Genomic DNA, 144179 nt, shown 5'->3' with positions numbered 1-144179 from the left:
ATTGCAGAGGCTCAGTATATTCTGCCAGTTCATTATAAAGAGAAGAAAGGAGGATAGGAAAGAGAATTAGCAGTAAAGGAAGGAGAAGAGAAAGACTGAAAATGCATGAATGGGCAAAACTACATTTGCAGCTCAAGTTCATTACAGTGGTGAAATAGGCGTCCAGTCGACAGACTGTGGTCAGATGACACCTACATCCACAGCATTGTTAGCAGGCAGAGAGAAAGCATCATCACACCTCTTCCATTGTTGTTTCCTTGAACTCTCACAAATGGTCCTATGAGAACAGCCTGCTTCTTTCACTTGCGCTGCTGCTGACACCATGTGTCATTTTTTAATAACATGGCCTTTAACAGGACTTAGATTTGGGTGTGTTTTGTTCCATTTTTAGGCATCATATCATTTCTTACTGAAATGTGTTTAACAGGGACTCAATGCTGCAGTGTGAAGAATGGGAGAAAGTGATCAATGTTCTCAAGCTAGTCACTGGACTGGAGTGACAGTAGAGACCAGAATACAGAATTTTGTTTCTACTGGTGTTCTTTGTGTAATACACTGCAGTGCCCCATCACACCCAGGCTTTGACACATGCCACTGTGTGTTCATGTGAGCCATGGGGTTCTCAGACAGACTGTCTTATTGTACGTGGCTGGTCCTGGTATTATTTTAAGTGTGAAGTTTAATCTAACTTTCTTAAGCAAAAGAAAACATATTTTCCTGGAGCTGTTGAAATAACAGCTTTGAGTTTTGCCAGAAGCTGCTGGCACAGTTCCAGGAAGAACAATGCAATTCTAATTTGGTGAGGTTTTAAGTTTTCTCATATAGATCACTGGGTGGGGGCAGAGGGAGATGCTCTATTCTTTCTTTTCAAGCATGAAGTGCATATTTGCCTCTCAAGATGAGAGGTCTACCAATTTGAGATCAGTTCATCTCCAAATAAACCTAATTTTCAGTATCATCCAACTGTCACAATCCATTCTTTCTGATCATTAAAGCAAAAGCCAAAGACCATAAGCTTCACAGCTCCAGAATGTACAAATTTGTTGGTACAGGCAAAAGGGGGCGCTGGAATGCAGCATGTTTGCCTGTCTTTTCCATTCTCCTTGCCATAGCCAAGCAGAGGCATGGGAACGGAGCCAGATGATGTAATAGGAACAGGCAGAGGATGCCCAGATAAATTGAGCAATAGACAAACTTGCTCTTGAGTACAGCTTTGCTTCTTTCCTGATTCAATTCACGTCATTTTAACTCAATTCATTACTTTCAACTAAAGTTCCTACCTTGTTCTGTAATAAACATAGTGGGAAATCACAAAGAAAAGCAAGCGGAAATACTTCCTTTGCCAGACCTGGATTCATGTTAAGCTCATCCATGCATAAGCTTTATTTTTAAAATATGAAGATTTTCCTTTATTTTCAGGAAACTTGAATTTGTCTATCTGTGCCATGCTCTGGGAAGTTCTGATATAGAGTTTGAGAGCGGTGAAGAACAGAAGCTTGACAGAGGCAGAGTGAACATATTACATTCTCCCTCACTCCCTCTTTTCTCAGAGAAGTAGAATATAGATATCTCAGTGACTTTAAGAATGTCCCACTCCACATGTACACCACAAAAACAAAACTCTCAAAACAAACAGAGGGCACACCTAACTGATTAATCAGAAAATGGTTTTGTGAGCAGTGGAGAAGAAGATCTGAACATTTCCTTGAACAATAGGGCATATTTCAAAGAGAAAATAAGGGCAGGCAATGTGGTAAAGCCAGACTCTGTTCAACCCAAATCAATAAGGAAACTTAGGAATACTCTGAGCTAATGGGGTATCCTGGGAAACATGCCACTATGTAGCTGGAGAAGATGACTATGGAATGTGGCCACAGAGGCAGGAAGAGGCAAAATTCTCGGGTCACTCAATGCCAGTGATAGGAAGATCCTTTTGTGCTGGGAAGTGAAAGTATGCTTGGTTTAGAAAAGCAAAGACAACAATATCAACCAACCAGATCCCCCCCAGAGCTCCCAGGAACCAAACCCCCAACCAAAGAGGACACATGGAGGGACCCATGGTCATGGGAGACATCAGTGGGAGGAGAGGCCCTTGGTCCTGGGAAGGCTTGATGTCCTAGTGTAGGGGAATGCAAGGGTGGGGAGCAGGAGCAGGTGGGTGAGTGAGCACCCTCATAGAAGCAAGGGGAGGGAGGATGGGATAGGGGGGTTCTGGAGGGGAAATCAGGAAAGGTGACAACTTTTTAAATGTAAATAAATAAAATATCCAATAAAAAAAATAAAGGAAAGCCAAGGCTGATGAGGGTCATCTTAAAGAGCCTGGAAGGGTGTCACTCTTCAAAATAGCCTCACTATGCATTTGTTGTTTACCTATAAACCTTTTTAGTGTGTTAGTGATGAATAAGAAAGATGGAGTTCTTTTTTCCTAGAGTTATAATCTTGTCATAACAAAAGACAATAGATACATGATGAAATAGGCCATCTCAGGGAGGGGGACAAGTGGCTCATTCATTAGGTAAGGCAGAAAAGTCCTAGTGAGTATGAGCCTATCAGGTTGAAACACAGCTAGTCTGAAGGAAGGAATCTGTGGAAAGCAGACATGACAGACTTCCAGGCTTAGTACAAGGATACCAGGACTCAGAGAGTTTGCTAGTGAGAGAGGGAAGAGCAAGAACAGATTCAGTGAGAGTCACATGGAGGCTGAGATGGAGAGAGAGGTGGGACCTATTTTACAGTAAGGTAAAGCCAAGTCAAGGGTTTTTCATTTTCAGTATGATGGAGACCACTGGCTGCTTTTAGGTGAAAGAATCATATAATTTAATGGGAGATTAGGGTATTAATGCTGGTTTTAAAGAGGTTGGAATCACAGGGATGATGGTGTCAGAGCAGATAGAATATGGAGAGGAAAGGAGGCAGCAAGGTGATGTGCTAGTTACAGATGATGGTGCCAGGTCTTGGGTGTTAGTGGTGGTCACGGATGAGATTACACTACAGGTATAGCTTACATGTCTAACTGAAGATTCTCCTGTAATGGTTCTACAGAGGAGTTGTGAAGGTGCTAAAGAAGAAGGGTGGAGTCAGAAAGTCTAGGTGCTTATTTCATCATTTTTCTGATAGTGTGGCTATTCACCTTAAATTTACCTGCACTTTGTGAGATTCTGCCTCTCTCAGAATCTGTATTAATAGCAAGCTGGACCATACTGACACCAATGTTAAGACTTCTGACAAAGGGCTACTGCTCATCTTATTACTACAGGGCAGGAATTCATTACTTAGAAACTCAGAAAAACTGCAAATAATTACATCAAATGGGTCAATTCCTAAAAAAGATAATGAGCAAAAACACGGTTTTAGAATTAATCAACCCTGAGTCCTAGCAATGATCTGCCTAAAACTAGCTTTGGAAACTGCCCTCTTTAGCAAACATGTTAAAAAAAAAACAAAACAAAATCAACTTAGCTCAATTTCATCTGTAAGCTGGGGTTTGTAGTATCCAAGACAACCAATGCTTTCCTTGGAGAACTAAATTAACAAATTTTTATCAGCTACCTAGTTCAGTGTTCACTTATTATTTTTCTTCATGGCCTTTTTAGAGACGAATATAATAAAGAATAAAATAAAGAAAAAATAAAACATGTAGCTCAGTAGTATTGTGCCTTTTATATGGCTGATGTCAGCAAAGTTAAACTCCTTAGTTCAATCATTATGACTAATGAGTTATATAATGGCACCAATAATAATGTTAATGATAATGGTGATAAAATTGTAATAAAATAGTTTAATCAAAGGAAGCATATTTCCCTGAAGAATTGCAAATATCTCTATTTATAAGGCCCAATGTTTTCTTGAACATAAATCTAACAAAATGCTATAATAATAATCTTAGCTTACAAATCAAAGTTTGTTTATTAACCAAGTATGGTACTAAACTCTCATACTCCTTTCCTTCTCAACTCTGTTTGAGCTGTTGTTGAAACTCATGTTAATGTTTTCTCCCATTTTATAAGATGAAGATGAGGGAGAGAGTCTTCACAACTGTCATGGGTTACTCTAGTGTTCAGACTTTGGTCTTCAGTATGATAATATGTCCCAGGGTCAGTATGCCTTACATAGAGTGCACTCAAATTTGCTAAGCATATCCAACTGTCTCTCAATACACTACAAGAGCATCACTTTCTTTCATGAAGTATGAACTAAAAGCGTATCTACAGAAATTCTGATCTAATATGTTTGGAGACAACTTGAGACTTAGAAATTTCAAAGCACAACAGGTAATACACACCCTAAATGCATTTGTTACATCAGCGTTTGGTCCTTAGTCTGTATTAAAATTCCTATTTTTTGCCTCTCAAATGAGAAACATCTGCTGAGTAAAAATAGGAGAGACAGTGAAATGCTTGGCTCTGTTATGAGAAAATTCCATGTGAGAATAGAGTTGATTTCCTTTGTTCCAACAGAAGCGATGTTTAATTCATTCAACAGGCATGTGATGAACAATTAACAGACTCCAGGAGTAGGGTTAAAATCTAGTGTTCAGAGTACCATTTTGCTTAAGAGAATTGGATTTGAATGATTGGCAGGCTAGGTTTTTTTGATCAGTAGACCATGGGAAGAGGCATATTCAACAAACACTTAGATTTTCTACCAAGAATTTTGTTTTGTTTTGTTTTCCAGAGAATCTAACCAATATAGCAACATTACACAGGGTAGTTGGGGTATTGTTCTTATCCCAAATTTTATTGCTGTATGAGTTCTAATAATGTTTTATTTATGATACCTTATTCCCTCATGGGTTTTTTTTAACATAGATTTTGTTTTGTTACTATCATTTTTCAAAGTAGGTATATTTACTTTTTATAAACTGGCTAGTTCTTGCATGCTTCTATTCAGTGATGATAAAACACTGTTTTTCATCTGAGCAAACATTATGCATCAGCCAGGATCTTAGGTGAATATTAGCTTTTAAAGGCTACAGTTACACTTCATGTTACACTTCCAGTTTGCGTACACATTCTTAGTTATGGCAGCAATTCACAATATCACAATTATAAAATTAAGTTAGGTGTCTATCAGGAGATGAATATATTTAAAAGTGTGTGGTTGTATTCAGCCCTAAAGAAGAATAAAATTGTATCATATTCTTGTCATACTAAGTGAATTATGTCAGACTCAGAAAAACAAATCTCTTATATTCTCAATTATGTATAGATACTATAGTTTATATAAGTACACAGAAACACAAAATGGTAAATAAGGAGATAATTAGATGATAGGCAAATGAGGATAGATAGATAGATAGATAGATAGATAGATAGATAGATAGATAAACACACAGACAGAAGGGATGACATGAAAATATAACTGAGTCTATCTGAGGGAAGGAATAATACCAGGAATGGAAGGGGGCAAGGAAGGGTACTGGATGAGCACAGTACAATACTTGACACAAATTTATAAATTAATGAACTACTTCATATGCAGTGAATATATATCAATGAAATGATCAAGAACTTATTGATCATAGACTTTTTTTGATAATGAACAGAGACAAAATTCACTCTTAATCTTTTTTCAATGATACAGTACTTTATGATTTGCTATAATAATGTTCAGTAGAACTACAGACATTATTCTTCATATGTAACTTGAATTCATTGCATTGTTCTTTTTAAAAATCTTATACCTTTTATTATTTTTTTCACAAATATATATATATGTGTGTGTGTGTGTGTGTGTGTGTATGTACACACACACACACACACACACACACACACACACACACACACGGTATGTTCTGATTACTGTTACCTCAATTCTTTTTTATTTAAAATATAATCTATAAGGGACCATCAACAGGCCTCTCATAGATTGACCATGCTTTAGTGGTTGGACTCATATCCAGGAGTATAGGGACACCTCTAAGTAGATTATAATAACAATTTAAAAAATAACAAGACTGAATGTTTCAAGCTGTGTGTGTGGGAGAAGCAGTAAATTATTGCAAGGACAGGGAATAGTAATGGAATTAAAATATGTTGTATGCACATATAGAATTATTAAAGAATAAATACATTCACAATATTAAATGTAATTTAGCATAGTAGAGCATGGTCATCCATGCCTGCTATCCCAGCATCCATACTGAGACAGAAGTTCTTAGAGTTAAAAAGCTTTCCTAGAACACATAGTGAAACACTTTTCCAAATAAGTAACTAGCTAACTAAATAAATACACAAAAATTTAAACAAACCCATTTGTCTTGTAGATTATGTTCCATGATTTCACATTATCAGCAATGTTATTCACTTGCTTAAATAAACAGTGGACTTCAACAAGACTTTCAGTTGATCAGGGAGGTCATTTACATCAGTAGTCACAGCCTCAGACTAAAAGTCTTCCTTTGTATCCTGTAGAGTGCTTGGTAGCAGAAGGAATTGATTTGGGGACATGTTTGGGTTGTAACTTTGTCAGTACTGGGATATTTATCCCCGATTCTCCCAACTTCTACTTTAGACTATATACTCATTGTAAGACTTTAATATCCTTTTGCTTCTATGTCATAAACCATTGCTCCCATTTGCATTCTAGAGAAACCTCTGAAGACTATTGACTCAAGACAGGAATCTGGAGAACAAAGAATATGGCTCTCTTAGAGTCTTGTCTTGTCAGTCGTTGACTCCTGGCTGTACCTCCTGTAGTTTCTAATTGTTAATCAAACAAGTGAATTATTCTATCCTCAAGTACTTTTCCATGTTTTCTCTATTAAAAAAAGTCAAGGGAATCTATTCCAGAAGCACAGGGCTTGGGTGCAGCCTTTGATTTTTCATGCTTAAACGTCTCTGAATGCCCTGCTGTAGCTTCTCTTTTCTCTTCTTATCTTCTCATTTAAGCTCAACTTGAGAGTCAGTAGTGTTTGACAGGAGGCCATTCAGCATGCCCCTAATATATTTCACTAGTAAGATGCAAATATTTCTTGCTATCGTGACATTTAGTTCAATAGAAATGGAAGCATTCTCAAGGTAAGAAAATTATTCTATAAGAAAAATTAGGGCCAGATTTTAGTCCCATGTGAGGATGCTGATTTATTTACTCATTGCTTTTTGGCATATGATAACATTGATAGGATAACCATGACATTACCTTGCACTTTCCAAAGCTGTAATTTTTAATCATAAGCAAGGTGTGGCCATGAAACTGGGAATGTAAGGGAGGTTAGGCTGAATTGAATAGACATTCAGAATTTGAACTTCTGAAATGATCCTTCATGGGGTTCAATATACACAAGAATACCTGCCTGAAAATGGTCAAATCTTTTCTCTTTCATCCTTCTTGACATGTGTCTAGGTATAGGGTGAAAAAATATAGAGTTAGAATGAGAAAAAATAGAAAAGTGGAGAACAAAGAAAAAGTTGAGATACTAGAGGAGGAAAGAGAATACAAAATTAACTGTGGAGAAAGTTTTCTAATTGTTTAATAAAGGAGAATATCACTTCTAGGCTAAAGTCTTCCACCTTGTTATATTTCTTATTTAGGTGCCCATGTCTCATGTTGATCTCTGGTCCCCATTTAAGTTTTTTGGTAAGATTAAATAATGTGTGCAGATTCTGTTTGTCCTACTGGGTGAGTCCAGATACCAAGTCATTAAATTTATGTATATGATTATTTTAAAAACGCATTCTGTGTACTGTGCAAACACAAAATTGTCATCGAATAGATAATGCTCCCATCAAGTGTCACTTCCCACAAGGAAAGCATTAGCCTCTGACTGAAGCTGTTTGCCCTCAAAACATTCACTTCAGTAGGGAAGCTAAGCATCCAGGTTCTGCTTCTCTCTCTTTGCCTGTGATGTGACCATCATAACCTGTGATAGCCAGACTGAACTGTCAACTTGACACAACCAGGAATTCCCTGGAAAGATTCTTAATGAAAGATTATCTACATTATTTGCTCTGTGCACATATCCCTAGAGGGCTACCTTAATAAAATTAATTGATTTGAGAAGACCCAGACCACTAAGTGAAAGGACCATTTCATAGGCAGAAGCTGAGCACAAGCAAGCAAGCAAGCAAGCAAGCAAGCAAGCAAGCAAGCATGATGTTTCTCTTGTATGCCGCAGCAATTGTGTTTTACATGCAGAAGAGAATCTGGTCAGCCCCTGCTCACATTCCTTCCTTACTAAGTGAGGCAAACCTTCAATCATCAATCCTGACATATATATATATATATATATATATATATATATATATATATATATATATATATATATATTTTCCTATGCTGTTTGCCAAATTGATTTGTTTACAAGGGAGCAAATCCTACTTGCTTCCAAAATAGCCCTCCATATAAATCCTACTGATACCTTCAAGGGAAAAAATTCTTTACTATATATAGAAAACTTTTATTTCACACTTAACCTGAGGTATATAATGCATTTCTCCCTGTGATGAGAGAAACCTTATTGGCATAAATGCATCCAGAGGAATGAATAATTGATTATTATATCTGTTTCTGGGCCTTGTGTATTGTAGGGGAAATAGTAGAAACCTTAACATTTTAGAAAATAAATAAATAAATAAATAAATAACTTTTGAAAAGAGAGGTCATAGAAATGAGGAGAAATCTAACTGTTTCTAGAGGTCCCATGAAGTAGGCTGGTCTAGCTTTTGGCAATGACAACATTCATGTATAAAATGCTTAAGTGTTTACAGGCAACATCAGCATATTATCTTTAATTAACAAAAGCTGTTTATGACCTGCTTTAATGTTTAGATGATGGTGGGTATAAAATAAAATATAAAGAAGTCAACCTCTATCCTCACAGAATTATATGTTGACCCAAGAGCTAGCTTGTCACACAGGTCACCCAGGTCTTTATCCTGGTATCATGTGCAGTCCCAATGTCATTGTGTATCACAGTCTCTGATGCTCTTTTATTTTATGGGCTCAAAGCAATTATCCCATCTTTTTATTTATATCTTTTAGATATTCACAGCTCACTTACTTTGGTCAGCTTTATATCCATTTCTTCCTGAGATACAAACTCCAGGAGAATAAATAATGACCAGATTTTTCTCTATGCAAGGAAAGATGTATTATTTATAAAAAAAAATAGGTATGAAAAGAAATTATTTAGTAAATGCTCAGCTTTCAAACTAAAAGCCTTAGAGTACATTCAACATGTGTCATTTGGTTATTTAACATTTTTTAATGCGGACAGCTTACAAGGCACTGAGAAAACATTATAACAGAACTTGGTTGGCCATCTCAATTATCTTTGAGTTTAGGGAGACATCCATATAAATGAGTCAGAGCAATTTATTATACTCATTGTAACAGAGGGAGAAGAGGTGGGTGGAAGCATAGAAGAAATCAGCAAATCTTTCAAAGTCTGGGAAGTTTCCAGGAAAAAAATTACATCAAAGCAGATACTGTCAGATGTGGATGATATTTGGGTGGAGTCTTTGTGCTAACTGAAGGGTTAAGACCACTCCAGTAGACAGAATGTAGAAAGCCCTAGATTGGGAAAGTTGTTGCGCATATAGATAACTGAAAATAAGTAGTGGGGTTCAAACCATTTTCAACAAAGAGTCTTCGGGAAATTCAAATGTCAGTCACAATCAGCTAAATCTAAAATCAATGGTAAAACAAAGGAACCAAGATGAGTAAATGCAGCACCATAGCCATTGCTTGGCAACAGGATTCAGTTTTCCCAAAACATCGTGGCACAAAGTTGAAACTGTCTCATGAAGTTTTTTTTATTATTTATATATTTTTATACATCTATTTGTGTATGAGTGAGTGTGTGTTTATGTACCACAACACACACACAGAGGTCATATGATGATTTGCATAAATCAGTTATCTTCTTCTATAATGTGGGGTTTCAGGTATCAAGCTCATGTCATCAAACTTACCAGCCACTACCCTTACAGGTTGAGCCATCTCACTGGCTCATCAAGTTTTTTCATTACAGAGAAGAAAATAATGTCATAAATCAAAGCCTTTTTTCCCAAAGGCTTTGATGGAAACATAAGGCGGGCCCAGTTACAGCAAAGCAGAGAAAGCCTTGCCTTAAGTTTCACTTGCTATCTGAAATACTCTTAGTTTTGGGTTGGTGGAACTTTGTGATCTGTTAAATCAATACATTTTAAAAAGTTTTAGCTGATAATAAAAATTTTGAGTCGGACACAGAGACAGTAAGCAATGAATGGCTATTAAAGGCAAATTAACCTCAAATTTAAAACATTCAACTCTCCACAATCGTCAAGATATAATCAGTCACTCAGGCTTATAGAATATTTAATACAATCGCACTGTTTTCTCTGATACCCTGTCATGTCTCTACCCTCTGAAGAAAATTCATGGAATGTATTTCTATGCTATAATCTCATAGGAAAATAAGAAATTCCACTATTCTTCTTATTGTGCCCTCTTCACTTCAGCTGGAATGGTAAAGGTGATGATAATCAGAAGCAAGGACATAAAACTAAGGAGAAGAAGACTATCCACAAGAGAGATATTCTTAGTCCTAGTGTCCTGAATTTGCAGAGAGGTCCTAGAACACACATTTCTCTGATCTTGTCCTTACTCTGATATTTTATGAAAGGAGAAAATCCTAGATGCTCCTGAAAAATGTAAACATATAGATTGTTTCCTGACCTGCTAGGTTAGCAGTAATTTCCTTAGGTACCAGGCCGGATGAGCATGCTACTCAGGACTGCGTAGATGTCTCAGGTGTTCATTAGGCAAACTACTAATATAACAATACTAATATAACAATATCTTTAAAACTTTCCAAATATTGTGCTGTATTCCACCCTTGAATCCTGTGCCTTTTGGTTTTCTGTTAGGTTAAGATAAAAACTGAGGGCATGTGAAGAAAATTACCATAAACACTTGTTAGGGAAATATGACTGAATGAGTTGTTTTGTTCAGAAACAACTGGATCCAGTCAAGGTGAATTCAGACTGAGAAATTTTAAGTATTACTTGCTAGGTGTACAGGTCCCAGACAGATGCTGGGATGAGAAACATTCATAAAACATGGAGACTATCCTTCAGGATCTTGTGGTCTGTTGACTAAGGCCTGCATCTAAGTGTGAAGGGGAAGGTAAGACTGCTGTGGTGACTTCCAATAGCTCTTAAGCCTTGCTTCCTGAGCATCTCCCAGGACTCAGGCTTTACTGTGGATTAGATGAGGCATGTGTACAGAAATATTTAATACCTGTGCTACCATGAAAAAGTTTTCACCAATGGCTATGATGTCAACTTTGCAAACTTTCTAAAGCATAGAAGCTACTTGAACAAATTACCAAGTTCCTTCCAAGGTTTTGAAATATCTACTAACAGATGAGATGGCCTCAAAATAAGTTTTATTATCTTTTCAGTAATTTTCAAGAATTCATGTAAAGTAGCTACATGTTTCAGGACTAGTACAAAATAAATGTGCAGTGTTCCTTATTCTAAAATGCAAAACTATCAGTGAACATACCCAGATCACACACGTTAAGAGTGATCCCTAGAGACAAAAAGCCTGTATCCATGTGCAATGGCCAACACGATACTGTAGTTTTAGAGTAGAGAGGTCTTTGTTATTTTATTTTTCTAACTGTTAATTAAGGTATTCCAAGGTAGATTTCAAGGAAGTAGCTAGCTAGCTCTGTGATAAGTGTGAGTGTTTATTATGGAATTTGTTTTGTATACCGGGTCTCCCTTACTATACATCTATGAGCTGATCTATCTACTCACCCAGACACTTTACTTCAATGTCACCAGTATAACAGTCCTGTATTACATAAATGACTAATCCAAATTAAGAGGTTACACCTAGAATAACTATTGCCAGCTAAGACATTAAACATGTTCATTCCTCAATGACAAGGGGTAGTAATCATCCTACCAAGAGTTAGACACTGGCACTCCCTTAAGTGGGAAGAAACCAAGACAAGTTTCAAGTTGACTAAATAAACAATGGAATTTGTAGCAGCCAAGTGGGAGAAAGTTACCTGGGTCACATTCCTTACACAGCACTGATCAATTAAAATTAGAGCTTTTGAAATACCTCCAGTCACTGCTGCAGAGATGAAAACCTAATCAGGCAAATGCAGATGTCAGTCCTTGCAGTGACTGTACCAGTGAATGCAAATGGTACAGGAGCCACAAGGGCTGAATCAAAGGTCAGCATATCCATAAGGATGGATGATGTGCGTCTGCATGGATGGCTATTCCTTCTATGAGAATAGTGGGAAGAAAGACAAAAATCACCCTTGAGTTCAATCCTAATAGGTGTCTTAAATTTCTGAATTAGATTATGACTTAAAATATGTTAAATAATATTTTATAAGCTGTAAATATTTTTGTAAGTATCCTGTGGCTCCAATTTGGTAAACCAAGCAAAGTAACATTCATTCATCAATTGTCTTACTAACTTGCACAGGCAGATATAGTTTATATTCTTACAACATACAGATATTGAAGTCTTAATCCCACCCACCCAACATCTTGGTCGCTAAGTCCCGAGAGACTGAAAAATTCTTGTAGGATTCACCTTCAGGATCAGGAGCTTATATGAAAGGGATTAAAGAACACTGCTTGTCCTTTTGCCATGTGAGGTACACAGAGAAGCCAACTATGAATCATTTGGTTATCAAAGGCAGGTTCTGCTAACTCCTTGTTTTGAGTGTCACAGTCTTCATATCTGAGAATTATCAATGTCTGTGATTGATTTCATGCTCTAAGACATTTATTACAGCAACAAGAACTGACTGACAAGATATCGTAGACTGTTTTTGGATCACCTCAGATTTGTTGCTTATGATTCTGGAGGGTAAGAAGTTAAAATACAAGTTGCTGTCCAGTTTTACTTCTGGTAAGAACACTTTCTGACTTTTCATAAAGTCACCCCCTCTGTATTAAGGAGTCTCATATCAGGCAATCTCGTTTTCTTTTTTTATTGGGGGGAGGGAGACTTGAGTTCACATGTTTCATCATGTCAACCCATTCTTGATGCTTCATCTAACTACTTCCGTAGACCCCCCTCAGCCCAACACCAGCCTACTGGGGATCAGAATTTTAACATGAGAATATAGAAGGATACAGTCACTTTGTAACTCCACCCATTTATGTTACTCAAAGTTGGACTCTCTAGGCTATTATCTGCCTTATACTTCTTACTTACAGGTAGATAAGCTCCAGTAAGCCTATGCTATGCCCAGCAAGTAGTGTCAAAAGAAAAGGCTTAGGATATAAATGAGACTGGTAGAGATTAGAGTTAGGGATCTGTCAGAATGTCTACACAGGTTGCTGTAGGCAGGAAGGGAATCAAAGCAGGTAAGACATTGAGGGTTGAGGCTATATAAGATGTACTCATGACAAATACTTACACATAGGCTTATGAAACTTATTAATGTTTCAAAATGGAAGAAGTGGTAAATCAAGAAGTGCTAAATGTTACCTCCCTTTTCTCTTGTTCTTTCTATTAGCCCAAGATGCTTTCTTTCTTTCTTTCTTTCTTTCTTTCTTTCTTTCTTTCTTTCTTTCTTTCTTTCTTTCTTCTTTCTTTCTTTTGTAATTGCAACCAAGTGTTATACGAACATCCCTTAGAAATAGCCCCCAAATATTTATGGATAATAAAGTCAAAGACTTCAATGTAATTACAAGAACTTTGTAGTTTATCCTTCTTAAAAGGACACTTCAAAAAATCAGTACATTTGCTGAACTTTAATAATTTTTCAATAGCTGTCACCCCAGGAGCCAGTATTAAAGCTGCATCATGAAGCGCTCTTCTTTATGAATGCTCGATGCTTCAGTGAGAATGCCTTCAATTCAATTAGTCTGTGCCATTTAATTTGCTCAATGCAAATTGCTGGCATTTAATTGAATTCAATTAGACACAAATCAATAGAAATCAATTCCAGGTGATTAGCTTTAGCATTTATCAATAGAATTGAATTTCAAAGGGCCAGGAGAAGACTGATTCAACCTGAGTGGTTTTCATGTCTTTAAAATTTACCTTAGGTTATTAAAGATGTCATATTATTGGGAGATATCTTCAAGGGTATGTGTGAATCCTAAGAGGGCCCTCATGCTGTTGGAACTGAAGAGTGATCATGAAAAGGTGTTTACAATTTTTTTTTTAGAGAACTTAATGTTCAACATATTGAAAAAGTAGGTTGAAGTATTATATTCTAATATGAACCTAACACTGTGTCATTGCTGGGTGACTCTACTATTGCACTCAAATTTGTTAGGGTGCAGATGTCCATTTGAAAGCATATTGGCATATGTACTTTCCACTATAACTCCGCTGATTTACTTTATGAGAACTGTTTGTCACTATCTTCCTTCTTGGCTCTGCTTTGATGTTTAGATATTTATTCTTAATAATAGCAAAGGTAGGTGACTCTTTCTACAACACAAACATGATATTTCATTTTATAAGTAATATACAGCAAAGCAAGCTGCTATTTGCATAGCATTATCTACTATATTTATTATGATGTAGGTGATTTTACCTCTTCTACTCCAAGCTAGAAAAAGTAAAACAAAAGGTGTCATAATAGCCAAGGCTCTCTAGAGAAACAGGCCAACAGGATATATAGAATTAAGAATGATGAGCCATTGGTTATGGGAGATAGTAAGTGCCATTTTTTCTGCCTTCTGTAGAGTCTTTGATGGTTTGTATGAGAATAAGCTTCATAGGCTCATATGTTTACATGCTTCATCCAAAGTTGATGAGTTGTTTGGGAAGAATTAGACTGTATGACCTTGGTGGAGGTGATGTGCTACGAAAAGGAGGCTTTGAAGTTTCAAACCACCCCCCACCCCCGTATGATGTCTGTCTTCTACCTACCATGATGATAATGGGCTAGGCCTCTAAAAGCATAAACAAGCACTCAATTAAATGCTTTTTTTTTAATCTAATAAGAACTGTCTTGGTCATGGTGGCTCTACACAACAAAAATAAAACAACAATACTGAGACCAAGGGCAAAAAGTAGGAGGAAGCCGTTCATGTCAATGGTCCTGAAGAGCTAAGGAGTTGATGGTATAAAGTCTAGCTCAGGGGCATGAGTGCTATATGTCAGCTCCAGTGAGCAAGCAAGAAGGGAATTTATCTATTACTTTGTCCTATATTAATATATTCCATGGTTTTCATGATGCCTTACCCACTGTAAGGAGGGCTATCTGCTTCATCCATTGAGTACATCACTTCATATTTCAAACTCATAGAGATCCAGATACACCATAAGAGACACAATTAAAAATAATGCTTATTGTAAACACACTATGGTCCAGTTAGCATGATATATAAAGATATCTGCCATAAGATTAAGCATGTTAACTAAGGTTGCAAAGCAAATGGATGTTAGAACTAGGGTTTGAATGTAGAGTGTCTAGTCCTGGAGTCTTTGTACTTGTCCTATGTATCATCATTCTAAGGCTTAGTGCTGAAGTCTGGATTCACATTGTCATTGAGGCTTGGACCCTGACACCTCTGTAAAGGCACTACAATCATCTACTGCATTGTCTTATAAACTTCTTCATTCTTTATCTCTCTTCTTATTATCAGCCATAAAGGCACCCAAAATCTGCTCAGATGATCTAGACCATCTCTAGATCTTGAAGTGTCATTTGCTCTAAATTCAAGTATGGATTGTTTATGAAATCAACATGTAGATAATTCATAAAAGACAATTGAAAAGGGATAGATAGAGACTATTTAAAAACTGGTAGTTAAATTATCGAAAACCAGAAAATCTGATGGGTAATTCTAGATAAAGCAAATTGAATATCTTATTATCCTTCAATCTCACCTGGAGTAGGAAATCCCAAACTACCTCGTGAATCTATAGATAAAATAGGAATAGGGTCACTTGCCCTTCTTAGGTAGAAATTATGTTCTTCATCATAATAGAGGAATTGTAGAAGATAGATATATTATTATTCCCCTACTCTCCCAGATTTTTGGACTACAGTTATCAAGATGAAGTTATGTCAGAAAAAATAGAGATTTAAAACCAACTAATAATACAAAGATTAACTTATGAAAGAAGCCAGTTGGAATAATGAAGACTTGAAAGCTTTCTTAACCTGGGTATTTATACCATAACATACCATTATTTATTTATTTTTTTTAACAATTCAAAGCATTATGCCTCCAAGAATAAGTTTCAAAGGTTGACTCTTCAGGTACAAACATTATATTCACAGTGGTCATCTTTTCTGGGATAATCACTTGGTATAATAGTGTTACTTTCACTATTTCAAATCATATGTATTTTAGATAGATGATATTTTCAAGATGAATTATCTGTGATGGATAGATTATAACCACCTTACACTTCGCAGTCAATTTTGTTGTTTCTGTGGTTCTTTGTAAGCATGCTACCAAATGTAATGGAAACCAATTGGATATCCTTATTTGGCTAAAGCATATTCAAACACATTTTACTTCACTGTTATTGTCACTCTTTTCTCCCTGTGAACACATCAGGGATGTGAATGATTCTATTTTCCTAGGGAATGGGCATGATTGCAGGTACTCAGACAGCGGTTGTAATCTCATGAGTGAATATGGAGAGAAATGAAGAAAGAATAAGCAAAGTGTCTGTAGATGTTTCTGATAAGATAATACTGATAGATGCTTCAGCACTGCTTAGGAATCCTGAAGATAACCAGAGTTCACTACAGATTTTCAGAAGTCCTCCCTCCACACTGAGAAAGCTTCTGGGAGCAACTTGGTAGAGTCAGTCTTGTACATTCATAGCACCCATTTGTTCTTATTTGTTTTGCTGTTGCTGTAACAGAACACTGACCAAAATAAATCTGGGGGAAGAAAGAGTTTATTTTATTTTTCACCCTACACTCACACATTCTGGGGAGCCAAGGCAGAAATTGAGATACAGACCATGGAGGAACACTTCTTATTGACTCATACTCATCTGGCTGAAGATGATAATGCCCACATTGAAGGGACTCCCCTATACCAGTTGGCAATTAGGAAAAAACGCCCCAAAATTCAGGTCTACAACGTCATCCAATGGAGGCAATTTCTCAATTGAGATTTCTTCTTCCCTAGTGAATCTAGATTTTGTCAAGTTGATAAACACTAACCAGGATGATTAGTGTTAGTTGATTAACACTAATCATCCTTCAACTTACAAACCAGCATGGTGTAGGATTATAGCACTCATTGGATGGGATCAGTAAAACTGCTTTACAAGTGTTTTTGTTGTAACAGAATATTCAAGACTGAGTCATTTGTTGATAACAAGGAGTTATTTTGCCTCACAGTCCTAGAGACTGAAGTTCAAGATCATGGTGCTGACATCTTCTCAGCTTCTGGGGAGGACTTGCCACTTTAGATAATGGCAGAACTTGGCAGAAGAACAACAAAGAACATTGAGAAGAATCAAATCAGGACAGATAGCCTCACTTTATGACAGTCTCCTTCCTTCCTGGTTAAGCAGCAATTCACTTTCACTAGAGTGAGGATTCACACTGGAGAGATGGTGTTAATCCATTGATGAATGCAGGTTCTCTGTAACCCAATCATATTTCCCTAGGCTTCTTCTAAGCACTGCTACATTGGGGCAAGCATAGATTCTGAAAGATGTACTCAACTGCAGCAGTAATTCTGTGAGCAGATTGTTCTCAAACTTTTGAACTTGAATGTTGCAGCAAATATAGATTCCTCAGTCCCATCTATTATTATTTCTGTAGACTCACAAAGGGTTGCAAAGGCCATAATTTGTGAACTCTCCTAAATAAGCCAATGTTGTTGTATGGGTATCAGGCAGTTCAAAAGATGAGGGAATAAACCACTAACAAACTCACTATGAAAATCTGTGTACGAAAATCTGTGTACCACTTTGATTTATAAGTCGGCAACTCAGTGGTTCGGGGACTGAAAGTTCACTAGTTGTAGCTATGAGCTTTATAGTTTTCGGTATGGACTTACATAGACTCCAAAATTCTACAATGTGAACTGTTAGGTAAATGTTGAAGGAGGAGCTAATCGAATGCTTTCCCTGAGGCCCTGATATAGGGGAAGGAATGTAGTGCTTTGCCTAAAACTAAGAATATTCATGGAAGATACAGTAATGCCCAGGGGCCAGGACCCTGTGGGGAGCTTCAGATACTGAGAACCCAATTCTTCTGACCATACATGGCCAAGAGTATTAGTCAGAAGGCCACTGTGTGCTTGATCTAAAATCTTGAGATACCTATGTACCCTTGTGCAACATTGTTAGATCATCTTATCATCTTTCTATTGAATTTTTTCCACTGATGAGAGTTTCTCCTGACCTCATCTCATTTTTCCCATGGAAGTAGTATGTATAATACTATAATTCTTTTAATCAATCAATCAATCATTCAATTAACATATTTATTTACATCCAAGATGCTGCCCTTCTCCAGGTTCCCCCTCACAGAGTCCCTTCCCTGATCCCTGTCTGAGTTTCCTCTGAGAGGGTGAGGCCCCCTTGGTATCTCCCAAACCTGGCATATCAAGTCTTTGCAGTGTTAAGTGAATCCTCTTACACTGAGGCCAGTGTAGGTAGCCCTGTTTAGGAATGAATTACACAGTTAGGCAACAGCTTTAGGGACAGCCCCCATTCCTGTTCTTGGAGGACCCAAATGGAGACTGAGCTGCACATCTGCTGCATATGTGCCAGGGTATCTTAGAGCAGCTTGTGTATGGTCTTTGGTTGGTGCTTCAATTTCTGAGAGCTCCCAGGGGTCTAGGTTAGTTGACTCTGTTGGTCTTCCTGTGGAGTTCCTATCTCCTTAAAGACCTTCAATCCTTCCCCCAACTGTTCCATAAGAGTTCCCAACCTCCATCCAATGTTTGACAGTGAATATCTGCATCTGTTTCAGACAGCTGGTAGGTAGAGCCTCACAGAGAACAGTTATGTGAGGTTCCTGTCTGTAATCATAATAGTATCATTAATAGTGTCAGAGATTGGTGCTTGCCCATGGGATGGATCTTAAATTGGGCCAGTTATTGGTTGATTATTCCTTCAGTCTCTGCAGCAACATTATAGAAGCTGGAAAATAGTGTTGAATTACAGGCAACTTAGGGATACTGAGAATGAGACAAAGAGTCTTCACTAGTGAGGAGCACACCAATTCATTATTCAATGCCAAAAAGTCAGTCCTGAAAGCATACATACATTTCAAATTATATAGACTGAGCATGTTATATTTATGTATTTAGAAATAAATATGGATATACATATACACACATGCATACATATACATATATATGTGCAACAAGAATTAATGAGTATGCATTAAAAATAGCAAAGAATGATATATGAGAGGGCTCAGAGAGAAGCAAGGGAAGGGAGAAATGGAGTAACCATATTAACTGAAACAATAGTTTAAAGAAAGAAAGTTGAGCATCAACATTTATTATGCTTCTTGATTGCAGATGAGGTTTGGCCATCTGCCTCTGGCTTCCTGCAGTCAAGCCTTTTCTGCCATGATGGCTGTATTCCTAATTGTGAGAAAAAACAAAGTCTTCCTTTCTTCATCAGGTACTTTGTTATAATGACAAAAATGATTAAAATAGTTAATTAGCTGAGACAAGTCATACTACACTGTATACATGCTATAAAGAATCATGTTTTGTTAAAGAAACTTGCACAGTCTTTGGCATTTGAAAAAAACTAAGACTATGGGTGTTTCTCAGAAACAGAACATGTCCATAGCATATGAGACTCCATGGGTAATTCCTCAGAACTACACATAAAAGGTAGAGTAAAAAAGTTAATCTAAATGAGAATTGGACATCAGAGCTAAAGAACAGTGGAAGAATACGTAAATACACCTTGAAAAATCATTACTGTAAGGATTTGAGAAGAAGGCATTTATGGGCATTACTACAAAGTATCTTGCTTTTCTGCTAGAGATGTTGTGGCTTTGAAAAATCTTCTTTGTTAATCCCCTCTTTCATGTCAGCGATTTAGAACACAAAGGAACATTAATTTCTGCCCACATAAGGCAGAGTAGACTGGAATTGGTTGTTCTGTAACACTCATTTATTGTTTGAATTTACTTTTCTAGAGCTATACATGACGTACAGAATTCTCAGATTTTGTTCAAGTGCTGTCACTTCTAAGTAATTAATGGACTGTTTACAGAGTCTTCACAATCCCCTATAGTCTATTGCCATATTCCTTCTCACAAACACCGTTATCCTCAGATTTATACTTATCAAGACTCCCAAACCCAAAGTCAAATATGAACAAAGGAAGTTAATAATTCCTTGCTTGGGATCCAACTCAAATTGATAAAATTGCTTCTACACATCTGCCATGCAATTGTTATTGTAATAAAGAAGGCAATGAAATGTTAATTCCTTGCTAATATTTGTAGAAAGAATATCTTGTGTACTAAATGGATACATCGCTTGTCAATTATAAATCCTATAGCCTATGGCTTAGGCAGGAAATCGGAGGTAGAACATCCAGGAGTTGAAAGTATTGTAGAAAAGAGCAAGACATAGAGAAATTCCCCTGGGAAGAAGGACAAAGGTGGATGTGTGGTGCCTGAGCACAGGTAACCAGCCCTGTTTCAGAATATAGGTTAAAATAAGTAGTTATCTTTAGTTATGATCTAATCAGAGAAGAGCCTAGCTTATGGCCAAGGTATTTGTAAATATATTTGGAGTCCAAGTCTTATTTCTGGGAACATGAGGCTGGGAGAAAGAAGCAGGAACTAACTTCTACAAACATTGGCAGAGTTTCCATAGGGAAGAGGAAAATCTTTAACTGGAAGTTATATAACATGAATCCAAGTAAGACTTTGATCTTTATGCTAAAATATGAAAGTGCGGAGCCACATAGTGTGTGTTAACTTTACTGTACTATACACACTCATCTCAGGGTATGAATTAAAATGTGTACTTTGTGCTATTGGCAAAGCAAAATATGATGCATGTCTCTGTGTCATGGCACGTGCTTGTTATCACAACAGTCAGGAGGCTAGAGTAAGAGAATTGTTTCTGTGAGGGCAAGGCCAGTTTAGGGCTACATAATGAAAACCTGTCTCAAAATGTATTTTATGCATACTAAGCGATTATTTCTATACAACTACAGATGGAAGATATAAGAGAATATTTTTAGAGAATAATTGTTAGCTCAAAGTATCATTGAACTTTCTAAATCCTGTACATACCTGCTAATTACCTATACTAGTGCAACAAAATGGGGTGTTTTAATATTTATTTTTGTTTCTTTTAATCAGTTTAACAATTGGGAAGATGGGATGGTCAGTTGAAGAACTGACCAATAGGTCAGTCTGGGCAGAATAATCTTGATTGGTGACTGAGATGGAATAGCTCATTGTGGGTAATGCTTCTATTGAGCAGGTAGTCTAGGGTAGCATGAAATGGTAGTCTGAGAAAGCCCTGAAGTCTAACCTAGTCAGCAGCATTCCTTCATGGCCTCTGATCCAGGGTATGCTTCCAGGTTACTTCTGTGAGTTCCTGAAGTGGAAGTTTCTGGATATGTTATATGATGCAGATTCTTGTAGTGTTTTCCTGATGCAGACTCCCATGATATTTTGCTGAAGCAAGACCCATGGGAGGATATGTGATGTTTGGAGAGAGTAAAAATAAGACTCAATGGACAGTGATGGGGTGCTTCCATAGCTAGCCTTGCAGTGCTTCGTTGTTTTTTTAACTGATCTTCACTTCATCAAGACAGGGATTGCAGAAAATTTCAGGTATCCTAGATGGTCCTGGTCACTCCCATTGACTTTTGCTGATTTAATGGAGGCTTTCTGGTGCCAACTCTGTTAATTCTTGTTTGCTATTCTGACACTATTGAAATGGACTGCTGGTATCCTGACAAACAGAGATTGGAATTGCCCTAAAGAACTATTTCTAAACAGCCCAATATCCCCTTGCCCTATTTACCATCTTTTCTCTCCTACCATTGGACTGTGGGCTAGAACGGGGACCAAAGGTTTTGAGAACCCTTATTAAAAGTAGGTTTTGAAAAACTTAAGCCCCGAGTTCCCTCAGTGATGGACTGCAATTGAAAACTAAAATAAAACTTTTGTTCCTCAAGTTGAATTAGATCATGGTCTCTATCATAGCAATAGATAGCAAAGTAGGACAAAGATGAAGCATACATCATGCAGCAAACATCATAAGAGAGTGGATATTTTTCCAGATATATATATAGTTATCATTTTATATCCCTAGACATTTCCACATATATTATAAAGTTGGTTTCACACTGATTTTTCCTTCCATTGTATGATACACTTAAAACACACAATAACAACGTAGTTTATCAATGAGCTTGTTTTCTGAACCTGTTACATAATTATGTATTTTAAGCAGTAATAAATATATTTCAATATGTTAGAATCAAAATCTTGAAGTGCCATGGGTTTTCTGGTTGATACTGCTGGCCTAATAGACCTAATATTTTTTATTAGGAAAAGAAATGAGGAAGCTGAGCAAGCGAGGGAAGCAGGACCTTATCTTAAAAATGATCTGAACTGACATAAATAAATACAAAAGAAAAATGAGGACAGAAGTTGGAAATTATCTGCAGGGCTCAGATCTGCATATCTCAGCTCCCGTATGCTGTTCCGTAAAACAGAATGGAGGACAATGTATGAGAATAGGCAACATGTCCCTGAATAAGATATTATACAGTGTGCTTGTTAATGTGGCTATGGCATATGTATGTAGGTAGGTAGGTAGATAGATAGATAGATAGATAGATAGATAGATAGATGCCCATATCTCAGAGCTGTAGTGAGGAAAATATAATTTATAAGATATATACAACTTTTATGGGAACTGAGTGTTTTAATTTTGGATACTATACGCTTTGAACAAAAGCCTATGGTCATGCTTGATAAAGGTAACTACTATAGAAAACCTAGGACACTGAAAGAGTTGAAGGAGGCCTAAGTAATTCAAATGTATTACCTGTTGTTTCTTCTTAATCTTGTGCTGTATATTGGGATTCTTATCTTAAATGTTCCGCACAGGCTCGGATATTAATTGCTTTGTTCCAGCCTGTTTTGCTGTCAAGAGAGGCTGAAAACTTTAGCAGTTGAGGACTAACTGAAGAAAGTAGATCACTAACATACTATTGAAAACTACTTGTCTCAATGTGTTCTCTCTCTCTTGCTCGCTCTCTCTTGTTTTCTCTGACTCTCTTTTGTTTCTCTTTGTCACTGTCTCTGTTTCTTCCCCCCTCTGTCTCTTTCTCTGTCTCTTTCCCTCTCTCTGTCTCTCCTCCATCCCTCACTGTCTTGCCCTCTTCTTCATCTTTCCTTTGCTTCTTCTATCCTCACTCTTGCTCTTCCCTTCCTCTTTTTCTCCTTTATTTTTCTTTCCTCAACCAAAATGAGATGAATATCGCTTCTCTTCTAGATCTTTTCTTCCATGTTCCTTTGCCTCACCAGAGGCCCATATTGATGGGTTCAACCAACCATGGATTGATATCTCAGACTCTATGGGGCAAATCAAGACTTCCAACTTGTCCACTGTTTCTCTCAAGCATCTGTCACAGTAATGGAAATTCTGATGTATACCATGTTGTGCAAAGACAAAAATTTGCACTCTACCAGTACTAGACACTCTACATGCTGGGAAAATTTCCTTCTCATTCTGGACTTCATTTCTGAATTTGACACATGTTATTATCTTCTTGATATTTGGGGTAACTCTAAAACACAACAAATTGTAGACAGAATAGACATGAGGCTTTCCAAGTGGGAAGAAGAGTTTATATCTTGTTCTAGTAAAGAAAATCACCAGAAAGTTTTGCTCATTCTACCTAATATCATCTATCTATCTATCTATCTATCTATCTATCTATCTATCTATCCATCTATCTCCTTTTCAATCAATCATCTATCCATCTATTTATGTACCCATTTATCTCAGTATTTGTATTTGTTCTTTTTTGTGTGCTGGTGTGTGCATGTATGTATATATGTCTGTCTGAGTATAGAGACATGTGGTCCACATGGAATATCATCCTAAATCACATTCCAACTTATTTTCTCTTGCTGAACTTATGACTCAGAAATTTGACTAGGGAGACCACCTAAAAAACCAAAGTGATGCCCTTGTCTCAGGCTCTTCAGCACTACAGAGACAGTCCTTACCTTCTGTGTCTATCATTTTTACATGTACATGACTGGAGATCTGAACTCAGTTGAGGCCTATGTACTTTGGTGGCAAACAGTTTATTGACCACTCTAGAGTTATACCATCAGGAATTTCTGAGCAAATAAGAGGCAAGTTATAAACTTTGTTCACTAAAGGAAATTGTCCTTTGAATGATAATAAATTTCAGGTGTTGGTACTGGAAGAGGAAAAAACATTTAGGAGAACAATGTTGCTAACCACATGGAAATGATGATAATTTTGACTTGAGCAAAACTAGTGGAACAGATGCCAACATAAGAGAATGGAGAAACTGAGCATCATTCTTACTTTCTACTCACAAGAGTGACAGAAAGATGGAATAATTTAGTATAATTGATAAAGTCATTTGGCCTCGGGTAAGTAGCAGGAATGACAGACAGTTTAAAGAAAATGTTTTTACTGTAATAGAGATGGGAAATTAAAGCCAGATTTGAGTGTGTTGAATAAAACCTGGTAAAGTCGGAGTCGTATCAGGTAAAATCTCAGCACTTCTTTATTTGTTGCAGTTCAGCACTAGGCAATACTGAGCTCATGTGTGCAGATGCCAGATATAATGTTTGCAGATAAAGCAAAGTAAAATGAGTGGACGGCTCTCAGTGACTGTTATATTTGAGGCATGAGTTGAGGTAAGTACCTGGCAGGCTGAAATGATAGTAAATGTACCATGTACAACATCTCCTGAGAAGCTGAGATGATGAGCATGGGAAAGAGGACATTAAAGAGATACTGAAATTTCCTGTGTAATTTAAAGTATGATTACGTAGCACTGTTCATTGTCTTTGTCAAATGATGCTTTCTTACCTGAGTACAAGCACAAGAATGTCCATTGTTGTGTTAGCATTGGGACCTGAGACAAGCATATGTAGACCAAGGATTATAGAAAGCGTTTAAAAAAAAAAACAAAATTAGATTTGTACAAAAACAGATAGGAGGCTATTAAAACAGGATGAAATGATAGATAGTGGAAAATATTGTCTCACAAGAGCTCATACCTGCCTTTGGATTTCAAGACAGAATCCATGGGGTCAGTAGGGATAAAATGGGATGTTAAAAAAAAATTGTGCAATTGATGCTGACTCTGAAAATAAGATCTATTAATGAGTAAAATAAAATTAAAATATTTGTATCCATATAGAGACATGAAGTTATACATATAATATATATCCATGCACATATTTTCATACAGCATTTTTGGATAAGATTATAGCTTTTCTGCTCTATCTTTTAATTTTCTTTCTTCCTTCCCTTTCTTTCTTTCTCTCTCTCTCTCTTTCTTTCTTTCTTTCTTTCTTTCTTTCTTTCTTTCTTTCTTTCTTCCTTTCATTCTTTCTTTCCTGATTATCCAAGCCAATGAGTGTTTTTTTTAACTTCAAACATTGTACTTAACATTATGATTCTGAAAGTTTACTTTTTTTTTCTCTTTTTTATTTTTACAAGTTTTCTTTAATTTTTTTTCTTGTTTCTTGACCTATCATGACCATGGACTCTTAACAATGTTTTTTTAAATCATAGTTTTGCATCTTTTTTAAGCACTGTGATATCTGAAGCAAATATATGTTCAATAATCCCAGGATGTGTGTTTTCTATTTTAAGGAGGAAATAATTAATAAAACAGTCAATGTAATGGTAGTAGGTTATCCACAGAATATAAATGCCAGATATTTAACATGATGAAAATGCACTAAAAGTCAAGGTTATAAAAATTAGAGCCACTGTCAGATACATTTTCCAGTTCACAGGTAAAAGGAAGAAAATTAAAACACTAACATTTACTTGAGAGATGGCTCACTGATACATCAAGTCCCATATGTATCTTTTTGGAAAGAACTTAAAAACAACATTTAAATTCAAAACATGCTTCCCTTTTAATCTACAGCCTTCCTCATAATAGCTGCACTTGACAAACATCCAGGCATCTCTCCTCCACTTTCTGTTTCCACTACCCCTGTTCTCATTGAGAGAGGAGGAGAGCTAAGAAAAGATTGAAAATTATTTCTAGTTGTCTTTGAGGGAGAAAAAAACCTCATCCCCAAGAAAATTATCATTATGATGCGCAAACTGTAATTTGCACTCAAAGGGCTATGAATCAAACTCTCTGGGTCTTTGGTGTTTATTTCCATTTGTCTTAGGTGTGCTGAGCCTCTGCTAATAGACGCTGTCAGTTGCTCCTCTAAAGAATTTTCTATGGCACACTGCCTTCCTCCGATCTGTTGCTGGCATACATAATGTTGCCTATTAAACTAATTAGTTGTGTTCCTTTGGTATAATTAATAAGCAATAACCATACTGCTGTTTGAGGATGCTAAAACTTTAATGTGCTCTCTTAATTTGTCTCACTCCAATCCTGAAGACCATAACGATTCCATAGAGTCATAAAGTAGCCAGGACCCTTTTTAACTTTATTGTTATTGCTAACTCCAGCCCCTTTCTGACTGAAGTATTAAGCCATTTCAGATAATTGAGATAGTTACAGGCTGTGGGTAGGAAATAATTATGACAGGAATGTGAATACAAGGTGATTACATTTATTGTTTATACCTTCACAAATAGAATGAAAGATTAAGGGTAAGGAATTGTCTTGAGCTCAAACTTTTCTGGCCAATCAAGTTAATTCAAAGTCAAGAAGAATCCTGGAGTCTTATTTGGACTTTCAGTTGTCATTATGTGGACTAGAATTCTAGTTCCCAATAGTCTAGGAAAATACTGCATCCATAGTCATACAATCAGCATGAGAACCCTGATTACACAGCACTGTGCCTTGAGATAGGATTTCTACTTTCATATGGCCTTCAGAGAAAGCATAGTTTCTGAAGTAATATGGAAATTTTCTAGTTCACCTCTTTTTCAATGCGTGTTTCACAAAAATAGCAGCTCCATCTATTCACATTTCATCTAAGAGATATGCACCTTAAATGTTGGCAAATACTACCTCTCTCTTAGCCATATTCACTTTTTTCCTCAGTTTAAGTTATTAAAAATATTTTAGAAGGTATCATTGTCTTAGCCATAATCTCTTAGCTGAGTTATCAGTTGGGTGTACTGCAAGAAGCTGCCCCCCCCTCTTCTTTCTTCTCCATTTCGTCCTTTTTCCCTTGCCCCCTCTCTTTCTCCTTCCCTCTCTCCCTTCCTTCACTCCCCTTCTTTCTTCTCCTCCTCTTCCTCCTCTTCCTCCTATTCTTTTCAAAATGAAAAATAAAATGTTGGTTCTACTTGCTATTATTCCATGTTGAAACTCCAGTTAGAGATGCACATTCTTGTGCCTATCCAGACAGGAAATCATCTGAGAGGGACACCGAACTGTACTAGCTAATCATCATTTGAACTGTCCACAATCTCAATACCCATTTAATATTTACCACAATATTTAATATTGTGTTTATTATCTCAGTCTTTCAGGAGATATTGCATGGAATGGGTTCTCTGCTTCAGTTTGCAGTTTCCCTTTCTTCCTAATTTCCACCTGACAGGCACTTTTTTTTTTTCAAGTCAGCTCTCAGAAAATGGCTCCTTTGTTGTATCCTTGCATGTCTGACAGTCTAGATACATGTGCTCAGTTTTCTCCACTGTAAAATTGAAAAGGAAAATAAGTTCTGAATTTTATTTGTGGCCAGACAGTCTGTTTGCATTCAGATCACACACACATAACCCCTACAAGCATGATCCATGTGGTTGTCCTCAGATAGCCTCTCCATTTCTGTAAAAGGATCAATGTCTAATTACTGGGATCATCTCAGTAACATGGGCACATTTCTCAGAATGTGTCTCAGAATACTTCTTTTCTGCATTTTATTTACCCATGTATTATTCAACAAGTGCAAATCTGGCTTTAATTTGAATTCTACACTGTAATGAGAACATCATTTGTCTTAAAAGTGCCTTAAAAGGTAAAACCTTGTTAAGAGGAAGAGTGTTAAGGTCAGATAACCTTGTATTTAATTCAATATGACTTAAAAAGAACATAATTGGGTGTTCTTTGAGAATCTCATACAATATGTTTAGATCATATTTTCTCCCTCTGCCAATTCTTCCCAGATCTCATTTTATCCCTTCCCTCCCAATTTGTGTTCTTTGTTTTCCCATCAAGGCCAGTTTTTGTTGCCAAATATTCTTACACATGTGGCCTTAAACTAGAGTGTGGTTGGCTTACAGGGAACTATATGTGAAGAGAAAACTGACTCTTCATTTTGCAAACTGCTAACAACTGCCAAAGGCTCCTTGGAACTTTGTAATCAACTTCCTCCTTGATGTTCAGATTTGATCTGTTTGAGCTTTTATGGGTCTTGAACATGTTTTCACATTGCTGCCAGTTCATATGTGCAGCTGCCCTGCTGTGCTCAGACACTATTTCTTTGCCATTCCTCTGGCTCTTCTACATTCTGTGTCCCCTCTTCTGTGATGATTCTTGAGCCTTGGAAGGCAGGGAATGAGGATTACATGGTACCATTAGAACAGAACATTTTGCTGCTTTTTATTCTCTGCATGTTGACCAGTTGTGGGTCTCTGTAGTAAGCATCATCTGCTGCAAACAGAAGCTTCTCTGATAACAGATGAGAAGTGACTTGATCTATGTATGTTAGTCAGGGTTCTCTATGGGAAAAGAACTTATAAAATAAATAAATACACACACACACACACACACACACACATACACACACACACACACACACACACACACACAGAGAGAGAGAGAGAGAGAGAGAGAGAGAGAGAGAGAGAGAGAGTCTAAGAATCTAGTAGTTGTTTAGTCCATAAGGTTGGATGTCTTGTCTCAGTTGGTCTTCAATATATGTAGCAATTCCAAAGAAATAGGCTCTAATATTAATGAAGAAATGGACTTGCCAGTGAGAGCAAGATCAAGCAGGCAAAGAGTAAAGGCTTCCTTCTTCCATGTCCCTTATATAGGCTGACATCAGAAGGTGTGGCCCAGATCAAAAGTGAATATTTTCACCTTGAAATATATGGATCTTCCCACTTCAAATTATTTAAGAAAAAACTCCTCACAGGTGCACTCAACCATGTGGATTTTACTTAATTGCAACAGTAGTCAAGTTGACAACCAAGAATAGCCATCATGATAATGACAAGTCATTAAGAGTCAGTTTAATACTATATTCGTTTAGAAGAAAAATAACTGTAAGTCTTTCTGAGGGTCTATAGTCTGTGTAAACCAATTATCAAGGAAATTCAGAGAAACAAAACCGAAGGATTTAAAGAAGTGACATGAAAGTTGGCCTTGTAAGAAACTCCCCCTCATCTGTATCATAAGGAGAATCAGAAGAAAGTCCTGGAAAGTGCTGATGGGCAGTTTGCTTCTGTAGATTCCTGGAAGTGTTCATTTTACCAGGACCTTACCAATAATAATATGCTACAAAGGACCTTTATTATCATTAAAGATGCAAAAATGTTCAACCTCAAATACAAAGGCAGAAAGAGGTTTTTGGGTTTTTTTTTTTTCTTAGAAAAAAATAAAATCATAGTTAATTATATCCCCATGGATGCTAAACTTTTGTGCCTCCAGGAAGCCAATGCTCCTCCTGAGGCAGGCTAGTGGATATCTAGCTAAAAATAAAAATAAAATGAAATAAAATAAAATAAAATAACAGGAGAAGGCCAGTAACAATCACTGCTACCATGGCTCCACTAAGCTAAGGGTGTGGAATTCTCTTGTAAGAAATTGGGAATGGCTTCTCAGGAAATAGAATACACAGAAGAGCTAAAATGTGTTCTGTGTTTGCCAGCATTGTGCTAAGAGGATTCATGTTTCCTGTTCCCTGAACTGACCCTAATAGTGATAGTAATTATGTTACCTCCATCACTACTTTACAGGTAAGACTGGTGATGTTGTTAAAAGTGAAACATGCCAGTCTTAATGTGAGCCTGTGTCCTTGCAAGGTAAGACCCAGGGAGCTTGAGTAGAGAGGATGAAGTCACTACAATAGGATGCTAATGCTGTGTTATGCATGGGCAATCAATAACCACTGGTTTATATGATTGCTGTTAACTTTCAATTTAGCTGAAATTAGTTTTGACACTGAATTATGGCTTTCAGCTGATGGGGGGGATTCCTGCCAGCAGAAATGGAATCCCTCCAGAGTTTGATGAAGTGTGCTCATGTTGGCTCACTTGACTTATGTGCTATAGAACATCGAGACTCAGTGTTGCGAGAATCACAAGCATCAGCATTTCCTGGAAGCTTATTAGAATTGCAGAATTGCACAGCCACCCCTGGTATACTGAATTAGACTTTTTTTGCTCTAGTAAGATCAGCAGGTGTTTTTATGTGCTTTTAATTTGAGAAGCACTGTTGTGTAGCAAATGTGAGATGGGTGAGACTCTGCTTACTGATGGTGTGTGTGTGTGTGTGTGTGTGTGTGTGTGTGTGTTAATGTCAAGGTAGCTTCAGCTCAGCAGGTGGCTCATATCCAGTGTTAGCAAGTCAGGCTACCAACAGGCAGAGAAATATAAATACTAAGGTTTAGCTTAATTTTGCAAAAAGAAAAGTGACAAATTGAGGATAATGTCAATTAAGCTACCTGGTAGCAATAAAAGAACCATAATTAATTAGACTATACAATTAGCATGCTTCCCTCTACCACAAACACTGTGGTGGGGATGAAGAAATATACTTGGAAACCCCTCTGCTCCTTTGGAATTTGTGATAGTGTGACATTACCTCATATTATAAGTCTTGCCCTGTTCATTCTTTTGAGAAATTCAGGATGGGTATGATGGTAGCAAAGGGAAAGTAAGAATGGAATGGGGTGTGTCATGGGCATCAGGGAGGTTTTACAGAAATGCCATATTTTACTTTGATATTGAAGGATAATAGAAGTTAACAAAGATGGCACCTGCAGGCCAATAAGATTGTAAGAACTGACATGAACTTAGTTTATTTTCTTCTGTCCTCCACCCTCCCCTCTTCACCTCTCCATCCCCGTTTTTTTCCATCTTCTCCTCCATGATATTCTTCTTCTTCCCTCCATTCTTCTTTCATCATTTTTTCCACTTTTGACAGATTTATATAAATACTACTAATTTCTATTAATACAAAGCTCTAGTCTGCACAATTCTATCAAGAAAAAGATATAAGCATATTTTTAAATTTTTTAAGTATTCAGCCTAGTAAAAGGGACTAAATATGAACAATGCAATTTATCTAAAACAATAATTTGTTGTATGTGATAAGAATCAAACAGATGGTGAATTTTAATGCAGGAATGCACAAGGTGAGTGTAAAGCTAGGAAATTTAGGGTGGATCGCATATAAATGATAAAATAAGATGAAATGGGGTTAGCCAAATGAAAAGGAATGCAGCCATCAGGTAAAAAGAATAGCAAATCCCAGTGCCTAACTTGGAACTGCTTGAATCACTAGCTATATATCCTCTCTGGAACCGTCAATGTTCACACTTCCCTAATCTGAATCACTGGAGAGAGGAAATAAAATTGTAGTGATTGTGGCAGTAACTCTTAAATCTTGGAGCAGCTCTCTACGTATTAGTCTGACTCCCAAAGCTAAACTAAGAAGCTGGGTTGGTGAAAAGCACTTTCTTTATTGTCAAAGGTCATTGTACTCGAATCTTATATAAACTCTTATCTTAGTTAGCTTAAATGGAGCTAGAGATCAGCTAAAACTAGACTCTGTGTCTCTCAGAAAAGTTTAAGCTCCTGTTATAAAAACAGAATCAGATCCTTTTCAGTAACTCAAGATGTTAGGCTCTGTTAAAATACATGTATGAGCAGGATGGAGAGTAAAAGGCTCAAAGCGTTACATTGTTTTCTGTTTCCAGTATGAACCAAGAATACACACAAACAGACACACACACACACACACACTTATACTTACATGTATATGTACACTCATACACACACATGTATAGACAGGCACACAGACACAGACAAAAACATACACTCATGTACATACATGCGTGCACGCACACACACACACACACACACACACACTCATACATGAGCACAAAGCCAGAAATTAAAAGAGACACTTTTATTCCAGATAAGAAAATATCATAGGCATGTCAAAGCCACCTTGGATTATTTGTGGGGACTGTTATGCTTACAATAGATAGATTTTTCTAACTAATAGATAAATGTCTTCTGTGTAACTAGTAAAGAAACTTAAATGCAATCTTCCTGAGTGTTACAATCTAATAGTATGGAATAAAGAATTTGGGACATGTTTGGAGATTACTCAAATATCAGCATTATCAGAATATTACTTCTATTTATAAAGAAGATCTCTTGGGCACCAAGTCATCAACCAGGCAGTATATGCTAGCTTATATGAGGCCCCTGACACATATACAACAGATGACTGCCTAGTCTGATCTTAGTGAGAGAAGATGCACCTAACCCTTGATTGGTGGGGTGGGGATTTCCTCTTGGAGATGAGAGAGGGAAAGTTGGATAGGGAGCCAGCCATCTGTGGGCAGACCTAGAGGGGGATAGTGACTGGACTGTAAAAAAAGATTAAAGAATAATAATAATAACAATTAAAATAAGAATAAAAATAAGAGAAATCTTGGGGCAATGTTGGTTTTTTCTCACTACCCTTTGTACAACTTTCCTTTCTTACCCATTCAGGTCCCAGCAAAGCCTGTTGAACCTCTTGGAACTGAAATTACAGACAGTTCTGAGCCACCATGTGGATTGGGAATTTGATCTGAGTCCTCTGGAAGAGCAAGTGTTCTTAAGTGCTGAGCCATCTCTTTGGTCTCACCTGTAGTCTTTTGAGGGCAGGTAGATGATGTGATTTTTATTTGGCAAATATGGACTCAAGCTGCCTAGAGGCTCTTCTTTCGTAAGGATGGAGTTTAGCCATGCACAGAGAGGCTCTACTGAATAGGCATTTTCTAAAACTTCCATCCAGAAGATGTTGGGGAATTGCATTATTGCTGTGGCAGATACAGAAATGACACCCTCTTGTATGTATTGAGCATTTCGACATTTGCAGTTATAGATTAGACTTTGAGAATGGAAATAAGAAGTCATTCCAAAAGAAACTGTTGGGATTTTTCTGAAACCATTGAAACAATCAGGCCAGGAACAGATTGGCTTAATCTGTTAGACCCACCTTTGACTTGGACCATCATAGGTTGAGAGACTAAATAGACCTCTATTAGGAGAATGCAAAAGGAAAATGAATCTAGAATCCATGGAATGGTTCTAGTAGATTTAGCATCCTGGCATTTAAAATTGTGTTGATAATAAGTTCATAGAAATGAGTGTAGAGAGAAGTAGACCTTGGTGTTCAGCTTTTTGTTACTGTGACAAAGTATGAAAGGGATGGAATTTTAAAAAGAGAGTTTGTTTTGATTTTTCGTTTCAGAGATTGAAATGTTTTGTTACTAATCTCCATTACTATTAGTCCTGCAGTGAGGCAAAATATTAGCAGGATATAATAGAAAACAGATGTGCCTCTAGTGATAGACCATAAGTTGGAGGGAGAGCATAGGGCTTCAGGCAAGTCATATGCTACCTCAGTGACCTCATTCTAGCACCACCTTCTAATTTTGGTCACCTGTCAGCACTGGCATCAAATTACAATTGTAGAAATGTATGATCTCACTGCTTTAGATCAAAGGCCTTATGATCCAGTTCCAATAGCATCTACATTCATTTCATACATTTCATACATTTCATGAATGGCCTTATTTGGAGATCATCTCCTAGACTAATCACTGACTCTCAGAGTGCTATCATATTGACAGACTAGACAAAGAAAAATTAATCAAAACGTGAGCAGAGTTAGTCAAAGAGGACAGAGAATCACTGAAGAATGTATCCTAGAAGCCAAAGGACATGGCGTTTGAAAAACCTGGGGGTGTGAATCTGTAGTCTATGCAGCTGGTAGGAAAGGTAGAAAGGGTAGGAGTCAGGGCAGTGAACAATTCCCAAGAATGTGCTGAGTGTGCTAATGATTTTGTGGAAGTGGGTTGATGAAACAATAAGATTTCCTTACCAAGGTGTAGTGGTTTAATAAAGACTAAAATGTGTGGAAGTGGGACAAATACCATTCTTTGGAGAAATTTGGTTCCAACAGGAAAATTCTGATTTGTAAGGCACTGGTAAAAAAAAATTAGTTTTTTTTTTTTTTTAATTTTTATTAATCATTTCATTCGTTTACATCTCAAATGATATTCAACTTCCTGGTTACCTCCTCTACCAACCCCCATCCCATGATATCCCTTTTTATTTTTTATTTTTGTTTTTGAAAATTATATATAGGAAAAAAATCTGATGAAGAGGAAAGCTAGCTGCTGAAGTACAAATGACAACCTAGAGAGAATGGACCCAGGGACCCTGGAGGAGGGTTGTTGGCTTCTTCTGGAGACAGGGTAGTCTATCCATTGTTCACAGGGAAGACAGGATGGCTGGTTCAAGATTCTCTGCTAATGGTAATGACGACTTCTTCAGAGTATTTATAAAGAGCTCTGGTAGGCAGAACAACGTTCCCCTCTGCTCACCAAAAGTAATCAAACTCTACTTCTTTGTGTTCTCGGTTTCCAAGTTTTAAGAACTGAAAATATGAATACTATCATTTTTCAGGATTTGTTTAGGGGGCCAAATTGTTTCAATTATATAGGTGCAGATTCCCTGTTATTAATGAAAGCGGTAGACATCCTGGTTCTCTGGCTCGTTGTATCTTTCCATCTACTCCTCCCTGATGTTACCTGAGCCTTAGGTGTAATAATTGTATTAAATGTGTGTCAATGGAGGTTAGGAAAACCACAGGCAGTTGTTTTCTGTGTTTTTACTAACTCTGGATTTCTGTAATGGTTTCTTTTGAATGACACACTCTTGAGTAGGGATGAGAGCTAATGTATAGATATAAAAATACATATTCAGCAATAATGCTAATTGTTAAATTAGTGATGTTTTCATTCTCGCATAGTTGCTATGTCCTTACCAGCCAGAGGTTAGGTTTATTGTATCAGGCAATTCCTTCCTATTTTGTCTGCCTTAAGTCCAATTAGAAGGCTGCTGGTTATGCTCAGGGTAGGAGCACCCTGACTTACTCCACCTGGCAGAATATCTTTCTAGTCATCACTTTGGTTCATAGATGTCACAGCTTGGTGATACTAAAGATTGGTTGTCTTCTTTGGCATCATGAGCAGGTCCTTCTAGCACTAGAAAAGATAGTCCTCAGGGAAGAAGCTTGCAGATAAAAATCCAAATTGATTCCTCCAGATTCTGTGGTGTTTTTGTTTTGTTTTTGTTTGTTTGTTTTAGTGTGTGTTTTCTTTGTTTGGTTGGTTTTTGTTTTTGTTGATGTTTTGTTTTGATTTTCAATGAGGCCTTACCTCAACGTTCTGGGAGAAAGCTAAGAGCAATGGCAATCACCTACATTTTTGGGGGATCTGTTGGACAACCCAGACCAACAAATGTTGAAGAGGTTTCCATCCTTTAGCACTGGTGTCTTTGTTCGATATCTATTGCTTTTGGGGAAAAATGTTATTATTTATCCTTCCCCAACACGTGTTACCATCCTTCCAAGCTTCTCAGTAAAAGTCCCACACCCAACCAATTTTTCCATTCTTCTCTTTTTGTTGACTTCACAGCAAAATGAAATTTGTTTATAGAGTCTCCTGTTTTGTTCCTTCTATGTGCTCACTAATTTCATTTTGGCTATAGGAAAGTGTTTTTCTTACTCAGCATGATCTAATTTCTATGTATTGTCAATGGAGATACCAAGAGATGCGATCACAATGCAACCAAGCAGATGGTACTTGGTATGTTAGGCTTATACAGCACCCAGGACATTTTTATGGACTTCATGTTTCTTGTCTAACTTATGGAGCTTATATGGAACTAGAGAGCTCACAAGACCAGCTTTTATTGACCTGGGAATTAGATCCAAAGATATGTATTGTTATATATACGATGACTAAAACATTTACTAAGAAAATCTGGAGAGTGACTCAGCTGGCTAATATTTGCAGTATATTTGTCCTCAATTATATTCTGTAGTGAAGACATACATTGCACCTCACAATTCATCAAGCATACAGCTATTATGCTATCAAGGCTTGGAGCTGTTTGTAAGGTCTATCTCAGGTATATTGGTATCACTCTTTTCCATAAAGCACTCATAAAATGCAGCAGCTCCACAGTCTCAGTTCTAATTTACAAATGTAAATTTTAATTCTCTTATGACTCCATGCGTTAGGTGTTCTGATTATTGCAGCTCTATGGATGATAAAATCAAAACATCAAGAAGTTTAATTGTATAAAGCAAAAGATGTGACTGCAAAGTTGAGGTACTCTGATTTTATAGCGAGTTTTCTTTATAAGTAAAATGAACAAATTAGCCATGGGTATCCTAGACCTGCAGGATCTTACCTTGTAAGCATTGGCATGGGTCACATACAGCAAACTCTGAGCACACTCAGCATCAATGCCCTTACTTAATTTCCAAGAATGGTGGTTGTGATTTATCATTTCTTCCCTGAAGTTTTATGAGTCAAAGTCATTTATAAACAGCTCTATGATTCCACAATAATTAAGCCACACAAGGATGATTATTCATGTCTCCTTGGTTTCAATTTCTTCATCTCCTCTGAGTTTCCACAGGCATTGATTGACCCAGCTGAGCCTGCCATCATCCTAAGATGCATATATGGTAGATATGACTATACCCATTAGACTGATGAGTTTACTGATGCCAAGGAACATTATGGGATGTGAGAAGTCAGTATAATGGCTTTATGCATGGATGACAAATAAGCATACTTTGGGACCAACCATGTGCTTCTTTATCATGACTCTTTCCCCATCCACCAAGAAAACATCATTGATTCATCATGTTATTCCTCTGCTGGTCCCATTGTTAGCTTCCACATGGTTTTCTTGTATTGGATACTTTATTGAAGCGATGTTGTCCAGAATTACAGTTAGTGTGGTGTGTGTGTGTGTGTGTGTTTGTGTGTATGTATGTAACAAATATAATAAGTGAAAAAGAGGCTATCAAATTAAGAATGGAAAAGACAGAAAGAGTTTGAGAAAGTCTAGCTTGAAAGATATTGGAGGATGCAGTGGAGGATAGAAACTGATATAATTCTTTTTATTTCTCTTTTAAAAATTTGTTTATTCACTTTACATTCCAATTGCTAACCCCCCCCTTTGAGTACCTCTCCACAATCTTGCACCCTTCCCCTCCCCCTCCCCTTATCCTCTGAGAGTGTGAAGGGCCCCCTGGCTATCTCCTACCCTGACACATTAAGTCTTTGCTGGGCTAGGTACATCTTGTCCCTTTGTGGTCTGACAAGGTAGCCCAGCTAGAAGAACATATCCCACATTTAAACAATTGTTTTTGAGATAGTCCCTGCTCCAGTTGTTTAGGACCCACAGAAAGATTGAGCTATACATCTGCTATATATATGTGGTCTAGCCTATGTATTCTCTTTGGTTGGTCATTCATTCTCCGAGAACCCCTAAGGATTTAGGTTAGTTGCCTTTGCTGGTCGTTCTGTGGTGTTCTTATCTCCTAGGGGGCCCTCAATTGTTTCCCCAACTCTTCCATAATGGTCCCCAAACTCCAACCAACTTTTGGCTGTGTGTGTCTGCATCTGTCTGAGTCAGCTGCTGGGCGGAGCCCCTTAGAGGACAACCATGATAGACCCTTGTCTGCAAGCATATCAGAATGTCATCAATAGTATGAAAGATTGATGCTTGCCCAGGGATGGGTCTCTAGTTGAGCTGGTTATTGCTAGTCTCTCAGTCTCTGCTCCATCCTCTGTCCCTGTATTTCTTGTAGACAGGATAAATTTTGGGTCAAAATTTTGTGAGTGGGTTAATGTCTCTTGCTCCTTGGGGTTCCTGCCTGGCTACAGGAGGTGGCCTCTTGAGGTTCTTATCCCTAATGCTATGAATCTCAGCTAATTTCACCCCCACTGATTTTTTGGGAGCTTCTACTATCCTAGGTCTCTGGCACATCCTTGAGCTGCTTCTCACCCCCTCATTCTCATCTTGAAAATTTACATTCATTCTCATGGACATCTGGCCATTAGGTGTGGAGAAAGGCAGGAACTGATATAATACACAGTTAAACACATTAAGCAAAGTCCACCCTTTCACCAGAGTACCACAATGATACTTTGTCAGCATAGTGACTATAGACATACATATTATACATATGGTTTATTATAGTCCTTTGTTGCATTTTTAGGATAAATTGTATAAATTAATGTTTAAATTTGTGATAACTACTTGGTGATTTGGGCCTTTCTATATTCTTATAAAACTACACACATACATACACACACACACACACACACACACAGCATACAACACACACTTCCCTGTGAGGGTTTTATAGTAATTGAATAAAATATAAATATAAATTTGGTAAATGGGAAATAAGACTTGGTTTCTTTGAGACTTTTTGTTATCTATCTAAAACAGTCTAAAGCTTTCTTTAAGGGAGTTTTGTCCCTCCTAGTGACAGGTTTTATCTGTCCACTAGGTTATTGGTTATCAACATCTGGTCAAATAGTATTATTATCAAGGGAATCTTAAATATGATTAATATTTAGAAATAAAGTTTAAGTGCACCAGATTTAAAATATTTCCAATTAATATAATAATAAAGAAGACACAAAGCATGATTATTGCCTATTCAAAGAGTGATTATAGCATGAAATTTTAAAAGTCATAGAAATTTTGGAAAAAAGAAAACAAACAAAGCTCATGAGAAATGTCTTATCTTTATAACATGCTCACACTTGTGGTGTCCTGTGTGCGGATCTTGCGGGTAAGTATTTGTTGAGCATATTCCAGTCCGTAGATTTAATTCAATTCTCAGTTCCATGATTCTTGGTAAACACATAGAACACTATGCACTAGACTGACATATTTCTACCATCCTGAAACACAGTAGTGATGTCATAATTGAAACCTACTTCAGTTTGCTTTAGCCTATTTGTATCCTGATTGCGGCTTTCTCTGTTCTTGCTCCAGTATCTATGACTGAGAAGGTCAGAGACAATGTTAACTAATGTATCGAGTACCTACCGTGTATCAGTGTGTTGCCACTATTTTATTATAAAAAGACTTGTACTTAAAGCATAGAAGAGATGTAGAACATTCTTTCTCAAGTGAGTATTTTTAGTGTACAACATGTCCACATTGCACCTGGCATATGCCAATGGTGAGGCCATGATCTGTAGTCATGACAAGGACTGTGTAAGAAGGGTATGGAATGAATGATTTCAGTGGATCAGCAACAACTCATCAAACTTCAGGTTAGCAAGACATCCGGGGAGGCTATGCAGAGAGCATGTCAGCAAAAGAATCAAGGATAACAAAGAACTTTTGTCATATTTTTAGGTCAAAGCCCCAGGAAACTAAGGCAAAGGTTGCTTTAGTCTTAGTTACATCCTGGTGGTGGCTCTCTCAGTCCCTGCTTCAGTATCTACACTTGGAGTTATATAGTGCGATACATTTTACCTAGATACTTACTGTCTCTTCTATAAGACCACAGAAGTGCAGGAGATGAGTTTTAAAGATGATTCAATGAAACAGGTTTGTGAAGCATTTTTTTTGTGCTTTAGAGTCAACTAAAATCATCCAGCCCTGCTTTGATGATGGAGCTACTTAAGACACAGGGGAGAATGATTATACTGGGAGCCAAGCTGACCAGAGTGATGATTAAGAGTCTATGTAAACAGTGTATAAAGGATAGATTTTACTTGTAGAGGGGGGTCCTGATGTTAAAATCTTGTTCTGCCATTGGTTCTTGATTTGTCAATAAAGAAGGCTAGGAGTCAATTGCTGGACAGAAGGTAAAGATGAGATTTCCAGGTCTCAGGAGGAAAAGGCAGACTCAAGGAAGTAGAGGTGCTTTTTCTGTCAGAGTTTGCAGGAAGAAGGATGTAGCAATCATGTAAGGCCTCGAGGGAGCTAGGGCCTGCAGCCTCTGATATGGGCAGGTGGCCAAGAATGTTTGGCAGGGGCTAGGTGGAACAAGCCACTAAGTTTAGGGCAGGAGGAGAGACAGAGATAATACATTGGTAACAGCATGCCTTTCCAGGCAGGAGTTATCTGCACCCAATAATTGTGCCGAGTAGGTAAGTTATAAAGTAACAAAGCTGTCTGTGTGTCTTTCATCCCTGGATTCAAGGGTCTTGGGTGGGAACAGGTAGTGCAACCCCTCCAGACAAGGCAGGTAAGAACAAGAAGCAGGGTTAGGGCTGGTGGTGGTAGTCTATCCTGGAACTAAACTGGGTAGAACAAAAGAAAGCCTGGAGGCACAGCAGCTCCCCAGCAAAATTCCAATGGTAGCATGGTAACTTTTTAAAACTACATGCAACATTTACTTTTTCTTCTATTTTAATTTTTATAATTTTGCCAAACTGCTTAATTTTTATGTGGTTCAGTTGAATCGGTAATGGAAAAGTTTAATGTCAGTATTGATAATGGTGTGTGTGTGTGTGTGTGTGTGTGTGTGTGTGTGTGTGTGTGTGTGTGTCAAACTTTTAAGACCAGGTAGGCTTTCACATTGTCTGAACTTCATAAGCATTAGCACATACTAAATAAGCTGGGTCATGTGTCTAAATTCCCTTGTTTATAAACTGGAAATATGTACAACTATTCATGTAGTTCTGATATTTACTTCAGTTAGAAGCAAACCCATGTAAAGGCCTTGATCAAAGACAGCACAAGAAGTAAAGATAAATCTGGTAGATATCATCAGGTTTTGGTTGGTCACATTAGTTGCATCATAAAGACACAGCTTTCTGTCCTCCTTATCATGAATTTCAAACAATAAAACTTTCTTCTAGAACACCATGTGTGTACTCAGATTCAATTCAAAGTCCACATAAATTTTCAAATATACAAAATGGTCCATGGTAGAATCACCCAGCACACATGAAACATGGTAGTTGCTAACATATCTGCAGTATTCATATCCATGATCCTTTGATGAGTCCCAGAATTTATAATAGCAGTCATGCTGGGGATGCTGTTTCTGTTTCTACATCATTCCACACATTATTTCTATTTCTGTTTTAGGTAGTTACCAATTAGATAAAACACAGATAAAATACTTTATATTTCCATTCATAAATGTAAACTAGCATTTAGAGTTTACAGAGCTATACTAACATTTGTGAATACTCCTAAATTTCTACTATCAGCTCTCAGTGCTCTTTTGGAAATGAACATAATTATTTCTCACTGGCACTAAACCATCTAAGAACGTCCTTGAAAGCAGCAATTCAACCCTGTCATGTTTCAGAACTTGCTTCCTCAATTCCCCTAAGGCTTTCTTTTCATTTATTCATCTCACTGTCGTCTAAGCAGGTATACTCACTAGCCACTTACTGCCTGAGAATATACAGAGGCAGAGGATGCCGCTTTAAGCTAGGCATAGTAGCAACCAGACCATTCCTGCACTAATGTTAAGAGCCTGGGGGGTCTTTTGCATGGTTGTAGAAAGAGTTGGAGTCAACCTGTGGACAGGGCAGTACACAAACTCTGTCCTGTAACATGCTCAAGTTATGGTAACTGATCTTAAAATCATTATGCATCTATGCATATTATCTTTCTTCTTCCATGTTATTGGTGGTTTAAGAGTTTCCTACAATATATTTTGGTCATTCTCATCGCCTTTTCCCAACTCTTCCAAGATCAAGTCCAACCTCGGTTCTCACCAACTTTGTTTCCTTAAAGAAAACCATAAAGTCAAATTTATGCTTCCAGTCTTTTCCTGTGGTCATCCATTGGAACATGGTTGACATAGCATGAGACACAACCTTAAAGACAACTGACTCTCCTTCTATAAGCAGGTGTCAATTAACAATAGCTCCTCTTCTAGCGGTTGAATTTCTGGCCCCTCATGCTAATATTTGGTCTGCCTTGAGTTTGTGCATGCCATGTCTCTTAAACCCACAAGTATATCCTTCTCAGCTCTTCCTTTGACTGAACCTATAATTTACCTTTTTTATATTTCTCATTCTTCCAATATCCCTTACTTACCCGCTGTTAGCAACCAGTGTTAATTCCTAATGCTACGATTAAATTTTTAAATCTTCATTATCCAAGTTTTCCTCATACACACCTATGTTCTAGAGCCTTCTCCCATATGCCATATACCTTTTATTGCTATTTGTATGAGGATAATATCTGTATGTGTGTATGTATGTTTTTCTCTCTGTAAATGTCTACACAAGATAACAGCACAAAATAAGCAAATATGTGATTTTATCAGAAATCTCACTTTTTCAATGTTTATATGGATTATTAGTTGATTTATTCAATATATACTAAATATCAGTTGTGTGGTATATTGGAGAACACAGTAATTAAACAAATATTGATTCTATCCCCCCTAAAACATTAAAATTAATAGAAGGCACCTGTTAGAAGTAAATTGTCTGAGTGGTGGCCTTTCTCTCATGGCATGTGTCTCAAGCTATTGCTTAGCCTTTCTCTCAATGTCTACTCCATCTTTACCCCTGCATCTCTTGTAAGTAGGACATATTATGTGTCATAAGTTTTATGGCTGGGTTGGTGTCCTAATCCTTCCATTGAAAGTCTTTTCTCACATGCTCTCCCAACTACAGCCATCCTGCTCTCCTCCCAATTTCCTCTATCTACTTTCTTCCCTCCATCCGCTCTCAATGTCTATTCTATTTCCCTTATACAGTAAGATTCAAGGGTCCCATAACTGTCATCTGAGAGGCTTCTCCCAGAAACTGATGGAAACAGAAGTAAAAACCCACAGCCAAATGTTAGGCAGAACTTGAGGAATCCTGTGGAAGAGGAGGAGAAGGAGGAGGAATTCAAGGAGCCAGAGAGGTCAAGAAACACACATACACACACACACACATACACACACACACACACACACACACACACACACACACACACACCCCAAAAAACTCTACAGAATCAAACAACCTGGGTCCATAGGGGCTCACAGAGACTGAACTGCCAAGCAGAGAGCATACCTGGAACAAACCTGTCTTTGCACACATGGAAAGTTGTGCATCTTGGTTTTCATGTGGAACTCCTAAGAACAGGAACAGGGGCTGACTTTGACTCTGTTGCTCTCTGAATCCTTTTCCCCTAACTGGCTGCACTGTCTTTCCACAATAGGAGAAGAGGTGCCTAGTTCTACTGAAACTTGATATGCCAAGGTGCATTAATATACATAGGAATCTCCCCCTTTCTGAAGAGAAGGGAATGCTGGAAAAGTGGGGTTCAGGAGAGCAGAGGGAGGGGCTGAGATGAGAGGATGGAGGGGAAGCTGTGATCAGGATGTAAAGTAAATAAATAATTAATTTAAAATAAAAAACATAATAGAATGAACACATTATGGAAAGACTGTTCAAATGACTATATAAAAATGTGATAAGCCTTAGAAATTAAAGGTATAGTATTCTTGAATGATATTAAATACCACAAATAGCAGATTACTGGTGTGTATTTCCTTGTAGACCTAATAGACACCCTGTGACATGGATAGGAAGTGCTCAAGTCCAAAAATGGAAGATGAAAGACCTGAGAAAAGGGATGCCTCTCCAGATATGTCTTTTATGTGTATTTGTATGTGTGTGTGTGTGTGTGTGTGTGTGTGTGTGTGTGTGTGTGTGAGAGAGAGAGAGAGAGAGAGAGAGAGAGAGAGAGAGAGAGAGAGAGAGAAGCAGTGAGAGAGATGGGAGAAGTGCCTTTTTATTAGGCTATGCAATCCCAGAGGATCCCATTCTACAAATGGGAAATGGAGAAGCAGGATGAGGTGAGTCTAGGAGCACAACCTAAAAATGTTTTTTACAGGTGATGAATTTACAGGTGTTATCCTGTAAATTCATCTCAGTAAGTTAGAACCAGTGAGAGAATGAGTATTTTGACAATGCATCAGGAAACTTACTTACTGAAAAGACCAGAGGAAAGGGCACCATTCCTTCACCTGCATTCTATAAACAAAATGGCACCTAAGACTGTGATAGTGGTGGTCTCCCAAAAACCTGTCATCTGACCACATTCTATGTGTACTTACAGGCAGACCACTGACTGTCAATAGGACAGAAACTCAATATCACACCAATAGTTGGTGTGACCTGCTTTCTAGAACTGCCATTCATTGGTCTGTGCATTTGTTAATGTGAACCTGCCATTTATCTGTCCACCCATTTTTCTCTCTCAAATTGGTCTTGCTCTTGGCCTCTGCAGCATCCATGGCCCAGCACCTTGCCTCTGCACCTGGACTCAAACCTAAGGCTGGCTTAAACATGTGACCCCAGGGTTTGATTACAATGGTTGCTCCAGAAGACCTTCAGCTGGCTTCCTTGTCTGTTTTTCTCCTTCAGAATCTCTTGTTGCATCTCTAACAGCTCTGTCCTTGATTTCAGGTAGGTCTCAGTGCAAAACATTAATCTCTACTTTAGCTTTTTTAAACTCTGTGCAATCCTGGAATTGTGACATACATATGTACATACATACACACTATATGTCATATTTGGCCTTCTCTTTTCTTTTAAGACTTATTTTATGTGTATAAGTGTTTTGCCAACATGCATGTCTGCATACCATGTGCATGCCTGGTACTTGAGGAGGCCACAAGAAGGCATTGGATCCCCTAGAACTGGAGTTACAGATAGTTGTGAGTTACCATATGGGTGTTCAGAATTGAGCCATGATCCTCTGCGAGAGTAGAACCATTCCATCTCCCTAGCCTCTCAGCCATGTCTGGCCCCGTAAGCCTTCTGTCACACCATTTTCTTTCTCTGCTTTGGATATTTAGACATTTGATATCTATATATAAGCAAATATATGCATTGCTATACTAAAGATATGTATATGTTGGAGATTGGTTCTAATATTTTGATTTAATCAGGAATCTGTGTGTCCAAACACTAAAGGTTTTTGTCCCAAATTGTTTTTTGATTAATCAATAAAGGTGCCAATGGCCAATGGTTGGGCACAGGGTGGGACCCTTAGTGTTGATTGGGCTAGGATGCAGAGAGGAACTAAAAATTGCCATGACTTGGGGAAGAAGGATGGGGTGTAGGAGCTGCAGGAGAGAAAACCAACCAGCCATGTGAGAATTCAGGTGGGTGGCCATTGGCCACTTCCTTGATTGGACTAAGGGAAAGGTTTAGAATTACCCAGTCATTGAGTTAGGCAAGGCATTTTAAAAATTAGCTAATGTGTGTGGTGTGTGCCTTTCATTTGTGAATCTCAAGTTTCTATACACCACCGGGAGCATAAAGTGGTATAGCAAAAACTCACTGATTATATATATATATATACATATATACACACATACACACACATATATATGTATATATACATATACATATATATATACATATATATGTATATACATATATGTGTGTGTATATATATACATATATATACATATACACACATATATATGTGTGTCTTTTACTTTGTGATGAATAATTTATGACATAAGAGTTCATATTAGTTGTTATGATGAGAGTAAAGGAAGCTCAACCTGTTACCAAGGAGAATCAGGATGGCTTGGTATATTGTAGTCAGTGAAAATAGCTTTTGAATTTACTGTTACTCAATAAATTCTGACAGGCTTGTCATTCTGTTTTTGACATAGTGAACTCACTGTAACAGGCCTGGCTAATACTGTAAGACTTCAGTGACAGTTATTGTAACCTGGGAAAATAATAAATAAGGAAAAACACTTTATAAAAGTACAAAATGGGTTATTTGACATTCAATTCTGTTTTAGTTGATTTAATTTTTTTCACTTTATGGGAAATATTTCAGAGCCACGGGCTCATATTTGCATAACACATGCAAAGAGACCTTGAAAAAAAGTTAACAGAAAGAAAAAGCTTTAATGGATATTAAATAAGGTTACAATCTCCTTGTGAAGTGTGTTAAGTAGGATGTGTAAAAACATGTTAGACTGGGGAAGAAGAAAGCCATCCAGATGTCCTTGAGTCCAGCTAAATGACACATTAACTCACAAGGTGATGCTTAAGATACTTCAGACTTAGGGAGATTAAGAATAAGAAAATCAAAATAAAGACACTACTGTTGAAATATACCATAAAGCAAAGAGTGGTTTGGCATCAGAACTAGTACTAGTGATAACGGAATCAGAAAATGACTAATGGGACTGCATTCACACTTACTATAATTTAACAAGTGCCTGATTGACTCACACACACTAACTGGTAGATTCTAAATTTCTCAGAGAAATTGAAATTGAAGAAGAGCAGTCATTTACAACCTCCTGAAACTCACTGTATAAATATAGATTTCAATGTATAAGGTAGGCTGGCTGTTTCAAGAGCACAAAATGAAAACTGGATTATAGGGAATGGATTGAGAAAGGTCCTAACAATCTGAATGGTCAGATTGAGGCTTCCCTGACCCAGCAACCAAATATTAGCAGGAAGATAAATTGAGAGTGGAGGAGCAGGGAGAAGGCTGTGAACACAAAAGGGTAGAGAACCTGAAGATGGAGGGTTTGTGGAGCTGTGTCCACCTGTAGAGAACTCTGTGGACTTTCTCCAAATGTAGTCCGAACTTAGCAGCAAGGATCTGGTGTGATGATTTTGTGTTTTAAAATACCCTTCCAGGTTCAGAGTAATGTGCTCATGGTATTGGAGGCTGATTCAAAAGAGATAAGAAGTAAGAATGAGGACAGACAAGCACACACACACACACACACACACACACACACACACACACACACTTATCCTTAAGAGGAGCAAAGCAAAAAAGTATTATATCTTTGAGATATGGTCTAGCCTTGGGACTAATATTGGCTTTATAACTATGCTTGTTAAATGAGTTTTGGATACAATAGAATTCCAAGTGATGATGTAATAGACACAATAACTTGATAGATATTTAGCATATATTGGCTTTGTATATTATGGGACTCTATAATGTAAGCTTATGAATAATCATGTGGAAAAAAAACCAGCTTTGACTAACATCTACTCAAGTGGAGTTTTATTACTATTACTAGTAATGTCATTATTCCATGTTAATTTATGCCTTCAATGTAGATGGTATCAATCAGAATTTAGCTGGATCATATGACGTGGATTTTTCCTTCCTCTACTTGTTCTACACTTGAACCTTCTCATCAATATAGTTATAATTTGTATGATCATTATATGCCTTTTATTAAAACTTCTTCCTATGGCACTATAGAAGGGGCAGGATGTAGCTGTCCTTAAAATTATTATAATAAAACTATTTCCTAATAAAAACCTTAAAGGCACTTATTATTATCATGTCTCAGAATGAAAAAAAATTACAATAGCATCCTAATTGTTACACATAATATACTAGAAAGCATAACAACTAAGGCATGCTACTTGATTCTAAATTCACATTTTAAATTAAATTAAATTAAATTAAATTTACTTATTAGAGAAATGGTCTCACTACAAAGCCTTGACTGGCCTGTAACTTGCTATGTAGATCAGACTGGCCTTGAACTCACAGAGACCTACCTGTCCCTGATTCCCAAGCACTGAATTTAAATGCATATACCACCATTCCCAGTCTTTTAAAAATATTTGGTTCATTTTATATGTGAATGTTTTACCAGAATGTAAGTGCATCTATCATGTGCATGCCTGGTACATGCAGAAATTCAGAAGGATGTGTCAAATCCCTCATAACTGGTGTTATAGACAGTTGGGAGACAGCATTTGAGTGTAGAGAACTGAACTCTGGTCCTCTGCAAGAGCAAGCAGCAAGTGTTCTTTACTGCCAAGACTTATTTCCAGTCCCTAAGCCATCAATTTAGACTCTGAGCTATCTCTCCAGACACTTTGACCATTTAAAATATAAATATTCTGGCTTTGCTTATTCACAAAAAAGCATTTAAATACAGTTAAGATCATAGGTGAAAATCACAAATACTGTTTCTACAGGTTTTAATGTATCTCAAACACAGTAATAGTAAGAAAATATGTATGTAGGATTTTTCCCTTTCTACTTTTGTCTAATCTATCCTATTATATGACTGAGTAGGCACACTATCATGGCCGTTCAGATCAAGAAACTGAGTTGGAGGGAAGTCAATGTGTTTTCAAGTCATGCCAGAGAAGAGCAAGAGGTACAACCTTGCCACAATCTGCTCTTGGCTGTTCTTGGCATTGTTACATTGTCTCATTGTCTATGAGTGTATGCTAAGAATTAGGGAGTGCTATCCTGAAAGAATGTAAAACAGGTGCCTCCAGATATATGATTCATCAATTGGGAAGAATTCTATGTAGATATAAATCTACCTGAGGCTTACATTTATCTTATCATATAATGCAGTGGCCATAAAGATGTGGAAAGCTTTCTCAGAATGAGAATCAAATACAGAGAAATACTTTCAGGTTATCTATACCCTCCATTCAATTCCATAAAACCTATCAATAGCATTCTAAGAGGCTTTTGATGTTGTTCATTTTCACACTCGTTTTAGTGTCAGCTGCTACTAAGATCTTGGCCACAACATTTCTTGGCCATATAATCTTGAGCAAATCACTTTTGTTTGTTAGCTTCTATAGGAGAAAGGAGGTCCAATTTTATAATCTTGATGAGTTGGGACAAAAAGCTTGTTGGTGTTCAACGAACATTCAGAAGAGTTCCTGAACTCAAGAGATGCTCTTTGTGTATTTTATGCTCTAACATGAGACAGCTCTTATAAGATCACTTTCTCTGTATCTCCTCTCCTCAGATCACATTTCTTTTTCTTTATATCACTTGTGAATAACTTGTTGCAGGGAAAGTTTTCATGACTTACTGAGGTCAAAGGCTGAGTGGCCATGGCAAATTCTTACGGAAATATTTGGTAATCCTTACAATGGGATGCCGTACTATCTCCTTTAATACACTGTTGCAAAACTAGTTAAAAATCTTAAATTTATGGCAGACAACATGGCTAGTGTTGTCTACTAAATATTTTTTTCTTTTATTACATGGTCAGTAAGTAAGTTACATAAACCAACAACTTCTCATATTGAAGTCAATCAGTATTAAGCATAACTTGCAAAACTATTATAAGAAAAAGGAGTAGTTTCTATATCTTATGCTTGACCCTCTCAGCAGTTAGCTCTCAGTTGTAGTCTTCACAAGACCAAATAAAAGTGGGTGTTATCTTGAGTGTAGAATCTTAATTATTGAGCCAGGGAACATCTCTGTCATGTGTCCACTGTATAGCATAGGGCAAGTCAGATTGTCTTCTTAGGCTTAGTTTTCTGTACTATACAGGAGAGATAGCTACTCTTTTCCTACTGTAGTGGATTTTAGGGGCATGAAGCTTTGTGAAACTCATTTAAAACATAAGTAGAAATTTTATGGAAAGTCCTACACTCACACCTTGAACAGATACATTTCTGTGTACTGTAACTTTCAAAGTTGAGGACTGGTTGTAGTACTAGACATAAAATGAAGACTTTTTTCCTGCCTTAAGGAGTTGGTCACATGCAATTGTACTCTTAATATAAACCTTATCTACATTTCTCTTCAAAAGTTCTTCTGAAATACCATTACTTGCATTGTGAATCCCGTAAGTATATATCTTGATCCATAAGCACAAGGTGGAGAGTGATAACTGAGAATGGTGTGTGCTTTTGGAACCCCAAAGCCTGTCCCCAGTGATACATCTCCTCCAACAAGGCCATATCTAATGCTTTCTGAAGAGTTCTACTAACTAAGTGACCAAATATTCTAATATATGAGCCTATGAATGATACTTTTATTTAAGTTAGTAGAGTATGCTATTTTTATTTTTAAATCAATGCTTTTTTAAAATAACAGAGCCTCTTGCTAGAGCTTGTCTTTTAATCTATCATAGAACATTTACTTGCTAGTGTTTGTTTTCATTGATGTTTCTTTTGGAGGGTTTACCCTGAAAATTGGGTGAGGAAAATGACTGCATCTCAAAGAAGAACAAGGAGGAGAAGGAGGAGGAGGAGGAGGAGGAGGAGGAGGAGGAGGAGGAGGAGGAAGAGGAGGAGGAGGAGGAGGAGGAAGAGGAAGAAAGGAAGAAGAAGGAAAAGGAGAGGAGGAGGGAGAGGAGGAAGAGGAGGAGGAGGAGAAGGAGGAGGAGGAGGAAGAGGAGGAGGAGGAGGAGGAGAAGGAGGAAGAGGAGGAGGAGGAGGAGGAGGAGAAGGAGGAGGAGGAGGAGGAGGAGGAGAAATATTATTATCTGTAGTGGATAGATCACTGTGTATCTGCGAAGATATGGTGCTTGGCCTTGGGTTAGCAAGTATAACAGAAAAGTAAGAAAAGTGAAACCAAACAGTGATAGCACATGCATCTAAGGCAAAGGCAGGCAGAGCTCTATGGAGTTCAAGGTTAGCCTGATATACAGAGTGAGTTCCAGAACATCCAGGGCTACACAGAAATAAAAACAAAACAAAACAAAGAACAAACAAAAACAAAAAACCCTGTCTGAGAAAAAAATAAGGTGAGAGTAAAGTAGTATCATAAGCTATAGTGTAGTTCTCTCTGTAGATTATATGAGGTACATATAAAAATTGGCACTTTTGGTTACTTGAAAGTGTTTCAAAGAAGCCCATGTAATCTAAAAGAAATGATTCTGAGAATGACAAAGAAGAAAATGGATAACCCCTTAAGACTGCAGAGTTGGCCGTTGAAAGGAATAAGAGAAACCTACTTTCACCCTGATTTCATTTCACCTGGCTTCGCAGCCTTGTAAGTTATATTTCGTTCAGTAGACAGTAAAAGAAAAGTTGTAAGGTATCATATTTCAGAATGCATCTTAGAATCAGTCGTATTACTTGACATTTGAAAAACACATGGGTAGAATCAATAAGGGTCATGTTTGCTAGGGGAAATACATAGCTGGTCAATCCAATCATGACAAGAAATGAGATTTCTCATTTTTCTATGTAGAATTCTGCCAATGTAAAATGATTTCCTTAGGATTTAAAAACTGCATGTGCAGTTTGCCTCTGCTACCAAAAGCAGTATTTGATCTTCCTAACATTATTTCCTCAGAATTTTGCCAAGTCTAAGTGATTATAGAAGAAGAAAAAGGAGCCTCAGCGTGGCAAATTGGGAAGCCAGAGGCCAGAAATGCAAAGTGTGCCAAGCTGTAGCATCTTTCAGTTGCATTCAGAGGGAGTCTTGTTATGAAAAATGTCCTCCAGTACCACCTCTTTTCTGACATCTGTGTGATGTCTCAGATAAATCCTCTGCAGGGCTGGCCAGCTGTTTCCTCAGGTGGGATGTGGCATGACTCAGGTGCTAAGGCAGAGAAAAGTAAATCCGTGGAGCAGGGAATAGAAAGCAACCTGTCCATCTTTTCTGAGAGCCCTATCATCAGGGGCTGCTGTCTGTAAAATTCTCCTCAATTACAGATTTCCATGCACAGCATCTTCTCACCACCTGGCGACAGGGAAGTGTTAAATAAACTGATGGGAATATCTCATTTACATCTATCACTTGTATCATGCCTGGTTTTCTTAATATATTAGGGAAATTGCCCATACCACACCTGTCACAGGTGAAAAATCTGCATAAGCATGCATAATTCATGAATTTGTATTCCCAAGGAGAGAACTGAAAACTCTTGGTATTGCTTAGATGCCAGTTATTATAGCAACAGATCAGGTATAATTGAAGACACGGGGAAAAGTAGTCATTGGAAAGAAGTTTTGCATTTGATCCATGTCCAGCATTGACTGAAGCTTCTTAACTTCATCCTTACCCTTCCTCCACAACTCATCACAACAGTTCATGAGGGCAGATGTGTTCCTTAAGTATAGCAGATACGAGGCAACTTGAATTAATGGATGGAGTTTGATGTGATATATGAGTAGGATGAACTAATAGCATTTGGACACATTATAGGTCCAAAAAAATACCACTTTCAAACTTGTGCTTTCAAAGTCTGGAGGTGTTAACTTCTTTTTAGACTTTTACATTCGATGTGGTCTGAAACATTCTACTTTAACCATTGTGCCCATTTTATGTGTTGTTTAGTCATAATTATCTTGTTATTTTACTTTAATTTACTAAGCATCAGTAATAGGTGAAAGTACCACACATTGAGGGGATATTGGGGAAGCTGAAGGGAGAAACTGGGGAACATATATGACAATATATTATTTACATATATATATATATATATATATATATATATATGATATTCTTAAAGAATAAAATACAAGTACTTGTGTTCATAAACTTCTGTCTGACACATGCATACAATACACCAACACACATACATACACACACACACGCACACACGCACACATACAATCACAGAATCATATATATATGTGTGTGTGTGTATATATATGTATATATATACATATATGGTAATTTATCTTTTCATTGTTCTTTTTCTCTTTTTAATTTAAGTGCAGTTATTATTTAAAACAAGTTTTAGAACTATAGAAGTGTAGCAAGGATGGCTGAAGAACTCCCAGGTGCTACCCACTCCATTTCCCTTGCCATTAACTCCTTGTATGGTACATTTGTCACAATTAATGACCCAGCAACAATATATTACTATTAACTGAGGTTTATATTTTTCTCAGAGTTACACAGTTATATTTTAATGTTCTTTTTCTCTTCCACTTCCTTGCCAGTTTGTCTGGATTCTAACATTAACAACTTGAGATCACTATTTATTTGCATGTGTGGGCTTCATTTCTGTTGCTTGAGAATATTACAGTTACCTCATAGCTTGTCTATAAATTTCAGAGTAGTGTATGGTAGTATGTACTATATGGCTTATAATATTAATTAGAAGTGAACTACAGATATGATGTATACATAAATATATTATCTCCCCAGTAGTATCTGTGTGCATGAAAGGAAATTCTCTGTTGTTTTGCACACATTCAATAGAGTACGTATAATATACAGCCAGAGATTTTTTTCAAAAGAGGCTACAAAGCACAATTTGTTGACTTGAGATTGTATAAATAAAACTCTGTCAGGACTGTATAGATTTTCAGGTTTGTACAAAATTATGGAAAATTCTATATTTATTTTATCATTTGGAAAAGTATTGGGCAAAATATTAAAGATAACATTTTATGAGTTTGGTTCTTTGTTTTCAGTCAGCAAATATTTGCTTTGTGTCACCTGTGCCATAGTAACACAAGAAGGCATGCAAGGTGGCAAGCTTTGATCCCAGCACTCAGGAGGTAAAGGGAGGCAAATCTTTTTGAGTTTGAGGCCAGCCTGCTCTACAAAGGGAATTCCAGGACAACTGGGACTGTTACACAAAGAAACCCAATCTCAACCCCTATCCTCAAGAGAGAGAGAGAGAGAGAGAGAGAGAGAGAGAGAGAGAAGGCATGCAACTGTTTTTAAAGAAGCTGATCTCTCTTGTGGAAAACACTATAAAATAAAGTTAAAGGAGATGAGCCCTAAAGCTATAAAAGAAAGTCTAGCTGGGAGTGATAGCACAGGCCTTTGGTCTCAGCACTTGGAGGCAGAGGCTGGTGGATCTCTGTGAGTTGGAGCACAGCCTGATCTACAAAGGGAATTCCAGGACAGAGAAGGCTACACAAAGAACCACTGTATCAAACAAACAAACAGACAGACAAACAAGTAAAATCCAACCAACTAAACCAACAAAAAAATCTGAAAGCATGGTGCACACTCAGTGTTCTCAATGTTCTGGGGCTGCCTTAGAATCGAATCCCAGTAGTAATTGTGTGCATAAAAGGAAAATCTCTTGTTTTGCACACATACAGCAGAATACCTATAATATATAGCCACAGTGTTTTTCAAAAGCAGGAGTCTAGCTAGTGTATACATAGATTCTGGTCTCATGAGGCTGACAGACATAAGCATTGCTTGCTGTTGATTGCTGCCTGTAAATTGGGTATCAGGTGGAAGAGAGCTGATTCTAGCAAAAAGAGGATACTGTGTCCTGCCTAGTGATAACATACCCATCTCATCTACCAAATCTGGGGCTATCTTTCTCAACCTCAACTCTACTACAAGTGCAATAATCTAGGAAGACTTACTTTATAATTGAGACCAAGCTTTGTCTCTCCAGGCCAATATACGATGGATTTGTTGCCAGAATCCCAGACCCCTTTCTGTTCTAGTTTGTTGGTTGGCTTTGTTTTCAGTTGTTTTAATGGTGTAGAGAAGATGGAACATTGTCACTTCATCATCATACTAAATGCAGTGGAGTATGTTTGACATTTCAGCTGCTGACAGTCCACATCTGTCCGGCATGCTGCCATTCTTTCTTCTTAGATTAAAGTAAACAAACAAACAAAACAAGAATTTTGACACAGTCAGAAACCACCTATAATTATGTCCACATGAAGTTGAATATATGAGAAAGAGGGAAAGGGAAAGAAAGTGGGAAGACAGAGAGACAGAGGGAAGAGAGAGAACATTTACAGAAGCATACTAAGACTAAATAGATCATATGAACAGACAGGGACTGTAGTTCACTAGAAAAGAATAGATATGAAAGTTGATGTAACTTAATTTCTTTTGCTCCTCTTCAGGCGGGCTGGCAGGTTGTTTAATCAGATTATTTTTGTCAATAAAATCAAAGCACAGTAATGTACTAAACTGGATGATTATATAAAATGATTGTTTAATTTTCTGGTGCAAAGCAGAGGCACAATTAACTATTTAATAATTGCTTTCCCCTGTTCTATGAGTTTCCAATTTTTATTTTATTCTCGTCAATTTTACTTTATATCCTTTTTATCCATTTCTGTACTGAACATTCAAGTATTTGCCACAAGTATCATTTCTATAACAAAAGACTGTAGATGCAACTGTCTGGCATAGGGTAAGCAACACATTTGGAAATTATGTTAGTAATGTTGACAATGAGGTTTTGTTATTTAAATAGTTCCGTGGTAGTGACATACTTGTAAATGCTAGATTGCATCATAGGTCTGAGAGCTTTGCTGTTTACCTTGAGAAAACAGATGAAGAAACTAAGGCTCAGAAATGTTGGATCCTCTCCCAGAGCCTGCAGAGTCTGATCTAATACAAACCCACTGTGCATTATGGTGCTTGCATGCTTTCTTCTATTTCGAAACAATTGCAAAATAGATAATTGCCATGAAAAAAATAGCATCAAAAAAAAAAAAAAAAAAAAAAAAACAGAAAAGAAAAAAATATCTAAAACCAAACCAAAACATTGCACTTAACATATTCATCTCTGGCTAATTCAGAAGATTAGCAAATTTGTGAAAATGCAAATGCAAAACATTGGCATTAAGGACTGAATATGAAGAGGCCGTGGCAGTCATGCTCACTATTAACCCGATGGAACTAGGCACCTCTGGAGGACAAAGCTGGAGGATGGGCAACAAAGGAGGCTTGGTTTGATATTGTCAGGAAACTCATAAATGTTTCATAAGGACACCACAGAAGAAGATAAAGCTTCCCCAAATGGCTTTCTTTGATTTTCCCTTAATGGAGAGATTAGAAATCCAGATGAAACAGTAGGCTGGGATGAAGCCTTGCTTTTTGAAAACCTGAAAGTGCCTTGTCAAAATCCATTCCACCTATCTGATCCTGTGTGCCTTGCAGCTCTCTTCACTCAAAGAGAAAGGTTATCAGATTACCACACAAGGGCATAGAGTAGTCACAGACAGGAAAGTCCGCTTTCCTCTTTCTTCATTCTCGAGGGCTGGCTGCCAGAACTGACTGTCTTCATTAGAGAGCGGGCCCATCCCAACAGAGCCACATCACACTCCTTAGTAGGATCTGGGGCTTACTTGTCTCCCTCCCTCCCACATTCTTCCATTCCACATCCTCTTCTTCCTCCTCTTCCTTGTCCTCATCTTCCTCCTCCTTCTCCACCCCCACATTCTTCCTCAAGGTTTCCATAGCTAACCCAGGCCGGCCATGATCCAGGATCTTCATGGATTATCTTTTCAAAGGCTGGGTTTATAAGACGAATACGTTTTTTATTTTTATCGTTTTCTTTTTGGTTTTGGCACCCCCTGGATCTTCAGACATGGCAGACTTAATTCCAAGGTTGAGGTGGAAGGGGGTGCCTCTGTGGGACCATGCTGAGACATCCCTTCACCTTGAGGTACATAGGATGGATATAGTATGGAATAGAGGTTATTTAGGGAATGAGAAGGGCAGTTGAGGAGGGAGCAGAGGCAGAGAAAGGCAGAGAGAGAGAGAGAGAGAGAGAGAGAGAGAGAGAGAGAGAGAGAGAGAGAGACGGAAAAAAAGAAGAAGAAGAAGAAGAAGAAGAAGAAGGAGGAGGAAGAGGAGGAGGAGGAGGAAGAGGAGGATGAAGAGGAAGAAGAGGAGAAGGAGGAGGAAGAGGAAGAGGAGAAGGAGGAGAAAGAGGAGGAGGAGGAGGAAGAGGAGGAGGAAGAGGAGAAGGAGGAGGAGAAGGAGGAGGAAGAGAAGGAGGAAGAGGAGGAAGAAGAGGAAGAAGAGGAGGAGGAGGAAAAGGAGGAGGAGGAGGAGAGGAAACTGAATAGGAGAGAGGGTAGGGGGAAGGGGAGAAATGGGTCAGGGAGAGAAGGGGCAGAGAATAAGAAGATAAGCGAATAAGAGGATAAGAAAGTGAGGAGGGGGCAAAGAGCCCCTTTTATAGGCATACCTGGATGTTGCCAGGTTAACTGTGGGGCAGAGCTTAGAAGGAATGCTAATAAATGTAATGTAATATACATCCGGTAAAGAATATACACTGAAACAGCATTAATCTGTGTAATCATACATGTATATATTTTTAACAAAATTATTCCTTTCTATTTTCTGGTATTAATTTTCATTGCATAAAGAAAAAATTAACAAACAAAACTAAAACATCTTGCCAGTTTTCCAAGAAGATGAAATTCCTTTGGTTCTGTAAAAAGAGATCTCAACGTTTGAGTATTTTTGTAGAGTGAAAAATTATAAAGGCCATCTTATCAAATATGTGTAAATTTTTCGCCTTAGACCTTGGGCAGAAAAGCACCTGCCAGCAGGTTTGGGTCCATCTAATTAGTTACAGAGGAGGGGGGAGTTACAGTACAAAGGCCTGTTAAGAACATCCCAGAAACTGACTGGCCAAGGGAAGAACTACACCCTGCCCCATGGTACGGCCTACTAGTGTTCAAAAAAGGTAAAACAACCAATCCTGTGCACCCGCGCGAAAGTTCCATTTTTCCCTACCCCGCCCATATATAAGCGCTATGCCCCTGAGCCACGAGGTCAGTCCCTCTATCCCCTATGTGAGATATGGGGATATGGGCTGGCCCAGAGCTCTGATATAATAAACCACCTCATGTATTTTACAGCAAGACGGTCTCTCGTGTGTCCTTTGGGTGCGTGTTATCCTGAGACTTAAGTGGACCCCTTTTTGGGGAGTCCCGGACCTTTCATCTTCAGCAGGCAGCTTGTCATTTCCCCCTAAAACTTCCTTTCTCTAGCAATGTCAGTTCTGTTGGATATGTCAAGACAATAGCTTCTTACCTTTGCTTCTTATCACATCTCTATCTATATAGGCACAGGATATAAATATTGATACAAGTGGGTATTAAAGCAGTATATAGTATTTGTATATGGAATATGTATATATGTATACATCATATATCTAATATGTATGTTATTATGTGTGATGCATACATACACATATATGTAAATCATATCGCTAAGTACTTATATGTATTTATTCATAAAAACTAATTATCACTCCATAGTAGCCAGTGTCCTTACTTTCCCACTTGCTGACCAGTAATTTTCTTTAAAAATAAAAACTGTCAAATTATTAAGAGAAATCATGCTTAAGGGTCAGTTGCCATTAGTGGCCTAGTAAATTGCTTTTCTTACCAGATACCCAACTACTGGTTCTGATTTCTTCATGGAAGCATGAACTATTGCATCAGCATTTCTACCTTTGTGTACTTGTTTTGTTTCTGATGAACACAGCAACCTCCCTCTTCATCCTCATCCTTTATTTGATAAATCAGCTTCTTTTAGGCCAAGCTTTAAGCTCTTCTACAGAGCTCCTCTCAGTTTTCTGGACCACAGTGAAACAATTTGGTGGTTTCTGAGCACCAAATACAGAAGATGCAATCCAGTGTTCCCTTCTGGTCTTGCTTTTTTTTTTTTTAAATGAACATTTATCTTCCTAACTGTGATTATCTTTGAAGGCAGGGGTCTGAAAGTTGTGTTTTAACATCAGCACAGGATCAAGAACTGGATATTGTACATGAAACAGAATCAATGTTATCAAGAGACACAAAAATTAAGCTTCTGATGAATAAATCACATATAAGTGTGGGTTTTTATCATGTGAACCAAAGTCTAGCATTAATGGAATGAGCATTTAACCTTTGAGTTTCTAGTCTTACTTTTAACTTCTCAAATTCAGCAGCTGACTTAAATTCATTCCTGCATGATGGGCAATATTGTGCCCCATTAACGTTAGAAATGCCACCCACATTAGTCATTGTGACATACAAGAGTCAATAAGTATTTACTGAACAAGTCACCTACTTTCTCAAAATTTAATTGCCCTTGCTCTCAATATGATACTAATGTGTTTTATAGCCACTGATCTTAAATGCTTGGGGATTGCTATGTTTTATATACCTTTTCCTCTCAGATTTGCATTCTAAAGCCCATTCTTATACACTGCTTCTGTATTTTTCTACTTTGTCAAACCTCCATGTTCCTGGTAGAGCTTATAAGTTATAAATGAGCTCCGGTATTTAAGTGTTTCTCTGCTCAACCCTCCTTTTTCTTCAAGTTGTATGTATTGACTATTTTTCTCATTGCTGATCCAGTAACACAAGAACAGCTTAAGAGATGCAGAGTTTATTTCCGTTACAGTGCAATAAATCTGTAATGATGGGGAAGACGTGGCAAGAAGGGTGAAAGGCAACTAATCACATTCCATTCACCAAGAAGCAGGGAGAAATGAATCCCTTTACTCAGCATGCTCTGTCCTTTATATTTTTCATGGGATCTCAGCTCATGGAATGGTACCAGCCACTTTGAAGTTGAATATTCTCATGTTAATTAACTTAGTCCAGAAAATTATTCATCGACATGGCCCAAAGCTTGCATTGTTTGTGATTCTAGATCCTGCCAACTTGATGATTAATATTAGTTATCACTTGCCCAGATAACAGAGAGAAACAATCTCACTTGCTGTTTTTATGGGTACAAGTAAAGATTTTGTGAGACTCTGAGGAAAAACTGCATTTGTTTAATTCTTGCTATTCCATATTAATCCATAATTAAAGTGTAGAAATTCTGACTTCCCCACAATTATAGAGAAGTTGGTGAGATATCTGGAAGATATAAATTATGATTATATATAATTATGATTGGTTTTAACTATTTTTCTATAAGTGTTGTGGGTAGCCCTGGTCTTGTTTTTTGATGCTAATTCTGCTTTCCTAGGAGGGGCTGTACACGAGGGAGGAGTGAATCAGTATACAGGTGACTTCTTGTGAACCTTCTGCCCACCGTAATTTGTAGTATAAAGGCTAGAGCTGTGATTTGGCAATAGAAGGGGAGGTGGAGCAAAGAGGTTTGGGAGGAGAGAAGAGGATGATGACAACAGAGAGGAAGGTGGAAGGACAATGGAGGAGAAGCATGTGGCCTGGAAAAACTGCAAATTATAAGGGATCTCATAGATGGGGAATAAAGTAGTGTAGTGGTAAAGCTGCCTAATCTAGGCATGCAGTCTGTATTCATAATATTTGAGTTGTGTTTTTATTGATCGGGCCTTTTTGGGTTGGAGATCTACTGCAAAATATAAGATGTTTTATGACGTATCTGTCCAGTGAAAATCTTCATGAATGAATACACTGTGGGGTTCTTTTTCTGTAGGATGCCCAGTATTGGCAGACTTGAACTCTGTCTTTTAAGCAATGGTCTTTGATTTATTTCTCATACCACCACCTATAAGATATATAGAGCCTAGAAAATAGAGACTTAGAAAGTCCAATTCTAGAGTTTACCTTTATAGGAGAGATAGAGAGTTATGTGTCCTGCTCCTAAAAGAGGGGATACTTTTCAGTTTGTGGTCAATACCCTTATAGACATTGGGGTGTGCTGAGCTTAGCACTCAATATAAAATCTGAGACATAGACTGCAAACCTTCTGATGTTGAAAGCCAAGTTCCTTACTCGGGGGTCTTAAGTAAAAGGGCAAAGAACTTCATGTTTCCCTAATGGGAGATAAAGTGGGTGGTACAAGTTTATTAAGTCCAAGCACATCCTGAGTAAGAGTTTTTTGAATAATGTGAAATTATACTCAAAGCAGTTTATTTTGTCATTTTCAACACTCATTGAATTTAAGGTCACCAGATAAATTCAGGATATCTAAAAAGCATTTCTATTTACACATTAATATTTTAGTTCAATTGGTTTTTTTATATCAAATGATCAATACACCAGGATAAATATCTACTTATCTAAAATGCAAATTTAGTTAGAAATACTATAGTTTATTTGCTACATCTGACAGCATTCTCCCAGTGGAAGTAAACAAATTATTACATTTGTGAGTTCCAGCTCTAAAGAATGATTGATGTCAGCTATCTCTTCTATAAAATCACTGAAAGTTAGAGGGATAGAATCAGATGAACATTCATTTTAATAATATACTTCAATGCATATTAAAATATAAACTTTGAGACATGTCATAAATATGCACATAAGTGGCAGTGGGGTCTTGGGAAAGATAACCTAATTTGGATCCTAAGTCCCATGTAAAATGGCTGGTGTAGTAGGACACGTGTCTGTAATCTCATCTTGCTCTTGATAGACAGAGACAGGAAGGTAATTGGAATTCTAGGGCCAGAGTAGCAGTGGCCAACTAGAGAAATGTAGTCTCAAAAAAGGTGAAAGTGAGGACTGATATAGAGAAATTTTGACTTCATTATGTACATGTGTGCAAACATACACCTATACACACACCATATGACGCATCTTTACACAAATGCACACACAGCTACTCACACATATCCCAACACACACATACACACACACACCACATATACATATCACATGTAGTTCACAGATGTGTGTAGAAATACACACTTTTCTACAACATGTGTAATACAAACATACTCACACAATAAATGTTGTTGATAAAACTGTATATTTATATTCAGAGACATAAAATGGGTTATTATCTAACCATATATAAAATTGAACTCTAAATGAATCAAACTTCAAGTCTTTGAAAATATTAAGATATAAGCAAAACATTTAGGAAATTTTAAAATGGTGCAGATGTTTTGATTAAACTTTTCCACTAGCCTTGTTTTTTTTATTTTTTTTTTATTTTTTTATTGAATATTTTACTTATTTACAATACAGATGTCATCTCCTTTCCCCATTTCCCCTCCTTGGAACCCCCATCCCATCTCCCTCCTCCTTTATGCTTTTATACCATTTTAATTACATGCATGTATTAAGGTCAGTTCTAGGTTGAGGGTCTAACAATACAATAGATGCAAATAGTCAAGGAATAAGCAAGACAATAAGCACAAATAGTCAAAGAACAAGCAAGGCATTAAACCCAATTACATGAACACTCCCATGATCACTGTTTCTAAAGGCTTATCAGGATGACCAAACTATCTGAGCCTATTTCTCTGTCCTAGCCCAAGATCATTTTCATGTCTGAAGCCTACTTCCTTGTTCTAGCCTAAAATTTAGATTACTGCCTGAAATTACTTCTTTGTTCTGGCCTAATATTTAGATTCCTACCTGAAATTACTTCTTTGTTCTAGGCTAATATCAGACCTCTGCCTGAATCTTACCTCTTTGTGCATGGCCAATGTCATATTCCTGCTAAGCAACCAGTTTCCTTGTCCTTGGCCCAAGTCAGATTCTTGCCAAATAGCCCAAAAGGCTCTCCACCTCTGCTCCTTTTTTATTTCATTAACAAGACTGAGCCTGTCTTAGGTCATTCTGACAAGAATGCCTTCCTTACCTGTCATGAAATATGCATTATCAAAAGCAATGCACTTCTGTCTTAGGTCGGGAAGGCTCTGTGCAGAATATTACCCAACCTTGGCTTGCCAGCCTGTTAATTTAAACTTTGTCTGGGGGTCCATTTTCAGGTTCAAGCTATGTACTTTGGCTGCCAACATGTTGATGTTGTTGAAGAAAAGCTTTAACACAATGGGCAGGAATAAAAGTATTCCCAGGACAAATAGCATGATCAAGCTATATATACCATTCTTGAAGCTTGACCAAAATAGAAATACTGACCTCAGGCCATGGGTAATTTTATCTGTAGTATCTACCACATCAGTGCTCAGCAGAGCAGCATTCTTGAAATTCATAAGCTTCCTATGTATTCAGAGAGGTGTTAGAATTATGCCAAATACACTGTAAATGTCTTTAAACTTCTTCCTAATTATAATCACTTTGGTTGGCTTTTTAACAAGCAATCTTAGAGACAAAGATCTGAGGCAAATAGATTATTTAGAAATTGTTTCTGAAAACATGGAAGAGTGTTGTAGAGGTGGTGCTAGCCAGAGGAGAAAGCCAGTCTTGTAATGAACACTACAAGATCAGTTCTGCTGGCACCTGGAGAACAGTGTAAGGGATCTGCTGCCACCATCCCCTCACCACACACACACATGCACAAAGATACCTTAGTAAGATACCTAAAGTCTGTTCCAGGAGTATACTTATTCCTTGGTGTTTCAAGACCATAAGGCTTAGATTAAAAGAAACATGGCAAGTATAAAGTTACTATCATTTGGATCTAGACAGGCCACTGAGACTCACCTATGAAAGGATTAATCCCAAATTTGGTGTTATTGAAAATGGTTGAAATTTAAGATGTTGGGTGGAGTGGAATGTTTTTATTCATAGGGGTTTGTGAAGAAGGAGATCACGCCACCCCATCACTTCTTCCTCCTCATTCTCACTTTTCTATATGAGATGTTTCCTCTCTATTATGCCCCCTGCTGTGATGTTTTCCATCATCTCAGATCAGAAGCAAAGGTACAATCAATTATGGACCCAAGTCTTTGAAACCAAACCATGATCCCAAACTCTTTCTAAGTTCATAAATAAGATATTCTGCTATACAATTAGAAATCTAACTCATATTAAAGTTATGGATGACTAGGATATAAAATTACAGGAAAATATGGGACATGTGTCAAAGGACTATTAGGTGGCTATTAACATCAGCTGCCACAAAATGTCCATATATGAAAATAGTTTCTGATGTAAACTTTGTTTTACAGGTATATAATTCAGTTCATTCCCCATTCATTTCTTCTGTTTGACTCTTTTACTGTGAATTTTTCCAAACACCCAGGAATTAATAGTTTCCTTTAAAGAAATTGCCAAGTTTTATAGGGTGATTTTATGGTAAAAAGAAACCTTTACATGTTCTTCACATGAAATGTCAAAAAAGACTATCTTTATATTTTAAGATCAAGAAAAAATAGAAATAACTTTAAGTCTCTGGGACAAATTCTTAGCACAAAAGACCTTTTGAGTTAAAAATATTACTATAATCCAGTTCATAAAGAAGGCCTGTATTAGGCTACATTTACCAAAGTAACCAAGTCATAAGCTGTGGCACTGATGAAATCCCACAGTGTTTTAAAGAATTACCTTTCACAGGTGTACCCAGGGCTCTACTGGGCCACAAACACTGTAATTAGTTACCAAGGTACTTTTATAGAAGTGAGAGTTTTTATTTGGAGGAAAACTTTTACTCCCTTTAAGAATCAACAAACAGTACAACATCAAATAAAATTGGTTTGTTGTGCCAGACTTCTTGCTTTTTTTATTGCTCAGTTACTCCCATCAGGGGACTCCAGGCTGTCTTTTGTTTGGAAAAGGCTATAGCCCTGACCAGTAACTCCTGCAGTGGTCTGTATTTCTGTGTGCTGATGGAGCAAGGCTAGAAAAAAAAAAAAAGATTCATTACTGAGAGGCCTTTTGACCTGAACACCTAACTGTACTGTTGAAGTTCTCTGTAGATTTGAGTGAGGCCATAGATATATCCCAGTTGCTACTGAAAGAAACTTTATGAGGAAAAAAATAGTGTTGATATTGAGCCTTGCATTTTATAACAGTGAGATGTCTTTTAAGGTCTTGATCTTATCATTACCCTCTGAGTCTTCCTAGTTAGTATAGCTAAACTTATCACTTTGTTTAAGCATGCATACCCTTCATTTTTGTACTCAGCCAAGAATCAGGATCTGGGAGAACAGAGCCCTTAGCAGCTCTAAAAAAAAAAAAAAAAAAAAAAAAAAAAAAAAAAAAAAAAAAAAAAAAAAAAATTCCTGCCAGAGAACTGGGAAGAATTCCAAAGTCTGAGTTAATTTTTTTCAGTAGAATATATGCATATACATTCTGTTTCAACATAGAACTAATTTAATGGTCTTCTCTTATTTTTAAATATCACTTTCTATTCCACTTATATGTCTTTGTGGAAGACACCTTCTGAATTTTGTAGGTACCCTTTGCTGATGCATTTCCTTCTTTGTTATCTGTTCATGAAATTTATTGCTTTCAGATTTATTACAGGGAGCCTCTATCGTAGTCTTCAGAGATATATTTATTGCCTAGACTAATAAAAGGAAGAATAAAATACCAGAAAATACTGTTTGCTTCACCACCAGATATGATGGCTTTTTTTCCCTGGGAGAAAATACCCAAAGAGTTTTGCTATTTAGGTGTTCCAAAGACATTCAAAATATGTGAGAAAATACTTAACTGATTAATAGTTTCACAGCAGATTTGGCAAAATGGTAGGGAAATCTCAAGAAACAACAAGATTTTATAGTCTTCAGATTAAGACTCAACCATTCTTATAGTAAGATTAGGCTGTTGGCCATGGATGGTTAGTAAAGAAGCATGACATAGTATGGATGTATTTCAGGATCTGCTCTATGTGTCATATTCTAGACTCTTTTGCTTTTTCCTTTTTCATGTATGAGAGGAAGTTATTAAATGATTTTTTTGTTTTAAAAGAATCTATATAAGAGAAAATACAGAAACAATCTTCCCTTCCAAAAATAATAAAAAGATCTTCAAATATGTGATAAGTAGCTACTTTTAAGGTTGAAATGTGAAGTACATACAATAGGACATATGTATGTGGGCTCTCAATGTGCTTCATGGAGCTTAAACTTTGTCAGAAATAAGGAAAATGAAATAAATACAGTCATTGAGAAAAATACAATGAAGGAACCAAGGGAAAGAAGTGACTCTACTGCTAGATCCTTGCCCATGTTTATATGGTCATAAAAAGATTCTCAGAATAGGCGACCAGTTTTTATGGATGAGAAGCCCACAAAGAAAACCCCAGGGTTTATTAAACTGGAAAGATATTGGTGGTAAGGAAGGCATTATTAATCAATTCTAAGGGATCTGAGAAAATATCTATCTGATGAGGAAGAGGAAAGACAGACTATATAAAATGCCTTAACTAAATAAGAATTTCAAAATTAGAACTTTAGAATTTAAAAATTTCCGAATGTATGTTTAAGAACATACATGATTATTTATTCTGTTAAGAAACTTAATCCAGTGACTGGTATGAAAAGATCAATACTTTAAATCATCTTCATTTCTAGATACATTGATTCTCATGTAATAAAAATAAAGGTACAAAAGGAAACAAGTAAAAAATATTAGAAATAAGAAGTCTATTCTGGGGAAGATTTGAAGCACATTCTGGAGGTAAGTCAATAGAGAATAGGGAACCTTAGTTAAAGAATCATAATAAAGACATACCTTAAATGATTTTCACTGAGGAAGCAGAAAAGTTGTCAGAGCCATTGGTGATGGAAGACACGAAGGAAACAATACTTTCTAGACATAGCAGGACTAACGCTCTTCTCAGGTCACAGATACTGGTGAAGCATGCATAGAGATTAATATCTAAGCCAGATATGGTTTCAACATCAAGAGTGGAAGTGTATGCAAGTCCCCATATCTAATCCAGAAGATATATCTCTAACTGACAACCACTCACAAAAGAAAAATTAATTTTCTCCAATACAGTCTTACTGGGTATATCAACTACACTTAAGGGCAGGCTCCATGACTACCAGTGGATAGCTAAGAAGACTAACTCAATGGAAGGATTTTTGAAAAAAATTTGTGCCACGATTCTTTGCTTGGATATATTTTTCTTTTTCTTTGTTTCTTTCTTTGTTTCTTTCTTTGTTTCTTTCTTTCTTTCTTTCTTTTTTTTTTTTACAAACTTACAAGGTTTTTGCCATTAATTTCCAATTGTTGTGATTTTTATAGATTTTCTGTGTATACAAATATGTATGTGTTTCTTGTGTTTTTTTGTTTGCTTCATTTGTTTGTCCTGTTCTGGCTTGTTTGATTTTTGTTGTCTGAGAGTGATAGGCTCTGAGATGAGTTGGTCAAGGGGAAATGGTAATCAGAACATATCATATGAAAAAATATTTTCCATAAAATTTTTAAAATGATTTTCAATTTTACAACCCAGTCACACTGTCAGATTTTTCCCCCACTGGACATGAGATGTATGGAGGAGAAAGTATGGGGTAAAGCAGGTTTCATTAAGAATTATCTTTTCATTTTCTAAGGTTAGGTGTTATTAGGGATGTGAGACAAAGACATCAAGTGGAATGTGGTGAGAAAGTTTGAAATTCAGAGAGAATTCCCGAAAGGATCTGTGAATGGGAGATGTTTCAAAGCATAGAGAATGACAGCATCAATGAGATTTGTTTTAGTTATCAAGTGTGCACAGACTAGAGTCATCTGAGAATGGAGAATCAGTGAGAAACACACATGTGTGGGTTTTCATGATTGTGTTAGTTAATGTTGGAAGAGTCGTTTACTGTGGTTGGCATCATTCTTTAGGAAGGGGATTTAGAATGTAGTAACAGGGGGGAAAGTGAGTTAAACACCACCATGCCCACATTAATTCACTATGTTTGACCATGGATATAATGTGACTAGCTGCTTCAAGTTCCTTCTCATTGTCTTGACTTCCCTATGATGATGGACTATAACCCAGAGTCAGGAGTCATATAGCCCCTTTGTCCCCTAAGCTGCTTCTTTCAGGGTAGTTTATCAGATTGACAAATGAAACAAAGAGAGCATTGAAAAGAAGTGACTACTGGAGAATTAGGGTGTGAAATGGTGGTGTTGAGAAAAGTTGACCCAAACCATATTTATACAATGCGGAGTATTAATTGACCTGTCATCAATTCCTTTCTCTGATCATCATTAATTCAAATGTGACCATGACGTTCTTACCCTCTGTTTTTATTACTTCACGTTTCAGTGTCTTACTCTACAGATTCTCACACTGTCTGTTACATCACAGGTTCTCAACCAGTAATAGCTGAGAGCAAGGGGCCTTCTTTATCATTATCTAATTTTATGATCCATTTTCTAAATTACAGAATCAAAGAGAGAGAGAGAGAGAGAGAGAGAGAGAGAGAGAGAGAGAGAGAGAGAATCTTATACCATAGAAAGCAGATCCCAGCTGTGAACACAGCATCAGTTAAGCCTCACATTGGTTCTCTGTATCACTATGGAAACCAGAAGACAGTCAGTCATCCTTAAAACAAATGTGTCTAAAAGACAGCCAGGAAGTTCTTTGGCATTCTACAATCTTGCAAATTGCTCATTACCCTTCTCCATTTTTGGTGCTGTAAAACTTTTAGCAAGACCCCAGGAATGGACTTCCTAGGGCACAAATTGTGCTGCTAAAAAAAAAAAAAAAAAAAAAAAAAAAAAAAAAAAAAAAAAAAAAAAGTGGTTATATCTGCCTTAAGATTGAATTATTAGAATTAAAGTGTCCATTACAGTTTTTGTTTAAGCCCTGTGGGTAGAAACAGTGCTCTCTGAGAAGTTACCTCTGTTCAAATCATTCACTGGGGCTCTGAAGGTGCATTACCTAGTTTATGACTTCTGTTGTAAGCATCACCCTAGAGTGAGGGTGAGGTAAATGGTTTCCTTAGCGCTTCTCTCTCTCTCTCTCTCTCTCTCTCTCTCTCTCTCTCTCTCTCTCTCTCTGTCTCTCTCTCTCTCTCTCTGACTTTCTCTCTTTTGAGGGTATCAACTTACTGCAATTTCTTTCCTTTGTGTTAAGCCTACAACTATACTTTACTGAATGAGCAGGGGACATCAAAGGTTTATTCAAATGAAAAAGTCTGTTTGTACCTCTCTAAGCCAGGTATTTTGCTGGAATTTGGCAGTGACTTAAAGCATACTTATTATTTCAGAGAAAATAAAGGTAGAATGAAGATATGTCAGATATGAATATTTCAGCAGAAGAATAATAGGAAGAGTAAAACAAAAGAAGCTTTTGTTTATGTGACAAGGTAGGCCGTGCAATGTGAGAAGAGACTGAAAGCACACTTCAGCAGTATGAGGCTTACGTAACTTGTAACCATTAAGAAATAACATTATGGAAAATATTTTGGAAAATTATGTTATCGAGTCTTGAGTATGATAATATATTAAAGATAAAAAATTCTTTCACTACATCCACTTAATTAACAGTTAAACAGCATCTTAGTTGAGGTACAAAAATGGTGAGGCGAACATAGGCAGACTGGGATATAGCAGGTTGTGAGAACCTGACTTTATAGAGAATCTGGTGTTAGCTCTTCTGGGAGATAACAGCAAGTATACCATGCACTCAAACACACAGGGAAACCAAAGCCTACAGTATGGAGAGAATTGTGGCTCTCAGGACTCATCCTTTGAGCTATACCCTAGAACGTGTGTTTCTTCCACAGGAGCCACAATGATGTCCCTTGCAAGAAGGTGGCTATTAACTGATGTTCTGTGTAACACCTCCTTCTCTGGTGACAGAGTATCTCAGAGGTGTCATTTCTCACTGTATCATCTAGACACTTGCATGTGGAAGGAATTTGGATACCCAGTGAATAGGCTGACTGACAAAGCAAATTATGACAACACAGGAAACATAAGAAGAATTAATGTGTCCTCTCTGTATTACCCCATTTGAGCTAAGACACAAAATATTCCAAACAGCTCTGCACCCCTTTTCATCTGACCTATTTAGTGTCTCTGCTTACTTCTTTTACAAGTCCTATTCACTCATTGTGACTCTGTCATCTGTTACTCTTAATTATTGCCGTCTTGCCTTTAATACTATCTGACCCTCTCAGATCTGTCTTCATGTTATGTTTCTGGCCCAACCAATGACTCTGACACTCAACAGGGTTGTATGGTGAATGTCAATCTCTCTCTCTCTCTCTCTCTCTCTCTCTCTCTCTCTCTCTCTCTCTCTCTCTCTCTCTCTCTCTCTCTCTCAATTCTATGCTTCCAGAGGACATACTAAGGTCAGGATGGATTGATTCTTCACAAGTTGACTATTAGTTGACTATTCTTTACCCCTTAAACCCTGGCACATGAGTTAGCTTTTAGGAGTGCTCATGGATTTGAACTACCTCTCAGTAAGAAAACAAATGCAAAGTAGCAATCATAAAATATATGAAAAAAAATCAGCTTAGAAAATTTCCACACTACCCCTTGACCTCTCACCTCATATCAATGGAAAGGTTAGCAACACATAGATAAAAGTTAAAGTCCTGTTGTCTTGTCATGTTTTAACTCATGTCATTCTCATTGCTGATAACAGCCTTTAGGAAATACACAATATTGTGGCTGTTAAAGTAACAAGCAATTATCCTAAAATAGCCACTTGTTACATACCTTTTCATTTCGTGCAATATTTTTTGGGAGAGCATATACACTAGTAACTTATGGCTGAGCATTTTCACACTCACTGTACCAAAAATAAGAACTTAAAATTAGTAGATACATAAAGCTATAGTTTAATTTAGAGCCATAATTTAAACTACTACACAGTGAGTCATGTATTTTTTTTTGTAATTCCCCCCTTTCTGTCACTTAGTCCTTTTTGATTTCTACTATAGAATGTATAGAGGATGTTGTGATAAGATGAACTATTTTAAGTGTGTACTTTATTTCTTATTACTTTATATTAAATTTTATAATTGAATTTGCTTGATGTATGTGCTCGAAATTAAACATTTTTATTGATTCAACTAATATACCTCCTGTCATCTATTATGTTTGAGAGGAGAATAGAGTTTATATAGACATACCTATGTCAAGAGTGACTGTATTATTCTTAAGACATGATCATTCTGGCAACTGAATAGGTGACTATATATAATCTCTTAGTGCCATTTCCTGCTACTGTGAAAAAGAAAATACTCTCCCCAAACAATTGAAAGAGGAAAATTTTATTTGAGCTCATTCAAGTTAGAATTATAATTCATCACAGTGGTGAAAGTCACAGAAGCAAGAGCTTTTTATATCACATCCACAATCACAAACACATGCATGCTTGCAAGAAATGCATGCATGCGTATAGTCAGCTTGCTGTTTACCTTACATTCAGTCTAGGCCCAGCCTATGAAATGGGGCTGTCCACATTCAGGGTAGATATTCCCACCTACACTTACAATATTAAGAAAATATCCCACAGGCCAGTCTATTTCAGACAACTCCTCATGGACTTCCTTTTCCTGTGTGGTTGTACATTTTCAATTAAAAAATCCAACTAATAACCATAAATATAAATAATTGCACACATACATGCACACACATGTGGTTACACACATATGTGACTCTTATGACATCTTGGTACTGCATCACTGATTTATCACCATGAGTCAGAAATGAGTGCATATTAAACTTACAGAGTAAAAATTCTAAAGCCGCTAAAGTCAGGGACCTTAAAATTGGTGCAAATTGGTTTTATGCTTCTTATTAATTGTGTGGGCCCCAGAAATGATTTCATTTATTTTCTCCACTTTAGGGTACATCAAATAAGAATGAAAAGAGCAAATTTACAAATCAGTTAGAAAATCATATGTTGTAAGACAGAATTCTGCATACATGATAGACTACACTGAACTCACTTGCAATTTTTTTTTGTTTACAAAGATAAGTTAAAGTAAATGTTCATAAGAAGCTGCAATTTACAGAAATATTGAATGAGAATGGTCCACGTAGTCATATATTTGAATGTTTGGTTTCCAGTTGAATTATTTAGGAAGGATTAGGATTTGTGTCCTTGTTGGAGAAGGTGTGTCACTGAAGGTGGGTTTTGCGATTTTAAAAGTTCACGTCAGAGCCAGTTCAAGTCTGTATCTCTCTGTATCACTCTCTGCATCTCTCTCTCTCTCTCTCTCTCTCTCTCTCTCTCTCTCTCTTTCTCTCTCTCTCCTTCCATCTCTGTCTTTCCTGCATCCTGTCTGTTAATCAGCATGTAAGCTCTTTGCTTCTGTTCAAGCACCATGCCTGCCTGCCTTCTAACTACCACACGCCTCACCATGATGCTTATGAACTAACTGTCTGTAACTCAGAGGAATTCACCATGTTTTCTAGTACATGCAGCTTTGGTCCTGGAATTATGGAAAAGTAACTAGTGGGTGTACATGGTGAAATCTTTCTCCACATTTGAGCCTACTCTCTCTGGGTGTCTTCTTTATTTTCAGATTGTGCAAGAGGGGATGCTAATCCCAATCTAATCTGAGATTTTACAAATCCAAGCCAACTTTATGTTTTTTCTGATTGGACCATTTAGCACTAAATAGTCACTCCTGAGCAAGTATCTGTAATTAAGCTGAAAGAATGCACCAACTGGAAAAAAATGTCAAAAACAGAAGGATGGTTAAGCTTGTGTTGCAAGGTGGTGTGAAGCCCTGCCTTGATGACCTCTTTTTTTTTTTTTTTAAATTATATTCCTTGTCCTGAAAATCCTGCCCACTGCTCACAGTATGTCAGTTTTCAACTTCACTTTTTTTTTTTTTTTGGTTTTTTCAAGACAGGGTTTCTCTGTATAGCCCTGGCTGTTCTGGAACTCACTCTGTAGACCAGGCTGGCCTCAAACTCAGAAATCTGCCCGTCTCTGCCTCCCAAGTGCTGGGATTAAAGGCATGCACCACCACAGCCCGGCTCCAACTTCACTTCTTATCTTGATGATCCATCCTCTATCCCCATCCTGTAAGATATACTATTCAAAATTTATTCCCCTTAACTATTTGCTTTTTTTTTTTTTGCTTAAGCATCCTTGAAAAATGTAGACCTTCTCAACAACAGAAATATATGAGAGAAAAACATGGACAATAGTTTTTCTGATGAGTCAACCAGAACACTGTGTTGGTCATCTAAGGGTGAATAAATTCATGGAAATATTCAGATGGACTCAGAGATAGGAGTGGACAACCTCATATACACATCTGCTCATATACACACAGACACACACATGTACACACACATATAACCACACTATATTAAACAGTTGTTTTTAGTAGAACAAATTATCTTTTTAATAAGTGGAGTGAATACTCTCCAAATTTTACTTTTAAAAAGTTTTGAAGGTATAACGTTGAAGGTACCCTAGTACATTCCAAAATAAGCAAATTGAAGATTTCTGATAGAATTATCCAAAGTACATTAAAAGCATAGATCTCTTTTATACTGAGGCAGGGAGAGTGTGTCATTGAACCAGGAATGTGGAAGTTTGGGTATTTTATCCAGCCAACTTGCCCTGGAGACCCCCTGTTTCTGCACCTTGAACACTTGGATCACAAGTGAGCTTCCACACTCAACCAGCATATACTAAATATACATGTACGGGGACTCAAACTCCAGTTTACATGATTTACTTACTTAGTTACCTCTGAAGACCCTAGTCCAGTTTTTCCTCAGAAAGATGTGGTTTGAAGAATGAGGGCAAGGATGAACTACATGGTATGATGGCTGTTATACAGTAACATATCTAGCGAAAAGAGAGAGAGAACAGAGAAGACTGAGCCATAGAGGGAGGAAAGACAGACTCTGTGTAGGTGAAATTTGGGAGAGGGAGGGAAGAGTATGTTAGACACACTGCTCAACCAGAAATCCCTTAATGCAAAGGACCTGTTGGGTGCCTTTGTATATGGAGAAGAAAATAGGCAGCTCATCAATTGTAAGAGTCTTCATTGACATAATGTGCACTCTTGCATCTGTGAATGTGTTGGCAGATGTTTGAGGGTGTGATCTGCCTGAATTCTAAGAAGTGAATGAGAACCAACAATGCTGGAGAGGTATCAGTGTCCAGTTCTAACAGTGTTACTAACATCTTAAGACATTTAGATTTTAAATGACAATAAACAAAAGAGTATTAAGATACTTTGGCCATAATTTTATCCTCTATGGAAAGGTTATATTCAACAGTCATATGAAAATATATTTGTAAATGATTGGCTCTCATACCTATCAATTAATAGCTACAAACTTTTGTATATTTTACTTTGGAGAATTTAATAAATCCATTTTTCTCTTTACCTAATTGAGTTAAAAGGTCTTTTATATTTTTTAAAGAATTTATAACATGTAATTATTTAGAAGTAACATTTGTTAATTTTAATATTATGTATGTAGAATAACAATGTACCTCACTATGATGCTTAATTTTATGGACCAGCTTGATCTGGCTATAAAATCACAAACGTTTATTTCAATATAATTCCACTTGTCTCTTGTAGTTTATTCTTTTTTTGTTGCTATGATAAAATTCTCTGAACAAAAGCAACCAGGGGGGTGTTATTTGGTTTATATCTCCAGGTCATAATCCAACACTGAGTCAAGTGAAGTCAAGAATTTAGGCAGGAACTCAAATCAGAACTAGTGGAGACATGCTGCTTTCTTATGTAATCCAAGCCTAGATGCCTAACAATGTTATCACCAACAATTGACTGGGTCCACCTATATCAAGTAGCAACCAAGAGTGTGCCCTATAGACACCCCCACTCTCAAGTCAACTTGATCTAGGCAATTCTTCAATTAATATTCCCGTTTCCCAGATGACTCTAGGTTGTGTCAAGTTGAGAATAAAAACTAATCTGAAAAGCATGCATGTGAGACTGTTCTCTCAATGTGGTTACCCACTGGACTCAGTAGACTGAGAAAAGTAGATTTTCTTGCAATTGCTTAATAGTCTAAATAAACCAAACAGGCTGAGTAAGAAAGACTCTGCTTGGCTGTTTTAGAGCTTAGGCTTTATTCTCTTTCTAAGAACTAAGGCTTTGCAGGAAGCCTAAATCACTTGCTCCCCTGGTTCTCATACAATGACCTATGCCATCAACTGTCATGGACCTCTGCCTTATCAGCTATAGACCCAAGGACTGTTCAGATTCTAGAATAGTGTTTTCTGTGTCAACTAGACACAAGCTAGAGTCATCAGAGAGAAAGGAGCCTCCATGAGAAAATGCCTCCATGAGATCCAGGTGTAAGGCATTTTCCACAGTTAGTATTTAATGGGTGAGGGCCCAGTCAATTGTGGGTGGTGCCATCCACGGGCTGGTGATCCTGGCTTCTATAAGAAAGCAGGCTGAGCAAGCCATTAGCAAGCAAGCCAGTAAGCAGCATGCCTCCATGGCCTCTGTAAGAGTTCCTGCCTTCAGGTTCCAGCTCTACTTGATTTCCTGTCCTGACTTCCTCCAGTGATGGACCATGATCTGGAAGTGTAAGGCAAATGAACAAGTTTTTCTCCAACATGCCTTTTGGTAATGATGCTTTGGCCCAGCAATAGAAGTCCTAAGGAATACAAATAGCATGAGTGGATTCCTTATAATTAATCAATAGATAAATAGATGATGGATAAATAACTAGTAGACAAATGATAGACATATAAAAGATAGATGATAGATCATATCAGTTCTGTCTCTCTAGAGAAACTTGAATAACATTTCAACTAGATAGAGAAGGATTTCTATGTTCAAATTTGGTTCTCCATGAGAGCTTTCCCAAGTGTATTCAGGATCCCACGGTGGGGAAAATTGAATGGACTAGAAAGAATGCTCGCAGGGAAAGCAGAAGGAACAGTCATTGACTGAAGCAGGTACTGCCCATAGCAATTAATGCCTAATTTCGCAGGGACCATATAAGAAACTATTGAGACTCTGCCTCAGAAGGAGAAAGACAGGACATGGATGGGTGTTATTTGTCCATGAAATCTTCCCTCACATTCTCCTTTGCTGTTGCAGCAAATATCTTCATAGTTAGAACAAAATTAATGAGACCAGGAGCTGCTAGATTTTGCTCCTGTACAGAGTTGTTACCATGACAACTAATTCAGAAAAAGGGCCAAAGGGGTGGGAGAAAGGATAGGATATTTTCCCACCAAACTCTATTAAGAACATGTGTATTTTGCTCAAAGAGATGTGATACAATACAACATCATTTCCTTTTCAATGAAGTAGCTTCAGCTTGGACCTCAATTTAGGAAAAATTACAGGAAAACCATAGCCAACAAGAAGATGTCAAGTAAGGTGTTGTGATTTGGATTTTTGCTCGTGATGGACTCATTTTAATTTCACGTTTCCTTCATAGGATATGTATAAATCATTTCAGTGTCTACCAAGAATTTGCCACATTCTACCATTATGTATAATTTAAGCTTTTCTACTGGGTGAGTTACAAAATATAGAAAATATTTATTTATTTATTTATTTATTTATTTATTTATTTATTTTTGCAGTGCTGTTGAGTTACTGCTCTCGTTGGTAGTGTAAATCTGGGAGAGCAGGGCCTAAATAACACACTGGCAAAAGTCACATGCAAAAGCCAACCTTATTCAGGCTTCAGACAATTCTGAGGGTATTCTGAGGGTTAAGCATGGTCCTGTGGGCAGAGTTCACTAGAGTTCAAGTTGTATACTTTCTCAAAGGCAAAATCGTTTGAGTTTTGATTGTATACAGTCATGAAGAAACATCAACTAAAGAATGATCTGTAAGATGATGGGTAATCTAAACTGAAACCTACTCTTAATTTATTACACCTGGGAGGGGCTTGAAAGTGCATTCCTAGAACAAAGTCATGTTATGGAAAAACAGAGGTTCAAGACTCTTGTCTCATTTACTTGGTGTTTCAAAGTCTCTATTCCCACACCTTCATTTTTAGACTGTATTCCAACACTAGGAATCAAAGAAACATTCTGTCATGGAGCCTCATCTCCAGCTGGAGATATACAGTGCATGAGAGGTAGGCAGTACTAACATAATAACCCTTGTGTAAATGTAAGACTTCAGCTTGTCCTGGTAGCTGCTTTAGCTCCATACCCTTGTTAATTCCTTGTCCTCTCTGAGTGTGTGTGTGTATGTATTTGTTTATTTGCAGAGTAATACACACACACACACACACACACACACACACACACTCACACACACACAGTCAATAGAAAGACTTGTAGATGTTCTGTTCTGTAAGAGTAAAAATTAAATCTATAATACAGTCACGGAAGTGAGATGTAACAGCAATACTGCCTAGGCCCCTCTGCATGCTGTGTACAGTTCTATAGTCTCAGGTCCTAATCATCTCCATAAATGAGTCTGGCAGTCTGCCTTGCAGTGACTTAATGCAGATCCTTTGAAGAGGAAAAATTCACTTTCACACATTAAAAGGGGAAACATAGATGAGTCATTATCTCTCTGGTGACCAGACTGTTTATTCAGTAAACATTTCCCCCTACTAGAAGCCCTTCTCAGAGTCCCTGCTGTAAGTTATCATTCTGCATCTTATTACCTGAAGTTTGGGCAGCTACAACTCTGGACTAATGGGGTCACAGCTGATCTATTCTGAGGAAGGATTCATTAGATGCTAATTGCGCCTGGAGTGTCCAAGCAAATTCCCACCTCTTCTGTTTCTATAATCTTAGCATTTCACAATAATAACTAAACCCATCTATCTCCATAGAAACAAAGGAAGCTATAAAGGCCCAAAGATCTTGACTATACTAGAGAGTGCTTTTGTGTCTGTGGGTAGAGGGCAATTGAATCTTAAAGAACTGTCCATTTTCTGAACAGCAGCTTCATATTCAGACTGGGAGATGATCGTACAAGACTCTGAACATAAACCCCAGAATTTGGTAAGCACTAAAAGACATGTTATTAAAGAATTTGTAAGCTAACAGCCATGTAAGATAGGGAAGCAATGAGAAGGCAGTTATATCAGGGCAGCTGTGATCTGAGTATGGTGGTGAATGCCAACACTCAAGAAGCTAAAGCAGGAAATGGCAGAGTGTTCAAGACCAGCCTGGGCTACATAGTGAGATCCTTTCACAAACAAACAAACAAACAAAACAAAGAATGAGACTGACATTCAAACACCAAAAGCAGAGACAAAGATTCAGAAATCTGGATATCCACAAGTTAATAAGAACTGAAATAGCTTTCATCCTCTCAGCCAGGAAGTCCAGGTACATGCAGGGTCCTCGCAAAGCTTTCATTCTTTCTAGAAAAACCACAACTACATGCAATAGTTAAGAGTTCAATAAACTGTGATGGGTTCTCTTCAAATTGTGTGGGAAGACCCTCAGTTCAGCATCCAGAAGATACTACCACTCTGCAGATGTCCCAACAATGGAATGCTTTTCAGACTCATAAAGGATTGACTTCTGTTATATATCACAAATTTGATAAGCCTTGAAGACACTGTGTGAACTAAAACCTAAACCAAGTAAAGAGAAGATAATAACCCATCTATCTGAAGCTTCAAATATGTGTGTGTATATTCAGATATTTTAAATTTATAATTATTAATAAAATTATAATTAAATTATAATTAAATTATAAAACAATTGATTGATACATTGATATTAAATATATTATATTTAAATTGCCATCATATATGTATATATATGTGGATACAGATGTGGATATAGATATAAGTATACATGATGGCAATTTAATAATCTATGGCCTAAGAAAATATCAGTAGGAAAAAGAAAGAGAAAGATGGCCAGAAAGGAGAGAAGATGAGGATTAAATCATTTTTTCTGAGCAATAGCCGGCTCCAGGGCAGCAGGCTAAAGGCCTAAGGACTTCCTGGGAGGCACCATAAAGATTGCACTATAAGAAGAAATAGGTGTGCAGCATGAACACAGGGAAGTGAAAGAAAACTAACAAACATGTGACTATGTAGCTAATGCTTATCTTCAGAGGTTGGGAGACTTAAAGAAAAAAATGGATGGAAGCCTGAAAAAAAAAAAAAGAAAGAAAGAAAGAAAGAAAGAAAGAAAGAAAGAAAGAAAGAAAGATCCCAGTATCCTAACAGAAGAAGACCATCAACATCTTCCCTGCTTATACCTTTAATGTGATGATACACAACTGGGTCTACATTACCACATTCTCATTGATAATCATCAACTTCTCCTTTAAAGACAAAATGGGCTTAGTGCAGTCAGTGACAGACTGTCTGTATGCCGAGTGTATGTATCTCTTGTATAACTAATTGTGTAATAGCTGGAACTGACAAACTGGAGCAGATGTATCAAGAGCAGTAGAATCTCTAAGCATCCAAAATTTGATTGGCATGCACCCACAACAAAACCTATTCCATGACTGCTTGCTTCTGAAACTAACTCTGCAGAAGTGTTACATTGTGGCTACAGTTAAAAGGGATCTTAAATAAAGAATCCAGAAGTTCCCTGACTTTCCGATCATGTGCATTTCTTTTATTTTTATTTTTTTATTGGATATTTTATTTACGTTTCAGATTGTGATCCCCTTTCCCCATCACCGCCCCCCAAGAACCTCCTATCCTATTCCCCTTTCCTCCTGCTTCTATGAGGATGTGCCCCCACCTACCCTCCCACTCCCATCTCCCCACCCTCGAATTCCCCTGCACTGGGGCATCCAGCCTTCACTGGACCAAGGACTTCCTCTCCCAAGTGCATTTCTAACCATAATATAACTGCAAGAAGATGATGGATGATTAAAGAGCCCCTGGGTTCTAATTCCTACACGGCAAAATTTGTCTTCCTTCTTTTCTCCAGCTTTCTTTTTGCCAGTTATTTAAAGACAAAAGAAAACAAAAACCAAAATAAAAATAAAAGGAAGAAAACAACCCTGCCCTCCTTCAGCAAGCACGCCAAGCATTCCTCAGCAGCAGCGGGCTGCCCAGGGAGCAGGATAATCCCCAAAGGTGCTCCACTCCCCTGGGAAAATGCTCCATTGTAAATTGAAGGAACTGGCTGTGAGCTGATGAGCATGCCCATTACGATGGTGGACCTAAGGCTCACAGCTGCCTCCTGATTCTGCTAAACTTGAGAGAACAGTAAGCAACCTGTAATTCTAACACAGTTTGGAAACATCCTCTCAAAATCAGTTATTGTGACAGTGCCCATATTAGCTGAATATGCTACAATACAGTTATTTGTGAGCGTCCTCCACCCACCACCTTTCTCCCCTTGACATCATTCAGTAAGACACTATGCTGCCACAGACATCTAAGTATATTTCATATTTGGAAATCTTTTCTTATCTGAGCAATTCATTTAGTCTTGCCTACATTACAAATTCAAGCACGAAGTGTATTACCAACTACCACATTCCCAAAAGCATGCATAGACAAAAGAAGATATTGATCAATGAAGAAATTGTCCCAGGTTCCTCTCTCAGTCTCTGTGATGAAACCAGATGTTAACTATGTTCTAAGTGAGCAGAAAATCCTTTCATTAAACATTCATTGTTCTTGGCTTTGGTCTTGGTCTTGTATGGGTCCATGACTTGCCCAAGAATGATGCCCCAGACTCAAATAGTATGTAAACACAGTGTTTTATTTGGCAGAAGTTCAGCATGCTGGGGTCTCCCATTACCAAGACAGCGAAACATCCAAATGAGCTTGCAGGCTTGATTTAAAGTAAAGAATGAAAAATTCTAAAAATCATTTTATATATATATAGATTTTTCTTTAGGTTTTTCTTTAAAAGACATGGAAAATTTCTCTCTGAAACGAGCCAAGAATGTAGATTGGACGATTCCAGAACCGGCTGCCCCAAAGGAAAAGGATGTAAGTCATTTAGGTAGCAAGTGTCCAGAGCAAGTGAGAAATAGTTAATCAGAAATAGTTAAGTAAATGACAGGGTAGGGCACAGTGACATGGTAAGACTACATTTTTGAGAAGAATGAGTATACAGAGTGTTTTTCATATGACCCTGAATCATTTAGGTTGGGTTCCTCTGGAATGTTCCACTATTTTTATGTTATATATCCTTGACAACCCCTAAGCCCCCTTCTCACTACCCTGGTTTGTGGTTTTCCCCTTTAAAAGGCCCCTCAGCTTGCCAGTCTTTTGTCAAATTCTGCTCCTGTGTGAGCAAGCGATTTGACCATTGTCTGGCCAACTCTTTCTAATAAACCTCTGCTGATTGCATCCAGGTATGGTGTCTTGCGATTTTTGGGTGGCTGTGATTTCCCGAGACTTGAGTAAGGGTCTCCCTAGTTTGGGGGTCTTCAAAAGCACATTAGGGAATTCTGGGGTAGGTGACCTCTATGTTAATCTGTTGGGTCCATCCCAATGGACATTCCATTACTTGGGTTACAGGGTTAGAAACTTGCTTGGGAGGTCTGGAAACTGCTGCTGACCTATTGTTCTTGCCTCAGGCCAGCTTCTGAGGCCTGGAATTGCCTAGTTCTTGGAAACAGAGATTTAGGCCTACTTACCTTAACTGCCAATTTGAAGCCTGTCATGGAATCAGCCTAGCCTTCTCAGTCTGGAGGCTCAGTCTAACTAGTCGAATGCTAGGAGGGTGGAGTCTTTATAAGGGTTAGTCTCTTCAATTATTTCCATTGCTTCTGTGAAGAGTCTGCCTCAAGTTCACTCTGATCTTGAGATATGCCAACCAAAAATCTAAAGAGATCCATGTCCCTCTTACACCTCTATAATGACTAATTAAATATTTCTTCTGATGAGTCACTAAACTTCATGGAAGCAGTATCAATAAAACCTGAAAGTAATGTAGTGATCAGTGAATTAATTTTATAAAAGAAATCTGGCCTAAATTCATAGATAACATAATTTCAATTTATTAAGTAATTCTTGCCCTGTAGAAAAATTTAGCTTACAAACTTTCAAAAGTGTCATTTGTATCTGAGATAATATAATTCTTTGACTTGCTGTAGTAAAAAGGAAAAAAAAGAAATCTCTTCAAGCAATTTTTCTAATTATGATCAAATTTAGTGGCAGATTTTAAGAATATATGTAATTCATTCCTTTAGCAAGAAGATAATTGAGCTTTCAAACATTATGTATAAAAGGAAGACATCTGCAGGTTCAGGGATAATGTTGAGAAGGTGGGAGAAATCCTAAGAGAATCAAACAATAGCTGACAAAAAGGAATATTCTCTTAATAGTATTTGAGGAGCCTGTCTTCCTGTCCCAGATTTTCTTCTAATTAAGTTTTAGGTGTTGAAATATTCATATCATTTTTTTATTAGCTTTAATAGTCTCAATATACTGTTCTTTGGTGATTTGAAGATACCTAACTGAAAAGATGAGGTAGAGAAAGGAGGAGTGGGTTGAGGGGCCCAAGTTTGGAACTAACTCTCTCTCTCTCTCTCTCTCTCTCTCTCTCTCTCTCTCTCTCTCTCTCTCTCTCTCTCTCTCTTTCTAATTGAAAATCTATAGGTTCTTCTCTCACACAATACACCCAGAGCACAATTTCCCCTTCCTCCATTCCTACTTACTCTTTCCCACCTCCCCTCTTGCCTAGATCCACTCTCCCTTCTTTTCCCTTTAGGAAAGAGCAGGCCTTCAAGAGATACCAGTCAAACATGAGAAAACAGCATACAATATGACCAGGGAAAGGCTTAATTCAGTCACATAAAGAACCATGTTAATTTTTCTTTGTATCAAACTATGACTAATTTGTTAACAAGAACTCCATAGGCAAAACCATCTAAAACCCATTAGACTCAGCAACTTCAAACATCCTTTCTACATTAAAACCACACAAAGTACAAATAAAGATACATTGAAGGTTCTGAATTTGAAATGGAAACGTTCCCCTTTTAATGCTTTATTTTCAAACTAGTTTAAATTTTACTTAGAATAAATGGTAGGTCTTTAACTTCATAGCAATCCTTCTCTTTCATCCCATCCTTTGTCTTAGGTTTGTGATAACAGCTCTCCAGCTTATTAAGTTAATGGTATGCTCCTGAAAATGATCCACAGGTATTATCGCTTTATGAAAGTCTCTAAGTAATTGCAACCACAATTCATGCCATACCTTAAATGGTAATAACCGTGATTCATTTTAGAAATGGGTGTTATAATCCTACCATTAAAATTCCATAACATATTGCTACTCACAACCATTAGAGTAGAACAGTGCACCCTAAGAAGATTCTTTTTAATAGTGTAAATTGCTCTGTGAGCTATTTGCTTTGTTGAAAGAACATTGAGCCTTTCTCTGATAGGTTCTAACAGCTACACATTTCTCTAAGGTCACAGTTTAATCAAACATGTGTTAATGAAAGAAATATGACTTTTAAAATTAAAAGTCATTTTAATGACACGGAATATTCCAAATTACTTACTAAAATATATTTTAAAAAATTTGTCAATAATGATGCATCTTACACATTTTCCTGTGAAATTATTCAAGGAAGAGTCTTCATTATTTTTAACAGCAGAATCAGAACTTACATGCCCAGCGAATGAATGACCAACAAAGCAAGGAGAACCGATGACATTCTCCTATCAGTTTTCTTCTTAACCTTTCAAGAACAACTTATGCTTCTGAAGTTTGTGGGTGGTAAGTGTCCCATTTGTATTTTTAATAGATTGGACTGTATATCCTATGAAATATTTTTAGACAAGAAATTAACATATAAAATAATTATGCTATTAATGATATGTAATATTCATTTAGGTTTTCAAATGAAGTCAAATTCTATGATGTCCTTGTTATAGTAAAAACTAAATTAACATAACTCCTCATATAAGAATTAAATTCCTTCCTGGTTTGTGTATAGCTGGGAGGCTTAAGAAAGAAAATCTGGTGTGAATTTCTAGATGTGGTAGTGAAACGAGATGGTTATTTATTTTCATTAACCTTTGAGTACAGCATCTGAACACCAGGAGAGCTAAGCTTTGTTTGAAGATTGCAGGTTTGTATGTATGTGTGTGTGTGTGTGTGTGTGTGTGTGTGTGTGTAGAAAAATGCAAATGCGTTTGTATGTCCAATTCAACTGATCCAAAATGATATGCATGTTCTTGGTTCTCAATAATCAGTCTAATTACAAGTTTAATGGTATAGAAAACTTCAATACTGTTTCTAAAATATATTCAGTCAATATGATCATTGAAATTAATTGTTTCACAATTAACAGGATGCATTCATTGTCTTAGGTCAATGAAAAAACTCAGTATGTTGTGAGTAAAACATAATTATACTAGTCTGTGTAGTTGTGAAGAGTTAAGAATACAGTTAGAGGTCATCTTATGAAGGGACTCCTTGTCAACTGTGATAATCTCCATTTTCCTTCTTCACATCGTACATTTATTAGTTTTATCTTGTGTTTTCCTGATTTGATCACATCAGAATTTCAGATACAAGGCTTTAAATTTCATAGCTAGGTATAAATGGGTGCTCTTGACCTTCAGAACAATTTAAGCAATTCTAAAAACCAATTCACACGAACTCAACTTGGTTCATGTATCCATCATCAAAATCATCACCTTGATAGAGAGAAAGAGAAAACCATGCAGCTAGTGCCAGATGCACACACAACCTAGTGTAATCCACACAAGCTATTTTATCGGAAGGACACAGGACAACGGTCTTCACTGCTTTCAAAATTAGATTTGACATAGAACTAGAGTATGTTTATATATGCTTGCTACAATGGGTGGTAAGCTTGCTTACCCATAAAGAACCTATTTCTAGACAACTGCAACCCCATCTTGACTGGGATTTCCTAGTGTAAGCTCTTCCTTCTACATACCATGTATGCCTCACTTTCAATAAATTTAGAATATTGACTCCTTCAATCTTTCTTGATAGTACTGGTGGGTTAGGACCAAACACTTGAGGATTTGGCAATGAAGTTTAATGTTGCTGGTTAGCATCTTTCCTGCTGATGGATCTTGGTATCAAAGTGGATCAAATTATCTGTTTTCTTATGCTCCTTCTCTGCTATTTATTTGATTAGGTCTCCTTCACTCAAGTATCAATCATTTTAAGATATCTTTAGCAGGTGTTAGATCACATTTTTTTATAGACCTCCTAATTCTTCTATGTATGATTCCTTTCAAAACATTCTTGACTATGTAAAAGATTAAGTTAATGTTGATTATAATTTCATTACTTTTTAAACTTCATGAAATTAAAGACCATATCTAAACTCTTCACATTTATGTCCTTGCTGAATTAAGCATAAAGGTATTCAATAAGTAAATAATGAAAATGAGAAATCCCCATGTCACTGTGGATACTGAAATATAACAATGTTTCTTTCCTACATTGAAAGAATTGCTACTTCACTGATTTTCTTGTATCAGTCATTTCTTTGGTTGAAAGAAAAAGATGAGAGAACCTCTAAGTCCCATGGGTTGGAAAGTCCACTGGGCAGATGGTATAGAAATGTTCACTACAATTTGCTATAGATGATTTATTCATGGAAGACTAACATTACTTTTTATCCTCTCCTTGCATTGCACTTTTAGTGACATACTCAAAAAGTTATCTCTAAAACTCAAGGTCGACCATATCCTTTTGTCTGTTTGTTATCGCCTAGGATTCTTATCACTTAAGATATGGGTTGTGATCTACTTAATGCTAATTTGTATGATGAATTGCTGTGCCTTCATTTCCCCCACAGGTGGGTGTGCCATTGTTTCAGAATCATTTGTTGAAGTGACAAATTTTCATCTACTGTATTGTCTTTGTTCCTTTGCTAGGATTAGTTTTATTTATTATGGTTTTACCCCTGTGCTTTTATTTCTCTTCCATCCATCTTCTTGCTTAATGTTTACACCAACACTGAAAACTTCTTATGTTTGACCCTTTATAGAAAGTCTAGAAGTTGGAAGATGTCAGAATTTTCACTTTGTTACTCCCTTCAAAGTTGTGCTGGCTGTTTGAGCCTTTTATCCACATACGCTTTAGAATGAGTTTATTGATATATATATTTGTTTTGAAAAGATAGTTTGTTGTGATTAGAATTGAATCTCATTGAATCTTCCTATAAAGCTGGGCTCAATGTTTGAAAAAATATTGAAACTTCAAATCTATGAATATGGAATAGTTTTCTCCATTTAGTTCTTTAATTCATTCAGACTTCTCAGTCTTATACGCTAGAATCATAGCTAACATTTCCTTTCTGGACAGATAAATGCAGAGTATGTTCATAATTTTAGTTTCTATTTGCTTATTGGTAAAATATAAGAAAGTAATTTAGTTTAAATATTAACTTTCAATACTGAAACCTTACCCTACTTGTTTATAAGGTCTACAATTTTATTACATATTTCTTTTCTCTTTATAGACATGGAAACCAGAATTCAAGTCAAATCAAATACCCCCTTTCTCTAGTCCAATCACACAATACTGTAAGTGTTGAAATGAATATTTCCTTTATACTACGTGAGACCTCTCTGTCCTATTTTTGTGAACATTCAACAATTATCTGTAATGTTAAAAATGAAAACATGGACTTCATTTTTCTCCAACAACGATTATTTTACTAGAAGTTATTCACTCACTAAGTTTTTTTAATTTGATTTTATTAAACAATTTGATAGTCCTACAGAAGTTATATATTTAATGAAGATACTTTCCATCTCTAAAAAGTCACAGAAAGAAGCAAAGAACCTGGCACTTCATGATGACACACAGTTTGAAACTTTAGGATCTAATGCAGTCATTATTCACAAGGCATAATAGGATACCAAGGCATTAAACTACTGGGGTCACAATAGACTAAAGTCCATAAGTTTAAAATACTTCTTTTGATGTCTATGATCTAAATAAGTATTGGTTTATTTAGATGGAGCTAATTAGATGAATACAATTTCACTGATGAGAAAAAAATATTGAAATGCCACTAAAATAAACCTTTGTAAAAATTGAGAAGAAAGTTTTTTTTTTAATGAGGTGATCTTTATCTTATAATGCTTCAGTTCAATTTATTGAATGCATGAAACAGGAAAACCTGTTCTAGAACCCTTGGCTTCAGTGAGTATGTGAACTGTGGTTACTACTGCAGAATAAATTAAGGGTGATGGACAGAGAGAAAGTGATGCTCTGTTGAGTATGTTTATATCGTCCTAGTTTCTAGTATGTATACCCACTATCTCTCCTCTATTTGATAATTAATCTCCATTCTATTTTTTTTGGAGTTGTTGATAGTTAACAGTTAATAATATAGAAACACCTGACTTAAAATAATTCCTAGATAGCATGCCACTTATACATGATCTGCTATTTTTATCTAGCTCAAAATATATGAAGTAGCTTTTCAAAGTCACAGATGCCATAGGCCACAGATGCCATAGGCCACTTTTGTTTTGAAAATTTAAAAATTTAAAAGAACACACTAAAGCAATTTAACAAATTATAGATGTTTTAACATTTTCCTGTATCCTGAGATTATTGGTGTCTACTGCTTGTCAAGCTTGAAGTAGCTTAAATTGAAAGGCTGTATCTACTCTCATTTGTACCCCCAACATACTTCTTTCTGTGCTGGAATCACTTCCTCTCCCTCTGCATTTTTTCTCTTCTTTTCCTTCCAATAATGTGAAGAATGAACATATAATTGTTAATTTGTTATGGAATATGTAGAGCTTTATATTACATTTTACTGTCATATTCAAATATATTTTATTTACTCATTAACCAAAATATCTTTGGCAGAATTAGAAGTAGAAGAACAACTAGTTTATATCCTCTTTCATAATTTCTGTCCATTGGCTAGATTCAGTCAATTTCTGAATTGGCTAAATTCAATCTTTTTCTTCATCTTATACTAAACATTTACCTATGTTTATATATATATATATACATATATATATATATATATGTATATATATACATATATATATGTATATATATATATGTATATTATTGGCTACATTCTGCATATGGGAGCAGGCAGTTTATTTATTGTTTTTTAAATTTTGAGATTGTGTGACTTTGCTCTATGTCCATCCATTGGCCTGGCAATTTTTTTATTCACTTTATAGCCCACTCACTGCCCCTCCTCCAGGTAGTCCCTCCCACAATCCTTCCCCTCATCCTTCCTCCCCTTCTTCTCTGAGCCAGTAGGGCTCCCCATGGATATCCCCCCACCATGGCACATCAAGATTCCACAGGTATAGGTACATCCTCTCCCACTGAGGCCTGACAAGGCAGCCCAGCTAGAAGAACATATTCCACATATAGGCACAGATTTGGTGCTATGTTTGGCTATGGAGGCTCTGCTCCAGTTGTTCAGGACCCACATGAAGACCAACCTGCCCATCAACTACATATGTGCGGGGAGGCCTAGGTCTAGCCCAAGTATGCTCTTTGGTTGGTGGATCAGTCTCTGAGAGCCCCAAGAATGCTTAGTGACTCTATTGGTCTTCTTGGTGAGTTCCTATCCCTTGCAGGGCCCACAATTCTTTCTTCCCCGTATTCTTCCATAAGAGTCTTGAAGCTCCATTCAGTATTTGGGTTTGGGTGTCTGTATCTGTTTGAGTCAGCTACTGGGTTGCGTCTGTCAGGAGACAGCCATACTAGACTTCTGTCTGCAAGCATAACACTATCCTCAATAGTGTCAGGAATTTGCCCTGAAAAATTTTAAACTGCACCACTAATTTTAATACCCATTTCTCTATTAATGAACAAAAAAGTTGTTTCAAATTCTTTACTACAGTGATTAAAGCAGTATTAAACATGGATGCACAAATATCTTTAAAGTAAGGAAGATAGTTATCAGGTTATATGTCCAGGAATGTAATAGCTTGTCTGTATGATAATTCTATTTTTAATTTTTTGAGAAATTTCCAAGCTGCTTTTCAAAATGGCTGTATTAAATTCCCAGTATAGAAGAAGGGTTCTTCTTTCCCCACATCCTCTCAAACATTTGTTGTCAAGTTTCTTGACTGCCACTCTGACTCAGTTGAGATGTATCAAAGTTTTTAATTTTTAGTTCCATGATAGGGATATTGAAGACTTTAAAAATCTTTCCTGGCCACTTGTGTATCTATCCTTCCTTCCTTTTTTCCTTCCTTCCTTCCTTCCTTCCTTCCTTCCTTCCTTCCTTCCTTCCTTCCCTCCCTCCCTCCCTTCCTCCCTTCCTTCCTTTTCCTTCCCTTCCCCTTCCTTCCTTCCTTCCTTCCTTCCTTCCTTCCTTCCTTCCTTCCTTCCTTCCTTCGTTCTTTCCTTCCTTCCTTTCTCCTTCTCTCTCTCTTTCTTTCTTTCTTTCTTTCTTTCTTTCTTTCTTTCTTTCTCTTTCTTTCTTTCTTTCTCTTTCTTTCTTTCTTTCTTTCTTTCTTTCTTTCTTTCTTTCTTTCTTTCTCTCTTTCTATTCAATTCATTTGCCCATTTGCTGAATGACAGTTTAGTCCCTTGGAGTTTAATTTCTGTAATTATTTGTAAAGTCTGTATACTAACACTTTGTCTGAAGCATATCTTGGAAATATTTTCTCCCATTCTGTGGGTTGTCTGTTAATTCTGTTGATCATTTCCTTCACTGTGCAGAAAACTTTTAATATTACTATAATTCCATCTCCCTGTGCTATTGGTGTTCTATTGACTGCGAGAGGGTGAGTGGGTGGGGGAGCACCCTCATAGAGACAAAGGGAAGGGAGAAGAGGGCAGATGTTGGATGGGAGATTGTGGAGGAGGAACTGGGAAGTGGGATATTATTTGAGATGTAAATGAATGGAATGATTAATAAGTAAATACAATGCAAAAAAAAAAAAAAAAGTTCTTGCCTACACCAATACAAGGTTCTTGAATGGTATCCTCTTTGTTCTCTTCTGAAAGTTTCAGTGTTTCAGGTTTTACATTCAAGATCTTTGATCCATTTCAAATTCATTTTTTGTATAAGGTAAAGATAAAGCTCTAATTTCATTCTTTTGCAGGTAGAATTCTGATTTTGGAAGAAATATTTTTTGAATAGGTTAACTTTTTCTCTTCATAACTATGGTTTTGCCTCCTTTGTCAAAAGTCAGGTGAACATAGTTTTGAAGTCTTATTTCCAGGTCCGTGGCTCTATTTCATTGGTCTAGTTTTCTATTCTGATGCAAGCTCCAGGCCGCCTTCATCACTATACCTTATAGTGTAATATGAGATTGTTCTGTAGTATTTCAAGCATGCCCTTACTCTTTAGGATTGCTTTGAACATTCTTGGACTTTGCAGTTTCACATGAATTCTTGTATGTTTTTTAAACCGGTAAACTATGATATAGGGTTTTTGATAGTTATTGTATTAATTCTGTAAATTAATTTTCATAGTAAAGATATTTTCACAATATCAATTCTGTCTGTCTAGGAAAATGGAATATTTTTCCATTGTCTATTATCTTCTTTGATTTTCTTCTTAAATATCTTGAAATTTTCACTGTAGAGGCTTTATCACATATTTGGTTAAATATATTCCTAAATATTTAAGTTGTTGAGATTTCTTGGAATGGATTTTTTTCTAATGTCTTTCTTAGAGAGTAGAATGCTAATACAAATGAAAGCTATACTTTGTTTCTTTTTTTATTTGTTTGTTTTAATTATTTTGTATCCTTCATTTTTACTGTGGTTTTTAGGTAATTTTTTTTTTTTTTTTTGTAGACTCGATGGGGCATTTTAAATTAAGAATTGTGCCATATGCAAATAGGGATAGTTTTACTTCTTCCTGCTCTATTATTATTCCTTTTCTATCTTTCTATTTCCTAGTTGCTGTAGCTAAGACGTTGACTACTGCGTTGAGCAAGAAAAGGGGAGGGTACACTTTAACTGATCCCTTCTTCTAACACATCTTGTACAAATCAAGGCTTTAATTATACATTTCCAGGAGCGAGGGCCTCATTGTTGATTGATTGAACAAAGGTAATTTTGGAGCCACTTAAAAAATTAAACTACATCCTAATCTGATTTCATCTCAGCTTATATTCCGTGAAGTATTTATTAACTCAGATCTGCTAAAAGCAAAAATATATAAGTTGATATCTCTTTAATATTTCCAGAAGAAAACCCAAGAAGCTAGCATTTCTACATTTAAAAGTTTTTTTTTTCCTTAATACTTAAATAAATACCAGAATCCATTACTCCAATCAATTACCCAATTGGTTGTTTCTTTTGTCTGTTAAATGGTAAAAGCAAGTGAAGACTATTTCACATTTGGCTTCTCTGTGCATGTAATCTTCACAGCTCTACAAATCTTTTGAAGTGTGCTGCTGGCTGGGAAAGAATGTATAATTTAGGCTGCATAATTTGATAATAAAAATAAAAAGTCCATTTATCGATATGCAGCCTTTGTTCCTGGGGTGCATTCTTCAGCAATGATTGCAAGTTTAGATGCCGACAATCTACATGTGCTTTTCTTTCCTATAAATCCAAGAGAGAAAAATGTCTTTTCACTTTCCTAAAGTGATCACTGTCTTCTTCTTGCACCCTGCGGTCTCAATGCTGGAGCTCTTCACACAGAACTATGCAAGGAACGCACTGTACAATCCTATATAGGTTTTTAAATGTGCTTTGCAAGTGTTCCTCTTCTGCATTAAGAAAAATATGAATATATTTTATTATAGCAGTGGCCATTGCTATTGTAGGGCTCATTCAGTGGCCATTGGTATGATTCAGAAACCAGTTTCACTTCTTCCCAGCTCTGAGGGGACATAGCTGGCTGTAGCCAATAAAGGGGCTCAGAGTTATCCATAAATAGAGTTAAAGATAACACTGTGTTCTGAGCCAGGTGTTGCAGTTAAAGGTGTTAGGATGTTTTTATTATAACTGTGTGAATAATCCTAATGCTTTTAGTGACATTGTTGTTTACAGTTAGATAAAACACTAAATAGAGTGACAACTGTATATCAAACTTGGTGACAGGGCTTCTGAGTGAGCATATTGACTGCTACCATACAAGGAGCTCTGGACAGGCTGGAGGATTCCAACAGCAGTGTGTATCTTGTTTCCCAACTGCCTAGGGCACACTGCTGTACTACCAGTGGTTCAGATGATAAACTGGTGATAACTTTCCCTCTGTCTCAATAGAGCTGACTATGTTTGTCAAAGGATGCTAATGTGAGGTCTCTTTTAAAAAAAAAAAAAAAGACAAATTTTGAATTCTATATCTACCATCAACATTAGGGACATTAGGTAACAAATATACACTTTTTAGGAAAAATGAGCAGACAAACATCAAAGGAAAAGTGGACAGTGTAGGTACAGTGTTTCTTTAAAGGTACTGTGAGGTATAAAAGAGCATCAATATTTCTTTATGTAGAAACATGAAACAAAGACAGCTTCAAATGTCAGTGGCCTCGTAGCTCAAGACTATGATTTCTCAAAATCATACCCAAATGCTGTAACTAAAGATGAGTTAAAACTTTACAGCACATGTTTTGAGATCAGTGCTATTTCAGGCAGGTCTATTAGATTAAAGTCAATAACAGGCACAATTCTCCTCAAAAGATCTCTACTCTCAGGAAACAGATTAAAATATTCTTAGGAAAACGTTATCACATGGAAAAAAATAAATGATACCATAATAAACCATGACATTCACCTCGTCTCTACAACCAGCAGTAGACATGAGGAGCAAAATTAGTTTATATGAAATGACTCTAAAAACATTTGAAAGCCTGCAATATTTTTATCTTCTATAGCCTAGATAGCAAGCCTGAGTTGAATACAGCTTCCTTAACCTGAAAACTGACAATAGTCAACAAAGGAAAGTACTTTAAAATAAGCGCTCTCTCTCGCTCTCTCTCTCTCTCTCTCTCCCTCTCTCTGTTTCTCTCTCTCTCCCTCCCTCCCTCCTCTCCCTTACCCCTCCCCCTCTCCCTCACTTTCCATTGCCCTCCCTCTCCCTCTTTCTGCTCTCTCTCTCTCTCTCTCTCTCTCTCTCTCTCTCTCTCTCTCTGCGTGCATGTGTATGGCCTTGGTGCTCATCCAGAGGTTAATGTAGAACCTAAGTTTTGAGATACTGTCACAGAAATGTGAGGGCAAGATGAGAGTCCTTGGAGTCTCACAGGCCAGCTAGCCTAGCATACACAATAAAAGTGACTGTGTCTCTGTGAGAGCGCTGGGATTACAGACATGCACTATCCAGTCCACTACCAGTTCTGGCAATTTGATTTGAGGACCTCATACTTGTGTGACAAGTGCCTTATGCACGGAAAGTACCACAAGCCCCACTCTTCAAGTTTAAAAGTTTTATGTAGAAAGGAAAGTACAAAGTACCAAATTCTGTCCCAAGCTTCATGTTTAACATTTCATTGGAAATAGAAGACAGGACAATCAGGAAAGTGAAAATACAAACCAGAGAATCAAGTTGGAGAGAAAACATGAAATTACACATTATACAAAAGTCCACTTGGAAACAAATAAGTAACTAATGAATGGGCCAGGGATTAGGTACAGGCCTATAGGCCTGTTTGCAAAGGAGCTTAACCTAAAGATTTCAAGGCCTATGTGGACATCAGGATGAGCTTGAGGTCAGTACAGGCAATTTAGAGAAACCGTGTCCCAAAATGTAAAGGATAAGCAGAGTTCATTGGTACAGTGCTTTATTTATGATGTGTGAGGTCCTAGGTTCAGTACCCAGTCACAGAATAGATAAAATAATTTTATTGTCTGAAAGCCTTTAGCTGTCTGGAAAATTAAGTAGGAAGTGTAGCATGTCCCTTTCGTGCCCCTGTGCTGACCTATGGTTTCACTGAGTGAGAAAATATCATATTGACAAAAACAATTTTTACTATTGAACACATCTACACATCAGTCACACTCTTGACTTTGCCTACAACCATGGATTTACTCCAAGTCTAATGACACGTATCTACTATCATATTATAAAGATCAGTTTCTTTGCTCTAAATCCCTGCTGTATTCCAACACTTTATCCCTCTGCTCTTTCCATGCCTACTCTCTAATTGTTTTACTCTGCCTGTGGTTTGGCCTTTTCATAATGTCATGTTAGCAAAGTCATACAATATATAACCTTTTTAGACTGGCTTCATTAACTTAGTAGCATGCAATTAGGGATCTTCCACAGATTGGAGTAGGTTAGTAACTCACACTTTCTTACAGCTAAATACCACCCCTCTCTACCTGAATACATTGATGTATGCTCTCACCGTCTTCTGAAGGTGTCGGGGTTTCTTCCGAGCATTGACAACAATGAGCAAATCTGCTATAATCACCATATGCAGACATTTATAGGAATAGCAAGAAGCTCAACTGCTGAAGCAATGCTGAGAGAGAAGTGTGTTCCTCTGGTTAAGAATCTCTGATTATCTTCCTATGTGTCTGGTTCATTCTGGACTCCCAGCAACACCGAGGGAGGGTTCCTACTAATGCAGGCCAATTATGCTGTGATGCAGTCCATATGTGAAATCTGGGTCATTCTAGTAGGTCTTCAATACACCTGTCTGTGTCTTTAATTTTTATTTCAAGGATGAGTCTTAATTCTCTTCAGCTGCTCATATGATTAGCTTCTGTTTGGCATTTTTGTAAACCATCAGTTAGGATCTTTTGCCTACTACAATCCATAGTTTTAAAAAAATAAATTGTATTTTTACCCTGATAAACAGGGTAAATAATATGAAACAATTCATTTTAAAATATAATGAAAATGTAAATAATGGGAGTAAAGTGAATCAAAGTTCTTCAAGATACTGCTTACCATGAAATAAGATTTAAATTTTAAATGTTCTGAACTGTATGAAGTGAATGAAGAACTATACATAGTTTATGTCATTAAATAAGATTTCTACAGTATAATTTTTTCTCTGTGAGTCAATGGCTTCAGTATAAAGCTCTACTAAGTCATTTGGAAAATTTGAAAAACCTTTTCCAAAATAGATGTGTAAGACATGTATCAAAAATAAACAAGGAACATGTGAACAAAAGAAAAACAAAGATGTGACGCTTGTTTTGAGACGTAATTCAAAGTTAAAGCAAATATATCTTTGTGATGCTATTATAACAATAGAAAATTGAGTCAGTAAGAGCAAACATAGGATCCAAAAATTGGCTCATATGGATGGATACACACACACACACACACACACACACACACACACACACACATATATATATATATATATATATATATATATATAGAGAGAGAGAGAGAGAGAGAGAGAGGGAGAGAGAGAGAGAGAGAGAATATAACTCTTTTGAAAGAAGTATTACAAAATCTTTGAGGCCTTGGAGCATGCATTGGACTTTTAGATACAACATCAAAGCATAATCCATACAATGAAATTGACAAGCTTGACGCTCACAAATTTAAGAGCTGCTGTTTTTCTAAAGTTATTGAAAAGCAAGCTACAATGGCAATATATCAGATAAAGAGATTTTATAAAAAAAAATAACAATTTCTCTCAAAATTCAAGTAGAAAACATAGTCAATAAGAAATATGAAAAATTTGCTCAACTGGCAATACAAGAAATATGCAGAACATCATTAGTTATTAATATCTAATAGTAGTTACAAAAACAACAATAGTAATTAAAAAAAACTTCCAGGTTTTGACAAGTATGCCAATCAATGGCGAATCTATTTCAGAAAGAGAAAAAGAAATCATGGTAAAGAGCACCTTAATAGACTCTTAATATGTAAACATGTATTACTGTATTAGACAACCATTTTATACTACAGATTTATCTAGAGGGAATTATTATGTAAATCATGAAGCATTCTATGTCAACATCTATATACGTATCCTTTAATACCACTAACAAATAGAAATGACCTAAATATCTACCAATAGATCAATGAGCATATAAATTATGAAATATCGCTGTCATGACATACTACTGAGCAAAGAAGATAAACTGTATTTGCTGCAACATAGATTACAAAATAGTTGTTCCAAGCAAAGTAGGAAAGACAAATCATACAGTATCAATTCATTCATACTGTACTCTAGAATAATCAAGTCATGTATGACATAAAGCAAATAAGAACAGGGAGAGTCATTGATGTTTTGAAGATTATCATGGGTTTTTAAGGCTTTCGTGTTGTACATAATAACATATGAAATTAAATTGTGACACATTGGTAAGAAAATGAAGGAAAGTTGAAATTATGTAAACCAGATCCAGAAAGACAAATTACATGTTTTCTCTTATTTGAGAATCCTAGATTTTATTGCTTTATAAATGTGCATGACTGTGGATGAAGAAGGTCATAAATCTTTAAAACAGATGATAAGAGGGGAAAACAAGGGGGTCTGAATGGAGTGATGTCAGTGAAGAGGTCAATAGAAGTCACATGACTTAAAATCTGAGGCAGGAACCCATGCATCAGAACAGAGACCAGCAAGGAAGGACACAGGACATAGGAGGGGAGTAGGGAAGGGAGTTCCACCAATGAGGAGAAGTAAGAAAATGCCATGATGATCTCCATCACTTTGCATACCCATCTCGATGCTTTTTTGTTGGGGAAAGGGAGCCTCCACTCTGGAGCGCCCGGCGGCCGTCCGTACGTGGAGAGGAGGTTTTGGCATCAAACCTTTGTGCAATCAGGCATACTTTCGGGAAATCTATCCACACTTGTGGAACATTCCCTGTCGAGTACCCACTTGCAAACACCTCTAAATATTCAGGTACCACAGTTATTCAGGCAAGGGCTGGCTAGACTTAGACCTCTCATCGACCCAGTGCAATGGGCTGAACCCTTGGGGTGCATCGACTGAGGGTCTCAGTCATCAGATACTTTCTTAGCATAGATAGCCAAATTTCGGAGGAAGATCCTTGCTCAAGGCTATGAGTGCTTGGGCGATAGCGACCTTGTCACTTTTTTGTTGGGCTCTGAGCTTGCAGACCAACCATAACATGAACACTAATCCACAACATAGGGCTGCACCAAACAGGCCTATCCCCACCCTTTATGAAAGAAAGAAAAGGCAGAGGTAAGCCAAGAAGTAAAATCGCCAGGAGTAACAGGGTCCACTCGTGTTCCATTAAGGCTCAAAATCCAGATCTGCAATCTCTGCTGCATCTGGTCCAGCTCCCTAGTCCAATTCCCTTGTAAATAAGCAGAAAGATTATGGCTTTGAATAAATGTATCATTCATAAATCTCAGAGATGTAATACATAGATGTGGGGTTGCTGACACGCAGCTCATTTGAACCACATCTGTGAGTTGTTCTACATGGGCTTGGAGCAAATCAACTCTCTGATTGACTAACAGAATGTCTGATGCCAAGTGTGCATCCACTTTCTGTAGAGTGGTCAAAGCCTCAGAAGTCTTTTCTGAAATTTGATTAACAATAGTAGCTGCTGTAACTTGATTAGCCAAGGCTATGCCGGCTGTCACAACTGCAGCTGCAGAGATGGTAATAGCAGTGATAATGGCTGCAGTTATATCAAAATCTCTCTTCTGTTGAAATAAAGTCAAGGTCCCAGACGTCTGAACGGGGATAAGGATCCATAGTGGTATACTGGCTATTAGGGCCTGCTTATAGACAAGAGCAGACCAGCACTGGGACATAAAGCAAGTTACATTGGTACAAGTATTAAAGGAGTTGTTGGATAAGATGAAAAGAAATGGAGGATACACACAAACTGGAGTGAGGCATTATAGTTAAGGGTATAGGAGAAATTCTGTTTAGCAGAAGCGGCGCCTTTTAAGAAGGCAAGGACATAGGTTTTGGAAAAGCAGATAGTATAGCCATCTAAATTCACTATATATACTAGGAACCCAATTTAGGAGAGTCCAAATGAGAACTGAGAGCGTCTGCAGATGAATCCTTCGGGGGGTCATTTTCAGGAACCGCGAGTCGCCGAGTCAGTCGCTCTGGCAGCCAAAATGGGTTGTCTTCTTCCTGTGGAAAAACACAAACCGCTCCCCTGGATCTTATTAAAATAGGATCTGGGCCTTTCCATTGACCAGTCAAAACATCTTTCCATTTTATCATTTCTTTTGGCCTAGTTGGTTCCAGGCAATGGCGATCAGCCGCCGTGTTGCCCTGACAGTCCAAATTCAAAAAGTTCAGAGTAAAAAGTGCCAGAGAAACAGTAACTTGTGGCACTGTGGGCAGAGCTTCCTCAACTTCTCCTTTTTGTTTTATCAAATAAGTTTTAAGGGTACAATGAGCACGCTCAATGATGCCCTGTCCCTGAGAGTTGTAAGGAAGACCCGTCAGGTGTGTCACCTCCATTTGGCAACAAAATGGTTGAAATTTTTGAGAAGTGTAGGCTGGTCCATTGTCAGTTTTAAGGATTTTAGGCTTTCCCCAGGAACTCCAAGCCTCGAGACAATGTTGAATAACATGGGCCACCTTTTCTCCGGTCAGTGGAGAGGCGAACATAACTCCAGAACAGGTATCAATGGAGACATGCAAATATTGTAATTTGCCAAAGGATGGGATGTGAGTAACATCCATTTGCCAGATCTGTAATGGCCTAATTCCCCGAGGGTTAATTCCGGTATGGGGAACAGGTAGGAATTGACAGCAGTTTTGGCATTGAGTCACAATATCTCTAGCCTCTTTTCTAGTGATGTTAAATCAGCATCATAGCGTCTCAGCTGTCACATGAAACCTTTTATGAAAGGCTTTAGCCAAATCCAATTTTGGCGAAAGGGCAATTGCAATCAACTTTGTGGCTCGATCTGCCAGGTCATTTCCACGGGACATAGGTCCCAGTAAGCCTGAGTGAGCCCTAATATGAGTTATAAAGACAGGGAATCTTCGCTTAGCCAGGGTAAGCTGAATCTTTTGAAAAACTTCTACAAGTCTGCTAGATGTCTTAATTAACCCAGCAACTTCTAATGCTTTCACTGCATTAACCACATAGAAGGAATCTGAAACAATATTTAAGGGACCTGGAAAGATTTCCAGAACCTCTGACACCACTAGGCATTCCACAATTTGAGGTGAGGTTTCATGGTATTGTTTGGATGTAACCTTATCATTAACCACATAGGCACCCACTCCTGTTTTTGACCCGTCCATATAAGCTACCATTCCATCTAGGAGTGGCTCCTGAGACACAATATGTGGAAATATGATAGCTTGAGTTAAGGCAAATTGTAAGATGGGATGCTTAGGATAATGATTATCTATTTGACCATTGAAGGAAGTAACCAGCACTGCCCAAACATCAGAGGTCGTCGTTAATATTTGGACTTGATGGGCAGTATAAAGCACTATCAAAACCTTAGGCTCCCTTCCAAAATAGGTAATGGTTGCTTTTAGTCCATGAAGGGCAAGCTGAGCAACTGAATCTGGATACCTTTCAATAATCTTTGCGGAAGAGGCATTGGGATGAATCCATAACAAAGGCCCCTCCTGCCATATCACAGCAGTTGGTAAGTGTCTAGTTTTAAAAACACATAAGTCAAAGGTTTTGGTTTAATCTATGCGTTTCAACTGGGCATCTTGTAAAGCATTTTCTACTGCTTGTAGAGCATGGCTCGAAGCCGGTGTTAAGGCCCTCGGTGAGGAAATATGAGCATCCCCTTCCAAAATATCAAATAAAGTTTTCAGCTAGGCCGAGGGAATTTTTAAAAATGGTCTTAACCAATTTATATCACCTAATAATTTCTGAAAATCATTCAAAGTATGTAAATGGTCTCTACAAATCTCCAATTTTTGAGGAACTATTTTTTCTGGATAAATAACCGTTCCTAGAAAAGAGCCAATTTCTGAAAATTGAACTTTCTCAGTAGCAACATGCAGACCCCACTGTTCCAAGGTGTTTAATAATAAGGGGTATGAGGTCTGTAAAGTAATTAAATCCTTATGACACATAAGAAGGTCTTAACAGCAGCTTTCGCTATTTGTGCGTATACCTGCCAGGGATGAGTGGTCTGGTCGTTCGCATGTACGCCAACTCCAGCCAGCATGTCAAAAGTCCATAATTGTTGACCCTCAATGCTTGCATTAGCTCTGGCTTGTGCTTGTAACTGCTCATGCCAGAGCGCTTTCCATTCCAAATATTGGCCCATATTGTTAAGTACCGCCTTCACTGTGTCCTGCCAGTCTCCTGGCGTCATAGCAGCTGCACTTAACCTCTCCACTTGGGATACAGTAAAATTAGCCCCAATTCCATATGCACTTAATGCCTCAGCTAATTCTTTGACCTGCCTATACTCTACTGGGGCATAAACACGGGCGCCTTCTGCCCCTTCAAAGACCGGAAATGCCAGCTGTAGCTGTCTCCAATCTCCTGGGCTGAGAAATGAATTAGAGACGCTGCCCGAGGCATAGGGTGGAGGCAAGGGTGGGGCCGAGGGACTCAAGGTCTTTCTTAGTCTTATCTCAGAATGGTTATTTTTTGCATAGGCGGCTGCCTCCTCCTCTAGGTTTTCTTCTTCAGAGCTGGTAAGGTCTATGGCGGCAAGCTCCTTAATGGGGTATAGGTCCTTTTGACCTCCACTCTCTCTTCACCAGCTGGTGAAGTGTCCTTAACCTTAATAGGCCCTGCAGTGGCCCCTGTTCCTTTTGAGTACTCTTTTCTTTGACCAGGCTCCTTGGCCTGTCTCTGTTGCCCAGGTTTTTTTGCCTGCTTCTCCTTTCCAGGTTCCTTGGCCTTGTCTTTTTCCCCAGGCTCCTTGGCCTGATGCCAGCTAACACGCTCTGTTTCTGATACCCTGGAGTGGACCTCTCTTGAAACCTCTTGACTTGCACTAATAGCTGTTCTGTGAGTTGGATCCCCACAACACAAATAAGCTGAAATCAAAAGCAACACAAGCAAGAAGCCAACTAGTGCAGCGGCGGCAATGGGTGAAAATCCGCTCACAACGAAGGCTTCCACACCAAACATATCTCTCAGAGACATACCTCGATCCTGTTGTCTTTTAACCCGCCCTGAATCTCAGGGGATCTCCGCGGTGCCTTGAAATTCCTGGGTTTCGGCACCAGATATTCCGCGCCCCTTCCGAGGCCCCTTCACCCGCGAAAGAGACACGTGAGGCAGTGTTCGGGTAGTTACTACAGCAAGGCTTTATTCTTGTATCAGCAGAAGCGGAAGACCCCAAGCCCGGGAAAGGCACTGCTATATGTACCCTAGAGTGGTATGTTCACTTCTGATTGGCTGTTCACTCATCACCCCATATTACGCCCCTGGATGGGCAGTGGCTTGGCATGCTTTTGCCTTTTGTACCTGTGCAATTAGTTATTTACTTGTGGGAGCACAGGATGCCTGTGCCATCTTGTAATGGCAAATGTTGCCACGCTCACCGTGGCTCCTAACAGTTAATTAAGAGCAAAACCCTTGAGATGGAGAGCTGCATTTATGTTCTTAGTTGTAGTGATGGTTTCACAGAAAATATCACACTACAAAACCCATCACACTTCTGTACTTTAAATATGATAATTGTGTTGCTTCTATTATGGTTCACTTGAAGAAACAAAGAGCATATATTGATGAAAGCCCCAAAGTGGTACTGCACATTGCAATTGAAGAAATAAATTGTATCTCAGGTGACTCTGCAATCACTAGAACAGTAGAGATGTGGCTGTGGTCATTTTCTGTAAGCATTCCTCACCTGGAATAGAGCAGTATGCGGCTCGGAGTTCTCATCAATTCATCTAATGACAAAACACATATCTCTCTTATGTTATTTACAATGCTATATAATTATAATTTTAATGTAACTTCTCCTTACTTATGTAATACCTCTGCCATTCTTTTAGTAAGCTTCCATGCATACCAAATTGTTTTGTAACTAAAATGTTGGACAAGTACTTTGCTTTTCACACTGAACATTAAATCATCTTTCTCTTTCATGAAAGAGACTACTTGAAGGAATAACCTACTTGAAGGCATTTAGGTCTAGATTGATGGATTATTCTCTCATAATAATACTGTTTACCATCTGTATTTTTAAGGTTTAGAGGATATTATTTCTAAATTCTACACAGACGCATACACAGTTTTTTAAACTTTGGGTGATCTCTCAATATTTGTTAGCTTTGGGTTTCTATAATGAAATATCAACACCAAGAAAGACCTGCATATGCACAAAGGGAGATGTATTTCAATCTCCAAGGCTGGATGGGACATGTGGAAAAGGTGACCTGTAGTTTGTCTTTTGGTATTGGTAGTTGGCAACAACACATCATGCTGGTGGCAGGTGTACAGCTTGTGATCATAAATGATAGGAAAAGAAAGGCTTGCTACTTTACAGGAGGCCTCCCTCACATGTCACACATTCTGTGTCTTACCACAACCACAGAATGTCAAGAACAATCCCTATGTCCTCTATGATGTAAGGAGCATTTACTTTGAAAGGGCCACTAATTCCCAATTATGCTTCGTAATAGACTCTTGAGTGATCAAAAATACATTAACATTATGGTACCCTTGTTTTCACAAATTCTTCCAGTATCAGGGTGAAAAAAAATCATCTCTTGATGCTCTAAAAATCCCACCTCTCAATTCACTTTTGCTGTCACATCCTGATCTAATAGAATATTATCTTGATTAAAAAATAAAATAAAAAATAAAATGCTTTTATTGTTTTGTTGAGCTGGCTTCTTGCAACTTGGACTTTTCCAAAACAAAAACAAGACAACAAACAAATAACAACAAAAACACTTGCTGTTCTAGGCAACATTTCATGAAGACTAGAAGTACACTATGTTTAAGTCTAACACTCTTCCCTTGTCTTTGAGCTTAGCATGGGTATCCCAGATGTTTTCCTAAATTTATCTGAATGCTTTTTGATTGTAACAAAGGCCAAATACACACACACACACACACACACATACACACACACACACACACACACACACTTAAATCCTTCTCTATTTTATCCATTGAGGAAAGGGTTTTCTGTTTACTGAGGTAGCTATTTTGACTACTCAATTTGCTTCTGGAAGCCTCCATCTCTGTTTTACAAGTTCTGTAATTAAGGCAGGCTGCAATCATTTCCTTAAATTTACATGGACTTTAAGGATGGTTCAAATTTGAGACAAGTCCCTAGTCTTGGAAAGCTTTTTAAGGCACTAATTTTCGTTGTTAACACTTTCTTACAAAATAGAGGACTGTGGTTTATCCAAGATCACATAGGAACCAGCAGAAACCTTTGTTTATCTAGTAGATATTATTGTCTCCATTTCTTTGAAATCAACACTATTAGTATTCACTACTAGTAAGATTATTTGGCTATTGTCTAAAAATATTTTCATCCAGTGTATAATATTAGAGTTTTAGCCAGCAATGTATATATATATATATATATATATATATATATATATATATATATATATATATATATATATATATATATATATATATTAGATTTGTGGATATTGAAGTTACACAAAAGAAAGCAAGAACAGAGAACTAACTCTCCACTGCCAAAACAAAAATAAAAAACAAAAAATATCAGTCAATCCCTCTCCATCCATCTGTGATTCCTATAAGCCATTCTCAAATGCACCATCATTAACCCAAAATTCCCACTAGATATATGGACCTTGTGAAACCTCACAATGGCCCTCAGAGAAACTAACTCGCTTGGCAAGCCCATTAGATCAATGATCTGGAAAGTCAAAGGTCTGTTCTTTTGTCATTTGATTGATAGGAATAATATTCTAAGGATTTTCAACTGTCCTGATGTTTTGTTATTGTCTTTTTCAAAACACACACACACACACACACACACACACACACACACACACACACACACACACACACACACACACAGAGTGAGTGAGAGAGACACAGAGACAGAGAGAGAATTTCTTTTCATAACATGAAAAACCAACTGGCTGTTTTCTTATCTGCTCAAAGAAATCACAGTGTTTTCCATTACCACTCGTCTTCTATAGGTCTGGGTTATTTATTGACCCACAAAAGCTCTGTTCAGATGCAGCATCTGGCTGCTCAATGAAGTCTTACATTTTACACAATTTTCCACCTGGACTCACCAGAAAATACAAATCTGGACTTGATGTAAATGTCAACCACTCCTTTATGTCAGATTAATTTATGTCCAAATTTTGTAAAATGGTTAGGCTCCCATATTTCTCTATAGCAGTTAGCTGTCTTATTGCCTACACCCGTCTCCCATCCCAACGTAAAACCTGACATCAACTTACAACTCCATGTGAAAACAAAACTGATAAACCTGTAACAGAGCAAGATGTACCAAGCAAGAAAAATGCGGATGCCATTATACCAGCACATGCTTCTTACATTTTCTCTACTTGCCCCTGTTGAGGTCCCTTGTACTGAACTATGTATAATAGCCTCCCCTCCCCCAGCCTCCCTTCAGTCTGTTTTTATAGGGAAGCAGAAAGAACAGCATAATAGCTGGCTACTTGTTCAGAATCTGAATTAAGGTGATATGTCTGCCAGAGTAAGCACACATGATGCACTGTATTTAAATGAATCTTGCAATGGTGCTCTGTATAATGAACTTTATCTAAACAAGACTGAACGTTTCATGAGAGTAGGTATGTGCAGACCTTGCCTCTGTGTTCTGCATTTATTCTACACTATGCAACTGAATTTATTAGTAACTGTTTTATAAGCAGTACCATGATGAAGCTTGTCCATCATGCTCCAGTTCTTCATGTTCCCTCTTATTTTGAAACTCAGACTTTGATTCCTAACTGTAGTTTGTTTATAAAACTTTTCTGACTCCTTTTGTGTGTCCAACAGCAAGAATGCATTTCTGTTGTTTTGGTTCTTGAGATGAAGGGTTTCAGTCTCTAAACTCTCTCAGTCTCTGCACAGTATCTGCTTGTGTATCTGTTCATTACCATGGATGGCAAGAAACTTTTCAGCTGAGGGCTGAGTAATGCAGTGATCTCTCTGCCCAGAGAACTTCCTCACCGTTCTTTAAGTCATATAGTGACAAAGTGTGTCTTGATTTTTTTATGAAAAACTGCTTTGATTTTGTCTTCATTATTGATGTGCAATTTTGATAGATACTGGATTCTGAGATGACATTTCCCTGTTTTCAATGCTTAACATTATACCCTTCAATTTTTTTCTAACTTTTCATGGCTGTTGAGAAAATTCTTTCATGATTTATTATATTTCCCCTATGGATGCAACTATTATATATCTCCCATGGAATGTATAACTTCCCCTGACTCTTTAATTTGTAGGAATTTGTCTGTGATGATCTTGATATGAATTTCTTGGCCATTTTGTGTTTGCTGTTTTTCCAACCTTAGAAATTTGATATTTGTGTTTATTAAATCAGTTATTTGAGAAATCCTTATGGATTTATGAAGTCCTTCCCCATATTTCTTCTTTGTTGCATATTGTGTAACAGTTTCTTTAGAAATTGGAACATTTTATCCTGTGAGGAAGCTCTTAAGCCTGAAAGTGAACAACTCAAAATAGCTTCAGGAAGTCCCTGAAACTGACTGTACTCACTAGGTTTCTCCCTCTAAGAATGAACAAGCCAAACAGAAAAGAAGACTATTTAGACCAGACCAGCTGTTTGAACTACGTAGAAACCAGCTGAGATACCTGGAAGAGTCTTAGCCCAACTGAGTCACTTGAAAAGGGCACTCTACAGTCTGTTAAACATGAAGTCTGTACAGTGTACTCTAGGCTCCTAGCTTTGATCAGCTGTCACCCATGCTGCAGTGGATTCTGGTGGTAAAACTGTCTTTGATTCATTTCTACTCTTATAAGTAACCCCTTACCTATATTCTTATAAGTGACCTCAAGAAAACTTACTGGCTCATCAAGTTAGACTTGTTTGCATCCACACTTTGATTTGTTGTGTGATCCTTTCTGGAATGAGTAGACATATGTAACATCTTCCCACAAAAAGTTTTGTCACACAAATGTGGTTAAGATTAAATGGACTTTCCTATTTTAATACCTTATGTGGATCATTTCTTCAGTGTCTGTCAATTGCCCCATAATTATAAATCTGTGCCCTGATGGAGTTGTCATCTCTTAACCCCCTTTTCACCATGCATGTAGATATTATCATGGTTATTTGTAGGGAGGATTAGTTTTGATTGAAGTGTGGTTATTTTGAGAATCATGTCATGTTCCACTAGGCATAGAGATAAAAGATGTTTGATGTTCTTTTCTTGAACTCCATTGATGCCAAAGTTGGCAGAAGATTTTATGACTATTGGGCTTAGACTACAGTTAAAATCTTCCACCAGATTTCCACCAACACTACAAAGACTTGAACGATCATTGTTGATGTGCTACAATGTGTTTTGATAGCCCAACATGGATTTGATAGTTACTTTTAATTGTCAGGTGTATCCAAAGTCTTGTAGGAGACATATCACCGGTATGTCTGTGAGCATGCCACTACAGAAGTTTATATGAAGGGAGAAAACATACCTGGAATGAGGGCAGTTTCATTCTATGAGCTTGGATCCTGGATAAAAGTAAAAGAAAAAACATGATTCAAGTGCCAGCATCCCTTTTCTCTCTGCCTGCTGATTGCATAGGCAATATGACCAGCAACCTCATTTTATATGAAGTCTGTCATATTCTCCTGAATCAAAAGGAATCCATCTTACCTTAAGGTGCCATTGTCAGGTTATTTTTTCACAGTTATATGAAAGGTAATTGAGAGAATAAATGTGCAGTCCTCATTGTGATTGGGAGATAATCAAAGTTCTGACTCTTGACAGGCTTCCCCTGACATTAACTCAGCAGATAGAGCAAGAGATACTTGCTAACCATGAAGGATGATACATATCTCTTCTTAAATGTCTCCCAACATGCTCAGTGAATTGATTGTAATCACACAGAGAAGGTCTGAGTTCCCTGCCGTATCTTTTTTTCTGTACATTAACAAGGAACAGAAAGGTAAACTTGCAAGTGTCTCCCTATAGTTTTACAAAGGTAAATGACTACTATTTGTTTGAATAGACATGAATGAAACTGCGATTGTTTCGGTAACTTTTACATGGATTACAATACAGTCCTAATGGCACAATAATTTTGTCTGTCTTAGCTGCTTCTTCCTCATTATTTGCCTGAAGATGGCAGAATTTGGCTAGTACTTTTAGTTGTCTACAACCATTGCTATTTCTAGGTTGCTGACTCAGGCTCAAGAGTGGAGTGAATAAACAAAACAAAGCAAAGCATCAGGGAAGTTAGTTACTACCATACAGTTTCTTCAGCCCAGAAGCCCTAAGCATATCTATTTTTCTCTCTTTACCATTAGAGACATGCATATGATTGCTTATATATAATGTCAGGATGTCTAACAATAATGAGCACATGGCTAAAGAGAAAGGACTTTCTCCCATCTCTCTCAGAAGAGTAAGAACAATGCATAAAATAATAAAAATGACTGGGTTTATATCAATATTTTCTTCTAGATTTTCTCAAAGGAAATTACCAGTGTTGTGCTACAGAATCAATATTCACAACTCACATAATATGTGCTCTGCATTTTGTCCCAGCATATGCACCAGATGCACTAACTCTAATCTTTAGACAAACAGTGAAAAGAAGGTATTGCAAACTCTATTTGAAAGATGCAGATTTTGAGTAATAGAAAAGGGAAAATTGGCATCCAACAGTGATGCCTACTTAAAAGTTTTCCTTAATTACATATTTCTCACAGATAATAATGAATAGTATGACTTTCAAAGCATAGAACACTAAATTCAATTTTATCTTCCCAGTCTTTTATTCACCATTGAATGTTCATCATATGATCAACATGGACCTATATATATATATGAATAATATTTTGTCATTTGTTTTTTATGTGCTTGTATACCCATGACTACCTAGATTCCAAAAAAATAGTCAACAAATTAGATTTATTCTGAACACAAGACTCAGTCATCGGCAAGGTCAAATCATAATTACAAGAGATACAAGACGTTATAGAAGATGGACTTAAGTAAATAGATAATAATAGATGAGCACATGGTTTCTCAGTAAAGTCATCAAGATAGAATCACAAAGAATTATAATTGTAATTATATAAATTACCTTAAGCATTGCATGTTTGTTGACCATTTAAAGTATGTTCACATGAATTATGACATTTGATTCTTCCCTTAGGCATCAAGTACATAGAAAATAATTATGGTTTTCTTTACATTCACCTCTGTTTCATTGAATAGCTTATTTTTCACCCATGTAGCACCCTAAAATTTTATGCCAGACTCTTTTCTCCCACAGGATGACATTTCTGAAGAATATACTGTTTGTTGGTTGATAATCAGTCTGTCCTTGATCAGTCATGGGTTAGTTGTGTGTTTTTATTTTCACATGATGGAAATCATACATCTAGTTTGCTTGTTTCAGGTGTCAAGTTTCACAAGTATAGTATTTTTGGCATACAGTAAGTTGTTTTTTTATTATATGTTTATGTGTAAACCATACTGCATAAATAGGAACTTTCTAAACAGGAGCCGAATGGACATATTATTGTAGAAGTAAAGCCTAACTACATGGAGATTGAAAGAAGTTTAAAAGAATTCTCTGCTAATGTATCTGGGTAGCTCAGAGTTAGCAAGGAAATTACTTCAGCTTCGAGTAAGGCAGAAAGGGTCAGCTGAAAGATGTGAACTACAATGCTGTGAAAAAATAGACATCTTAAAAAGATTAACCTTTCAAAGTTATATGTGGAAAATGCAGAGAACAGTGTCATTCCAGTTCATTCCAAATGTGCAAAGCTGACATGACCATCTTGATACATTTTTCTTAGGTGCACCTATATGAATTGTATTTGATAAAATCAAGCTAAACTTTCAAATATCATATGAGAGTTTAAGAACTCTTTGTTCATTGCAAATAGCACTTGCAATCAGAAGATTAATTTCCAGCAACTCCATATATAGTATTGTAATGTGTGCTTCTGAAATACAATTTTATATCATATCATTGGAGGGGAACAGATTGAACTCAATTATTGCATTCTCTAACCTATTACTGAAATATTAAGACACAACAAAGACACCTTTTCTCCTTAATTATCTGATCTCTAGCTGTTGGAACATTGTTCAGCTTCAATTTTGTGTTAATATTGATATAAAGTCTCTGTCTCTGTCTATATATGTATATGTGTATGTGTATATATATATATATATATATATATATTTAAAGTTATATGCACATTTATATATCCTTATAATGTCAGAGATAAAAAAAATTATAAGAGAGAACAAATAGAAATCAAGACACCTTCTGTCACTGCTCTTTTTTTACCAGGAACACACGTTGATGGAGAAATGACGGATAGAAATGGGAAACTTCAACTCTCTGCAGTGAGCATGGGCAGTTTGCTGTTGGTCCATCTATCATAGCAGCATTCAGGGCCTTCTGGGTGGCTGCAAGGAACCAATGATTTGCGGACTGCCACTTGCCTGTGCAGAAAACCAGAGCTCAGCAGAATCTCTAGTGTGATACATTTCGCAATACGTGAGTAGCAATTGCCATGGTGAAAAAAAAAATGCCTGTTCATGTTTGCAGATCAATTTTTCTAATGTGGTGGATTTCATAGAACTGCCCAGCTCAGAGGTTATTCTAAATATGAACAAAGAAATTAAGGAATGGAAAGATCAAAGAGGCACATGATGAGTGGGAATGAGAGCAGAACACAATCCCAGTAACATAGCCTCTTCTGGGATGTCCAATTACTCACACACTAGTATCTCATTACCCTATGTTTGTAGTCTCCATACGTTATAGGCTACATTTCTATGTCATATGTATTTTTCCATCTTATTAAAAACAGCCAGCAATGTTAAACATGTTCTATCAGTGAATAGTTTTAAAGATATAAAAATTGAGCTCACAGAAATTATTGAAGAGAAATATTTAGGGCTAATGACCATTTCTGAGGTGGCAATCTCACATTTAAAATACACTATTTTTCTACTTTTAAAAATGGACAATGTTTATCATACTGTGTTAGGTATAGAACCAACCAAAAGATGATGTTTTCCCAATTTCATGGCTTTCCATTGATAAGCAGTCATTTCTTTCATACAATACAAATTTCCCTTCTCCACTCTCCATGTGAATAGACTTTTGGGATTTAAATTTTAAATACATTTTAACATTATAATTATAGTTGAACTGATTTTTAAACTGTTTTGTATTTGCCTCTTGTGTAGACTTCATACTAGACCTGAGTAGCATGGTTCATACATACTCTTTTAGAGCCTCTGAAGTTTTTGGCACAAGATATGATTGACTTACTTTGCATTTTTCCTTACTTAAATATGAACCAGCCTTACTCTAAGGTATCTTGTCGGAGGAGCTAAGGTGGGAGGAGTAAGGAGAAGAAGAAGAGGAGTAAGGAGAGAAGGAAAAGAAGGAAGAGGAGGAGCTAGGAAAGGGAGAAAGATGAGAGAGGAGAACATGGAGGCAGATGTTCATGTGTCTCCTTCAGTCAAAGGTAGTTGATGTATATAGGTTGGGTATTGGGTTACACCTCTGATTGAGTGGGCATCTTCTTATTGATCATTACCAACTATATAAGCCTTTGGATAATCTAAGCATTAGAGTCTCATTTGTACCAAGGCTACATAGTTGTCGGGATGGTCTGAGCAATGCCCAGCCTTTCAGAAACAGCGTAGAAGATTGGTAGAGCCATCTCCCATGCTGGCATCTCATGGGTGGCCGGGCTGGTATTTCTGGCTGGCCATTTCTAGTTGTGGCACACATGTCGCCTCTGGCCATGGAACTGAGCTAGAAAAAGCCGCCACAGCTTAGATAATCAGCTTGACTAGAGGCCGTTTTAAATAATTACTACAACAGTATCTGACTTTACTTTTATGACAAAAAAATTCAACATGTGAGTGTGCAGTAGACGGACCATTTTTCTACTGTTCTTATGGTATCTAAAGAGGTCTGATGCTTTTCATTCTCTATCACATTTCTCCTATGATGGTTTAGAGCCATATGCTACATACTGATGTTTCAAACTTTGATAGACACATGTCTAATGGTGAGTGTATTCAGAGATACAAATTTCATCTCTTGTGACCTTATAGCCACTCTTTTGTCATGGTATGGGACAATATACACATATTGATATGTAAGGCCACAGTACGTTAGTTAAGGGTTAGTTAAGGGTTAGTTAAGTTAGTCAAGGGTGTGTGTCAGATATGATTTTTTTTACCATACACTCATAACAATGATTATAAATATGGGTTTATTAACTTGAGTATTCACTATACCACCTGATTATTATTCTGATTATATATCACATTCTACATGGAAAAGGAAAATATGATTGCATTGAGTAAATGTGTTCTGTTAGCCCATTGGCAAATTTGTCTGTTTTCTACATATCTGGATCTCATCAAGAAAGCCACATATAATATTGATATATAACATATAGTTTTAAGTAATTTATTCCTGATAGTTTTACACACAAACACACACACACACAAAACTGAACAGTATTCCTCAAAATATATCCCAGTGCTCTGGGACACATGGTCATATCTTCTCTAACAGAGTTAGAAATCAGGTCCTAAGGTCATAAATTAAGTAAAAAGTCCACAGATAAATTAAGTTATCCCACAGATTTAACACACATACTACTAATACTACAATATCTCTACATGCCTGAAGGAGTTTGTTTTGAATCCCATCTGTCAGCCATCCTAGTGTAGATCCAGGGAATATACACACATGGTAGATAAACTTGGTCCTAATAGCTACACAGACAACTTCTAGAATCAAAAGCACTGACATGTTCTAATAACCATTACTACCTTGTAATTTCAAGCCAACATATTTGAAGGCTTCTGTATATAATAAAGGGCTCCATTATGTGTCCACCTGTCTATATCAAGCTCTATTACATAGGATTTACTTTCCAATTGGTTTTTTGTTATAGCAGGACAGAGGAAGATTCATACATGATATGGAAGAAGAAAGATATTGGCAATTTCACAATTGCCTTTGCTGAGGTTCTAACTCATTTATTTGGTATGTACAGCCTCTGAGTCAGAGTCCCAGTCCTGGAGTCTCCTTCAGTTTCAGCACTCTTGTGGCAAACTCATATACTTCAATTTTTGACAAAGGTCCCAAACCTTTAAATGACAAAGCCCATCATCAGTGTCAGACATATGTTTTGTCTGTCCTTATGGGATTGTATCTCAAACAGCAGGGTCTGCTCTGTTTATGATGTTCTCCTTCAGACTTTTTGCCTAGAAACTCCACTATCCACCATTGAGTATGGAGACAAAGGTGCTGAATGATACAGCACTTGAGATAATCCTTGTAGCATCCCCTTTTATAGACCCAACTGGTTCTATCACTACAACTTTTGAGAGAATATTATGCCAAGTTCATGTTGTTTCTTATTGAATTTTCAAGGACAGAACAATGACAGACATAGGTAAATTTCAAAGGGATTCTCAGGCTTACTCATTTTAAGAGCAACTGTTGTATACCAGGCTACCATGAAGACCCAAGTAAATACTAGGTATCAACGAAGCAGGTCATTTATATAGCAGCTGGCAATTGCAGAGTCAGGTCAAAGATTTACCTCCCTTTACACTGGAGACACTTATAAAGCAAAGTGTCAGACTTCAAGGGTTCATCTTAGGTCCACAGAAGCTTTGCCTTCTTGACCTCCATCTGTTGGAGATTTGTAGTAGTGTGATTTGTATTGAAATCTATAAATACTACATCCTCTAGAAACAGGTTGTCAATCACTAGTTAAAAGGTTAAATTTCCAATATCAACAGTAGCTCAGTTAAATTGTTCAGGACCCCTGGGGCAGTTAATTTCAGATAGTAGTCTATTTCAGGTCTTTTATAATTGAGTACTGATTTTTTCTTTATTGTGATATTATTGTCACTGCTCCTGCTACAATGTAATACTGGCAATGCAGAAGTACCTGAAGAAAAACCTGTACCAAAGATTCTGAGGGGCAATGAGTTATTTAGATGTATCATTCTTAATTACATCTTTACACATCTTTTATTTTTGACAGATGATGTACCACTCGTATCTTTACACATTAGTGCTTTTTAAAGCCTAGTGCCATCAATTTTCATAAGAAAAGATAGTCATGGGATAAATGCAGAGAACAATTATTCTGAAAGACGACATTGTGAAGAGGGTATAAAGCCATTAACTAGCGACTGAGATTCTGATTATATACAAGAGGACTCAAGAGAAATAAATAGATATACACAAAGAGTAAATGGATTATCCTTGCATAGAGGTTTCTTTAGTGATGTCTTTCAGCAAATATACACAATAATTTCTGGAAACCAAAGATGTATCATTGGTGTTATATCCAACTAGTTTTTGATTGTCAGTCATGGTATAAGAATATGTCTTGCCATACAGGAAATAATTCCGAGTTCTATAATGGTAAATATGTTTAAATTTTTCCATAAAAAATTTTAAAATGTAGCCTTAAAATCTGTCAGCATTTTTTCTGGTGGTTTGAGAATGTCCTCATAATCTCAGATATTTGAATTGGCTCTCTGTTGGTTTCACTGTTTAGAAAAGCTTTGAAGATAGGCCTGGAAGAAGCAATTGTGTCACTGGGATGTGTTTGGGGGTTTCAAAGACTCAAATCATCCACAGTCTACTCTTTCTGCCTCTTACTTACTGTTCAGGATCAGAGTCCTCAGCTTGTTGTACCAGCTGCCATATCTGTGTGTTGCTATGCTTTCCTGTCATGTTAGTGAAGGGCTCATCCCTTGAGAACTGTGAGCTGAATCAACACTTCCTTCTATTAATTTATTTGACCATGGTATTTCATCACAACAATAGAAAAGCAACTGAGTTAGCCCTCTTTCAATATCTGTAAGTATGGTTTTCATCAGCCAACTCAAGCACCTTCCCTGAAGCTAGTGTGGAGATTATAGGTCACTGTCTAAATTTCAAAGACAAATCTAAAGTCTAATTATGCCATTGACAGGACAGTGTGTGTTCACTGATTATTCATGTCCAACAAATTATAGGGTGGCTTAAAGGCATGTTCTTGTGAATGTATTTTGGGTCATTTTATGTCACCAGTACAATCTCCCCCCCCCCCCCGTGTATGTGTGTTTGTGTTTGTGCATGTGTGTGTATATGTAACCACAGCTTTAGTTTGAAGTGGCAGATTAAAATGATGACTATGACTTATTTGTCAACTCCTGGATGCATTACTACCCTGATGTAAGGTGATCCTGACAACATTTATGAGTCCATGAGCTATGATGATGAGAACCAATCCCTTATACCCCAGGGACAAAAGAGAAGGACACAGTAGTATATGAAATATATACAGTGTGCCACAAATAGTAAAACTTTCATAAACATGTCATTGGTATTATTTCCTGACAGACTGTATCCCTATACTCATTCAGCTCATGACTTACTCTTACAGCATTCAGTCACATTCATCCTAGGTGTGGAGAGCAATTAGCTTCTAGAACTTTTCCACTCCTCATGAATTTATACTTAAATGATAATCTCACATTTACAATGACAACCACCTTGCTTATAATCCATTTTGAGTTTAATTTTGCTTTACTTTTCTTTTACAATCATTAGTTTGGGTCTTGATTATAATGAGCAATTTGCTTTATAATCTACAGTTTATGTTGATTTTCCATGATAAAAATCTGTTATCTATTGGCTTGGTTCTTGATGACATATATCCACTTATTAGCTCTCTAAAGGCTATGTCCCATCTTTGTTTTCAAAACCTTAAAACAGGAATGCAGAAAAGCTTCCGATGTCTTTGGAGACACCTTAAATATCAGCCACTGGGTTGTGGTTACTTGTCTTTCTACACAGGGACTTTGCATTAGATAATCAATTATATACCAAAGACTTGATGATATGTATATAATTGATTTTACGTTATGATTAATATTTTTAGATAATAATACCACACACATGCACGCATGTGTGCATGTGTGCATGTGTGCACATGCACGCACACAAACACACAATTGAAATTCAATACTGAGGAAAACCTGTGAGCTAGAGAGTTTCTCAAACATATGAGAAGATTCATGAGTGCAGAACTTAGAATCTCCCTCTGAAGTTGATGACCTGGAAGGAAAGTGGTAGGAAAAGAATGTCAGGGAGTGTGCATGCTTCAAGAACTAAACTGTAGAGTTAGTTCTATAAAGAAATTCCACTGCAGTGGGAAAAATTAAATGTGCACAAACCTATGAACTCTAGGTACATCTCTGTGCTTTTGATTATCTATTTTTTTCTCATTGGAGCCAAATACTTTTATATTCCAAATTGAACTTGAAGTTATTCAATGTAAAGTTAAAATGAAAAGTCTATGCAAATCATGTTTTTGTTAAATAGAATGGCATTAAACAATAAGTAAGATTTCCAAGGATTTGAAAGAAAAAACACAGGTAATAGAGAAGAACCTTGCAGCTTATTATTTTTATTTTCACTTTTTCCTGCTGCTTAATCTTTCCCATGCCTTCATTTTTCTAAGGCTTTCCACAAATTGTGTTTCTGACCATGCCTCTAGGTCTATGTAGACAAAGTTTCTAGACATCTTTCAGGTAAGACATCATTTCCCCAAGGAAGCCTTTTCTAGACATAAAAGTCTGTTTTATTTTCCTTTCCATGATACTTCCCAAGAATAGTACATGTGTTCTCTTCCTAACAGTCATTTCTGATTTATATGTTTCTCTTCTAAGATATAAGTTTTTGTTAGGTGAAGAGGTAAGTTCCACCTCACTCCCATATATCTCATTCAAAATTGTATGCATTACATACATTTTTGTAGAAAGTATAATCAATGTAATACTTATTACAATGAAGTATTATTTTTATATTTTTAGGGGCAGTTTTAGAGTAATGTGATCGGTGTTTGGGATTTATTTTAAATTTAGAAAACTGTGCAGGAAGATAAGATTGTCTAATCAGTTGGAGGTAGACTCAAGCATCTTCCCTTCCAGGGTATGCAGTGTGGGCTTTATGCTGTTGTCAGGGAGGAGTGTTAAACAAATAGATTTAGTTTGCAGCATATGTTTACTGAGGTTCTACATCAAGGCAGGCACAGGGCATTACTAACACATAGGAGTAACACATGTGACTGTTAAACTTGTCAACTTGGTGGGATTTACAATTATCTAGAACATGGACCATGATCATGCCTTTATGGGCATTTCCAGGGAGGTTTAATTGAGATACACAGTCCTGTCAGCATGTAGGTGGAGCAGGTCCATGGGCTGGATAGAGTCTGAGCTACATAAAGATGAAAGAAAGAGGAGTGTCAATGTCCATCTTTTACAGCTTTCTGAGCACAGGCATATCATATTATCGACGTCATGCTCCTGGTACCATGCCTTAGCCACCACAAATGATTATGTCCCTTCTTGTACCTATGGTATTTTCTCCCTTCTCATGGCTCTCTGCCATGCTTTAAATCACATCACAGTTTTAAGCTCATCTTCACAATTCTAACTTCTCAAAGGCAAAGGTAACTGAATCTTGCTCGTCTATCAGTATTGGCACACAGCCCACCACCAATTCATCCTTTGCTTAAGTCATTTTGTCAGGCAGGTTGCTACAATAATGAGAAAAATAACTAAGTATGTGAATCAAAAAGGTCGATTTTCTCCTGATCACTGTACAATATATTGGGGTGATATTTCCCTATTTGTGTTATAGAAGAACAATAAAGATGTCATAATGGTCTCACCACAACATAAATACATTTTTACACTGAGATTCCCCTTCAGTTAAACAGCCCTTTTCTGGTTTTAGAGACCACAAATCGTGTGTCCCAGTTTTCCTATAGTCCTAGAAATCTTAACATTGATCTTGGGATACAAATATTTTTTCACCAAATTAATTACTTACAACTGACTTTTCCTTTTATGCCTTCATGCAAGGCTCACTTTATCTGGATTCATGAGACATCTTGCTGCCCTGTGATCTGCTCTCCAAGTCCAAACTGACAAGTATAGATTGCCAGGTGCTCCTGGATAAAAGAAATGCGGGACTTGAAAAGAGAATTTTCCATTTCCAGAGGGAAATGAAAGGGCAGAATTCAGAAAAAGTGGAGTTTGATGTGGCTGCAGAGTGAAGACCCCCTGACCTTGTACCTGCAAGCTTGGCACTCCTCACCATAATGCTCTGTGACTATCGTGATTTTTCCAACTCCCCAGCCACTGGCTGAGAGGTGACAGGTGAAATCACAAGAGGATCTGTAGTTATTCAACACATATATATTATTACAAAGAAAAGAAAATTGGGCAAGGGTCAGAGGCAGGAGGAATACCTATTTCTAAAGGAGATGCTGACAGAAGTAGTGTCAGCAGAGAAGATCAAGTAAATATGCTATGTGATGTTTGGAGAAGGCAAGTTTTGTAGAGTATCAAAGGACTGTAGGAGTTGACTGTGTTTTAGTTGTGATTCTTTATTGATAAAAAAAAAAAAAAAAAAAAAAAAAAAAAAAAAAAAAACCCACAATGTTAAACTGGTTTCTTAGATTACACAAACAACCATCCTAAAATACAAAGTTATGAGACAAAGAATGCATATTTTAAATTTTTTCAAGAATTGTGCCATAGAACTATCAACATGACTGTGTGATTTTCTTTTTTTCCTACAAATATGCATTAATTTGGAAATAAAAATAATACTGGATACTCTTTGGCCACCTCAGAGTTGCCACAGGACACAAAACCTAACTCTAAAATCTGTCAAAAAGGAGTGTGAAACTTCTCTTTAAGCAAAGTAATTGCAAATCAAAACCAAAAATAAAAAAAAATAAACAAAATTTCTGAAAATCTGGTGAAATAGATTTTCATTAATGAGAAGAAATGTTTTTTGATTGCTTCAATGGTGAATTAACACAGAGGACAGAATATAATGCTGGGTCATCACGATATGAGACAGAATATAGAACATAAAAGTCATAAATAATTATGTTTTCTCCATAGACAAATGTGTCTCCATTTATTACGAATTTCTCAAGAGAACAAAGAAGCAGGCTATGTTCTAAGACAGGATTTATTGGTTTGTGTGCTTGATAGAAGCATGGGATGTTGGCAGCTATGGTATGTGTCATGTGTATTGTTGGGCCAGTTAGGGGCTCAGGCAAGTTTGTTTTTTTGTTTTTTTTGGTTTTTTTTTTTTTTTTTTTCTTCGTAGCATAATATCTAGGTCTATAGAGGAAAATAAGCTCAACGATCCTCCGCTGTTAGAAAATGCTTGCAATATCCACAACATTTGATCCTCCTGGCTCCTGGGATAATTTCCTTTAACCAAGTGTTTTTCCTCATTAATCTTTAGGTGATTTTAACCTTTACCAAAATATCTTATATGACTTCCCATTGTGCTGCAGAAAGTCCGAGATCAAGACTATAATAACTAAAATAAATAGTGGTCTTCCTCTATTCCTCATTTCTTGTCTTCTATAGAGTCAAAGTAGACTTCCTAGGCTCTATAGTAGGATACAAAGGCCTCTTACTGACTACTTTCTGTCTCCAGACACTGATAGCTTCTGCTCAACATTAGTTTCTTCCTTTATCTGTCCTATAACCAGTTTCTTACTCTATGATACATTTTTTTCTTTGCTTAAATTATATGTTTTTTTTTTCCTTTTGAGACCTTTGGGTTTAATTTCTCTCCAATCAAGACATATATTGCCATATTACAAAAGCATACAAATGATAATCCTATCAAGTTTTATTTTTGTCCCCTCTGTCTCTATGCATGCATGCATGCCTTTGTGTGTGTGTGTGTGTGTGTGTGTGTGTGTGTGTGCGCATGTCTGTCTTTCTGAGAAACCCCAGACCTTGTTATGCAGAGCAAGTAACTCTAATGTAGCCATCCTCCTAGCCCACCAAGCATATATTTCTGCTACTGAAAATAATTTTTATATTTGCTATCAAGTTGATTCAAGGTTTGTTTCTTAACTCCTTTGAAACAGATGTTTTCTCTTGAACTAATTGACAGTGATGTTGAGAATAGGTACCAAAGAGCTTAAGTACTTGGGTCAAGGAGTATCTTCTGTGCCAAATCTGCTCTTTAGATTTTTCTAAAACATGGCATATCATAGTTTTCTCATCTGTGGAGATAATGAAAGCTAATAACAGAACATATTTAAAATATCATGCTTAGGACTGGTTAATGCATATAAAGTTAGCCTGGCAGTGGTGGCACATGCCTTTAATCCCAACACTTGGGAGGCAGGAGCAGAGGCAGGCAGATTTCTGAGTTTAAGTCCAGCCTCGTCTACAGAGTAAATTCCAGGACAGCCAGGGCTATACATAGAAACTCCATCTCAAAAAAACAAAAACAAAAAAATGCATATAAAGTATTGACTGGCTAAAATGTGCCCTGAGACTTTTTTTTCAGTTTTGACCATTTTTCTCTTTTTCTACATGGTATTTCATATACCTCAAAATCTTTAAAAATTTAAAGTAGAGAATTTATCACATTATAGTGAATACTACACCTCCTGTTCATAGCCAGTGTTGAAAATAGCTGTTAAGAGTTATATTTACTGTAATATGGAGACACTCTCTTCCTACACACGAAACACATTCAAATACCATTGAATGGAGGGTTGATTGCTGGATAGTTTTATGTCAACTTGACACAGGTTAGAGTTATCTGAAGAGGTGATCTAAATTAAAAGAGGGCCTCCATAAGATCTAGCTGTAGGGTTGTTTCTTAACTGGTGATTCATGGGGAAGGGTCCAGCTCAATGTGGGTGGTTTCATCCCTGGGCTGCAGACTGAGCAAGCCAGGGAGCAGAACAATAAGTAGGCCTTTCCATTACCTCTGCTTCAATTCCTACCTCCAGATTCCTGCTGTGTTTCAGTTCCTGTCTGGACTTCCTGCAGTGATGTACAGCAGGAAGGTTAAGCAAATAAAACCTTTCCTCCCCACCATGGCTGTTAGTCATGGTGTTTCGTTGCAGCAATAGTAACTCTAAGACAGGTTGTGTAGTCAGATAAAGATAAGAGAATATGGGACCAAGATTCAATAATACACCGACAAATTCTCTAACTCTTAGAAGGAATGTAGAGGCTCATTATGCTAAGGGCATCAGAGCTTTGTCTCTCAGGTCTATATGGCCACCTAGAGACTATTTCCAATACCACTGAATGCCTAAAACATGAAATTCCCTTGTATAATTTGAGGACAAGGTGCCTACATATTTAGAGCAAGAAATTCAGGAGAAACTTTGTCATTAAATCTAGATTCTATGTTTGTAACATTGAATCTAATGTCTCATTATTCTTGGTATATGTATCCTGTAGGTCATCCAATTTCTAATAGCAAGTCACACTATTATAATTGTAACCATAATGTCACATTTTCTACTTAAGTTCTAATAATATTTAGGTCAATTTTTGATATGTCTTTTTGGTTTCATTGGCAAGTATATGTTAGAATCCCATTTATTCTACATTCTCATATTAAATGAACAGACATTTTGGGGAGGTGTGAAGGACTGAATGGAAACCCATGTGTTTTCTTTTTGACCTACTGACTTATAAATGTCTCTGCTGACTGTTTTCTTCCATCATTTCTTCAAATCCTGTGGTAGAGTTCTGTGTGTGTTCTAAATGCAGCGAAAGTCACCACAGTCTGAAAAACTTACAGGTAACCCACAATAGGCCGAAAGACACCTGAAAAGGGGCTCAGTCCATGCTCATGGTAATCCAGTTTGTAGAGATTCCATTTTGTTTGTGTTCTTCCCCCACTTCACATCTTTCTTCTCATGATTTCATTCCTAATGGGGTTCGATTCTCTTTGTAAGAACTCCACCTTATATAGAGAGATTTTATCAAATATTTGACAGCCGTAAAAATAAAATACTTTTGAAATAAGTCTCCCTCTCCCTCCCTACTTCACAGACACACACACACACACACACACACACACACACACACACACACACAAATGCATAAAGTGTCACTAATTTTTCTGATTGGATTCTGAAAAACAGAGCTTATTCAGTTACCTTTGATTATTTAAAATACTGTGTTTATTCTTCACTGTCTTTAGTATTTAGTATCAGCTTTGTGATCAGAAGTTACTCTCCTCTCATTATGTTCTACAGATGTTAATACTCACTCCATTTAATAGTGGTCATGGGAACAGCAGATGAGCAAAATAGCAATGATGGAAAAGATAGATACTTCTTTACTGAATTAACAGGTATTTATTGGTGAATGTTCACTGCTCAAGTTGATAATGCAGACAGGATGAAAAGATTTTGGCAAGTTTTGGGCCTTGATATCTAGCATCATAAGAAAAGAGTTTGTTAATTACTTGCTATATGAATTTATTCATGCTTTTCAATAAAAAAGTACTATTTAAAGAGTATTACTTCAATGAATAAATGATCCACAAAGTTTTGTAACCTATATACATTAACCCCACTCCCCTAATCTGCATAATTACTAGAGCACTTAATAATGTATTTAAATAATATATTTAATGTCCTCAACCTCATGCAACAGCATCTTTCACACAATTCTATGAACTGGAATTCTTTTTCTTATCTTAAATTAAAGTCTTAAAGTTGTGTTCTGAAAACTTGCATGTAATTTGTTAGGTTTTTCTTTCTGGAATGTCAAAAACTATATCTTATTATACACATTGATCCATCAGTCACCTGAGCACATTCGTTGTGATCCATAAAGGGTATCTATTCTCCATGGTTAATTTCAGTAGATTTATAACTTTTTTTTTTTTACCTAGTTAATTGAATGCTGAAGGTCATTTCAAATTCTCTATAAAATAAGTTGTCTTCACCCTTCTAAAACATGTAGCTAAAATGGCTCCACCCTTCATATACTCATCTCTTAGAGAACAGACTATCAGCACCCTGTGGCTTCAAAATGTATCATTGCAATGGCTAAAAATGCATTGAGAACATTCAATGTGAAACACTCTGGCTCCCTGAAATTATGGTGGTTTATCTGTGATGCACTTTAAAATTAAGTTAGGAATGTGTTTTGATCATGTAAGCTCCCAAGTTGGTAATAAAGAATTGTGACAGCTACTTGGAGAGGCATAGGGTTGATTTGTGGCAACCTTGTTGAGTGCTATAGTTGGTATTATAAATAATAAACTCCCCAAACATAATGAAGTAGTAAATGACAATAGAAAATCAATAATGCATGAAAACATTCCTGTGATTTACTGATATTTAAGCCATCCTCATACTGCAAGGTTCAAAGATTGCTTGAAAACCACTTCCAAAGACCAAGAAATGATTGCTGATAAGATACTGTTGTGGGGGTGAAGGCATTACATAAATCCATTCATGGTTTAATAATCACCCAGATGCCTCAGTTCCCGTGGGAAGGAAAGTTAATGGCGACAGGTCAGTTAATTTATAGAATAGCTTTTTAATTGTACCAACATTCTTCTTCTTTAAATACTGCTTTTCTTAAGGGAAAATGTAAGCTGGGAAAGCTCTTCTTCAGCCCTTGTCTGTGTTAAAATAGAAAAAGAAAAATCTCCTAAGTTAGCTTTTTCAGAGATTGGTCCTGGAGATATAAATTTATGTCTCGAATCCACTTGCAAGGGTGACAGATAACGTGTAGTTTTCTAGAGTGGATTGTATGTCATTTCTTGCAGGACATGGATTTTGTAAAGAGACTTAGGGCACCATGTATAGTGAGTAAGAATGCAGTACCTATTAGTTAAACAACAACACAAACGTTTGTTAGCACTCCCTGTTGCTTCCAAAATTGCTGAATTATTTTTCTCTATTCATAAACTGAAAGGTGGTTTGACAGTTGTGACCCATCAACTTACCCTCATTTGGCCAAACAAGGGGCCTCTTTGCATTATTGTGGATTTGTGTCAGTTTCTTTGCATGCTACCACAGTGTTCCTTTACTCTTCCATTTTCCTGTGAGTTCCTCATGACTGTCTTGTCTTTGAAAAAAAAAAAAAAAAAAAAAAAAAACCTCACCTGTCTACTTGAACTTCAATTCTTTATAGTAAATCTAATAGAATCACTGAGGGGTCCACCCAGCCAACCCAGAATAGTTCCCAGACTGCCCTTGACTAATTCTCCACTGTAGACTACATTTTAACACTTCTTTTATATTCTTACTGCTTTTCTCAGACATTTTATTTTGATGATCTCTCCCACACTTGTCTGAATATTTCAGCCTCAATTCACAGAGAAAAATAAAATGGCACCACAGTGACCATATGACTTCTTATTAAGAACATCTTCTGTATTTGAACTCTGCTTTGAATTCCTGAGACCACATATCAAAATGTATCAGGGGCCACCTCGTGCATCCCCTCACCTGTCCTGTGCTGTGGTGAAACAACTAAGGGCTCCCCATCTCCTAGTCTTTTCTTTCCTCTGGAGTTCCAAATTCCTTATACTCAACTCTCTCAACGACCTCATACTATCTCCAAAATGTTTCCCACATCTGCAGTTTTATTTTAATAGTGACTTCTCATTATCATAAAGGATGCATACACATTGTGCTAACACAAGTTAGAGTTATGTTAAAGGAATGATCCCAGCTGAGAAAAATGCCTCCATAAAATCTGGCTGTGAGGCATTTTTTAAAATTACTGATTGATAGGGACAGCACCCAGTTCATTGTAGTTGATTTCATACTTGGTGTGGTGGCCCTGGTTTCCATAAAAGAGTATGCTGAGTAAGCTAGAGAGAGCAAGGCAGTAAGCAGTACTATCTATACCCTCTGAATCAGCTCCTGTCTCCAAGTTCTTGCTCTGTTTGAATTCCTGTCCTGACTTCCTTCAGTAATAAAGAGTGATATGGAAGTGTAAGCTAAATAAGTAATTTCTTCTACAACTTGCTTTTTGATATTGTGGTTTTTTTTGCAATAGAAACCCAAACTAACACACATCTTTAAAAGATATTAATAAATAAAATGTTTATAAATAGGTCTGAGGAGATAGCTCAAGCTGTAACATGCTTGGCATTAAGATAGGAGGAGCCGAGTTTGTTCTTCAGAATCTGTAAGAAAGAAAGAGAAAAAGCAGAGCAGCATATCTGTAATCCCAATGGAGGGACCATGGGGTGGGGAGGAAGACAAAAGGATAATTATTTAAAAATATACGTCAAGAGAAGAATAGTTCCTTATATGTTTTCTTGGCCTCTAGCTTTCAAGTACGTTGGTAAAAAGAATTTGGATATCCACAAGCATTGGCAGGCCAGCAAGACAAATATCTCTGATGGAATAATCATGTATGTCTGCACAAGGATGAAGTTACTTAATTTTCTTTTTTCTTTCCCATGTTCCTCATCCTTTATTTAATTTATATAGCCATGTACTTTAACTGTAAAACTTTATTACATTTATATTTGGAAAATAGTAGAATGCAATCTTAAATACATTATGTAATAAAGCAACAAACATGTTAGCTACAACATATATCATGTAGATGTTGGTAGGCATGTAGATGAGATTCTCAAGGTTAAGACGAAAGTCAATAACTGTCAGTCTTGAGAGAAGATGGCTCTTTAACACTTGGTGATTTTCCACTTTCAAACAAAAATATAAATTCTACAAAAACAAACAACATGGGGGAAATGAAGTAAATTAACATATACAAAAATACAACCAGAAAGGCTGATTAAAATCCTTTTCAAGGTCCCTGCCTGAATAAATGATTGATGGGGAAGTGTGCGCAACAGTAATGAGCAACAAAAAGTAACCAGCCCCCAATTTTCAAGGTCACAGATCTATTAAGGCAGGGAAAAAACTAAGGGAATAGAAAATATAATAGCTTCAATTTGCTCATCCCAACAGTGCACTTCATTGTGCCTTGTCTTTCTTCTTTTAGCCAAATGAATTTCTCCAATAAAAATCATTCTGAGAAATCCACACAGGCATGAAGTTAGACATGAAAGGGTTTTCCATTTTCTTTACAATTGCTGTCTTACTCCTGGTGAATTCAGGGGAGATGCAGTTAGAAGCAAATGAGCCAGTATTAAGAAGATGGTCCACCAAGTAGCACAGGACAAGGTCAGCGAATAGATCAATTGTCACCGTTCATTGGACACGGACTTAGCAATGTCCCCTGGGAAAAAGACCAGATCAAAGTGATGGACTTGAGCCTTTTAGCTCCTGCTCTCATAATAGTGATGTCTTATTCTGTTTTCTATTTTTGAAACTTATATTTAAGTGCTAATAAAACATTAGTAAGTTGTCTTCCTTATCTTGGGGGAGATTTCCCTACTCTCATGGATCTTCTAGAAGCTCTGATTTGATTCCACCCTTTTCCTAAATTGTAGTCTTCAGTTTTCTAACACCTGAAAGATAATTTTATATCACTCTATAAGCTTCACAAGCCTCTTTATCATTAGACAATAGAACCACCTCTTTCCTTCCAGTTTTAATCCAGGGAAACCTTGTGTTAATTTGTCAGCTAAGAAAGTTCTCTGAAGCCTGGGCATGTATCTGTTTACAGGCCTCTGATATCTTCAGCCTTTTCATATTGTCTTTCCATCTCATTTCCTTTAAGGATGGCAACATTAATAGTTATTTTTTCTTGCAGCAAAATATCTGACAAAAGCGACTTAAAGAAGGAAGGGGTGGTGTGGGCTCCCAATGTAAGTAGTACATCATGTGGGCCAGTCACATGATGTACTAGGGATACAGCAGTAGGGATACAGTCAGCTGGGCACATTGCAACCACAGTCAGAATAGGGAAAAAGAGGAGTTTCGCTGCTTAGCAGGATTTCACCTCTTTTGTTTTGTTGTTGTTTTGTTTTCACTCAAGACCCCATGAAATGATGTAACACCAGTTAGGTTGGGTATTCTAGCCTCAATTAACCTAAGATGTAAATTTCCACTGTAGTAAACCTAGGCATTTGTTTCCATGGTGATTTTTTATGATGGATAATTAATATAAATCATGATACTATAAATGCAAATCAATGTAATATTGTCCAGGTGACAATATTAACCACCACAGCATCCTCCTGATACTTCTTCTTCTGTATGCCTGTTTATCTCTCCTTCATCAAGGAGTCATCAGCATCTTGCGTGATGTAGTATTGAATGATTTTACTCTATCAGATTCAGAATAGTTCCATGGGTACATTACTAAGTTTTTAGGACAATTAGGTAAGCACTTATTGAAATGACTTTCAGTTGCCTTTCTGTGGTTTAGTATGTCATCAAGAAGTCCTAAGGGCCCTCGGACCTATTCAGAATCCCTTCTTTGCACTTCACAGTACCCTGGCTGGAGACACTGATGCTTTTATAATGGATTAATATCATGGATTAATGGATTAATATAATGGATTAATATCATGGATTTTCCATGATATTAATACATCTCTTTTTGATAGGTACCCCCTGTGCTTTGCATTATGTAGTGGGGGAGCTAACCCTTTATCAATGTAATAATTGTCAGTTTGGTGCAGAGGTTAGTAAGTGGATGTGTGCCAAAGGAAGGGTAATGAAAAACAGATCTTGGCTCCATTTATTATTGTTGTACTTTAAAACCACATTGTATCTGTATAGTTAAAACATATCAGAAGGCTACTGGCATAACAGAGCCCCTCATTGCTCTCTGGGCTAGTGTGTTCCTTTTTACTCAATTTAGTCAATGACAATATTAATCAATTAATTTTTTTCATTTATTTGTGTGTGTGTGTGTGTGTGTGTGTGTGTGTGTGTGAATTTATCTGTGTTTATCTCTTTGTGTGAGTATGTGTAGTCCTGACATTATTACTGGGGTTATAGAGTGCTCACAAAAATGGGCCTATTGTGACTGCCCTCTGAAAGACCCAATAAGCAACTGAAAGGGTCAGATGCAAATATTTACACCTAATCAATGGACAGAAGCTGGTGAACCCTGTGGTTGAATTTTGGAAAAGAGGGAAGAGGCTGAGGAGGGCAACCTTGTAAGAGGACCAGCAGTCTTAACTAGCCTGGACCCCTGAATCTCTCAGACCACTAACCAGGCAGCATACACCAGCTGATATGAGGCTCCCAACACATATACAGCAGGGGACTTCTGGGTCTGAACTCAGTCAGAGAAGATGCATCTAATTTTAAAGAGACTGGAGGCCCCAGAAAGTGAGGAAGTCTGGTGGGGTGGGGGTTGGAAGGTGGGGATATCCTCATGAAGATGGGTTGGGGGGTTAGGTAGGAGGTATGCGATGTGGAACAATCAGAGGGTGGACTGGGAAGGGGATAAAATCTCAATTGTAAAAAGGGATGAAATAAGATTTTTAAAAATAGAGTACATCTGTGTGTGAATATATCAGTGTGAGTATATCTCTAGATATCTGTTTGTGTGTGTGTGTATCTGTGTGTATTTGTATATTCTTGCACTATTTCTTTCGGAGAACATGAGCAACTAGGAATACATGCTCTCTATTTTATGGTGAAGGTAGAACTTTTTGCGTACTACTTTGACATCGAATCCCTCAATTAACAACTAAAACAACCCTGTGGTTCCACCTCACACCAGTCAGAATGGCTAAGATAAAAAACTCAGGTGATGACAGATGCTGGCAAGGATGTAGAGAAAGAGGAACACTCCTGTATTGCTGGTGGGATTGCAAGCTGGTACAACCACTCTGGAAATCAGTCTATCTGAGGATCAAGCTATACCACTCCTTTGTCATATACCCCAAGATGCTCCAACATATAGCAAGGACACATGCTTCACTATGTTCATAGCAGCCTTATTTATAATAGCCAGAAGATGCAACGAAGCCAGATGTCCCTCAATGGAGGAATGGATACAGAAAATGTAGTACATTTACACAATAGAATATTACTCTGCTATTTAAAACAATGGCTTCATGAAATTCTTGGGCAAATGGATAGAACTAGAAAATATCATCCTGAGTGAGGAAACACAGTTACAAAGGAACACACATGGTATGTACTCACTGATAATTGGATTAGGCAAAAAGCTCAGAATACCCACGGTACAACTCACAGACCACATGAAGCTCAAGAAGAAGCAAGACCAATGTGTGGTTGCTTCTTAAGAGAGGGAACAAAATACTCACAGGAGGTAAAGGGTGGGAGGGATTTGGGAGGAAAAAAGGAGGGGGAGATGGAAAAGGGGGGCAGGATCAGGTATGGGAGGAGACAGGGATGATATACAGAGGGTCAGGACATTGAACAGCGGTGTGTAGCAATGGGGGATGGGGAACTCAGGGTAGCCACCAGAAAGCCTCAGATGCCAGGAATGCAAGAGGTTCCCAGGACCCAAAGGGGATGACATTAGCTGAAATACCCAACAAAGGGGAGGGAGAACCTGGAGAGACCAAATGGAGAGGTTAGGTAAGGCCTGTTGAGGGATGGGGTCACTCATTCATCTCCAAATTTTTAACTCAGAATTGCTCTTGTCTAATGGAGATACTGAGACAAAGTGTGGGCAGAGCCTGAAGGAAAGGCCACCCAGAGACTGCCTGATCTGGGGATCCATCCCATATACAGTCACCAAACCCAGACAATAGTGCTGATGCCAAGAAGTGCTTGCTGACAGAAGCCTGATATAGCTGTTTCCACAAATACAGAGGTGGATCTCATAGCCAACCATTGAACTGAGCATGGGTCCCCAATGAAGGAATTAGAGAAAGAACTGAAGGAGCTGAAGGGATTTGCAACCCCATAGGAAGAACAAGAATATCAACCAGCCAGGCCCCTCCCCTGCAGAGCTCCTAGGGACTAAACCACCAACCAAGGAGTACACGTGGAGGGACCCATGGTTCCAGCTGCATATGTAGCAGAGGATGGCCTTGTCAGGCATCAATGGGAGAAGAGGCCCTTGGTCTTCTAAAGGCTTGATGCCCCAGTGTAGGGGAATGCCAGGACAGTGAGGTGGGAAGGGGTGGGGGTGGGTCAGGGAACACCCTCATAGAAGCAGGGGCAAGAGGGATGGAATAGGGGGGTTTGCAGAGCAGAAACCAGGAAAGGGGATAATATTTTATTTAATAAAATATCCAATTAAAAAATGTAAAGAAATAAATATAAAATAAATAAAAATATATACAAGCCCAAAAAGAAATAAATAGTTATAAATTTGCATAAACAACAACAACAACATAAAGTGAAGTTTCCTATAAAGACTTGAGCCACTGTTTTCATATTGCATTGAACTTTACCAGAGACCGTGGGAAACTTGTGGGCTGTTCTACTCTGGGCTGTTATGTATGTTGTGTCTATAGAGACTATAAGTAGATGTCAACTCTCCCTTGCTGCCCTGAACTGTCCTGTGCACTTGTGTGAACATGGTGTGAATATAGAACATTGTCACAGTAATGCAAAATTTCCCTGCATAGTATAAAGTAATTTGTAATCTCCAGACATGTAATATGTGCTGGTTTCCTCAGGGTTGCTGCCTCCAGAGAATTTTAGTAAAATATAGGGAGATTTTCTAAGTAAAAAAGTTTAACTAGAGCTATATTCATTTGACATGTATTTGAAGAAAGACAGACATGAATTAATATGTTTACTGTTAATTTGACATACCTGTGTGTGTCCATGCATGAGAGTACATTTTCCTGTTCATGGTTCTCTATTCCAAATTAGTTTTTGTTTTCCTGAAATACTTTTTACCTTTTATACTAAGCTTAGTTGAATCTGAGTTGGTAATATTTTTATTGCCAAATTTTCTTGTGTTTTTAGAAACACTTGTGGTGATCTTTCTTTTCACTTGGCTTTGATATCAATCACGTTACTAACTCCTGTACCTCAAATCAATGTAAAAACAAAAAAACAACTCTGTAAACTTATAAGGGAATTTTCCATATTTTATTCTATTGTTTGTGTATTTTCACATTCACAATTGGATCTTATTACTTGGAAATGAAGCAATGTGTCAGAGTAGACATTGTAATTATAATTGTTGCATGAATCCAGTTGTTGAAAATTCTGCTCTTTCAGTTTGGTTTGAAGAAGTCATATTTATTGCACAGTCTGACTGTGCATTTATGTTAATGAGCTATTGATTTCTCTTTGGTTTCTTTCAGCTCTGTACTATTTTGCCCCCTGAGCAGGCTGAGCTTCTTTGTATGACTTCTAGTCTCAGTCCCATCATTCTTGTTTGTTCAATTCTCAGCTTCTCTACATAAACAAATGTCTGTGCATTTCAAAATTAAGTTTTACAACACTGTTTGGTATGTTTATAAATTTTAGGAGAAGCTTGTCTTATACTGCTATTTTTATAATGACCTATTTAAAGTTAAATTACTAAATATGTCAGTACATTCAGAAACAGAAACGAAACAAAAGTAAGTTGTGTGAATTATATTCATGGGTTAGGGTGTGAAAGACTGGTGGATGCACAGAAACACAACTGAGGAAAACTTTTCCTTAGAGTAAAGGTGGGAAAGCCAGTTGAGAAGAATCAGACTATGGTCAACAAGCTTTGACCTTCCCAGTTGAACCCCTGGGGCACAGATGCCATATACAATGCAATATATGCAGCTGTGGAAGCCCAAAAGATCCCAAGCTCCTAGAATCTGAGTGCTCTTTAAGCAGCGGTGCAGGAGAGCCATTAGCCACTGATCCCGCAGGACTACTCACAAGTCTCATCTATCAGGTGACAGCCGCTTGAGATCAAGCATTGTCACTTCTTCATGAGAGATTCCAAATCCAACTACTTAATGAAACCACAATCAAATTGCATTCATGAGAACGACTGAAGCTTCTCCATTTTTTTGTGATTTATTACACAGCATTTGATGGTTAGCACTCTGTGTTCTTTCTCAGTCCTTGTCTGTGTCTGCCTCAGAAGATCATGAGTTGATCAAGCCCTGTGGTTGATCTGAAAGGTTCTGAACCGAACTTTGTCAGTTCATTGTACCGTTGTGCAGAGGATGTGCACAACCTTTGAACAAGGAAACTTTGATATCTTCATGATCACCACACAGGCCAAGGAATCCTTCAGATATATGTCTTTACAACTATACAATATGCCTATGGACCATAACAATTGCCATCATTGTAGTATATGCATAATTGTGCAATAAAGTGGTATTCACATGTTGGTGGCAACAAAAAAGCTGTCTAATTAGACTTTTACCATTTAACAGGAGGGAAATCATACCTGGGACCTGGTCCTGGAAACCTAGCCAGCTTCCCAAGGATAATGATGTCATAAACTTTAGAAAAGAATCTATAGTCACTTTGCTAGACCAGCATAATTCCTTACTACCTTCTAAATCTTATCTTTATACCTACATATAAATGTTACTAATCCCCCTCATCCAAGATGTCTTTCTTTACAGCAAGTGGATATTATTACAGAAAATCACAACTGTACACAAAGATCAACAGATTGCAGGTAGCCCAGTCCCCACTGACACATCTCTATTACAGTTATGGCACATGGAACATCACAAAAGAGGTTATACAAAGACTATACATGCTACAAATATCAGAGAGTCTTCTATGAAATATTCCCTAAACAAGACAAGAACATGTAAATATCAATGAGAATGCTTGTGTAGGTGTGAGTGGGTATGTGTGGGTGGGTGGGGGAACTCTTCAGGGGCCCACATTAACAACTCAAGGCAGATAATGCTAGAAAAAAAGGAAAATAAATCCATTCCAGGGTTATGGCTCATTATTGGTGTTCAGTGCAGAGTGGTCAGGTTGAAATTCATATATAAATAAAGTATAAATTTAAATTCAGCAGGATTTATTTATATATGTTCATATATATTTATATACAAACATAACAATAATAATTAAATAAAAAGAGACTATCAACTTGAGAGTGGAAAGAGGGCATGGATGAATAAAGCTGAGAGGGGCTGAAGAGAGAAAAATTAGCAGGAAGGGGATATTGTTCTAGTATAGTTTTATCTAATGATATTAAAATAATATAAGGATTTAATGTATATCAAAAACCCTGAGGAGTCATGTTATCTTTCTTTTGATTTATTTATTTTAGAACAAAATAGTGCCATTTTGACTGAAATTTAAAATATTTAAGGTATCATCTACAAAGAAAAAATAATATGTGTTTTTTTATCTCACACTTTTACCATCAAGATAAAAAATTGCTCGGGAGTACAATGTTTTGAAATTTGTCAGTTCTGTGCAAATACAAATTTCCAATTACACATGGAGTTCCAAAAGTCCATATAGTAGCAGTTATTACTGACGCTTCTTTAGAATGCCTGTCATGAGCCACTTTGTTTCATCCAGTTCCCGTCTAACCTCTCCGTGATGCCATCTGCCCTAGTTAACATCAAATGTCAAAATGACAATGCCTAAAGTCATCTGAGGAATTCTCAGTGGATTTTCTAGATCAAATTAGCCTATAGCCATGTCTATAAGAGATTGTCTTGACTGATGATTTAGTGGGAGGGATCAGACCACAATGGGCAGCACCATCCTTAGGCAGGTGGCTCTGTGCTATATAAGAAAGAAAGCTAAGTGTGGGCCAGTGGAAAATCTAAAGAATGATCCACCACCAGCATTACTCCATGATTTTTCTGTCAAGTCCCTGCTTTGAAACTCTTCGCTGACTTACCCAAATGATGAACTATAAGATGAAATAAATCTTTCTCTTCCCTGAGCTGATTTTCATTGTGATGTTTGCCGTAACAATAGGCAAGCAAATGAAACCCTATCAGATTTTTCTTCTCTAGAGCTTAGTAAATTACTAATGTGGATGGTGTGCTCTGAGGCATAACCTCCTTCTCCACAGCCTCATTCATCTCACCTCACACAAATTGCTCCTCTCTTTTTGCCTCTCACAGCCTTGTTTCTTATTCTTGCTTTCTACTTCTTACCCTAGAGTAAAGATGTGTTGACCAATCACCAATGCCGTTCATTCCTTTGGTCCAATAGGAACATACAACTCAAAGGTATTTGTTCAAAGTGCACTATTGGAGAAAGGTTTGGAGGTATGTGATACAGACAAGTGTGGAGCTTCCACTCTCAGTACAAGACTCCAACACCATTGATCAGCAGACATGCTGTTGGGAAAGTGGTAGAAGATTCTGAGATGAAGTCAGTGGCTACAAGTGAGCTTAAGGATGGTTCATGGAAGATGTGAATAGAAACTGTGGTAGAAGAAATAAACCTTTACAGTATCAAATCTTGAGACTAAAGAGTAATTTTTGGAAGGGGTGACTATTATTACCTGACTAATGTCCCAACTTACCTATCACCTGGTATTATAGAGACATGTTCACGTACCAGCCTTTCTAAGAAAATATCCATGTTCCTTCTAAAATGAGAGTTATTACAACATTTTATACACAACTTATCAAGTGTTCTCTTATTACAATAATCTTTGTAAAATAATTCTGTGCAAGTCTTAAGTTCTCCTTGTACATTTATATCATGCTCAACATCTCAGACAACCTACAAGACCTTCAATTACTGATGGAAAGACAAGCAAAATAAATGGGCATTTATTTAAGTTAATATTCACAAAAATAGCATTGAGTGGCATACATGAAGAACTGGGTTACAACAATTTATTCTTAAATCGGTTCATACTGTGCTGGAGGAAATTGTGATTTGGCGCTTTAAGAATCAGAAATGTAGCCACAACATGGATAATTTTAATTTTAAATCCTATCTCAACTTTATATTACTGTGATAGCATTTTAGCCCAGATAAAATTACATTGCCATGTAAGAGGTTTATAACTCAGTGGTATCTAATAAATTGAGAAAACCCACAGAATTATATTACTTTTGATCACTTTTATGAAAGATAAACTACTCTGAGAATAGCTATTCAGAAACCTCAAAGTTCTCCTGCATTGGCTTCATGTTTATATGAGTAAATTATTATATCAAAATGTTTCTGTTTTATGACAGTGATGGGGTTTATTAAATATTCTCAGCCCCAAGAAACACACAAAGGAGGAAGTTGTTTTGATGGATGACTCCATTGTTAAAGAAAAATATACAGAACCAGATGGACCCGGAACATTACACAGCATTTGCAGTTCTGTAATTATAACTAACTACAAAAAAAGCAGGATCAATTACTCTCTTAAAGTTTTTTTAAACACCTAACTAAAGCTATGTGGAGAATTACATGAAAAGGAAACGAAGACAAATGAGGAAAGCTTGCTCCAACTAGATGCTAAGGTTCAAGGAAATGTAGTTAAACAAAGCAGAGGCCATGCAGGACAAAAATCACAGTTAACAGCTTATTTGTGTTAGTTTTGTTTATATTGGCATAGCAAAGCACCTGAAACTATGGTGTGGAGGGGGAGTTCATTTATCTCAGAGTTTTGGAGGTTCCAGGGCAAGATGAAGCTTCACAGTGGCTAACATCAGGAGAAAAGAAGTCAGAGAATGGTAATGGGCCATGATTTCTTATTTATAACCAATTTTCTTGTACAAGAATCGAGGGTACTACATGAAGTATTCTTTATGGTTATAGCATCCCAAATGATTTAAGCACTTCTCATTAGTCCTGTCTCTTGGAAGTCCTACAATCATTTACCTTCACTGTATTGGAATAAGCCCCTACTCACTCTACACATCAAAGAGTAGAACATACACTCCATATGCAGAAAACAAGCAGAGCTCAAGACTTAAAAGTTTTCCTGCTACGATACAGAAGCAAACTACACAGTCCGCTGTAACCATCTTCCATCATCATATACTGAAAGTGCTGGTTAGAGGCAAGCCAAGAGGGTTCAGTTTGAAAAGGGAGAAGGTAAATTAGCCCTTTTTACTAATGAGATGCTATTACATATAGAAATGTCAGAAGAATCCACAACCAAACTAATATGTTCAGTAAATTTACAGTGGACAATCTCAACATGAAAAGTGTTCCTATCTTTTAATAGCAAAAGATTTTTAGACTTCACATACAATAACTAAAAACTGTAAGCAGAAATGTACTAGAAAGCTGAAAATATCCATTCAATGGAAACTATATTATTGAAAAAAATAAATTAAAGAGGACACAGCTAAATAAAATATTTCTTAATAGCATTGAGGACTCTGTCCTTTCACGCCACCCATGGGGTTTCATTAGCATTTCATCATATGTCTCTTGATCTTACATGTATAATTTTATACTGAGATATCTATCCTGACCTCTGTGTCCACATCTTCATTCTAGCATGATTCTCTTTCATTTCTACATCTTGGGAACACATCATAAATTCAGACTCTACATTGTTCCATCTCTTATTTTTTCTCAAAATGTCTTTGGCTATCTGGGCCCATCTCTTGTTCTACATTGATTTTCACTGTTTTCTGCTTTTATTAAATTACTATTGACACTTTGAATGTACATGTTTCTTTGAGTGACATGAACATTCCAACAATATCTGTTCTTCTATCCCATGAGCTCCAAACATCATTTATGACTTTAATGTAGGTCAAAATTATCTTGTAGGTTCAATGTAGCCAGAAAGATGCTAACATGGCTGATGTTGTCTTTTCAATAATATTGACATTTGTGACAAAATGCAAAATAATATCTCATTAATATTTATGCAATGTGTATAACATGATATAAATAAAATAACATTCAATAAGTCTTTATAATATGCTACCATTTCTTGGGAAACATACATAATGCACACATATAAATAATCATTTTTTCTTCTGTAAACAACCAAGGTGGTAGATATTATGTGTGTTATTCAAGTAAGGAATGATGACATATTAAATGGAATTTCCTTTAGAGGTAGGATTCAAAACCACTTATTTTAAAATGAGTGTTTCTGGGAGACAATCACAAAGTACTTAGAATTTAACTTAAAACAATGTTTATGTCACAAACCATTATTGTTTTGACGTATCCTAAGTACCTAAATTGTTTTGCTCTGATTTTCTTGTTAATATCTACATACATAAACCCTCAGATTATTGAGTATTTTATCCCACATCTATTGTTGGAAAGATCTGCAAAACACAGTTCTCGTTTTCATAGACATTTTCTAACTAGTTTTAGTTATAAAATATCTAGATTTGATGACTCTGTACCTCTCTTTTATTATCCTTTAATTTATTCCTCTACATATATTCTATATACAAATAGTTTAGTGAATATATACCCAAATTAGCCAATTTATGCACCCACCTTAGTGAAATTACAATGGGTAAGATTGTCCTATCCATCATCTACAAGATTCCAAAGGCAACAATTCTGCTTATATAGTTTGCCATAAACATGGGTAGATAAGTGCGGCCAGGAGAAAGGCAGGACAAGACTAGAGAATGAAAAATAAGGGGAGACAAATCTCTTATAACAGTTTTTATTGGTTATTTTGTTCATTTACATTTCTATGTTATCCCCTTCCCCATTTTGTTTTGTGAAACCTGCATCCCACCTGCCTCCTCCATGCTTCCACAAGGATGCTCCCCCACCCACCAGCCTACTCATGCCCCACCACCCTAGCATTCCCCTACACTGGGACATCAACCCTTAACAGGACCAAGGGCCTCCCCTCCCTTTGATACCAGACAAGGACATCATCTGCTACATATGAAGCTGGAGCCATGGGACAGTACATGTGTATTCTTTGGTTGGTGGTTTTGTCCCTGGGAGTTCTGGGGGGGGTCTGGTTGGTTGATATGGTTGTTCTTCCTATAGGGTTGCAAACCCCTTCAGCTCCTTCAGTCTTTCTCCTAACTCTTCCATTGGGGTCCCCTGCTCAGTCCCGTGGTTGTCTGTAAGCATCTCCATCTGTGCTGGTAAGGCTCTGACTGAGCCTCTCATGAGACATTCATATTAGGTTCTTGTTAGCAAGAACTTCTTGGCATCAGCAATAGTGTCTGGGTTTGGTGGCTGCATATGGAATGGATCCCCAGGCAGGAAAGTCTCTGGATGGTCTTTACTTCAGTCTCTGTTCCACTCTTGGACAAATCTTTATAACTTAGATGACAGCAACTTCCTGAGGCACACACTATAAAACATGCAGCTCATCACAGGAAATCTCACACTGAATGTTCCCATTTCATCAAGGCTGGACCAACTAGGACATAAGTGACTTCTTCTGTACACCCATGGAAACAATATGAAGCAGTCTCAGTTTATCTGCGTCCTGGCTTCAAGGGATCCCTATGGGTACTGAATTCAGTGTCCACTAGGGGAAGAAATTCTGTTCTTGTTTGAAACAAGAACCTATCTGGAGACTTTTGGGTCCCAGCAATCCAACTGAGGTTTATTAAGAGTAGATGTCCTTCCAGGGAAGAAAACCACAGTAAAAAGAAAGCAAGTAGAGAAACCCAATGGAAAAAGTCATGTGATGGATGGGAATTCATGTCACGTTTCATGGGTTTCTGGGTCATTGTCGTAATGTTTTTTTTGTTTGTTTGTTTGTTTGTTTGTTAATGCTTGTTCCCTCCATCTGTTGCCAGTAGTTCTGCATGCAACATTATGAACCACATGTCTTAATAACATCACAAATGTCCGTGTGGGCTGTATGGTTTACTCTCATAGACCTCCTTCAGATAAGGTAGAGTGCATTTTTACATGTGCCTGTGGCTTCAGGTATTTCGGGGTTTCTCTTTCTCAGCTACATTTCTACTATGCTTATTTTCAGCCATGGTATAGGAGCATCTAGATCTTGCATTTTTATTCTTTTGTGCTTACTCCATTTTAGCTCTCTTTTGAGGGTTGACCAGTAGCATCTTTGTCCCAAAAAGAAAGGAGGAAATTTCATTAAAAAGTGAAGGTTGGAGCTCAGTAGTTGCAGAAGACCTGAGTTTGCTTCCCAGCACAACTGTCAGGTGGCTCAAAACCACCAGTGACACCAGCTCCAGGGCATCATATGCCTTCTGGTCTTCATGGGCCTCTGAACTGAAATGTACATCCCACTCTGCGCACAGAGACACATTCTCTCTCTTTCTCTCTCTCTCTCTCTCTCTCTCTCTCTCTCTCTCTCTCTCTCTGTCTCTCTCTCTCTCACACACACACACACACACACACACACACACATACACACACATACACACACATACATACACACACATTTACACATACATACATTCACACACACATACATTCACACATACACAATGCTTGTGCGCACACACACACATATACACTTAAAACCAAGTAAAAATCAGAATGATGCTCATCCTTTGGATATGTTGCTACTCCTATCTCAGCACTTATAACACCCATGGTTCCAAATTAAATTAAAAGAAACTAAAGATTTTATTCTCAAGTACATGTTACAATCTTGAAACTTTATTATCTAACTTGAAGGCTGAGTAGACCATGATATTTTTGCCCTGTAATCATTTATATTCTCATTTTCTTTTAGAACAAAAGAGTTACTGGACACCACTCAAATATCTACAGTGGCTATTACATTTCACACCTTAGGTAATTACTAGATAAGCATTCTGTAAGTCTATGCACAGGGGAAAGAAGAAATGGATGATCTATATGCAAGTCTGAAAATGGCTCTTCTGTGGCATCTATATGTCTGTGGATGAGTGAATTTTCATTAGTGAATAGCCTTGGGACCTTAGCTTGTTTTGTTTGCATGATTGAACTTTGGGCTTGTTTGTTAGTTTAGGTATTTTTCTTCATTCTGTGACAAATACTCAGTAAAAGAAAATTAAGGAAAGAAGAGGTTATGTTGGCTCACAGTTTGTGGATATAGTCCATAGCATGTTGGTGAAATTATAACAAAGAACTTATGGCAACTGACCACATTACATTGGCAGTCAGATGGAAAAGCAGAAATGACATTGGGGTTCAGCTCCTTTCCCCCCTTTTATTCAAAATAGGACACAAGTCCATGAAATTATGCCAACTACATATAGGATGAATCTCCATATATCAATTATCCAGATCTAGAAACTCACTCAGAGGTCTGTCTCATAGGTCATTCTAAATTGTGTCAAGCTGACACTCACTACTAATCATCATATTTAGTAGGCTTTCACGATATCGATGAAGAACCTAGAAGTCTATCAAAGGTGAATGGCTATGAAGAGCCACAAACACCAGAACTCTCCTCTTCCTCTACTATTTTTTTATGATCTTGAGATTCCATTCCCTTTCAGAAACAAAGTTATGCGCACATTGTTTGAGTAATATCAAAATGAAGAAATATTACATAGCTGCTAAGGCTGATAGTTCTCATAGAGTATCAAACACAATCTTGGTGCGTTTTCTTAAATGGAAACTCCAAGTGCTTTGGAATTATAAACCTCTCTGCTCAAATAAAATCCCCATTAGGCCCATTTAAACAGAGAAACATCTTTATTACCAAGTTGTGTATATGTGTGTGTGTGCGTGCGTGTGTGTGTGTGCGTGTGCTTACATGTTCTCTCTCTCTCTCTCTCTCTCTCTATATATATATATATATATATATATATATATATATATATAATATATGTATACGTGAATCCATTTTTTAAAACTAAATTTTGTTACATGGCCAAATCTGACCTCAAACCTACAATACCCCTGTCTTGACCTCCCAAGTAGCTAGGATTACAGGTATATATTACCCTGCCTCACCCCATGTTTTATTTTCTGTTCTCACACTGTCTCAATTATCATCAGACTCTAGCTATTATCATCATTCTTCCACCAGCTGGAATCCTCCCATGTCTTTGTCCATTGTAGTCTGAAAGTGACCTTCTACAATGCCAGCTTGCTTATTGTGCTCCTTGGCGATGCCTCTCAATCAACTGGAAGGACAAAATTCAACTCCTTATCTTAACACAAAAGCTCTCCAGTCTAGTTCAGATTCAGATCACTTCATTTTGAAAAGGCCATTGAAGACAAGAGTGCATCTTAAGCAAAGCGATAAGCTCTGGATCTGGAATTTCTGGAAGGAAAAATAAAATGTTTTAAAGTGCTGGAGTCTTTCCAAGACCAGGATGAATTACTGTGTAAGTAACTATACATGGCGGAGGAACCTGGGGTCTACTCAGACGGCTCCAGGCATAAGTTCCTACAGTGACTTTACTTCTTCATGGGAAAGGGGCTCCAAGTATATACTAGCTGTAAACTCTCAACAAAGTTTAATTATTTATACTTAACTCTAAACATCTCTCTAATATAGAATAAAACTGATATCTTCCAGAGAATCAAAGACACATGGACCAATTACTGCGATTCCTTTCTACTGTTGGCATCACAAAGGCTGATAGTGAGTCTTCTCCTGTTGTATAATAGAAGTGTTTTTCTTTTAATGAAATTATCTGTCCTGAAGGCTGCCTATTGTTAGAACAAAAGATGCCTCTTGATCTCCCATATTGTTATTAAGAAAAATTACTAGCCTCTTGGTCATTAAAATGTTAGCAATGTAAAGGAAAATAATATTTCTTTCACTTTTTCTAGAAACTTTTTAGTTCTAAAATCACCTGGGAATTATAACCTTGTTGATTGTTACTCCTAGTCATGATTGTGATCCTGGTGAGTGACATAGTTACATCTCTACAAGATAGAAATTCCATTCCTTAAGAGCCAGGGAAAAGAGGGCTATGTCTTCTGCTGTTTGTATTTCAAAACATGGTGAGGCTTAGACCTTTGAGAGTATTGTATTTTAGGATTGTTAGGCCAGACCAAGAATTTCTCTCATCCTATTGAGGTCAGAATCTAAAATAAGATGATCAACAAGGATTCCTACATTATGTCTCTAGAGTAACTTTATTTTCTCTTTGCTGTTGGAGCCGATCAGATGTTTTTGTACTGCATATAGAGGTTGAAACTCCCTTGTTCCCTTTGTGCCCATAGAGGTACAGATGTTACAACAAGACTTTGATCTTCCCACTTCAGGAAGCAAGAGAAGTTGATGTGCATATTATTTATTGCAAGGTGAATTAATAAGACACTCATCTGTGATTCACAATACTGTCTGTGCATGCAGGATACAATTAATAAAGATGAATATTAAAACTCTAAGCACATGTTAATAACAAAGAAGGAAATAGTTTTAACTCTATAAATACTTGAATGTAGCTGAGGTAAATACAAACTCCATGTGGACGTGGCATTTACTATAAATATTTTCTTTGGAAGGAAAGGAAAATCTGATCCTGACATGTGTATGCATGGGACAGCAATACAAATGGGACTGTCATAGGATAAAAATTAACTCCTGTGCCTAGTGTAAGTGTAGATCAGAGGTGGAGGGTACCTGCTGTGATTTCTAAGTTTTCACGTTCTAGAATTTTTTAAAAAAAAAAAAATGGTTAATGATAGAAATCTAGACATTTTATTAAGAGAACAGTTAGATGTCGGAAGTAGAGCATGGGTTTGTTAAAGGTTAGAAACTCAAAATTCTTGAACTTGAGGTATCTCGGGTCTACTCTTTATAGGCTATATATGTAGCACCCACCTTCTTCTGCATAAAGATGTAGAATTACTGTTTTAACTGCACTCTCCAAAGAGTCCAGCAGGAATCACTAGCAGTCTTTTTATAGGCCTCCATCTTCACTGGTCTGATGCTCAGACATCTTTTCCTGTCTTCTTGGTCATTTTATCCCAGCACTATGGGACTGATTATCAAGGCTGTGATACAAAGCACGGATATAAGTCCTCTCTAGCACATAGTGTGTTATTTTCAAAACTGTTTCCTATCACAAGATGTTTTAGTCAGCAGGTTTCCTTTTCTTTTCTTTCCTCTGATAGTAGAATGGGATATTCCTACAAAAAATTGTATGTATTGAATGTTTGTGTGTATGTGTGTATTCAATTTGTAATTTTATATCAGCCAAGATATCAGGTAAAAATTTTATAAAAATGGATGAAAAACAATAAACAGGAGCTGGAGATATTGCTCAATGGGTAAAGCCCTTGTTTTGCAAAAGAAAGGACCAGGATTTAAATCCATAAAAGCCAGGTAGGTATGGCCTCCAACCTGTAATACCAGATCATGAAAAGAAGATGCAGGGGGTGCCTGGATCATGTTGGGTAGCTAGTCTAACTGAAAATTTGAGCTCTCAGTACAAAGAGATACCCTGCCTCCATTTGTAAGGCAAAAAGCAATTAAGAAAAAAAATTGACATCAGCTTCTGCGCTACACACACACACACACACACACACACACACACTCATTAATGGACACATGAACATATTTACATATGCAAAAATAATGACATTAATAAAATTGAAGCAATAAGCCAAAGAGAATAGTGTGGAATGGAGACAGCAATCAGAAATCTTAGCATCAGTATTGTAAGAATAATCCATCTAATTCTCAGGATGGTGCAAAGTGTGCAAAAAAGCACACATCCATACGTTATGCTTTAAATATTTATCCCAAGTCTAACTATTAGAAGGTTCTGAAAATTATAATATCAAAGCAAAACAAAGAATGTCAATTGCTTGAAAGTGAATAAGTGGAAAATTGATTCAACAACTCTAAAAAATTTAGAGAATATATAAAGACATAGCAATTAAATATGTGAAAGGCCTAAAGTAATTTTATTCTTTAGGCAATGCTAATGAAACAAAAATGCTAATTTTGATTGATCAGTGAATATTTTCTTGGTTAAAAATACTGAAATGATCAAGTGTTTGTTTAAGAGAATTAGAATACAATTATATCAGGGCAATAAATTATTTAAAAAGAAGAATAAATGAGCTAAGATTCTAAAGGTGATACATGACTGTCAACCATGGTAATGTATGCTTTTAATCCTAGCAGTTGGGTACCAGAAGTAGGAGAATCAAATTCCAATTTTAAGGTCAGGCTATGGTGTGTCTCAAAAAGCAAATAAAACTATGCTGGTTTGAATACTCTTGGTGCAGGGGGTAGCAAGATTGGGAGGTGTGGCTTTGTTGGAGTAGGTTGGCCTTATTGGGGAAAGTGGGTTACTGTAGAGGTTACCTTTCTCCTAGCTTCTTGCTATTTTCCTGTTTGCCTTCTAAACAAGACGTTGAACTCTAGGCTCTTCTTGTGCCAAGCTTGCCTGGGCACTGCCATGCTCCCTCCTCGATGGTAAGGGACTAAACCTCTGAACCTGTAGGCCAGCCCCAATTAAATGTTGTCCTTATTAGACTTGCCTTGGTCATGGTGTTTGTTCACAGCAGTAAAACCCTAATTAAGACAAAAACCAAAACCATACAAACTCAAGGTCATGGAATGGACCTCAGTGAGAAAGTACTGTAGTAGTCTGTATAAGGCACCAGACACAATCTCAAACAACACAAATAACAGAGAGAGAGAGAGAGAGAGAGAGAGAGAGAGAGAGAGAGAGAGAGAGAGAGAACTGTTTCCAGAATTCACTTTATTTTTTTTTAGTATTGGTTGACACAGTTATTCTTGTAGTTCCTCAACCTAGAACTGACTTTAATACTTGCATGTATTTAAAATGATACAAAAGCAAAAATGAGGAGGGGGGATGGGATAGTGGGTCTCTAGGGAGGGGAAACGGGAAAGGGGGATGACTTCTGAAATATAAATAAATGAAATATCCAATAAAAAGTATTGAAAAATTTATAATCAATAAAAATCACATTTAACACACAATTCTTAGTATATATTATATGCAGTTAACTCAGCAATGGCCCTTTTTATCTTTTTATTGGATCTTACACAGGTGGTTCTTTTTCTTTAAAAAAAAAAATGAGTGTGCTTTTCCAGAAGATAGCACAGAGAGCTCTTGTCCCATAGAGGCAGAAGTTACACCTACCCTATTGTGAAGTATGGCCTCATCATGGTCTCTCTGAGGAGTTGTCTTAGTCTTACAAGTAACCATTTCTAAAGCAGTTAATGTTTAGGGGAAGCTGTTTAAGAAGATGTAAACCATTTCTTTGAAAATAACAGCTACTGATAAAAGGTCAGCCAGCATCTAGACTATAGATGTTCTCTTGAAGTGTCTTGTGATTTTTATCAGTAACACATGTAGTAACCCAGTGTGAGTCCCATCACCCATAGTATGTAGTTTAGACTTTGTGAAGTTCAGCTTTCTTGGAGAAAAGCTTATAGAGTTTGGCAGATCCTACAAAAAAAAAAAAAAAAAAAAAATTGAGAACTTTGCATTGAGCATTCTCAGACCTAAATAGAAGCTCATTTTTTTGTAACCTTCAAGCTGTGTGTATTTTGAATACGTTGTATAAACTCTCTGTGTCTCAGGTCCTGAATTACACAAGTCTCAGATGGATTTTAATCAAAATAAAACAGTTCCTGGATAGTCTCATTCTGGTGGCTCTACACTATAAACAGAACAAATCTTCTTAAGTAGCAATGTGGAAGATCTTTCCTGAAAACACATCCCAGTTGTCTCCTGTGCTAGTGATGGAACATTGAGTTGTGTTCTCAGAATAACTCTGTTCTCTGATCTCAAGGGTCACTTTAGTGTTTTGCCTCATTGGTTGCCCTGAGAAATCTGTGCATTTTTCAGGTGTTACAGCACCATATGCCATGGGGTGGCACTATTTGCTGAATAAAGCATTCAGCTACACAATTCTTTTCAATCCATACAATATACTCATTTCTTCTACAATTTAAAAACATTAATAGTAACCTTTTAAATTAGTTTTTAATTTAACTAATTATTCCTCCTTCTTTACCTCCCAGTCCCTCAACATCACCTCCTCTTTGCTCCTCCCATCAACTCCTCCTCCATTTAGCTTCTGGAAAGGACAGGTCTTCCTTCCATGGTTATCAAGCAAACATGGCATATCAAGTTGCAGTAAAAATAGACACCCTCCCTCTGTTTAACCCTACCTATCTATCTCTATCTATATCTATGTATCTATGTATCTATGTATCTATGTATCCATGTATCTATGTATCTATGTATCTATGTATCTATGTATCTATGTATCTATCTATCTTTCTTTCTTTCTTTCCCTCCCTCTCTCTTTCTTTCTATCTATTTATCTATCTATCATCTATCTATCTATCTATCTATCTATCTATCTACCTATCTACCTATCTAATTTACCTATTCATTTATTCACTTTACATCCTGATTGGGCACTTCTTATATTAATTGCCAAGATCAATTGCTTTCAGAGAAGCTTCATCCAGCCACTGATGGAAACAGACCCACAGCCAAATATTAGTCAGATCTTGGGGAATCCTTCAGAAACAAGGGAGGGAGTATTGTAGGAGCTAGAGTGGTCAAGGACACCACAAGAAAATCCACAGAATCAACTCACGTGGACCCATAGGGGCTCACAGAAACTGAACCACCAACTAGGTAGCCTGCATGGGACTGACCTAGGCCCTCCACATATATTTAACAGTTCTATAGCTTGGTTTTCATGTGGAAATCCTAAAAGTGCAAGCAGGGGCTCTCTCTGACTCTGTCACCTGCCTTTGGGACCATTTTCTCTGACTAGGT

The sequence above is a fragment of the Arvicanthis niloticus genome, chromosome 13 (genome assembly GCF_011762505.2).
Source record: "Arvicanthis niloticus isolate mArvNil1 chromosome 13, mArvNil1.pat.X, whole genome shotgun sequence".
NCBI classification, from domain to species: domain Eukaryota; kingdom Metazoa; phylum Chordata; class Mammalia; order Rodentia; family Muridae; genus Arvicanthis; species Arvicanthis niloticus.
The sequence above is the reverse complement of the archived record's forward strand: the minus strand, read 5'-3'. Positions refer to the sequence as shown.